General features: G+C 38.3%; 2 protein-coding genes across 5 annotated transcripts; both read left to right on the forward strand.

The window, feature by feature from the left end:
• The first annotated feature begins 2,223 nt into the window (after nt 1-2,223).
• On the forward strand, nt 2,224-45,203 carry homer1b (homer scaffold protein 1b). Of its 3 annotated transcripts, none has more exons than XM_052104265.1 (9): nt 2,224-2,540; nt 9,026-9,182; nt 21,905-22,036; nt 27,360-27,452; nt 27,913-28,070; nt 38,506-38,662; nt 40,922-41,032; nt 41,156-41,236; nt 44,026-45,203. In XM_052104265.1, the coding sequence occupies exons 1-9, from the start codon at nt 2,536-2,538 to the stop codon at nt 44,212-44,214; spliced, it is 1,083 nt and encodes a 360-aa protein (XP_051960225.1). In that variant the 5' UTR covers nt 2,224-2,535; the 3' UTR covers nt 44,215-45,203. The 3 variants fall into 3 exon arrangements, with proteins under 3 accessions (XP_051960225.1, XP_051960233.1, XP_051960216.1); XM_052104273.1 differs by lacking the exon at nt 2,224-2,540 and adding an exon at nt 4,005-4,114; XM_052104256.1 differs by lacking the exon at nt 2,224-2,540 and having other exon boundaries at nt 8,805-9,182.
• A 4,866-nt stretch (nt 45,204-50,069) lies between these two features.
• Nucleotides 50,070-64,521, forward strand: LOC127629635 (LHFPL tetraspan subfamily member 2 protein-like). Of its 2 annotated transcripts, XM_052106766.1 has the most exons (4): nt 50,070-50,264; nt 50,355-50,479; nt 59,349-59,896; nt 63,222-64,521. In XM_052106766.1, exons 3-4 carry the CDS (start codon nt 59,488-59,490, stop codon nt 63,476-63,478), a joined length of 666 nt encoding a protein of 221 aa, XP_051962726.1. In that variant the 5' UTR covers nt 50,070-50,264; nt 50,355-50,479; nt 59,349-59,487; the 3' UTR covers nt 63,479-64,521. The 2 variants fall into 2 exon arrangements, with proteins under 2 accessions (XP_051962726.1, XP_051962734.1); XM_052106774.1 differs by lacking the exon at nt 50,355-50,479.
• Nucleotides 64,522-144,179: the final 79,658 nt, after the last annotated feature.

The raw sequence follows: 144,179 nt of genomic DNA on the forward strand, positions 1-144,179 counted from the left end.
ACTTGACACGGCATCTAAAAACGCAGTGCAACTGTCAGAGCATGTTTACATAGGACAAAAATTGGAAAACAACGCGGACGAAAGCAAACACACCTTCAGTGTGAACAGCCCAATGGCATTTTTTTTTTAACATTACAATTGAAATAATGATTCAAAGCAGTGGCGGCTGCTGGTCTTTCAAAGAGGGGAAGCTCATTTTCGGCCTACATTATAAACTTATTTACCCTACTTTTTGCACTAAATCAATCTTAGGTGTTGATCTGCCCTGCTGTTTAATTCTAATTTTTTCCTCGTAAGGAAGACTTTCAAATGGCTTCGCCAAAATCAGGTAGACAATATTAGCACCGTCTGCCATCGTGCGCAGTTTCACCCGTACGACGCTAGCCTAGCCTACTGTATGAATGAATGAACGAACGAACGAACGCTCTAAAACAAAATATATTAAACTTGGTAAAACTGAAACAAGGAATGTGGTGTGTAATTGTGTGAAATGTATTATGCAAACTGACTAGCAATTTCGCCAAACAAATATAAAGAAATAGGTTGCAGCAGTTTATCTTTCGACTACACTTGAGAAATCCGCGATGGGACTGAGCGCGAAATAGCTTCAGTGACTTCTTATAGTACAGATTCGCTGTCAATCAAAAGGAGATGCAGTCTTTCGACAGATCCTCCAATCATCACGCGGAAGCCCGGAGTCCGGGCCAGCCCACTCCTCATTCACCCTCACTGTACGTTCACACCAGAAGCGGTGAGAGCGTAAAAATTCGCTCTGGCTGCTCTGCCTTCGACGCTCAAGGACGCTCGAGAAAGCTCTGACGTAGTTGAAATAGGCGGCAACGTTTGTTCAGAATGCTTTGTTTTGTGAACTATATTTAAAGGGGCCGCAATTTAAACATCCAGACATGTCGACCATTTACTTTTTGCCGACCTATCACAAGTAGCGTATATCCTCATGTACTCTTTTGACGCTCTCGCCGCCTCTCCGTACGTTCACACCAATGGCGGCGAGAGCGTCAAATCAACCGGAAGTCATTCATTTTCAATGACAGCCAGCGTCTCTCCGCGGCGAGAAGCGGCGCGGCGAGTCTTGGGCGGCGTGGGCGTCAGATGGAAGTTCAAGTGCAGTCAACATTATGGTAATGAGCTGTGACGCGTTTCGGCGGCAACCTATTGGAATATAGAAGTGCTCCGCTCTAGCGAAGTCTAGAGAACACAACCGTGTAAACTTTGGTTCCCACCAAGCATTCGTTCGAAGATAAAATGGAGGAGAAATGAATTATTGCCGTGACGGGTTTCCTGTAATATATGGCCAAGACCACAGTTATTACTACAAATGTATTTTATTTTTTATAACAAACAACTATAATTTTAATTACTTACTGCCATCGATCGATTAATTATTTTCACATTTTAAAGAGTACATGAGGATATACGCTACTTGTGACAGGTCGGCAAAAAGTAAATGGTCGACATGTCTGGATGTTTAAATTGCGGCCCCTTTAAATATAGTTCACAAAACAAAGCATTCTGAACAAACGTTGCCGCCTATTTCAACTACGTCAGAGCGTCCACGAGCGTCCTTGAGCGTCGAAGGCGGGGCAGCCAGAGCGAATTTTGACGCTCTCACCGCTTCTGGTGTGAACGTACAGTCTGGTGTGAACGTACGGTCAGAGACGCTGCGTCCGTGGGCGGGACATAATCGCAGCATTTATCCAATGACCGTCTATTTTCGGAGCACTGAAAAAAACTGTTCAGAGCAGCCCCATTGAAGTCAATGGACGCTCGGCTTCAACAGGGAAATGCACTGACGCTACGGGAATGTATGAGAAGTAATCGAGTCAGCCGACCTGCTATATGTAATGTAGCTGATTCTGAACGAACTCGTCTTCGAGATGAACGTGTTCTAACGCATTTTTAGTCAATAAATTGTTTACACAATAGTACATATTTGACCATTATTTTTTTGACATTATAGGGGAAGCTGAGCTTCCCTTGCAGTCTTAAAGAAATCCCCACTGATTCAAAGATATGCGTATCTGTGAACTATGATGGTGATTTAAAATTATATTATAAAAAGCGTGCAAGAGTATTTTAATGAGGAAAAATCGTACCAGGTGGCGTTATTATCCAGGGATACTGTGTAGTAGAGCGTTATTATGACCATCGACTGACATATTCATCTTTAGAGTGTACACGCCCACTGAGAGAGAGGGGGCTCTTCATTCACCTCGACGTTACCCTTACCTCGATTTCTTCTAGAAATATCATATATAACCACAGAGATGCGAGGTGCACCTGTCGTTTGCCAAACCAACTGAAATTGGGCTGTGGTAGTAGTGGGCAATTCGCCGTGGGATTCATCCAGCGCATCTGACAGCCTACATAGCGTGTAATGAGAGACGCAGAATGCCGCTGCTCACAGTGTGACGGACTGATGGGGATTGAACGCACAGACCGCATCTAAACAGCGCTGGAAGAAGAAACTCGGCGATTAAGAAATCTCATCTAGTCTCAGGAGGGAAAAACAACGACATGGGGTAAGTTGCTTGTAGTAGCAAAACGTAAGAATTTGCTGCAAAGAGCATGGTCGTTTTATTCCCAGTTTTATGAAGACAGGGTGTTATTGCTTGACGGTATATGGAAGCCGTTAGTGTCCTTTACAGTGTGCATATTAGAAAAAAAAATACTCTTGTTACAATGGTTAAATGTTTAATAGAAATATAAGTATGTGCAGTGTGTAATAGACTTAAATATGTAGTGAGAAACACACACATATATAACATGTTTCGTGAAATCGCAGAAGTGAAATGTTTCAAAATGCGTCCACAATTGGTGAACATGAACACTTTTTAAATTAATATGTCATACAGTAGGGGTAACCAGTCTTGTCCACTGGCTGAAGTTCATTCTGAGGCAATCTACTGGTCCGCTTTGTTTGATGTAGTTATAGACAAGATGATAAAAACCATACACTTTGTCACTGAGAATTTTACATTACCTTGTAATTTCATATATTGATGTGCTGCAGTGCCAAGGGCCTTTAATTTAGTCATGCTTATGTAATCTACATTTCAGCAGTACTCCACTGCATGTGCACATCCTGATCAATACAATTGTGTGATTTTCCTGAAATATGCATATAAAAGTGACAGTATGTAACAGTAAAAGTGACACAAATGTTAGTATACAAACTATTCAATGGGTAGCCCAAATATGTATAGATATTCATAAATAGATTTTTCCACATGCAGGGTAGTCTGTGATCACTCTTTTGGTAATCTTTTCAGATTATTTGTCAAGTAATTAAATCAGTATTGCTATTCTTGTGGTTTCAGCATAATAAATAGAATAAATAAAAGTTGCTTCTTCGTTCTTAATTAATTCCCCCCTTCTAAATTAATAATCTGGATTGAGAGACGCAACGGCCATTCATGGACTATATTCCTCAAGAGAAAAACGTCCTCAATTCCTACTAAATTTAGTTGCGTGCAATTCGATTTATAACATGCTACAACGTGTTGAATTGGTAGTCATTATTGAACAGCCATTGCAACTGTACTAATTCAATAGTGGGGCTAATAGTCCCATGGCAGGTGCAGTTGGGGCTTTTTACAGGTTCTGCCCCTACTGAATGCATTGAGAATTTAAAGTAATGTAGAGATGCAAATGTACAATATGCTCCATATCTCCATTTGCAGCTGAACAAAGGAACCTTCCTAACTCCTGTACTTTAACCTCTACGAGCACCAGGAGTGATTCAGGGGATAAATATTGTACAAGGATCTGTGATCCATTTACCTTACAACAGTTGTTCAAATTAAACATTTGAATGCTGGGAATTGAATCCAGTCAAAAGCGACCATTCTACCAGGTTATGTAACAGATAGAATTGCTCATTATCCGTATACTATATACCATATGGAGTAGAAGCCTTATTCTTGATACTTTAGTATTTGATACTTTATTTTTATTTATTTATTGTAATTTTCTTTTATTTGGTTCGAAAGCTTTTGCCAAGAAAGCAGATGTTAATGTACGGAATGCATGGAGGAGAAAGATGTGGATTAAAATGTAGACATCAAACCTGATGGTGGTGGGTTGTTGAAGCAAGGTGGGTGGTGTGAAATCCTCTCCCTTATAGTGTTTTTATAGGGTAGGCTTTATTTATGTATTTGACAATATATCACTTGTTCTATTATGTTAAATTTATCATAAGAATGTAAGCAGAAATAATGCAAGAAAGTAATGTATCCTATATTAACATGTACAGCTGTAAACTTTAACATCGAATACACTCTGTACAGTCTCATCTTTGGGATATTATGGTGTTCTTTGGAATTTTTGATCAGTCATGTTCATATTGAGGAAGCAAATGCATGATAATTGCTTGTATCAACATTTTCAAGCATTTAACCTGTTCTGTGGTGTTGTTTTTTAAAATATTTTAGAATGAGATCTAGTTTTTTCTTTCTAAATTCAGGCTGTTCCTCATTTAACCTTGAAAAGATATTGTTTGAAAAAATCTTTGAAAACAACATCAGATCATGTAGTTGTACTGCACATACTGTTATGTATGTGCTAAGATAATGTAAAGTACTTGAATATTTTGTATTCGAACCTAATTTTGTCACATCTTCTGAGCTAACTCCTGAACCTGCCATACAGTATGGTGTGAAAGATCTTACACTGGTTAAATACACTCACTGAGCACTTTATTAGGTACACTATGGTCATAATATAGTGCCAGACGTTGTCTTCTACTATTGTAGCCCATCTGCCTCAAGATTCGAATATGTTGTGCATTCTGAGATGATATTCTGCTCACTACAATTATACAGAGTGGTTATCTGAGTTACCGTAGATTTCTATGAGCTCGAAACAGTCTGGCCATTCTCCGTTGACCTCTCTTATCAACAAGGCATTTCCATCTGCAGAACTGACACTCACTGGATGTTTTTTGTTTTTGGCACCATTCTGAGTAAACTCTAGAGACTGTTATGTGTGAAAATCCCAGTAGATCAGCAGCTACAGAAATACTCAAACCAGCCCGTCTCGCACCAACAATCATGTCACAGTCAAAATCACTGAGATCACATTTATTCCCCATACTGATGGTTAATGTGAAAATTTTCTGAAGTTCTTGCGTTATTTTATGCATTGCACTGCTGCCACATAATTGGCTGTTTAGGTAGTCACATGAATAAGTATGTGTACAGGTGTTCCTAATAGAGTGCTCAGTGAGTGTAAATACGAAGCATTTTTTTCTACATTGTAATTATGACATTTTCATTCATAAAAATGTGCATAAGCATATATCTTTTAAAAACAGAAATAAAATATCGAGAATGTAAAAGTTCACCATTTTCAAGTCAGCTACTCTTAGTGGCAATATTGTTTGTCTTGTATCACTGGCTCCAATCTCTTTACTGTTTCATTCTTTCCATAAGAACAGTGTTAATTCATTTCTTGTACGGATTATAATTCCAATATACTCAGTTCATGACATATTAAAACAGATTTAAAACGGTGTGTGACATTACTGTAAAAGGTTAGGTAACTTAAAATGTGCTCTAAAATAAATATTAGCTGGTTTAATTTAAGTAAACATATTATTTAATATGACCGAATCAACCTGACTTCATTAGGTTACACCAACAAAAGTCATTTTTAAGGGTCAGGTCAGGTAGAAATTGCTCCTTAAGGTAACAACTGCACATTTTCACTTGTACAGTGCTATAACAATGACCTCATGGATATGAAGAAGCATGTCATGTAATCCAACCATTTCTGGTGACTGCTGCTGAATTTTAAATTAATTTAAATTCAAATTATGCAATGAGCCTTTATTGCTCTTCAGAGATCTTCTACCTCCCTGGTGCAGCGTAAGCACTTCTCTATCTGCCGAGCAACATACTTCGCATCTCTCTATATTTTACTCCAAGTAAGCTGCTCCTTTTCCTTCTCTCTTGTTCTGCTTTCACATTTCTACACATCAGCCCAATAGAAGCTGATTAGAATCATGCTAATGCAATTGAATATGGTGATTAGTTGTCCTTGGAATAGGAACAACAAACTGTCTCTATATGTAGTTGGAATACTGGCCCGTACCCCCATTATTGTGTCTCCTTCTGATCCTATGATTTGATAAGCAGGGTGGCATATTAGAGTATATTAGGATTGAGTGTGATTCTTTCTGGGATTTGAGGGGTGTTGTCTGTGGAATTGGGTCAGAGGACTGTAGGGTTTGTAAATGGTATGGAAACCTCCATCTGCTGATGGATACAGTGGTGGTAACAGATGGTCTTTTACATTGATTTTAAACCCAGTGTCTTATAGAATAGTCAGTGTTGAGATTTTGAAATTAAAATGCTGGTCTGAGATCTCTGCAAAAAGTTTCTCTTTGGAGTTACCTGCAACTTGAAGATGAGATAGATTTTCTTTTCCCAGTATTCCTCCTCCCTATTGAAGAAAATCGCTTAAACCAGCCAAATCTAGTTTGCTGGTCTTAGCTGGTCTCCCAGCTTAGTCAGGCTGGTTCTGGGTACTTGTCAACTGTTAAAACAGGAAGACCAGCTATAAGTAATTAATCCAGCTGAGCACCAGTTTGGCCAAGCTGGGAGACCAGCTAGACTTTACAAAACTAGCTAAATCCAGCAAACAAGCTTTTGCTCATTTAAACCTCTTTTTTAGTAGGGCTTGTCTAATCTGGTAGATGTACCTAGGGGAGAAGTGGGGTTGCCAACTGTCCCGCATTAGCTGGAGCGTCCCGTATTTTGGCCGAAATGAAGACGTGAAGTGCTCAAAATGCACAAGCATCCCATATATGTGATGAAAAGTTGACAGCCCTGGGTTTTTACAATTCAATGTAATTTGTTAGATTCCCCTTTGAACAGCTAAGGTTGACAATATTTTCATATTTTTTTACCAGTTCAGTTTTTGTGAATGCTAATCGCTGGTGACCTAGCATGAATGCGTCACTTAAAATATGGGTTGTTGTGAGAACTAATAAAGAAAAAAAGTCATTCAGAAATAGATAAAGTCCACTTTGCGAATCATCTCACCTGACTGGAATTCTGTTTTAGTAGAGGGTTGCTGATTATTCCATCCCGCTTGTGGTCCATGTGCCTGTGTGTTTATTGTTGCTAAAGGTAGCAATAATGTGCACATGAGATGAGACTGACCTTAACAGTAATATGTTTCTATGCATGGCTTCCTGTATGTTTGAAATTTTAAACTTTTTGCGACCCTGTATCCTTCTGCGTGGACTGTGTGTTTTGTCTTCGCCATACACTATGCATAATTGAATTTCATTTAAACTGACTGATCTCAGTTCAGGACACTCTGGGCTGTCAGTAAAGGGTTAAACTTTTGATGCACCAAGTCATTTGTCAAAACAACATGGAGCCGATCTCAGCGGAGTTTGTCTTTGGGAGAAAAGTCAACAAAACTACATCTGGTAAGAAACCTCATTAAGTTTTTACATTGAAACCTGTTTGAGTCAAAAGAGTAGAGTCTCTAGTTTCATCTGATATGCCATTTTGAAAACGTTAGCAATTTATTGTGAAATGGCATTAAACACAATGACCACTGACTAGGACAAAGGGCTATTTTCCCTAAAGAATTCCTATATTTACTGTGCATTATCACATTGAGAATCAATGGGTGCATACAAAAGTTGACAAATGTTACCTTCAGAGGCTTTATATGGAGTTATATGAATATATGGTGCATTTTGAACTGTTCTGAGGCCAGTGCAGACAGACAGCACACTGGAGGTCAAGTCATTCACTAAATAGGGAGCAAGGGTGCATCCTTTAGCTTTCCTATGCAGCCATGTGCATTCACTCCTAAAGTCTGACCAAAGTCCAGTTTCAGGCTGCAGATGATGTTTGGGCCACTCAACATGGTTGGCAGACATGGGACAATGGCAATCAGTACATAGATTCAGAATTTATAATGCATCATTTTATTTTAACCTGGTTGAGTGTGATTATGCTGACCATTAATTTTAATCAGAATTAATTATGCTGATTTCTGATTGGTAAAATGATTCAGCACGGGCTATCACTGGTTTGTTTAACAGTGCAAAGAGAGAACATTGAGATATTGATGCCAAAGAAGGAAAAAACAATTGTAATATAAAAGTAAAATCAAGTCTAATTTTAGTTGTTCTTTGTTTTTTTATTGTTCCAAATTGCAGAAAATCAGCTGTGATGTCTGTAACCTCCCAAAAACATGAAAAACCAACACTCTTAGAAACATAATAAACAATTTGATAAAAACAATCTAAATTTCTATTTTTAACTATTTGTGTGTATATATATATATATATATATATATATATATATATATATATATATATATATATATATATATATATATTGCGTGTTAATTTGGGGCTACTAGTTACAAATCAAAAAGGGGTAGGTTAAAAGGATTGTTGTTGGATTTTGCAATTAACTATGTTGTCATCAAAACCATTAAATAGGCCCAGCATTGTATTCCATGGACAGCATTAGCTAGATAAAAGTTGGGATGCTTAGGAAATACCACATCTGCTCTTGGACTAATAGAAGTTTATTTACCATTTTATGTCCTTACTATTTTTTGGATTATCAAATTAAACCAGTCTGGGAAAAGAGTAAGCCCTAGTATGCTATTCGCTTGGCCCAACATGTGTACAGACGTAGTTGCAACTGCAAAGATCAGGTCCAGAGGGGTGGGACTGCACAGATAACCATGTCCCTGACTATATTTAGGGACCATCTCACACGACCCTAGCTAAACAGCTGGCATTTCCATATCAGCGGAGTGTGTTGAATGGTTGCATTGCACTCTGGAAGCAAGGCACCAATGTGTCTGATTGGGTAGAGCAGGCGCAACTGGTTGTGGTTAGAAGCAAGATGGAGAATAGGGAAATGGTGATCCGTCTGCCTGGTCGTTCCAGTGCACCTGACGGCACTGGAGAGACCACAGTGCTCAGGCACAAAGAGGTTCACCAATTTTTCTTCCTACCTTTCAGGGAGCAGCCCATCTACAGCACCCGGGCACACGTCTTCCAGATAGACCCTAGCACTAAGAAGAACTGGATGCCCACCAGCAAGCATGCGGTTACTGTATCTTACTTCTACGACAGTACCAGAAATGTGTACAGGATCATTAGCCTGGATGGATCAAAGGTAATGTGGTCTATTTTATTTTATAGTGGAGATTAAAGGATTGTCTTTGGTCCAGGAAAAGCACCTTGTGATAATCACGAATAATGCTTTTACAATTTTGAAAATATTTTGTGTTTGATGCATTTGGTTAAACTTTAGCTTCAGCCTCTGCTTTTCTACACTTTATGATTTTTCCTTCATGTTGAGTCAGCAGGACCCATTTGTGCTTAAGAGGTTTGTAAGAGCACAGAACTGACCCGGTAACAGAGTCTATATGCTAGAGATTGCTATAAAAAATATTCCTTTGGATAGAAGTGGATTAGTTCACTCTCCCTGTGGAGAGCAGCATGCACTTGAATTGGTCACTGCTATGCAACCTTACACAGTGAATGCAATGGCCCGATATTCCATGAAATATCATTAAAGACAGTAGTAGCAACTCTACATCTCCTGGAATAGGTCCACCCATCTTGTCATCGGCTACTTACTCTCAGGCTTTTATAGTTCAACAATGTATTGTGAAATAGATTGTGTAATTGACCACAAAAGAAAGGTCCGTCTAATATACTCTTACAAATATGTATAAATCAGTCATATGGTTTTGCCCAAATGACAAAACCTTGAGGCTAGTGGAGCCAGTTGGCCATTATTTAGCCAATTAGCCATGACAAACATTGCTCTTGCTGGAGTGCACATGCTACAAAATATTGCCTTTAAAAACTAGGTTCTTATAATGTGTTTCATGTCCAGTTAAAACCCAGTTCCACCTTTTCCACTTGTTTAGCAAAGGGCGCGCAGCACATTTAAAATAGCTCCCACATCATGTATGAATGTGCTTGTGCGTCGGGATTCATAACCCTCCCCATAGCTTTTGGTTTCAGAGACAGAAATAACACGTGGACCAGTGCACTTTACACTGAGACTATTGACACCTACACAAGCGCATGTTGTTTGTTCAGTTGCTGATCCTGTCTGATCCATGTTTAGTGTAGATCCTAACACAAAATTTTTCATGAACATATAGTGTTTCAATAGTGGTTTAAACTCTACACTGGTGGTCTTTGCTCCAATTAGGAATCTAACAACATTAACAAAAAGTACCATTGTGATATCATGTACTGTAAATTGGTCATGTACCATGGCGTTCTTTAAAGGACATTAAAGTACAATGTAAATATCATGGTACATGAATATGGTAATCATTCAGTACCATCAAAGGAATTAAGCTTAAAAGGTGGTGGTATTACAACGTTATTCATACTGAAATATTTAGATTTACTGTTGCATGCAGCAGTTTGTATTTAATTGCTTCTGTTCCTCATGAGACTGGGCCAGGGAATGAGGTCAGTCTGCTTGATGTAATTAGAGTCTGATCTTAAGTCCAGTATGAGCTCTGCAGGGAACTTTTAGTAATAGTTTACAGTGGCCTGAAGGATTTAATAGGATGCTACCTTGATCGAATAGCTCATGTAAAGCCTGACATGATATCAGTAACATCCTACATCTTTTTTTTATTTTTACCATTTTGCAACTTAATTGATAGGAACAATAAAGTTAAACTTTAAAGTAAAGACACAACTAACTTAACTACAGTAATCAGAAGCCTGACATTTAAAGGCCAACGCAATGAGTACAAATTTTGTCATAACCGTGTGACCAAAATCGTATCTATTTGACTATGATCTGACCTGTTACAGATGGGTTTGGCTCAACTATTCGTTAAAAATGCAGCAAGTACATAATCCACACTTAAAGCAATCTTTCTCTATTTCAGTGTAGTTACTGTGTTTTACCTTTATAGGGCAAAATAGCTCAGCTGTTTTTAAAATAATGTAGCTTTTAAAAAAAAAAAACAAGCTAGTTTTTCCAGCAAACAATTTCCAAACTAGCAATAATCAAACTTACTCTCCTAAGATGCCCTCAGTCTGATACAGTATATGTAGCGAATCAGCTAGTTTGAACGGTTCTTGAAACTGAACAGGTTATACAATTATTCACTGATTCATTCACTAAATCCCTGGGTGGCATTTTATGTATTCTTTTTGTTTTTAAATATTGTATGAAATACCCCTGTTCATCACAGCTCAATGCTTTTGACTAAATTAGTGTGTAAATGTAAATTAGGCTGTTTAAGGTATTGCCCCCTTAATGGCTTGCTGTAGTTACCTACTTTTTGTTGGTAACTTGTAATATAGCTAACTAGTTTTAAAAAGGGTAGCATAATTATGGTTTAATTACTTTGTGCATTGTAGCTTTGGAAGCTACATGCTACAGGAGAGAGTTTACAGTAAAGTAATACAGAGAAAAAGATGGGCAAATAACACAAGTTGGACTCAAACATGAAAGTGCGACACAATGCAACATGGTGGAGACATTTGCTAACCGCTAGGCTGTAGCTTCAACACCTCACCCCCTTTCAACCATCGACAAATTGCAAATGTGGTGTGAATCAGAATTTTCTCAACACTGGAGTTGTTAGCCTGTCCACCCACTGTACAGCTTTCAGCATTTCTCAAGTAATTACAAGCCTGGAGTGAGTGATTATACACAGCAGTCTGCAAGGTCTCTGATTAGAGCTCTCACAGAGCCAATCCATCTGCATCTGAAAATAAAGACAAATACCTTCAACATACTTAGCATTGCAGTAGCTTAGCACCACTTGCACGAGAGCATGAAACGCTAAAACGTTTTTCTGAGCTAGTCATTCGCACTTGCTGATCACTTCTTTAGGTTTGCCCCAAATCATTTTTAAAGCACAGCATAAACATTAGTCCCGCTGATGCAGATTAGCACACACTAGCATGGATTTGTTTTCAATATGTTAGTATTCTGAACACAAAATCTTTTCATTTTCTAAAGAAAATTGTGAGTGGTTTGTCCATGTAAAACTTGCCACCATGATGTTAGGGTGTGAAGGGTGGTTGTCAGGGTGTTGCTATGTAGATGCTAAGGTGTTCTGAGTGTTTTTAATGTGCTAGGATGATCTAGGTTGTTGCTAGGGCACTGCTACATGGTTACTAGGGGGGCTACTTATAAGTCAACATTGCCCACCACCGAGTCTCTGTGATATTCTGGTCCCTAGATATGGCTTGAGTTCCCCCTTTAATGTAGGCTAAGTCTATTGGATTTTATCGATTTCATCTTCTACCAAAATGAATTTGTAACTCCAAGAAAAGTAATAGCACGTCTTTCTTTAAGAAGCTACACGAATAAAGGTATAAAGGAGTTAGGCTTATGTGCTGAAGTTTAATACTTAGGGCTACCCCAAGTATGAGGAATAGTCATAGTGACGCCTTGGTAAGAAGCTAACTACAGCTTGAGGTATTTTACTATACTTGAATTCTAGACACTGTTTTACAGTTTTTCTTATCATATTTTTTTACTTAAATCTGCTTAAATCTTAATTTCACCTATATGTACTTTGAAGGATCTACGTGGATACAGGGATCTGCATAGAGCACAACAGTGGCTGCCCACTTTTTCACTGGCCTTGGTTCCAGAAATATCAACTTTTTTCCAATAAAGGGTTCTAGGCCTTGAGCTAAACTAATCAGCTCTGAGATGAATCACAACATAAAAAGTATTCTCAGAACTAAAAGACTTATTTTACTTTTAATATTTATACTTATAAAAGAGGGAATGAACTACATATCCCATAAAGCATTACAATTGATGTAATGGAATCAGCCACGATACATTATGAAGCTCTTTTTTATAGACTGTAAAAATCTGATATTTAAGAAGTTAAATTAAAATATGTACAAAATGCTCTTGTTTGTGAAAACACAGCACTGCAAAGCTTATTGAGAGTGTAGGGAGACTGATTCAGTTACGTCTTTTGCAATGCGTTATAGAAGCACTCAGCCACTATTGAGCTGTGATTCCCATTTCCATGGTAAAAAGGACTTCTCTGATAGGTGGATCTCTCTTTAGGACTGTGGGTAGTGCAGGAGTCACCATTTTTTTTTTAAACATGGAATTTAAATCACACTCACTTATGACTTCTACTGAAGCATATATCATCACTTAACAACAATGTTATTGCAAAAAATAAAAAATGTTTTTTACTTCTGGAACCCTACTGTACTGTTGTGCTCTATAGGGTAACATTTTAACAGCTGTCGGAATGTTAAATACTGGGACTGTCTGAGTGTGATCACTCTTACATCACAGTATGGTGAGGGGGAGGATAGTATAGAGAGGACAGAACTCACCCGAACCACTCTGAGGAAAGGATTGTATAACATGTGTAACACACGCAGGAAGCTGACAATAGTAGCCCACTGTCAATTTTCTCCCTTAAAATTACACGTTTGTATGTGGCCAATTGGCCTTGTCTGGAAGTGTGTGGGTGTATGAGAGTGCTGTAGGCGTTTTTTTTTCACACAGCCTTTGTTGATCACTACACTTTAGTGCATCCATCTATTCCATGTTTCCCTTTCCCCAGAATGATTGTACACTGCAAAAAAAATAAAATAAAAAAATGGCTGTTAGCTATATTTACTATATTCTATTACTGTCATTTTTGGGTGAAATATTTATTTAATATTTTAAGCAATTTTGTTTCTCATGTAAATATATCTTAGATGTTTGGATATTTTTACAGTAAAATTAGGAAAAGATACTTATTAAGAATATTATATTTTGTAGTGTAGATGACAACGATTCCCCTTCTGTCGCTCTCTCCACGGTGTGTCAGAGAAGCGACACTAGGGGTCTCTCTTGAGTGCCGATATTCACCTCTGAACTATGAAAAAAGGCCAATGAAAGTTGGCAACCAGTATTTGCATGTCCCGCCCCCGGACATATGGGTATTTAAGCGGCGCAAATACGGGAGTTCATTCAGAAAATTTCTTCGGAGCTGATGGTCGTGTTTGCAGACTGCTGCGTTTTACACAGTTCCTGCTATCCTCTGCTGCATGCTGTTGGATTCTACGGCGCACAACAGCGGCTTTCTCCTGTTTGCATGGCTGTGCACTTCCTGACCCTGAGCGCATCGACAGTTGCAGATAAGAAAGATCTCTCACGAGTTCTTTCATTCATAAAAGAGTGATTTTATTTAAAAGAGTAATTTCCTCTAAAAGAGCAAAAACACAGCGGCGTTGAACGTCCTTTTAAGGACGCGTCTTTATAAAGATGACTTTCCGCCCCTGTGTTGTTCCTGGATGCGGTAGAGTACTCTCCGCTTCCGACGGCCACAGATGTTGTCTCGTGTGTCTGGGCAGCGATCACACTGAGGCTGCGTTTGTGGATGGTTCATGTTCTCATTGCGAGAACATGACCATGACAACGTTGCGGTCGCGGCTTGCTTACAACCGTAAGCAGGCCACTCCAGCCGCCCCCCGCGTCGCTCCTTCTTCCCACGGGATTGAGGACGATGCGGCTGGCGATGGAGGCGATTCGGGGATGGCAGCGGGTGCAGCTCCGCCGGGTACGCCCCCTCGGACCACCCGCGCCCCGGCACGCTCGTTGACTCCCGTCCCCGCTCGAGGTGGCGGCGACTGGCCTCACAGCCAGTCTGCCTACCCTCTTGCGATGGAAGCAGATGAGTTCGCCGCGACATCGGAGGGCGTGGGCTCTGATGCCTTCGGGCTTGCACGCCCAGGAGGAGGCCGACGCACAGATGTCCGATATGCTTTCCCGGGCAGCCAACAGCGTGGGTCTGGATTGGAACCCTCCATCCTCCCCACAGCCATCACGGCTGGACGATTGGTTCTTGGGCGTTGGGCGCCGCTCACAGCCTCGCACCCCCCCGGTTCCTTTCTTCCCAGAGGTGCATGATGAGCTGACGTCTTTGTGGAGAGCACCCCTCTCCACTCGTCGCACCGCCACCTGCTCATCCGCCCTCGCCACCCTCGACGGCGGAGCGCGCCACGGGTACATGGAGATCCCCCAGGTGGATAGAGCTGTTGCGCTCCACTTATGTCCCGGAAGCACTACCACCTGGCGGGGCCGCCCTGTACTTCCTTCCCGGTCCTGTAGAGCAACATCCTCGCTCACCGCGAAGGCCTACAGCGCTACCGGACGCGCCGCTTCCGCCCTGCATGCCATGGCTCTCCTGCAGGTCCACCAAGCCAAGGCACTTCGCAACATGCACGGGGGTGGCCCTGATCCCGACACGCTGCAGGAACTGTGCTCAGCGACCGACCTCGCCCTGAGAGCGACGAAGGTCACAGCGCAGGCACTCGGGCAGGCGATGGCCACTCTGGTGGTCCAGGAACGTCAGCAATGGCTGGACTAGGTTGAGATGCGTGAAGCTGACAAGACTCGCTTCCTCAACGCCCCTGTCTCCCAGTTCGGCCTCTTCGGCGACACCATTGAGGACTTTTCCCAGCAGTTCTCCCTGGTGAAGAAGCAGACAGAGGCCATTTCGCACATCATGCAGTGCCGCAAGCTTGCCGCCACGGCCCAGGCCCCACCTGCTCGCCGAGTACGTCCTCCCGCGGCCAGAAGACCTTCTGCTCTGCCCCAACCTGGGCCCAGCTCTCAGCCCCGGCGTCGAGCAAACCGCAGGAAGCGTACGCCCCCTGCCTCACGGACCCCTTAGAGGACCCGGAAGGCTCCCAAGCGTCCCTGAGACAGCGGACCCAGAGGACAAGAAGTTAGCTCCGGAGGTGGTAAGACCACTCCGTCCCCCGGTGGAGGGCCGGGAGGAGAATCTTTTGTTTTTTCATTTGCCGCACCCCCTGACGGGGGCTGCGGTACCCAAATTCTCAATAAAAGAGCTATTTCCTTTACCTCTGGGTCACATGGCCCGCAAATGCCGTTCTCACGGCACTGTGCTTTCAGGCCTCAACAGTCTCGGTGCCCAGGATGCGGTGCTCCCGCCCTCAGCCCCACGACTGTTCCCCGGCCGGTCGGTTCAGACGAGTCCAGAGGACGCCAGCATCAGACCTCCTCCTCAGTCACGAACCCGCCCCCTGCCGGGTGCGCGGAACAAGGTAAGTGCTTTGAGTTTATTCTCAGCACCAGAGCCTCGGGACGCCACAGCGCCTCCCAACGCCGTGTTACCTGTTCCGCACCGCTGCGAAGCCCCGCCGGGTACGTCCAAAATACTCGTCCCCTTGGTGCCCCTAGCATGGAGCTTAGAGGCATGGCTTTCACTGCCCAGCTCGTCACGGTGGCTGCACCGGACCATCCGACTCGGTTACGCAATTCAGTTTGCCAGGTCTCCGCCCCCCTTCGTGGGCGTTCGTTCCTCTGCAGTGCACGGCAAACATGCCCACTCCCTGCGCGAGGAAATCGCCTCCCTTCTAATCAAGGATGCGATAGAGCCTGTCCCTCCGACCGAAACGAAGAAGGGTTTATACAGCCCTTACTTCGTTGTACCCAAGAAAGGCGGCGGCATATGACCGATCTTGGACCTGCGAGTTTTCAATCGGACCTTGTCCAAACTCCCGTTCAAAATGCTTACCCAGAAACAAATTTTATCTGGCGTCCGGCATCTAGATTGGTTCGCAGCGGTAGACCTGAAGGACGCGTACTTCCACGTCTCAATTCGCCCTCGACATCGACCCTTTCTACGGTTCGCGTTCGACGGCCAGGCGTATCAGTACAAGGTCCTCCCCTTCAATCTGTCTCTGTCCCCTCGCGTCTTCACGAAGGTCGCAGAGGCGGCTCTTGCCCCGCTACGAGGTGCGGGCATACGCATACTCAAATACCTCGACGATTGGCTCATTTTGGCCTCCTCGCAGGAATTACTATGCGCACACAGAGACCAGGTGCTCGAGCACCTCGGCCGTTTAGGGTTTCAGGTCAACTGGGAAAAGAGCAAGCTCACCCCGGTCCAGAGCATCTCTTTTCTCGGTTTGGAGTTAGACTCAGTCTCAATGACAGCACGTCTCTCCAACGAGCGTGCTCAGTCAGTGCTGGAATGCCTCGCTCCTTTCGAACCAGGCACCGTGGTCCCCTTGAAACGTTTCCAACGGCTCCTGGGGCATATGGCATCCTCCGCGGCGGCCGCGCCACTGGGGTTGATGCATATGAGACCACTTCAGCATTGGCTCCAGACTCGAGTCCCGAGACGAGCATGGCGCCACGGCACGCACGGCGTGGAAGTTACCCCTGCCTGCCGCCAAACCTTCAAACCCTGGACAGACCTCTGCTTTCTACGGGCAGGAGTACCCTTGCAGCAGGTGTCCCATCGCATTCTGGTTACAACCGACGCTTCCAAATTGGGTTGGGGCGCCGTGTGCAACGGGCGCGCAGCCGCAGGCCGGTGGAACCGAGGCCCGCTGTGCTGGCACATCAACTGCCTAGAGCTGCTGGCCGTTTTTCTTGCCCTGAAGAAATTTCTTCCATTGATTCGTGGCAAGCACGTCCTAGTCAGGACAGACAGCACCACGGTGGTGGCCTACATAAACCACCAAGGCGGAGTACGCTCCCTCCACATGTCACAGCTCGCCTGTCGTCTCCTCCTTTGGAGTCAGCAGCGACTGGAGTCACTGCGCGCCACTCACATCCCCGGCAACCTCAATGTGATAGCGGACGCGCTGTCAAGACAAAACTTGCCCGGCGGAGAGTGGAGGCTCCACCCCCAATCGGTCCAGCTGATTTGGGACAGGTTCGGCAAGGCCCAGGTAGACCTGTTTGCCTCCCAGGAAACCTCCCACTGTCCGCTCTGGTATGCCCTCACAGAGGCTCCCCTTGGGACAGATGCTCTGGCGCACAGCTGGCCCGCGGGGCTGCGCAAGTACGCTTTTCCCCCAGTGAGCCTTCTTGCACAGGTGCTATGCAAGGTCAGGGAGGATAAGGAGCAAGTCACTCTGGTGGCCCCCTACTGGCCCGACCGGACGTGGTTTTCGGATCTCACACTCCTCATGACAGCCCCTCCCTGGCAAATTCCCCTGAGGAAGGACCTTCTTTCTCAAGGACGGGGCACGCTCTGGCATCCGCATCCAGACCTCTGGAATCTCCACGTCTGGTCCCTGGATGGGAAGCGGAGGATCTAGCCGGCCTACCTTCGGCCGTCATAGACACTATTAACCAAGCCAGAGCCCCTTCGACCAGGCATCTTTACACCCTGAAGTGGCGTCTGTTCGCAGACTGGTGTTCTTCCCGAGCCGAAGACCCACAGAAGTGCGCAGTTAGGTTAGTGCTCGTGTTTCTTCAGGAGAGGCTGGAGAGGAGGCTGTCCCCCTCCACCCTCAAGGTGTATGTTGCCGCTATCGCGGCCCACCACGACACGGTAGACGGCAAGTCTCTTGGTAAGCACGACTTAATCGTCAGGTTCCTAAAAGGTGCCCGGAGGATGACTCCCTCCCGGCCTAACCTGTTTCCCTCCTGGGATCTCTCGGTCATCCTTATGGGACTCCGGAGACCCCCCTTCGAGCCGCTTGACTCAGTTGGACTCAGGGCCCTCTCTCTCAAGACCGCCCTGCTGATCGCGCTCGCTTCCATCAAGAGGGTCGGGGACCTGCATGCGTTCTCTGTTAGCGACGCTTTCCTGGAGTTCGGTCCGGCGGACACTTTCGTGATCCTAAGACCGCGACCGGGCTACGTGCCCAAGGTTCCTACCACACCCTTCAGGGATCAGGTGGTGAACCTGCAAGCGCTGCCCCGGGAGAAGGCAGACCCAGCCCTTTCACTGCTGTGTCCAGTACGTGCCTTGCGTATATACCTGGACTGCACACAGAGCACCAGACGCTCTGAGCAGCTCTTCGTCTGCTTTGGGGGACAACAGAAAGGGAATGCTGTCTCCAAGCAGAGACTCGCCCACTGGGTTGTCGACGCCATTTCCCTGGCTTATCACAACCAGGCCGTGCCCCCCCTTTGCGGGTCCGAGCCCACTCCACCAGGAGTGTTGCGTCCTCGTGGGCACTGGCTAGGGGCACTGCCCTAGCAGACATTTGTAGAGCAGCGGGCTGGGCAACACCTAACACTTTTGCGAGATTCTACAATCTCCAAGTTGAGTCAGTATCGTCCCGTGTTCTCTCAGGTACCGAGCCCGTAGAACTCGGTGGCACGTCCACGATCTGACCGGGTGAATCGCTTGCACCCAGCGCCCTTCCCCCTAACCAGGGGAAACAGTGCGCCTTCATTCCCAGGAGATCCCAGGTTTGGGACACTGGTTGACTCCTCCCTAGCCCTCGTGGGTCGCAGTTCTGCGGAGGAACTCGCCGACCCAAACCACTGCGGGTACCGCAAGCTAATCTGAACTGGTATAGGTGCCCCACAGGTAAGGCCTCCTGTTCGGACTCCCCCTGTGTCTAAAACCACGGTTCTGTCCCCTCACAAGTTGACTCCGTGTTTCCCTTAGGCAGTTACAGCTGCCTTGGTTGCCGTGCTGTATGCTTCCCCCCTCTGCAAGGCTGGATCTACCACCGCACTACTTTTCCGCATAAGACCTAAGTATAGGCCATGTGATGTATTTGCCACTCAAAATTTGCCTCCCCTCCCAGGTAGGTGTGGCCTCCACAGGGTCTTCTCCGCCCTAATAAGGGCTAAGACCCCCTTCCCTCAATGCGTGTAAGGGCCCCGGCCGTAGTTGCTCTATGCGTGAAACATAGAGAGAAAAGAGGCCCAGCCAGGCTGGCCTGTTCCCATGTTGGCGGCCATCACCTTGTTCCCCCCTCCAGGGTAAAGATAAGGAATCCTGATGGCTTAAATGGGGCATTGGGGAAGGGTATGTGCAGCCTGATACAGTTGGTCGTTCTGCACGTAGGAATACCTGCTCGCTCCTGTATCAGCAGATCACGTACACGGCTCAGCGCATGGCTTTTTTTAAGTGGACCCCTAGTGTCGCTTCTCTGACACAACGTGGAGAGAGCGACAGAAGGGGAACGTCTAGGTTACGTATGCAACCTCCGTTCCCCGATGGAGGGAACGAGACGTTGTGTCTCCCATGCCACGTCGCTGAGCCGAGCCCCTGTTGTGGCCGGACCATTTCAGGCTCCTCAGAAAAATCCTGAATGAACTCCCGTATTTGCGCCGCTTAAATACCCATATGTTTGGGGGCAGGACATGCAAATACTGGTTGCCAACTCTCATTGGCCTTTTTTCATAGTTCAGAGGTGAATATCGGCGCTCAAGAGAGACCCCTAGTGTCGCTTCTCTGACACAACGTCTCGTTCCCTCCATCGGGGAACGGAGGTTACATACGTAACCTAGACGTTTTTGGTACCTTTGCTGCTCTCTGGACATTCAAGCTACCTTGAAAGTTACACAAAATATTTGCAACATATCAAATTCACAGCACACCTCTTCTCTCGCACTCTTTCCTCCCTACTTAATTGCTCTCAGTTTCACACCCACACAAACACATCCACTGGCAGTAACTGTCTTCTGTTCTTCAATAACATTTCACAGTCTTATAAAGCAGGAGACATCTTGAGATTCACTGAAGGCAGTTAAGTTTTTATGAACATCCATTTTTTCTGTCCAGCCCATTTCATTTAAGCATTTTTAAAAGAAATTTATGCTATACCTCTGATTTAGTAGCAATGTATAATCAGCTAATGCATGTTGTCATCTCATCTGTTTACTCAAATATGCTTGCTGATCACTAATCAACATTAAAGTAAACATACACACAAACACATTGTGAACAAGCTTGTTTCAGAGCACACATATGAGAGAACCAAAGACACAACTAGACAAATTTATACACACAACTAGCTAGCTAATTGAAATCAACTTATAGGAAGTATTAGCCGGCTGCAGCTACATAGCCCTGCTGTTGTGGAAACCAGTAATGAGGATAGGTAACAACTAGCTAGCAGCTAGCTATCTGGCTAATATCATTGTGTAGTGAACAAGACAGCACTGGCAATGCACTACAGCTATCGACTGAACAACCCTTACAAAAATGGAGAGTTCATGGAAAATTTGCAGCAAATTCGCCACTTGCCATACGGTACATTGTTGCCAAAGGTTTGCTGCCTGTTTACCACTACCGGTGAAGAGCTGCAAACTTCTGGCAAACATCTGTGGTGAATCACTCATTTGCATGTGAAAATAATGAGTGGCAAATTTGCGGCAAGTTTGCGACTAGTTTTCCACAACTCTAGATGTTTTGTAAGGGAGAACAACAATGACACAAAAACATTTGTTGTTTATTTACATACAATATTTAATTAAACCTTTTTTCATGATCTATATTGCTGTAACAGACAATCAAGGCAATCAAGCTTATGGTGCATTACCGCCACCTTCTAAGCTGGAGTGTGGAGTGCCAAAAGAAAGTCTTTCAGTTGAGTCAAACGTCAGCTGAAGATGATGAAATTGGCGAAATTTAATCGAAAAGAGGTCACACACACACACCCTAAGTAAAATTAAATCCTAAACTGAGTACCCTGTGGAGTTTAATTGTGAACAAATGTTTACATTCGTTCTTGAAGTCTAACAAACATGTGGAATGCACCCCCCCTCCCATTAATTGTATGTAATGTATATTGTGATAAATATAAATATAGAATTATATGAAAAAAAAAATATTGTGATAACCATATCACCCAGCCTTAGACACAACTATTACATGCTCTAATATATCTAACTCTTACACAATCTTTTTTACTGTTGACCCATTAGGTTAATCAATCCATACTAACTTAACCCCTATGTTGACCCCACTGTCTCTCAAAAAAGCCCTGCTGTCACCATCCATGTGAGGCATGTGTGAATTAGAGGTGCAACTGTCTCATATCTTTACAATTTACTGTGCATTGACTTTTTCCAATGTTCTTTAGATAGAAAACCTGATTGTGTTGCTTTTCTGAGCAATTCTATCCTTTTCCAACTCACAGGCAATAATAAACAGCACTATCACCCCGAACATGACCTTCACGAAGACATCACAGAAGTTTGGGCAGTGGGCAGACAGCCGTGCCAACACAGTGTATGGGCTGGGTTTCTCCTCCGAGCATCATCTGGCCAAGGTGGGTGGAATTTGTTCTCTTTCTCTCTCTCATTTACTCTCATGTGTGTCTCTAGAGGTCTTATTCTCCCTTTCTTTCCTTCTCTCCCACCCCCTGTGTTTCTGAGCGGGGGAACACCTACACACTTTGCCCTAATGAGCAGCTGTACAGTCATCGGTGCGTGGGAAGCTTCTTCTGTGCAGTGCTTTCCACTCTTTCTTTCTCTCTCTCAGTTTCTCCTAATATCTATCTATCTCTTGCTCCTCTGCATTATAATGATGCATTGCAAAGAGCCGGTGGTAGAAAACCTCACGCCCTCTTCTCTTCTTCCTCTTCCAATTTTTCATATTTCTCGGCTTCCTTTGCTTTTATATTTACTTCATTCAAAGTGAATAAAAATCACTATTATTTATTCATTTTTGATCTTAAAGAAATAGAACATCAAAAAATTAAAACTATTAATTTTGAAATGTATTCATTTACTCACCCTACTGTTGTTCCAAATCCCTAAGACTTTCTTTCTTCAGTCATACACAAAGGTTATATTTTGAAAAATATCCAGGTCACTCTTTTCCATATCATGTAAATTAATAAAAGTGGTCCATATGACTATTGCACTATATTCCTAGTCTTCTGATGCCATAAACTTGCGGTGTGTGACAAACAGAATGATATGTAAGTCATTATTTGCTTAAAATCTTGAAACGTGTGTGTGTGTTTTGGAAAAAAGTAAGTCATAGGAGTTTGGAAAGACAAGAAATTTCATTTTTGGGAAAATTATTCCTTTTATAACATAAGCCTCAGGGGGGCCTGGCTAGCTCAGCAAAACGCTGACTACCATACCTGGAGTCGCATGTTCGAATCTAGGGCATGCTGAATGAATCCAGTCAGGCTTTCCAAACAACCTATTGGCTCGGTTGCTAGGGTGGGTAGCATCACGTTGGGTTAACCTCCTCATGGTCGATATAATGTGGTTCTCGGTCTTGTTGGGGCGCGTGGTGAGTTGTGCGTGAATGCCGCAGAGAATAGCGTGAAGCCTCCACATGCATAAGGTCTCCACGGTAACGCGCTCAACAAGCCATGTGATAAGATGTGTGGATTGACAGTCTCAGACGCAGAGGCAACCGAGATTCGTCCTCCGCCAACCGGATTGAGGCGAGTCACTATGCCACCACGAGGATTTAGAGAGCATTGGGGATTGGGCATTCCAAATTGGGGAGAAAAGGGGAGAAATCCAAAAAAATCCAATAAAGTAAAAAATAACAAGCTTCAAACTATGAGCATTAGGACACTACTGTACACTTAAAAAGTGGAAACATGGAAATCTAGGATCTATTTCTACTTGTTCTTACACATAAAAATGTAACCTTATTTGTCAGGTTGATTAAGTCAGATAAAAACATGTTAATTTTGTTACCACATGAAGCTAATTTTTAGGTTACCTGAGAATTATTTTTTTTTTTTTACAGAGTATAGACCTTCAGTTATCTCCAACCTGTGGGTATTTTCACTCATGAATCTTCATAACACAACAGTTGATATTTAAACATTAATGTAACAACAATCCCTCGACCAAAAGTGTGATGAAATCTCCTCACTGGAGTCTCAGAGGCAAAGGCTGCAGTCTTTCTAGTGACCAGAAGGCTATAACTGGAACAGCCTACAGTATATTGGGGTCTGTTACCATTGCTTCCTTTTTTAGCAGAGATGTTCTTGGTAAACCAGCTTTATCAGAGAGATCATGCTGGTCAACCTGCTTCCTGAATTATGCTAGTAAACAGCACAGCTATGTTGACCATCATCAAACCACCACTAACCACCATAAAGCTGCCTGCTCCAGCATGGTAATTCATGGTGATAGAATTTGGCTACATAACGGGTACACAATTCACTGCTGGTACATCATTTCAAAGTGTCATAACCAGATGCAATAAGATTTCAGTAAAAACTATTTGTCAGTCCACACTGAATGTGAAACCATTCCACATTCAGAATATATTTAATGACAAATGTACTGTTATGAGAAGCTGGATTTTAGACCAATTAGCGTTCACAGCGAGCTAACCGGCGCGACATTGCATACATAGATACCATTCAATTAATAAAATGTCCTGATACGTGCCACTTGTGTCAGAGTGCGGGGAAGGACAGGACCCAAAAGCAGAGGGAATAGTTCAATTGGATTTATTATTTAAAAGAAAGAGATCTTTTACAAACAAAGTCAAGCCCAGGCGATCGGTTTCCCCCAATACTCGGGCAGAAGTGAGGAATCCTCCTCCACAGAAAAACTAGGCAAGTGATCACAGGTGAAGGCGATCTAGAGGGAAACCTCACCTCTAGAGACAGGCCACCAACCAACACATGAGCCTGCTCCAACTACACAAAGAACACATTTAATAATTGGCAGCAGACAAAACCTTTACAGTCACAACGACAGTAGAAAATGATCCGACATTGGACATGACACACGTGGGGGTTTAAATAAGAGAAACAAAAACATGGCAGGTGACGCTCGCAGCTGAAAGTTGTAATAATCAGCGTTCCCTTGGAAACAATCAGAGTTCCCATGGAAATGCTGATTCAGCTTGCCAGCGACCCCTGAAACACATAAGGGCAAAACGTAAACACGCTTTGAAAGAAACAGACAAGGGAACGACGATGCAAGGTGCCATGACCGTGACATCACCGGAGGGCACACAGTGGCAAATAACCCACAGCAATAACCCACTGCCAGACCTGTGCACTCACACAAAACTCGAAACAAAAGACTGTAAGTCGGGTGCCAATGTGTTTGCATTCAAAGGCAAAGAGCAAATGTATGATCCTTGAGAAAATCAACATAAGAACTTTCTCACAACTAGCAACTCTTCCTGAGGGACCACACCCCACTGAGCGAAGATTGCAAATTCACACCTCATTGTTGCCCTTCCACATCTGTCCCATTCTCTCCTCTCTCCTCCTCATCCATTCCCCTTCAGCTCAGAATCACCTCAAACTCACCTAAGAGCTGTATGTAACAAAAGACCATATCTGATGTATACAAATAATGTAACTAGTGTACCATGTTTGGTACCATTTAAAATTTCTCAGTGTCTCTGGTATAGTGGTCTTTTTCCCAGGTTTGTAAAACTTAATGACAGCAAAGTTATAAGGTCTTTGCAAATACTGAATAATTCTGGAGGTCTATCCCCCTCCTTGAAGGTTTAACAACAGGAAGTCAAGAACCCATTCACCCCCAAATTCTCATTGTTCAAAGGATAATACCATTTGGTACACAATGTGTATTCTGTCTGGATATTCAAGGAAAGCTGGCCCAGAGCTCAGGGTTCTCTGTGGTCAGATGATCCTACACAGTTTACTGTGTGTAGTTTATATCAGGTAATTGCAATTTTAATTTCTTATGTTTTGATAAAATGTTGGAATTGATGAATTGATTATGTTACCTGGTCAATAAATTGTCAACATTTGATTTTATTCTGACTGACTCTGACATTGTGTTTCCCAAGCAGATTAAACGATTCGTATGTTACCGCAAGTCTGCATCAGATTAGTGACGACTAATATTTGGCATCAATTCAAGTGTACTTGGTTTGCAAAGACAAATAGGGAATTTCCGTTTAGAACAGCAAATGCTGCTTGACCAATCTAAATTTGGGTGTGTCTTACCTCTGTTTTAATTTGATGTTTCTCCAGATAAGTGTACGTGGGAAACCACACATGGCCAATCCAAATCTATTACAAGAGAAGTTATGTTGGTCAACTTACATCTGTAATAGTGGCTGTGAACTTTACTGAAGAAAACGTTAAGTTCAATTCAAGTGTATGCAATTCCATGGGGGCTATACTGAAGTATCTTTGATTGTGTAAACGTGAGTGTGACCAATCTTAGGTATATAGCAATTATCTCTGTTTGATGATCAAAACTGATGAGCTTGTGATCGTGAGACCCGCGTAAAAGAGAAAAACATGCGAGGACCTCAAAGCAACATAGTTTCCTAATCTGAACAGGTAAAATATAATTAAAGAGTTAAAAGGAATAATCAAACATTCGCTCACTTTTAATGATGCTCAGATATCTTTAAAACCTTTTTCATTTTTGGAGTCAGATGAAATAATTAGGTAATACATAAGATAAAATGTATTTCATTTACTCCTGTTGTGTTGTGTAAAAAGAAAGACAGTAACGCGCAGAGACCTTCACCCATATTATTGGAGACTGCCATTGGACCGATAAACGGGCTTACAAGACAAACATAGGATGATGATGTCATGGTCCTCTTCTGACAAAACCCAAACTGACCAGTTGACAGAACCATGACATCTCCAAAGAACCAGACCTGTTCACTCACACAAATGGGAACACAAAAAAAACAAAGGCAGGACGATACTGCCATGGTCCTGTCAGGTAGAACCTAAACCTGACAAGGTGACTAGACAATGACAACTTTATTGCTTAGTGTCTGGTCAGAAAAAGGTTCTTAACCTTGGGTTAACATCTTTTTTTAACCCTGTATAAAGGCCACTTTTGAAAGGGGGTTTGTATTACTATTAACCTTGGTTTATGAAGCCACACATTTCAGTGCCAAAGCTAAACAGTGGTAATTATGAACAGAGTAACAAGTTAACCTATTATTATGTTCCATGTGTATCAACCCATGTCTGTTAATAACATAACTTGGTCTCTCCTTCATGCCTGAAGGGATATTTGTGTATGACATTCTTTCTTCTGCAGAACACAAACGAAGATTTTTATAAGAATATCTCATACAATGTTCATACAATGCAAGTGAATGTGACCATAACTTTGAAGGTCCCAAATCACATAAATGCAGCATAAAAGTAATCCATATGACTCCAGTGATTATATCCATTTATTCTGAAGTTAAATGATAGGTGTGAGTGAGAAACATTTTATTTCATAAATATTTATGTCCTTTTATACTTTAAATCTCCAGTTTCACTTTCAGGCGCCACATCACATTACACAAATGTGAACGTTTTAACCACTGGAGTCATATGGATTACTTTTATGCTGCATTTATATTCTTTTAGGACCTTTAAAATGTTGGTACCCATTCACTTGCATTGTGAGGGCCTACAGAGCTGAAATATTTTTCCAAAAATATTTGTTTGTGTTCAGCAGAAGAGACAAAGTCATACATATCTGGGATGGCATGAGGGCGAGTAAATGATGAGAGAATTTTCAATGAACTATCCCTTTAAATTTATGGGCAGATAGCACAAATATGTAAACCTAATGTACAGTATGTCCAAAATGATAACAAACATTCACGGAATGTGGAATATCATGTTTTAAACACTTGAAATGTATTTCTTTTCTCAGTTTGCAGATAAATTTGCAGAGTACAAGGAAGCCGCCAGGTTAGCCAAGGAGAAGTCTATAGAAAAGATGGAGCTGACAAGTTCGCCTTCTCAGGTTTGTCCTCTAATGTCTGTAGGATTGGCCTCATGTTGTTTTGTGTAGTTGTTAAGGATAATAGGGTGAAGTAGGCCTAGGAAATCTGTCCTTCATTCAAAACTTTAAAAATAGTCATTCACGGAGAACCTTAGTCTAGTTTCTAGTTTATTTTCCCATATTCCAGTTTGTCCTCATTTAAACACAAAGTGGTTTATGTGAATGACTTATTGTAAAAATAATTGGAAAATCCAAATCCTTAATTGTTTTGTACAATCAATGTATTACCATTTGCATGTATTCATAGAGTACAACAACAGTCTTGGACTATCAGTGGGGATTGGTCGCAACATTTCCCTCAACATTTCATCCTTTCCTAAATCCTCCATTGTAATTAGTAGATTAAAGATTACGTAAAAGAAGAAAATGATGTAATGAGTATGTGAGAGTGCAACAAATGAATAATTCACAAATTTTTCAGGAATCACCTGCCGACATTCATTCCCCCTTGACTCCACCCGTCACAGCTGACCTCTGCCGAGTCAACGGCACTGGCGACGACATCTCCCTCTCTGATGTGTCGCCCAGTTCTATGCTTCAATCTGAGCTGTCGCCAACTACGCCAACACTTGCACACAGGTAACTGGTATATACTGTAAAATATTTTTCATAATTATTGATGACCACATCTTAAATTTTCAATTTACTAAAATCAAAAACTTGTAGGTGAAGTGTTTCATTTCTACACCACTAGTGGCACTAAAAGGAATGACAAAAATAAAGAAAATAGTCTTCATAAACACTCCCCCATCTGCCTTTGGCCACCTGTATCTGTTGGCGTGATGAGTGTGTCGGGATGTTCAAACAAACAAAGCAATATTTTAAAAGTATCAAAGAGCAACTGTTTTACATTTTTCAAGAGATTTAACCTATGAATTACTTTTTAGGAATATGCCTGAGGTCGAATACCTTGTAAGGTACGAATAATGACTTTTTAAATTAATAACTAATTCTACTGAATAATAGAAAAAACTATATTTGTTTGACTAATTATCCAAAAGTATAAAGCCATATTTTAAATGAACATTTCCAGAATTACAATGCAATGGTGAGCCTGTGAAGCCAGTATGACTAAAGTGTAAAATTTAAGAATAAAAATGCACACGTTGTGATTTTAAGTTCAAAAATCGGATGGCCACATTGCAGTCTTCGTTTATTGTGCGCATCTCTGAAATCTGAGCTTGTCAAGAGTAGCATTAACTAAGATACTATATCATACACATTTTCTACTTTTAATTTTTTTTTTTACATCACAGATTAAGGTAATTATGTGGTTATGCCTTCATTCCAAAAATGTTTAAATGCTCCATAGAGGCTTAAATGCGCCTTAGAGTGTACATCTACAGAATATTTCTGCACACGTGATAGCGTATAAACTAAAACATGCTTGTCTTTTTCCGCTATTCACTTCCGGAAATAGGTTCGCTCTTGACATTTATTCTACTGCATTTCGCTATTCTGCATACGTTATTTAACTAAATGATGTACTCAAACATCAACCTCAAGTGTATTGTAAACCTTTCTGATGAACTTACAGTGCTTTCATTTGTTTGTAGGCGACATATTTCATTACGCTTATGAGAGGGGTTTAAATTATGCCACTCTATATTTGTAACGATTGCCGAGAGTAATCACAGGAGGGATGGATCCAGGTGCAAGCACTTGGAAAAAATAACATGTTACATCAACATAAAAGAGTCCAAGCTTGACGACTTTCACCAGTTGTCTGGAATGTGACTGTAACACATTTCAGTGGAAAGGAGGAGGCGAGACTGGCTTAACAATATAAATAATATTTGAATAATAAACTTAAACATAAGACAAACACACACACAGGTGTCAGACTGCTGCCCATATCACTCTCTCTCTCAAACCGCCGTCTCTGGTCACCTTTATCCCTCTCAGGCTTAATCAGCCTAAATAGGGGCCGGGTGTGCGGAATTACAGCCCGGCCCCATCCTTCGTCCTGCCACATTCCTCCCTCGTTCTCTCAGACTGGGGAGCACCCGGCATGACGTACAACCCCCCCTGCCCTTTTCTGGTAACCGTAACGGTGATGATACCCTATGTTCTCCCGCTCCAGGCAGTCAGCCAGAAGCCCCGCCCTGCTCTCGGTCGGTGGTCATCTGACCCTGTTGCATTTTTGTGGCTGGTAGGGGTCTCCTCCGCCCCGGTAGTGCCCCTGCATCCCTCCAATTTCCCGGGTTGCGGCACCAGTGTAATACAGTTCAATGGAAAGGAGGAGGCAAGAACCGGCTTGACAATATAAATAATAGTTTAATAATAAACATAAAAAAACACACACACACACACACACACACACACACACACACACACACAGGTTTCGGGCAGCTGCCCATAACTCTCTCTCTCTCTCTCAAACCGCCGTCTCCGGTCGCCTTTAACTCTCTCGGGCTTGATCAGCCTGATTAAGGGCCGGGTGTGCAGAATCACGGCCTGGCCCGGCCCCGCCCCGCCTCCAACCTGCCACAGTGACATAGCCCCATAGGGCAAATCGCTCAAACACAGGAGGGGCAAAATCCATGTGTGAAGATGAGTAATTGTCCAGGGTGGAACTGGCGGTAGAGCAGGGAACCAGGACAGAGCCAGAGCAGATCAGGTGGACGGCTGGAACTGCTGTGGGAACGGCCTCCGTGGCTGAGGGCACTAGCTCTGGGACTGTCGAGGCTTCTGGTGCTGGCTCGTTGACCATGGCAGATGTGGGTGCTGGGATGGCCGAGGCTTCAGGTGCTGGCACGTGGACCATGGCAGGTGGGGGCGCTGGCTTGTGGGCCGTGGTAAACGGATGCGCTGGCTAGTGGACCGTGGCAGGCAGGGGCACCGGCTTGTGGACTGGAACTGGCTCGGGTGCTGACATCCTTTGACCTCCTTGGTCGATACCGCTGACTGGTCACAGTGGAGTTTCCATCATAACCCACTGTGAAGGAGGAGCGTGAGAGCCTCAGTGCGTAGTCGATAAACTCCACTAATGAGAGCTTGCACTGAACTCCTGACAGACAGGATATTAATGGTTAATTTAGCCCAAAACGATAAAAGCCCTTCATCGTAGACCATTGTTTCACCCCAAGTAATGCAATTCACCAGTTCACAAAAGTTAAGGCAGTACTCCTCGATCGAGTCAGTCCCTTGACAAAGCAAAAATAAAGCTTCAGCCACTAAATTTATAGTAAATTTAAAGTCGGTTGTTCTGTAATGAAAAAGAAACACCTGGAACAGATAATCAAACAGACCAATGACAAAACAGAACTACAATGGACTACAAATTCCATAACAGAATACAAACAGGAAACAGGGACAAGGAACAGAAAACAGGGATGACGACCTCTAGTGGTTGTCCAGAACATTACACAGATACACAGAACAAATACTGAACAGAGTTACTAAATATAACACAGACATAAAACAGAGTCCAAACTTGACGACCTTCACCAGTCATCCAGAATATGTGACAATATTATTCTACCACTATCGATTAGCTGGGTCAATTATAACATAGGTTAACACTGTTAAATAAATGCATTGTTGTTGTTGTTTTGTTGTTTTTCATTAGGTCTAAAAAATCTAATTATGAATGTTCACAATGTATTTTTGTTTTGATTTTCAGGAAGATAAGTAAATAACTAATGTTTAGCAACAGTTTTCATTTTTTGAAAAATACTGGCACTCGAGCAATTCATTTTGCATTGTTAAGTCGCCTTCTACGTATCAAAATGTTAAAAATACAATACAAATAACAAAATCAACAACGTTAATCATAACTATCACACTACTAAACTATGATGCCAGTAGTGCCCCTCTTGGCGGTGATTTTGCGAAGAAGTCTCACGTGTGAGTATTTAAAGTTGTACCGCGGCAGTACTGCACACAGTAAAGAATATAATTTTGGTTGAGTACCTACTGTATAATGATTTAATTTAATTTCTTTTAACATTTGTTAAAAAATGTCTCCTCGCTGCAAAATGTGTGCTTGACATTTCACAACTGCTTGACATCACGAGTCAGAATAATTAGGAGAATCAGTTAGGAGTGTTTAGGTCAGACGTCCAGATAATGTTTATATAGCTGATTAAGAAACACATTTGGAGGAAGCTCACATGGGATGAGAAAAAAATCAGTTCTCATGTGTTTTTTCTGTTTACATGTTTGCATCATTATCTGATCTGTGTTGTGACTCGTGAGTAAAAAATCTGATTTTTTTGACAACGTGTAAATGCAGCCAAAAGTCACACTGTTGACAATTACAGTATTTCAGATGGTAAAGGAATGATTTATGATTATTAGCACTCTCTGTTTGTTGGATGAAGAGAGTAATCCACAGTTAACAACTCATGTTTAGCTTCTGGTAAGAGAAAAAATGTAAATAAAATAATAATGCTTTTATGGATTATACAAGCCATATTTAAAAATATGAAATCTATGAATGCAATAGAGCTGTTCAGGTTGTAGTTAAAAAACCAATAAGAAAATTCACCACTGGATCCCTCTGGATTTTCCAATGGGTTTTTATAATGGGGTTTTTCAACTTATGAGTAAAATAAGGTTTGTGGTAAACATTACTTGATGATACGTGGATATTTTGTTCTACAACATAAATTACACACAGTCATACATCAAATGAGAATTTTTAAGCCGTATTAAATTGCATACTTTTTCTAAAAAACACACTGTGGCTTCATAATGACCACAGACCTTATTTTTACCATAAACTGAAAAATCCCATTATTAAAAACCCATTGGAAAGTCCAGAGGGAATGGCGAATTTGTCAAAAAATGTACATCTGTGCAGCTCTATAAAGTTAAATTTAAAAAAGGGCATTTGATTTAGGATTGACACACTTACAATTTAAGCCCCAGCCACATCCGGTTCTATCCGAATATACGTATATTTACAGATACAGTTAATTTTACCATAGCAACAGATACACACAAAGACACAGATAATGGCTTCGCTGCACACACCTATTACTTATACTTCTAGTTATCTTTGCAATATGAATCTTACTGGGAATGTACTATATTTCAACATTGAAAAATTTACACACTTCACCTTAAAGTTTAATTGCTGCTGCATGCAAGTTTTAAGTCAAATCAAAGTGGTGACAAAGTTCATTGCACTGTTTGAACCACTTTTATTTACATTACTATAACTAATATAGACAAGTGTCTGTAAATATATACTCATATGAGTATGAATTATCTTAGGTAGCGAGCAGTTTTTGGTCTGACTCTAATGCTGTTTTTAGAGGCCATTTCACAGTCTCTTGAATTTTAATTAGTTGAACAACCCAGTGCTGCAAGTTGTGAAATAGCATCACACTGTTTCTTAAATCATTTCAGGTTAATGTTATACTCTCATCTGCCACTTGAAAAATACCAACCGATTATTGGACTCAAATTCACAGTGAACCAAATAGCATCAAACACCCACACTGCAGTTTTCAGCCAGACATCAGTTAATGAGCTGTGTTTCGTCAGATTCATTGTCATGCTTTTCAGAAGCACACAACTATAAGTACATGTCCACATATCTATCTATCTCTCTGTCTGTCCGTCCGTCCATCTATGATGAATAATATATATGCTTTCAGTGACAAATAATATTGGCCATGTATAATTTTTGCCGCATTGAATTGATATGCACTGAGACAGAAAATCATGGGTGAGAGAGAGAGATGGGGGAACTGGATGTAAACATAAGCTGAGCTGTACTCGAACCAAGATCTCTGATGGGCACCAGAGCTCAATACATTCACAATGTCCACATAGCCAGAGTTATATAATACAGTGGCACATTTTCAGGGCTAAGCAATTGTGACTTATGAAGATGGGGGCAGTGTCATCAGTTTCTTACATAACGAGTCAAGCTACTAAGTCAACACAACCTCTTTGTAGACCTCTATCAGGATTGTGTTTTTCCATGTGAACTCATTTATTCTGAACAAATTCATATGGTCTTATTTATCTTTTTTTTTTTTTTCAGACACGTGTTTAAAACTTGTCGGGTCGTCTCCTACTGATAACATCATTTCACAACAGCTGTCTGACATACAATGTCTTTATTGATGCAACCCTTGTGCAACAAGATATTCTGTTATAGTTTTTGGACAGATGAAGTAAGCATACTTTTCTCAGCTGAATTCTATGTTGTGTTCTTACTTCTCGTGCTTTGAAATTATTCATTTTTCAAATCAATTTTTTTTAAAACAGATCTTGCTTGGAATTTGAGATGGAGATTCTTTGCATCATTTGTGACTTTGTTTTATGGTCTATTTTTGTATCAAGTTTTGTTTCAAAGGTTGATATCTGTAACTAAATCTGAAAAGTTTAATACATTCATTAAACATGACATTCCAAATAATTCTGAATGATGTAGTCTTCACATTTGAATTTCCACAATGGCATTTATTGTACGTCTGGTTGATGTGCATAAGGTGAAAGTTGAGGAAAAGTCCTTTCAGTTTTTCCAAGCCTGATTCACACCACTGATATCATAAATCAGAAGTTTAATCAGTAATTAGATCATCATTACTAGTTGGTTTTTAAAGTTAAGAACATTATTAGAGCATTTCAAATGAGTTGCACAAAAAGTCCCATGAGAATATACAGAATGAAAGTTAATCAGAAAGGTGTAAGATCAGTGCTGTGTAGATGATTTGTAGATTAGCTTGTGTAATGAATGTGTTCTGCTTTGGCTTATTAAGAGGTGGGTGAACTGAAATCATTTCTTCCAACAGCAATCGTCTCACCCACGTGCACTCTTTTGCAGTACATTTAAGTCAGTGTTAAGGGCTTGGTTGGGCAGCTACCAAAGTACAGAACATCACATTTACAGTTTGGGTTAAAGGGCGATATCAGATGTACGGCAAAATGTGTGGAACACAACTCGATAGTCTTTAAATGTCATTACTGACTGGTCTTTGCATTGTGTGTTGAAAAGAATCAATTTTATTGGTGACATAAAATGTATACATTTACTAGGGGTGCATTATACATGATGTGCATGTGGATTACTGGGCTGGTGGGGCTCTGAGCAGGAGAACAATAGATTCCAGTGGGATTGTTTACTGATTTCCATTCAGTTGGCTTGAAGGACAGTCACATTGATATTATGCTGCTTTTCATGCAATGTGAACAGCCATACTCCACTTATACAGTATGCTTATGTGCACCTGTTTATATATACATAAATAATTAAATAAATTATATACATAAATTAAATGTGTGACATTTGTCTTTGACGAAAGCATTTAAATGGCAAGAGATTTTAATAAAAGACTTCAATTTAGAGATGTACTGTATGAAGCAATATTTATTACATGAAAACAATGTATACATCAGAGACTAATAAACAATTCAAAAAGAATGAGAATACTGTAAATAAACAATTACAGAATAAATACGGTCTTAGAATTGGAGTTTTTAGGGAAATAAGCAATTAGAAGGAATTTGATTAAAGCATTCTGTTTATATAATCAAATAAAACCATTGAGAACAGAATAAAACAGCATTCAAGAGACTTGTTCTAATATTCGTTACACGCATTCCCCATCGAGATAATGTTTCCTTGAATATCTTGTCCTAAAAGTTAAAGTTACAAAATCAAAGTAGATATTTAGTGTTCAAATAATGAAAGTGGACTGGAGGATCTAATCAATCCCAGCCAATTGAGTTGAATCAGGACTGATCAAACATTTGAATAGAGTACAATACATTATCAAATACATTTGTTCACTTACCAGGATAAGATCCCTCATTCTCTTTGCATTGCTTTCTTGAAGCTGAAGGATGTCTCTGTCTGTTCTTCTCTCCTTCACTCCTCTCTGTCACCTGCAGAGGAGCATTTCCTCTCCTCGTGTGAGAAGCTTTATAGCCATGTGTGTCTCCAGCCTGTTGTGTCAGAGCTTCAGTAGGAGTGTGTGGGCTGAGGTGTTGCCTGTAAGAGTGGGGATCAGGGGAGGTGGCGATCCTGTCAGGCACAGCAGAGGTGGTGGCACTGGGGGAGATGAAAAGAAATTGGCGGCGCTCCTTAGCGTAGGCGACAAGCACTAAAGACTCCATACATGTGTCATATGTGACGGTTGCGTGGTTAAGCTGTGCTGGCATGTGCGTGGATGGGGAAAGAGAGGCGGTGGTAATGTGAGATGAGATGTTAAGCAGGATGTCAGAGCCTGGGATTCCTCATAGTCCTTGGGGGTATGAGAGGAGGGTTTGTGGGCTGGTTATGTGTTTGCTGGCCATTTGACAACATCTCAGTTTCAGTTTTTCTGCTTTAATGGTATTGCAGCAACACTCAATAGAACTGAAAATATATGCAATAACAGACAGCTATTACCTGTAATCTTTGGGAGAATCTGTGCATCTTTTGCAAACTTTGTTTTATAATAGTTGTTGTATCAAGTCTCACATGTGATCTCACTGTGAATTTGGTGAAAGTAGGTCGAAAAGTTCTACTACTGAAATCGTTATGTACTTACCAAAATTTGAAGCACTTTAGCAAAGTGGCATCAGTAGCACCACAGGAAAAGGTGAATGCAATTGATTTGATGCAAAAATGTCAGATGAGAGATGCCGTTTTTCTGTCAGGTTACCAGAACTTTTGGTAGCAAAATGTTGAGTTCCTGTGTGATCATTTTGCTCAAGTTGTATTATCTTCAACCAGGGCATGTAAACGCTTCACGCTGCAAACCCCCCAGTGAAATGGCCAGATAGGGGCACCAAAAGCGAGTGAAATTATGTCGTAATCAGACAAAGTTTTAAAGTAAATGTTAGATGGAGGTTTTAATGAGTAAAACTACCTCCCTAACATAAAAAATTACCTAAACCTAACCTAAATTGTCCTAAAAGCAAATTCGATTTCAACGAAACAGACATCCTAACCATAAACCAACATCTAAACCTAACCGATAATGTTCTGAAAGCAAATGTGACATGAATAGCAATCATGTCATTTTGTGTTGCCTCTATGATGCTTTTGGCTCGCATGTCAGTTTACGTGCTTGGCTGGGCAAGCTTCAGTCTCCCATGTCCAAAGTCCAACACCCTATCAGGTGAACTAACGTGGAAGATAATCACGTTGGAATAAGCATGTAAATGTAGGTGGGTCTGTTTTACAAGTGTTAAAATGTATCATTTTTCAAATTATGTGTTAGAGTACAAGTGTTTACATAGCATCATTACATAGTAACAACAGCAGTGTGTGATCAATGGAGCAAAAAAATAAGTGTTTATATAGTCATAATCAGCCGTTGTACTAGTGATTTGTGTGAATAAAAATGAATAACATGCACATTTGTTGTAGTGCCTCTACTGTTAATTCCATCAAGAAACTGGCGAAATGTAGAACACGGCATGTAAAACTGAGTTTACAAAAATGTAGTTATAGGAATGTTGATTCTATAAGACTAGGTAGCTAATTCTGGCTGAGTGAGAAAGTTCTGCAGTATTTCTGATCTGAGTGAAGCACACCACTGGCATCTCCCTTCGACTCTAAACATGCCACACAACTCCTTGTTCATTTTATTGTCATATCTAGACTGGATTACTGTAATGCTCTCTTAGCTGGCACTCCTGCATGTGCAATTAGGCTTCTGAAATTGATCACAAATGCAGCAGCATGTCTGGTCTTCCACGAACCCAAGAGAGCGTGAGTTACACCTCTCCTTGTCTCTCTACACTGGCTACCAGTTGCTGCACGGATCAAGTTCAAGGCTCTAATGCTGGCATAAAGAACAGACACTGGGTCTGCACCAGCTTACGCAAAATCATTCATACAAAGCTACGTTCCCACAAGAAGGCTGCGGTCTGCAAATGAGTGGTGCCTTGTGGTACCATATACTGTATATTATCTTGTGTCTATTATCTTATATATATGTATTATTCTTGTATATATTATTCTCTGTTCTGGATAGTATTTTTCTGATGCAACTGAATCTTTGTAATGCAGCACTTTTCGTACTACAGTCTCCTTAAGATGAATCACTTACTGTAAATTGTATTATTCCTCTTTTGTAAGTCATTTTGGATAAAAGCATCTGCCAAATGAAGAAATGTAAATGAACAATGTAATCATAAATAATGAGTTAAATAACTTACTGTACTCTAGTACCGAAAATTATCTAACTTGAAAATATGATTTTCTTAAGGAACATTGCACATATCGAGCACTGTAAATTTATGCTTGATTTTCTTTTCCAGAACATGAGAACACAGATGAATGAATGGGGGTTGGTTGCATTTTCTGTCATTACATAACCAAATAATTTGCTTTGTACTTTATTTCTGTTAAGACTGTCTCATATCTCGTGAGAACATTGATCTATTTCAGCTTGTCACATTCTATCAATCTTCTTCCTTGAATATTTATGCAAATGTTTGGGAAAAAGGAATTTGGATCTCTGAGTTGGTAACAATACTTGTTAATTGCTTTTGAACCTCATCCAATTGCTGGTAAAACACAGCTGTTTGGACAGAAAGGTCAAATTAAAATCCTTTGTACACCAAAATACAACTTTAATTACAGTCAGTGTTTCAAACGGCCCTTCTTCCTCAGTACAATGTATTTCAGCATTATGGTCATCACAATGGTGTAGAATGAATGCTTTTAGGCTTTTACACCTGGTATATATTGTTTCAGTGATCAGATCACAATCATATAGCATTTGACCAGGTGTAAATTCACCCAAGACAAATTGTGATCAGATTGTTATTTGATCACTGAAACTACATTAGGAGGTGTTCAGGGACGGATTATAATTGCGTACAACAACCTGAGTAATATGTATTATAGAACTGCTGTTTTCCAATTTGCATGGGTATGTGCATAGAATAGATTTTTATTCGTTCATACTGGAATGCCAGGTGTAAATGCAGCTTAAGAAAATCCACATACTTTCCAAAAACAAAACACATGTTAATGCCAGGTATAAAAAGGGCTCTAGATTCAAACAGCTAAGGATATTTAATTCATGTTTCATTTAATTGTTTTTTGCTACAGCCCGACTACCAACAAACACTGGGAAGCAGAGCTTGCAGCACTAAAGAGCAACAATGCCAAGCTTACAGCTGCACTGCTGGAGTCCACAGCCAATGTCAAACAATGGAAACAGCAGCTAGCTGCCTACCAGGAGGAGGCCGAAAGGCTACACAAACGGGTGAGGAGAGGAAGGTTGGCCATTAAAATTTGTAATCCCTTATAATGAAGATATCATAACCTGGGATTTTTAGTTGAACGAGCCTTGTCTTTGAATAGTTGGTACTAGAGACTAGTTGGTAAATTCTCTAGTGAGCAGATAACAAGGATGATGGTGTAACCCTTATTTTCTAATGTCCGTGTCGGTGGTCTCTCCAATCTCCATCGGCATGGGTAACATAAAATAAAACTCGGTTTACAGTCAACTGGTGTAATTCAACTCTTGCTTAATCTCTTGAAGCATCGGCCAAACGGCATACTACACACACACAGTACATGCGCATGAGTCTCTCCCCGAGCTCTCTGCTTTCTTTTTTTCCTAAGAGGGAGTGTACCCCGAATTAAAATGACAGTAGAGCAAATAAAGAGGATCAATTTCAATGTAAAATAAAATAATAAAATAACAATGAATTGCCAAATGAAATAATGCATTCAGAAATTAAATAAGAATAATGAATTATCCTAAATCTGATGTTTCAGTCTTCCCCTGCTTACAAAAGAATCGTTCTCTCAGGAAGACTCGCAGGCTTGAGTGAAATTTAAGATTAGATTTACTTGATGAATATAAAACAGAAACGGAATGTCTCTCTTTGGCGTAATCCCTGTCTGTATCATATCATATCCTGCCGGAAATAGGAGGCAGGGGCGAGGAGCCTACCCCCGTGCAGGACGGGACTCAACTGGTGATGGTGGAGTGGTGGAGGTTGCTGTGTAAACACACTGAAACAGCAATGTTATAGATTGTGAACAGACATATAAAGCAATGGCTTACATGTGATTGGCTAGGAATTACCCAACTAATGGTGTGATGATGTACAGCTGCTAATCTTCCTGCTAGAACTACACTGCGCTTACATTTCTCATTTCTGGCACAGTATTATACTGAAGGACCATTCTACACATACTGCAGAAACAATGAATAGAGATAATTAATTATCCCAAATCTGATGTTACAGTAGTTCACACTGACAATGATTAACTCTACCCCAAATTGACAACTCTCATCTTTGTCAAGCCAACATACATTGTTTAGGGTTTTTACAAAATCCCTAAACCAAGATAAAAATGATCAATTGTAACTCAGAGACTAAAAGCTAGATACACCAAACTTGGCACAGGCCTTAAAAGAATGTTTTGGGTTCAATACATGTTAAGGTCAATCGACAGCATTTGTGGCATAATATTGATTACTACAAACATTTATTTTGACATGCCCCTCCTTTTAATAAAAAAAAAGCAAAAACCTGGATTTAAAAAAAAATCTTTTACAATAGCAAACTTCTAAGTTTCACCCTGAATGGACAGGTAGAATTTTTTTTGTGTGGTAATCAACATTATGCTACAAATGCTGTCGATTGAGCTTAATTTGTAATGAACCTGGAATATTCCTTTAAGACTGTTCTGACTTGCTTTCTATTTGATAAGAATGATGGTTTTTGCACACCAGGTGATCAAATCTGCGAAAAATACCATAGACTTATATTGACAGAATTTTCAGACTGGTCAAGACTGTTCAAACTTCAACTTTCAAAAATTCAAACATTAACAAACACACACAAGCCTTTAATCTGTCAATTATTTTAGCCTTTCTGGAACTTCCATGAGACTGAACTGTTGAATTAGACGCCCCCTCATTCCAAAACATGCCCTCCAAAGATAGCGCTGAGACGACACAGGTTTTCAAACACAAACTAGCAAAATAGTGCCTTCAGCTGACAACTGTTATGAATATGAATATGAAGACAGTATCTCTGAATGAACCACTTCAACTACTACATTATGAGAACATGCAAAATGATTGACAGGCAGAAAGTACATCTAAGTCTTCTGATTGGCTGATCAAATAATGTGTCCCACGGTCACATTTTTGTCGTTTACACAGTCTAGTGCTGCCACAGAGACCAGTGAGATATCTCCAGAAACTTATTTCAGTGATATCTTTCAGGGAGAAGGGACATTTTCCTTGAATACCTTTCCATAAAGCAATCAAACATTAAATATTGTCTAGACAAGCTTTTCTGTACCTATCTAGTTGAAAATGAGACTTCTGCTCACTATGTCACTGTGAACACAATAATATATTAGTTATTATGTATTTAATAACTTTGTTTCTTTGATTTAGGGTTGTATTAATTTGTGATTTCAACTAATATGTGACCACCAATTTGTTTTTTTTTTGTTCGTTTTGTTTTTTTTTTGTTGGGGGGGGGGGGTTCTGCAGGTGTCAGAACTGGAAAGTCAGAGTAGTCAAACCAATGTGATAAAATCCCAGAAAACTGAGCTGAACCAAACAATAGAGGAGCTGGAGTGTACACTGAAGGCAAAAGAAGAGGTACCGTTTGTTATACAATATGATCATTTTCTCAGTGAAGTGCTTTTTTCATTCGTATGTTTTATTAGCTTTGCCTTATGCTTTTATGTCATTCAAAACCTCCTTTCTGTGTGTCCTTCATAGGAAATGGTGCAATTGAAAGAAGAAATAGAAAATGCTAAGCAGCTTCAATCTCAGAAAGATGAACTTACTCGAACGTTAAAGGTAAGGTCTGTCAAATGGAGAAATTGTCATAGCTGAAATAGACAATATATATATATATATATATATATATATATATATATATATATATATATACTGCCCTACAAAGGCAAAATGCCGTAACATCATGTTTGGTCAAAAATGAGTTAATGTCATTTTTGGGGTATTCAAGACCTCCTTTATCATGTGAATAAATATCGTGAGTCAATTTGATTGTTTTAACGAGAAATTAAAGGGCTATGACAACCGTAACATCCAAAACCATACGAGAAACCACAGCAGAACGCCGTAACAGTTGTTACGGCTCTTAGCCTTTGTTCCGCACGCTTAAGTTGAGTTAAGGTGTTCTGACTTTGTTTCGCCTGGCATCAAGAGAGATGTTACGGTGCCGCTGTGATGTTACTGTACTCTGGCTTTGTCATACTGTCAAAGATTACCGCTCTTTATTGTCACCAAACCACGTAACATACACACGCACACATCTTTGAAATAAAGTGTAGACTGCCGACTGCTTGTTTGTATTATTACTCTGTGATAGCGATGTGATAGGGCTGATGGTTCAGATCTGTCAATGTCAGTGACAGCCCGGAGCTAGCTAAATTTAATCTGTGTCACGTAAATTAGCGCTAACGTTGATGCTGACACTCGCCTCACATCAGATGCTGAAAACCAAATATTAAATACAGAGGCATCCTACCTTTCCATGCAATCCGATATAATCCATAGAAGATATAATCCATAGCAATGCACGTCATCTGCTGTATCCACAACAATCCATACATGTTTGAGCCATATTTCCTTCTTGCAGGTGTTCACGTCAGATTTTACAGCTCGTTATCGCTAACGTCCGTACAAAGTAGGCTAACCTAAATAGTAAAAGTAATTCCAACTTTTTTTCGGTATACTCTGTCTATATTATCTCAGAATTAAAAAGTAGTAATCCAAGTCAAGTTCGTTGACTGAGCATCTTGAGCAGTTTGGACTTCAAAGTTTAACCCTTTAACTGTCACCCCTCCCCCTTTTTTCACATAGACATTAAAATCACTATCCAAACTTAAATGGTTGTATTTCAAGAATGCTTTGTCATATATACCTATGGACAAGTTGTGTTCCAAATTTTAGGTTGATATCTCAAAAAATTAGCTTTCAGTAAGATTTTATTTGGGCGCAGTAAAAAACTTGGAATGAGCAGTCTCTAATCTCTAATGTATTGGTCCAATGTTTAATTAATTATTACTCTATATCTTGCATTTAAATACATATACCTTTGTATTCAATTATAATTAAATTATCTTTATTGTGAAAATATTTATTGTATTTATTCATACTGTACATACTGTAATGCAAAGTAACTTATCTGTTATACTGTTTAACTGTGTTAGTGTTGCCGCACTATCCTGATCATTATAGCACTAAATAGGAACAACCAAAGGTCTTCTATATAATTTAAAACATATACCATGATGACTAGACCTTGGTTAGGTGTTCTTATAATGGATGTAAGTATGGTGAACAGCAAGTAAATATTGATTATATGTCAGTTACGGCCTTTTGCCTTTGCATGACTCCTGATTTTTGGCACATGATACAAAGGCAGAGTACAGTAACTGCCAAACAAGGGTCAAAGGTCAATTTTGAGCTCAAGATTTTTTGCATACAAACATTTCTTCAGTATAGCAACTAGTTGTGAAATTTTGGGAGTCCAACCTATAATACTTTTGTCTGGACAAAACAGAAACTTTAAAGTTATTTTTCTCAGTTTCACACTCTAGTGAGTTAAGGCCTTTTGCTTTTGCAGGGCAGTATATATATATATATATATATATATATATATATATATATATATATATATATATATATATATATGTGACTGTCCCAGGAAAAACGGGACATCTGGCCACCCTACTTCAGAAGATTTGAAATACACTCATCGACCACTTTATTAGGTAAACCTGTACACCTACTTATTCATGTGATTATCTAATCAGCCAATCGTTTGGCAGCAGTGCAATGCATAAAATCATTCAGATACGGGCCAGGAGCTTCAGTTAATGTTCACATCAACCATAAGAATGGAGAATAAATGTGATCTCAGTGATTTTGACTGTGGCATGATTGTTGGCACCAGGCGGGTTGGTTTGAGTATTTCTGTAGCTGCTGATCTACTGGGATTTTCACACACAACTGTCTCTAGAGTTTACTCAGAATGGTGTAACAAAAAACAACAAAAAACATCCAGTGAGCGTCAGTTCTGCAGATGGAAAATCCTTTTTGATGAGAGAGGTCAACGGAAAATAGCCAGACTGGTTTGAGCTGACAGAATGGCTACAGTAACTCAGATAACCACTCTTTACAATTGTGGTGATCTCACGTCGGGTTCCACTTCTGTCAGCCAAGAACAGAAAGCTGTGGCTGCAGTGGGCCCTACCATCTGTGTACCTCAGAAAATGAGAGTCATCAGACCAGGCTATGATTTCCTCATTTTTAACTGTCCAGTTTTGGTTAGCCTGTGCTCAATGCAGCCTCAGTTTTCTGTTCTTGGCTGACAGAAGATTACTTTTATTTTGATTTTATAAACATAGTCATTATAACCTGTTGATTCTTCAAAATTCGGCTTTTGTGTTTAAAAAGAAACACACCATACAGGTTTGAAATGACACGAGGATGAGTAAATAATGACATTTTTATTTTTGTTGAACTATTCTTTTAAGTGGACCTTTAATGTCTTATTAATTTTTCCCGAACATAATGTAGCTGAAGTGTAATAAATGTCTACCTTATGTGTTTTATAGGAGACAGACATGAGAAACAAAGAGCTGGAAGGACAGTTAGCTGATCTAGAACAACGTCTGGAGTCAAGTCAAGTGGATCAAGAGAACCTCCGCAAGAACCTCAAAACCCTGCTGGAGATTCTGGATGGAAAGATCTTTGAGTTAACAGAGCTGAGAGACAACCTGGCTAAGCTCATAGAGGACAGTTAGACTGCTCCACCTCTCTGCCACAAAACAAGACTTAAGTGCTGAGCCACTGTCCTCCTTAATGAAATACACAACGTCTGATTGAGGCCAAGAGAGTCTGGTATACTTTCAAGCCAAGCCTTGTCTAATGGACTCTCCTCACTTTAAACACGTACATGGAATGATTACATTTGGTTTCACTTGATTTTGTATTTTTAAAGTGGGTTAGCTCTCTTCAGTGCCACTGCAACCTTCCAAGTTTAATTGTTAAGAATTCTCCTGTACTTTTTTTTATTGTTGTTTCCCTGAATTAGGCAGCCAACAAAGATGGCTGTATATAGGCTCCTCCTCTTTTAAGGTGCTGGTTTCGTGTGCCTGGCTGTTGCCGTTGATGGACGTTTATTATGCTGCTGAGGACACTACATTAATAACACTAACTGGATCTTCAGTCGTATTTTAAGACTGGATATTCAGAGCCATATGTTGTAGCCAAAAGTATTTGGCTTGCCTCTTCCCCTTCATGGAAACTGCCTCAATGTTAAGTAAAAGTTTCAGGATATTTTCAACCACTGACCTAAAATCTCTTGATGTTTATCAAAATAAACGAGATGTAGATGTTGCATATGATTTAGGCTTGTAATAAACACTGAGCAATATTAGTGTGAGCATCTCTAGGACAGATTAGTGTGAGTCACTTCAATGCATCTGTCAGGTAATCAAACAGTCTAAAGGAATGATTGTGGCTGGTTCTAGGCCAGCTCTCTGATTTTGATCATATTGGCCTTATATTAATCCGTATCTATACATTTTTCAGGACTCAGTATTTTATTGAAGACGAGAATCTTCCTTTGTTTGTTGACTTACCAAATGCAATTATGTACTCGATTCCTTACAATTTTCAATAACAATATTATTGTAATATTTAAATAAATCCATCCTGCTGATGGATATCAAGATACATAGATCACTGTCAGTATGATTGTATTTATATGTGGGAAAAATTCTGTTTTAAAAATCCCAATGTTAATAAAAATTATTTAAAGATATCTCGCTTTATAGTTCTTTAGAAATGAAAAGAAGGAATACTAATGTGACACAGCAAGGTTTTAACATTAAGACCTACAATGTGTTGGGAAACTGAACACTTATTTTGAGCTGAGCTAATAATGTGCAGTAAATAACTTTTTGTTTATGTTTCACTGGCTAATAGGACAGTGTACTTGAACTTTATAATGACATCCCATCTCATATCAATGTTAATGCAGCATAAAGTAACAAAAGGAAATGGTTTGATTACTGATGCCATTGTAGAAACGAAGGTGTATTTGTCCCCCACAGTATACTGTGTAAAGGAAGAGGTGGGGGACCACAAAGCAAAGAAAAAAGATAGAGAGATAAAGAATCATCAGAACAACTTGAATCTGTTCCAGTGGGCATGAAACCGAAGCCCTGACATTCCCATTATATCTACTCTGACATTCTGATCTAAACATGTTTGTGGAAAGTCTGAGTGCAGTAAAGTCAAACACCCTTTTTTACTATTCAAGTGAGTAGATCTTCAATGTGGGTAGAGAGACACCTAGTGGTTTGATGTTCTTTGTCCTAATAATAATAATAGATGAATATGGCTGTATACACATTTTTACATGGCCTAACAGGTTGTAATTAATAGTAGTACCAGTATACAATAGACCACAATCTATTTTCCAAAGGGAGATGGAAAAACACCCTCAGCTGTTCTGTTTGCAAACATTTAAACACTGTAAATGCTTGATAAACACTGTAGACATAAAATTCAGGTTGAAGATGAAGACAAATATACAGTATATCCTATAGTAGTGCCATTCATTATATTTAAACAATAATTATGTATGTAAATGTGCATGTAAAGCAACAGACCACAGTTTTGGTTTTAATGCAACTTTTAGGGGTAAAATATCGAATTGTTGTTTCCCAGAGGTCAGTACCCAAGGACTCACATGCTGACTCACAAGCTCAGTCTCCTATCAGTTGCACCCACAACGTAGGAGACCAGGGCAGAACACCCTCTACCAAGGTGAACCTTCACGGTTAGCAAAACATAACATAACACGGCGGCACTCTGGAGAGGAGTCCAGAGACTGTTCTTTTTCAATGGATGTTAACGGAGGTGATGCCTAAGTATGCCGAATAAACTGCTTTTGCGAGCTGCTCATTATTTAATGACTTGACTGCCTGTACTCTTAGCTTGCTAAACAAGTTTTACACAAACAAATGTGTGGAGTTTACTACGATAAAATTGCTGTTCTATAAGAGAATTTAGCAATAAGTAGGTGTCAGTTTACGTCCCTCCCCATTGAACTGTATGATATCTGCAAACTGTGATTTACTGCAGTAACATGCAAGTTGACCATTATGCTCTCTCCTGTGGTAAAGCCACAGAGGTTTAAAAGAATCTTTGACCTAGGTTCTGATCCCACATTAAAACCACCCAGATAGCACACATACATCTCCGAGATGTTTATTTGAGATATTTTCATCTGGAAAGCACTGAAATCAAATTAATATCTGCTAAACATCTTAAAAAGATCAGATTTACAAACATTCCAAACCATAAACAGCTCAAAGAGATCTGCTGAATATCTTACATTTACAGATTTGCACTTATTATAGGGACAATCCCACCAGAGCAACCTGGAGTTATGTGCCTTGCTCAAGGACACAATGGTGACGGCAGTGGTATCGAACCACCAACCTTCTGTGCTTTAGCCCACTATACAACCACCATTGAATCAATGTATCTTATGGATATACGAGACACACTAATTGACATACATCTTATAGACATTTTTCAGATGAGCAAACAATGTGAAAAAAATAAAATGTCTTCCAGATGTAAACACACACATCACATAGAAGTCTGTGTGATATGCGCGTGCTATCAAGGCAAGAAGTAATCACGTTCGTATAATCAGTGACGAGCATGAGTTGGATGTTTAATTTTTTCCTCAAACATAACATTTTTACCTCACTGATGGTTAGGTTTGGGGTTTGGGTTGAGGGGTACAATTTATGAAATATGCTATAAGTTCTTCACTATATTACAGCCTGTACAGCTGAAAAAAACTCTCTTCACAACTCGCTTTTGGCGCCCCTCTGTGGTCATTTAACTCGGAATATGGAGCTCACACGTGCCCATAAGCCCACCGACACATAACTCTTTGGCCACTGGGGGGCAGTGTTTTGAATTTTGGTAAGCAAAGTCAGTCTGTACCACAATAATATCACATTCATATAATGGCACAGCAGTCTCTGCTATGGTTGTGCAAATAACCAGAGAAATTGGCTCCCCCTGGACAATGAGAATTATTTACACAGTCTAACGATTCTCATTCAATTTGATTCATCTTTGCAGTACATAGGTGACACTGTGGCTCAGTGGGTAGCACTGATGACTCATAGCAAGCAGTTCCCTGGTTTGAGTCCCAGCTCACCTAGGGTCTGTGTGTAGTTTTCATGTTCTCCCCATTTTTGCATGGGATTCCTCTGGGTGCTCAGGTCACCACAGGTCAAGTAAATTGGAAACTCCATAAGTGAGAGCATGAATGTGTGTGTCTATGTGTGTAAGCCCTGTGATGGACTTGCCACCTGTCCCTGCCTTTGGCCCGAGACAGCTGGGATAGGCTCCAGCACTACCCACAGCCCTGCATAGGACAAGCAGCTACAGAAGATGGATGGATTTGCAGGACTTCATTTTGAGGACCTATGACAAATTTGATGAGGTCTGGTCAATTATTGGTACTATAACAATGGAAATACATACAAATGTATTTATTAATGAGACATAATGAAATTAGATAACTAGACTTGAAATTGATTATGTGAGGACGGTCAATTAAAAAAAAAAATATATAGCATCCAATCACCAATATGCACCAGCTATTAAACGGGGATTTGCATGAAACTTGGTGGGCATTGTTTGTCTCTCAGTCCCTGAGGCCTGGATGAATATGAGGAAAATGGCCTCCAGGAGGCACTATCCTATTCACGATACATTAAAATCTGCACAGGATGCAATGTGGCACTTTAAAATACATTTAATGAGATTGCTGAAATACCAATTAACATCACATTACTATTAAAACTGCTGCAGCAAGCCATACCCCATGGATCCAGTGAGCCTTTCCCAGCTCCCATTGTGCCCAAGCATGTAGGGTCACTATGGAATGGAAGCCTTTTTTTTTTCCCAACATGACATCAGAGTATTCTCCAAACTAGCTCTATAAAGAGACAGAAATGCAACAATGTTTAGTGATAAACAGTAACTCTGTTTAGCAATATCTCTGACACCAAGATGTGTGAAGGCAGCAATGGATTTCTGTTACCTGTTTTGCCTTCTCAAAACCTTATTTCTCCTGTGTAAAAACAAACACTTCAAGATCATCATCATCATTTTTTATTTTTGGCATATTCCCTTGCACATTTCTTTGCACATAAATTCTACCTCCAGATGCCGGTTGCACTGTTATGGTCACCGGCCATATAAATATATTTACATATTTATACTTCATTCTGTACAATTCCCCTTCAGATTTATACTTCTTCATTTGCACCTTGTACCTTATTCATAGACATTTGCATTGAGCTGGTATCTGCTTCTCTACCTCAACTTTGCACTCTAAAAAATACATACATATTGCTATTTGCACTTCTGGTTAAATGCTAACTGCATTTCATTGGCTCTGTACTTGTATTTTGCACAATGACAATAAAGTTGAATCTAATCTAATCTAAATCAATCACTATCAAGCCTGCACTCAGATGCTCAGGAATACCCTATAGATTACATGCAGAATCTACAATGGCAAGAATTGCTTTGTATTGGATACAGATTGTTCCCTTTTCTAAGTAGGTTATCGGAACTGAAATGCATTACCCTGCAGTAAAGCTGTTGTAGTCATTGACAATATGTCTAACCAACTTCAATTCAAGGACACTGATGAGCCCTTTGGTCAGTCCAAGCCTCTGTTTCTCTCAAGATTAAATTGCTCCAGTCCACTTTTTTTGAATGGTGCATCCTGGACAAATACAGTCATAAAAAACAAACCAGGAGAGATTCATATTTGCATATTTATCACATTGAAATAATTTTAACACACATATTGTTTATGTCTTGTGGTTATTCTTTTGAAACCATGTTTTTACATTTACGGATTTGCCCCATTCACTTCCATTGCATGTGCCTCATTGTAGACCAGATTTTTGTTTGTTTTGTTTGTTTCTTTTGTTAAAGAGGGACAAGTTTAAATAAATGTTTGTGGTTAAAAAAACATTATGCCACAAATGCTGTCAATTGAGAAAGTGAAAGTGGAGATTGATAGTAAAAAGGGACTTAAATATTGATCTGTTTCTCACTCACACTTATCATAACGCTTCTGAACACATGGATTTAACCACTGTAGTCTTGTGGATTACTTTTATGCTGCCTTTAAGTGCTTTTTGAAGATTCAAAGTTCTGGTCACCATTCAATTGCATTGTATGAACCGCCAGAGCGGAGATATTCTTCTATAAACCTTTGTTTGTCTTCAGCAGAAGAAAGAAAGTTATACACATCTGGGATGGCATGAGGGTGAGTAAATGATGAGAGAACTTACATTTATGGGTGAAATATTCCTTTAAACTTAGTTTCTCACCAAACAGACACAACAGTCCCTCTATAGAGTTGCCATGTAAATACTACAACAAACTCAATTCAACCGTCAATATTTGTCGTTATATAGAATCTTTTTACTACCCTGACGTATCAAAAGTAGCTATTTAGCTGTGAAGAATAAAATATATAAGATCGGTGTAATTTTAGACTTGGTTAACACCCACCCCAAAGTGGGTGTCTCTTAAACTAGCATGAGCCGAATGAGGATAAGGGCTGAAAGGATTCGGAAAAAACATCTAAAATCTAACAAATCAATGAGAATAAGAGAAAGACAACTCAAAATCAAGTGAGCAGCATTCAGGCGCGTTCCGAGAGCCATCACGTGCCGAAGCGCTGGACCCTGGACGAAGGGGCTGGTGGGGGGAAAGAAACAAGGGAAAGGTATTTGATTCAGGCAACACTGGCATTATTTTGAGTGTCGAACATACATTAAGTAATGTGTAAAACAATGTTGTTCTATGTATTCGACAGCTCTGATTGTGGAGAAGCATGTGTCCGCTGTGGCTCTTTCTTTTTATCAGTGAGAAGTAGCGTCACAAGAGTTCAGCCACATAAGGAAGTTTAGCACTTACCGCTCAACATCCCGTTAAATCACGGTAAGAGGGATACACTTCTCTGTGTTTTCGTTTGGGGCTGTGTGTAATTGTTAGTTTGAACGGTTTTAAATCTAGGTTTTGATAGCGTCGCAAATAGTCACAATGAACAAAGGAGATACTTGCTGTAGCTACCGAGGAATGATTCAATTTACCACTATTCAAAACTGTAATCCAGCCCGTCTCCTAAATATCAATTAAACGTCTTTTCTAAGTTGTTATATTGTACAAACTTTGACATGAGGCGCCGGACAATTTATTCAGAATTCACAGTTGTTTTATTAAGTTAAAATATCGGCTTGGTCTTACGTACCATGTTTTTGGACATGGTAGTGCCATAGTAAGATACAAAAAACGTGTCTTTTTAACAGTGGATTTCGTTGAACTTGAAACGAAACTGCACTGGGAAGAGGAGGAGGCTATTGTCATATGATAATTATATTATGTACAGCCGTGGCCAAAAGTATTGACAGTGACATCAATTTTGTGTTTTGCTGCTTCAGTATTTGTAGATTATTTTTTCACATGTTTCTATGGTATACTGGAAAACAATGATAAGCATTTAATTAAAGGCTTTTATTGGCACAAACATAAAATTTATGCAAAGAGTCAGTATTTTCAGTGTTGACTCTTGTTCTTCATAACCTCTGCAATTCAGCTCTGGCATGCTGGATATCAGCTTCTGGGCCAAATCCTGACTGATGGCGATCCATTCTTGCCTTATTAGTGCTCTGAGTTGATCACAATTTGTGGGCTTCTGCTTGTCCACTCCCCTTTTGTGGATTGACCACAGGTTCTCTATGGGATTAAGATCCGAGCAGTTGCCTGGCCACGGATCCAAAATTTCAATGTAATGATCTCCGAGCCACTTCATTATCACACTTGTCTTGTGACATGGTGCTCCATCATGCTGGAAATTGCACGGAATTGCCTCTAGAGTATCAAAAAATGTCTTGTCATTCAGTACCAAATTTCGATACCTAACTGGGGTTAATCTCGTCAACGTCAGTGATAAGCATGTAGCATGCTAGATTTGCCCAAATCTAAAAGTACCGGTGATTGGCTGTGTTTAGGCATCAAGGAAAAACACTAGTTTATGCCGGTTACGCCCAGAGGTGCGGCTCACACGTGAGGCTGTAGTGTGTATGCATCTCAACCCCCATAGATTTAAAAGATGTGGAAAAGATCAAAAGTGTGGCTACATTTCACCAGGCTCAATGCCAACAGCATACAAGATAAGTGCTGCCAAGACCGGCAACACGACAAATCTGAAGAAGCACTTGACAGTGCACTGAATAAATTTAAGAGCGGAAAGTTGCTCCATCTTCGACTGCAAGAAGACCGAGCTGGTGCAGTCATCTTCTCAGTGTGGCTTCCTTGAACATTCCCACCACACGAATCCTCCTCCAAAACAACAAACAAAATTGGCTAACTTGTACATGCTTGTGTACTTGTTAAATTTAAGTTTCTGTGAGCGGTGACATAGTCCTATAAACTGGGACCTACATAACGTTAAATATTGTTTGGATGTATGGCTATAGATAGCAAGCTAAATTGATGCTAAAAATGCTTTAAAGTTGACAGTAACTGATCAAGTGTAACTCACATTAAACTGGTTATCTTGTTAATCGAAGTCAAGATATCAGTATGGATATATACATTTTTGAACTATACCCAGCCCTAATCAAGATTAAAAAATTAAATTTCCTTTTATTGAATATTGATGGGGCAACATATTGTGAGTGAAATATACACTCACCTAAAGGATTATTAGGAACACCATACTAATACTGTGTTTGACCCCCTTTCGCCTTCAGGACTGCCTTAATTCTACGTGGCATTGATTCAACAAGGTGCTGAAAGCATTCTTTAGAAATGTTGGCCCATATTGATAGGATAGCATCTTGCAGTTGATGGAGATTTGTGGGATGCACATCCAGGGCACGAAGCTCCCGTTCCACCACATCCCAAAGATGCTCTATTGGGTTGAGATCTGGTGACTGTGGGGGCCATTTTAGTACAGTGAACTCATTGTCATGTTCAAGAAACCAATTTGAAATGATTCGAGCTTTGTGACATGGTGCATTATCCTGCTGGAAGTAGCCATCAGAGGATGGGTACATGGTGGCCATAAAGGGATGGACATGGTCAGAAACAATGCTCAGGTAGGCCGTGGCATTTAAACGATGCCCAGTTGGCACTAAGGGGCCTAAAGTGTGCCAAGAAAACATCCCCCACACAATTACACCATCACCACCAGCCTGCACAGTGGTAACAAGTCATGATGGATCCATGTTCTCATTCTGTTTACGCCAAATTCTGACTCTACCATCTGAATGTCTCAACAGAAATCGAGACTCATCAGACCAGGCAACATTTTTCCAGTCTTCAACTGTCCAATTTTGGTGAGCTCTTGCAAATTGTAGCCTCTTTTTCCTATTTGTAGTGGAGATGAGTGGTACCCGGTGGGGTCTTCTGCTGTTGTAGCCCATCCGCCTCAAGGTTGTGCGTGTTGTGGCTTCACAAATGCTTTGCTGCATACCTTGGTTGTAACGAGTGGTTATTTCAGTCAAAGTTGCTCTTCTATTAGCTTGAATCAGTCGGCCCATTCTCCTCTGACCTCTAGCATCAACAAGGCATTTTCGCCCACAGGACTGCCGCATACTGGATGTTTTTCCCTTTTCACACCATTCTTTGTAAACCCTAGAAATGGTTGTGCGTGAAAATCCCAGTAACTGAGCAGATTATGAAATACTCAGACCGGCCCGTCTGGCACCAACAACCATGCCATGCTCAAAATTGCTTAAATCACCTTTCTTTCCCATTCTGACATTCAGTTTGGAGTTCAGGAGATTGTCTTGACTAGGACCATACCCCTAAATGCATTGAAGCAACTGCCATGTGATTGGTTGATTAGATAATTGCATTAATGAGAAATTGAACAGGTGTTCCTAATAATCCTTTAGGTGAGTGTATATAATAACAGAAGGTTATTATATGATTAACATTCATGTTTTTAAAAGGTGGTGAGATAAAAGGCCCCCAGGGAGATATAGTGATATTATGTTAATATAGGGACAATTGGTTATAGGGCAAAATTGGTCAAGTTAGTCTTGTTACTATAAAATACTTTTGAGACAGCAAATACTTTTTTTTTTTTTTAAATGCCTAATAATAAAAATAAAAAAAATTTCAGAGGGGGCCTGGGTAGCTCAGCAAGTAAAGACGCTGACTACCACCCCTAGAGTGACTTAGGTCTCCTAAGAAACCAAATTGGCCCGTTTGCTAGGGAGGGTAGTCACATGGGGTAAACTCCTTTTGGTTGCTATAATGTGTGGTTCTCGCTCTTGGTGGGACGTGTGCTGAGTTTTGCATGAATGCCGCAGAGAATAGTCACCGCGGTTACGCGCTCAACAAGCCATGTAATAAGATGCTTGGATTGACGGTCTCAGACGCAGAGGCAACTGAGATTCATCCTCCACTACCTGGATTGATGCCACCACGAGGACTTTGAGCAAATTGGGAGTTACCCATTGAAAGTCCATCTGTCAACATTTCTGTAGACTTTGGATTCGTATTAATTTGGAGTTGGAACCACCAGGAGAGACCTTTGTGTCCTCATCTCGCAGCTACAAGCTCTGACATTCTTCAGGCCCCATGCCACTTTTCTTTGTGCTTTGGTGCCTCCTTTTTGGGTAAATCATGTGGTGTGATTAAATTTCCAGATTTCTAGGCACGGGTTAGCTATCTTCTCAACACTGCTGGTGTAATGGCTTTAGTATGTGTCAACACATGATCGTCAATTTGCCAATGCCAATGTAACTCTGGCGTAGCTGGCCAAGTTCGCTAATATTTCAATTAAATGTATTAAAAAGTAATGTGTTTTTGGAATATATCAATGATTTTATGATGATGGTTTAACTAGTGTAGTGCCAACTGTCCTGGACCGGCACAAAACAACACTGTTTTGCAATGAGAACTGTTTGGCCCGATGGTGGAAAAGAGTCTATTGGCTCACAGTTGGGCAGCTCGCAATATAACTTTATAATCATACAATCAATGTTGAGGACCTTAAGGGCAGAACTAAAATAAATATATTTTATTGGTAGTCAAGAACCCCCTCTCTGGAAAAACTGTGCCATACTAACCTTTCATTTGCACTTTAATGAAATCATGATAAAAACAGCTATAACCAGGCATAAATAAAATCCCTTGTTCAATAAAGTATACACCGATGTTAATGAGTTACTGCATTCAGAGTACTTTCATTGAGAGTTTTATAAAAAAAAAAATGCCTTTTAATTTTCATTATATAATCAGCCTAAGATTACTTGAATTATGTTTTGATACCTTTCAGTCTGAAAATGGAGATGCCATGCCTTTTGTTTAGATTATGACTCGATAACTTTGATAACCAGAATTGGTTCAAATTTGTTCTTTCATAGCAACATGCTTACCTGTTCAAACAGGCTGCTGTAAGTTTTGCTACTTGCATAATCTTGTGGTATCACAGACTTGTCATAACACAGACCTAAAGGAAAGTTTTTGGATAGCTTGTAGCATTATCTTCTGATGACTCAAACTTTTCATTTCATAATTATCTTTGTGAAGTCAAGTAATTAACCCTCGAGCGCGGATGCTTAATGCAGCTACATTAGAATGTGATTGCTCGCGACTTATTTAATCATAATATATGTAACTGTGCAATATGCAGCTTTATTAATACTAGAGCACTTTGCACATTAGTTTGGAAATAGTTTTTTATTCATTCCATTGTAAGCTTGTTTATTTCGGTTTTTTTAGTACTTGGTAAAAACTTAAAGTAAAAGTTGAAACAAATCTTACATAAGTGTTAAAAAATACTTTAAGCATACTGTGGCAGGGCGGAGGGCGGGGCCGGGTTGTGATCCTACACACCCGGTCCCGTATTAGGCTAATTATGCTTGTTTAATAACCTGTTTTTGTGTTTTGCTTTGGTACCGAAAATGGTATCGAGTACCGTGAAATTTCAATGGTTTTGGTACCGACTACTGAACTTTTGGTACCGTGACAACACTATATTGCACCGCTCGCTTTGAACGTAAATGTTAAATACACTGCAAATGAGCAACCTGACAAAACTAAAATGTTCCCGTTCTAATCAAGGCACAGACGCAGTGTAAATAATTGAGTTGTTATGCTGATTAGACAGCTTTGTTTTAGAACTTTATGTGGAGCGTCACTGCGCTCGCTTTCGAAATGCAGATCTCAAACAGTGTAAACCTGCAGCGAGTGACAGCAGTCATTGTAATGGGAGAGTTTGTCGCATTGCTCGATTTCTGTGTACAATTTATTACAAATTTAATAACCGTTTTGTTTTGTCATGTTAATAAGTAGGCCAATGTGAATTTGATTTGTACAAAATAGCAATAAAATAATTCAGTTTAACTTTCAAATTGTGTTTTGGAGGTGTAGCCAACATAAAGAATATGGCATGAAAATCATATTTCAGGAATCATCGTCATTGTTATTGCGTCTGTCTTATAAGACCCATTTGCCACGCTGCTGGTATTGGTAGATTTAAAATTTTCACGAATTGCACAAACTTCGAAAGCAAATTACTTTTTAATTTCCAAAGTGTAACCAATGAGGCCAAAAATTATCTAATGATAATCTTACATGAACAAGATCACTATTGAAGATCTAACGGGATGAATGGTCCCCTGTCTCGCATGAAAGGGCTGAACAGATTAACTGTTAATAAGTTTGAATATTGAATATGCCATATTATTTACTGTATGTGAACTAATAATTTAAGCAGTAATTTAGCAATAATTCTATTTATTCTATACCATAGATATCAATTTACAATAATTGTAATTTGCCTTACCTTAATAAACATTATTACAATATAAAACGCTATACTATATAATGCTTAAAAGATGCTTAAAAGAAACTGGAATGCAGCTCATATCCACCTTTGAAATATGCTGAAGACTCTGAAGAACCACACGGTTGCTTAATTTGTGACGTCACGGTAATTACATTTTTTAATCAACATTACTAATCGTGATTACAATATCAAGAGCAATAATCAACAATTATGATTTTTGCTTTAATCGTGCAGCCCTAGCATGATGTAGATTGAGTGGCATTAACTGATCACAACAAACAAGAGACGAGGTAATGATCTGAGATGTCATCGCTCTGCTGTAGAATTTCTATATTACCAACATCAACACCATATGACAGAATTAAAGCTACTTTAGGCAATGAGTTGGTTCTCCAAGACTCCAAGAGAGTTGAGAATATCGATAAATGCTAATCCCAATGTTTTATTTTCATTATCTGTGTGAAGTCACCAAAAATTTTAACTCAATCTACATAAACTACTAGACCTGATAGATAATTTGCTAATTCACAAAAAAAAACTGAGTACGGCCCGGGTGATCTATATATATACTGTAGCAAGGGCAAAAGACGACAGAGATTTTTTATTTATATCTGAAGGTGTAATATTAAGCATTATTAGTTCAAAAGACTTAAATTTATATCCTGTCCTCTGAGTAACACCAAAAACGTCACTGTAAATTGTAGCAGTACCTCCTCGACCTCGATGTTTAGAACAATAACCTGGGGGAGTAGATTCATTTAAACTAATATATTCATCTGGTTAAAGCCAGGTTTCATTCAATCAGAGTGCATCCAAACTATGATCTGTAATATTTTTCTTTACAATTAGTGCATTATTAGAAAGAGATCTAATGTTTAGTATCCCTATTTTTATATGATATTTATCTTAATTCTTTTTTTTTTTTAAGTTTCACCTTAATCAGATTTGTTCTAAATTATTTAGTTAGGGGTCTGTGTTTTTGCTTGTTCAGGGAACAGACACAGTGTCTATATGTTGTAGTTTATGTGACCTGTGTGAGTTTCAGCACAAGGCAGCAGGCAGATGTTCGGATTAACCAGTTTGTCTTTGTCATGCTTATAGTCCAGGAATGTATATCATGCCTCTTTAAAGATTTACCCCAAACCCTTATCTTTTTTTGCTTAACAACACTAACTCCTTTATGAAAACATAAAAAAACAAAACAAAGTTTCTGATTAACATTCAGCAGAATTTGGATTTAGGCAAGGCTATAGATTTAAGGAGTTTCAGCACTCTAGCTTTATGAAGTCCGAAGAATTTCAGCAAATCTCTTCATTCAGACAGTTGATTTCAGTGAACTGGTAAAAAGAAGAAAAGAAAAAAAACTGATTCTTCACAGCGTTCCCAGACAGCATTTTTAGTCTTATTTTGTATGTTTTTATTATTATTATTATTATTATTGTATTTTTTTGTCTTTTAGTACAACAACTAGATACTGTTGGTTATCACTATGTATCACTGAGAAGTATCACTTTTTTATTCCAGTGAGTAATCCTCACATATCCACACCTTAAAATCTTGGTTAGTTACAAAATGATTCATTAAACAACGAAAATGGAAAAGGTAACATACAAAAACATCAAAGCATTGTTATTTTGGCCAACGGATATTGTGATTGAAGGAATATTCCAGGTTTAATACAAGTTAAAACAGCATTTGTGGCATAATGTTGATTACCTTAAAAAAAAAAGCTTTTTCTTTAAAAATAAAAACTCAAATCGAAGACACTTACAATTTATGTGAATGTGGCCAATTTTTGGAGGGTTTAAAGGCAGAAATGTGTAGCTTATAATTTTATAAAAGCACTTGCATTAATTCTTCAGTTAAAGCTCATGTATTATTTGTAAAGCTTTTTTCTTTTCTTCATTTTAGGGCTTGTTGACATTACATCATCATGGTAACGAAGTTGTAAAATTGCTGTAACTTTACACAGAAAAGGTTATGAAGCGAATAGATCACACTAAAATCATGTCAACATGCAATTTTTTTTTTTCACAAATCACAAAATCTTGTGGCTTTAATTTTCAAACAGTGAGTATTTTAACATTTACTCATTGGCCCCATTCACTCCCATATATAATATTATATATTATATTTTTTCTCTTTTTAAAGAAAAGGAGGGGCAATTCAAAATACATTTTTGTGGTAATCAATATTATGCCACAAATGCTGTCGATTGAGCTCAACTTGTATTGAACCAGAATATTCCTTCAATAAATTCTATAAATGTATGACATTTAAAACGTGACAAACTGCCTTGATAAAAATGTGACCTGACATTCATGAAAAATACCTTAGTCCCAAAAAACACATTTAAACCTTTGGTGAATATCTGCCTTTTAAAATATAGTTGCCTTAATGTTTGCCTATGTGGTTTGATTATATTAGCTTTTTCTAAGAGCTATAACAAAAATATGATGATAGTGACCATTTATTTTGGAGGGTAGAAATAGCAAAAAGGATTCTAATTTAAAAGTGTTTTGAATTAGGTGTTTAAAACCAACAAACAAAACCTCTACTAGAGAAACACACATTTGCACAATTGGACTTTTGAATCCAAATCTTATCGTTACTGAGATAGAGCCCATGTGTAGCCCTGTTTCCCATATAGATTGTGTCAAAAGTGTTGTTATTTTCGGTTCCAACTCCAACATGTCACTTACCAATTTAATTCCAAGATTCCCCCTTTGCTTGTCGTGGCCATAGCTGGTTAGGACAAAAACTCTGATTAACATGGAAGAGATCACTTGTCATATTATTGCCTTGCATCTGGTTAGGTCACTGTATTAACCTTAATGAGAAGTTGATAAATCTAATAACTGAATCAGATTCAACAATTGTTCCGGTATGGACGTCAGCATGCTGATTCAGATGTTTGCTCTTGAGCAATCTAGTTATGATAGGGAAGAATGATCTTAATTATAACTTCCTCAAACAAGTGTACCTCTTTTCTCTTTATAGATTTGCTGACTATGTATTCATACACAAATTATGCTGTATGAATATACCACCAGTGGACTTTGACTGACGTGCCCACAGCTTCTTCACCTCAACAGAGCAGAAACCATTTCTTCAAGTACCGGCATAAAGGTTTTGCAGAATGTGTCACGTCATAGTCACATGCCGGTCTATGTTATGGACCTTGATGAGCATTTTAGTGGCATTTGCAGAGGTGGTGGCATTTATGAGTGCTGATTGGCTAGTGGGATATGCAGATGGTTCAGAATCCAACTTTACTGTTTCCACTTCACTCCGCTCCAACCAGCGCACCCTGGGTATTTACAACCGCTGCCTCAAGGTGGCAAACCAAAAGGTGGTCCAGTGTGGGCCCTACGCCACAGACTTCATGGAAATAGCCAGCGGCTTCTGGCAAGCCACAGTTATATTTCTAGTCATTGGAATCTTTCTCCTGTGCATAGTGGGCATACTGTCGGTCTTCAGCATGTGTTTTCAAAGTATCTTGAAGAAGAGCATATTCAATGTGTGTGGCCTGCTTCAAGGAATAGCAGGTAAGAAAGTATTATCTTTAAAATGTTATCTTTAGCCTTGCTTTTCTCAAGCAGCGCTTAACTGAAGATGCCCTCTGAATTCTTTGGGCTCATAGCGTTCAGGGTTTGACATTCCTCTGGTGACCTCAAAAGCAGTGCTGTCGAATTACAACACTCATCCTTGTACAGAAAAGACTGTCTGAATATTACAGCATAAGAAATATGTCTTAGTGTCTCTCTGGTGTCTATGTTTATTAGGGATGTCATAAAATATCGATCATTGATCGGCATGTTATTTAATCAATATTTTTGAGGCATCGATATATAAAAATTGGCTGACATTTAAATTAGAAGCCCAACTGGCATGCTTTCCAATTCACTCAGTTGGCCTCTGTTTAACAGTCTGGCGTAATAGCATTGGGAGACCACAAAATGGCGATATGACATTTACTGAAGCCGGTCGTGGTCACGATCACACACACACACACACACACACACACACAGGACAAGCTGCAGGGACACAGATGGCAGTTTGCAGGTTAGTGAGACCAGTGTAACTGCACAATGTTCTCTGTAAGTACCCATTAATAGGTCTTTCATTCAAGCTGTCAAACCACAAAAAGACTTACGTGTTATTGAAAATACATTGTGTAGGCTCTATGAAAGATACTTATTCACAATATGTCATCCAGTTATACTACAGTAAATAATCTCTGTACTTTTATAATGATTTGGGTCAAATTTAATAGAAAACATTGTGACATGCGCTCCGTGGCACAACAGAATGTTGACATAGAGCTTTGGCGGTGTGTGCGTAACTGCAGAAAATTATTAATTGCTTTTAATTTTATTATGCACCATGTTGTCCGCCAGACGTGTATGATGTGTGACCCCCTTTAATTTACCCTGCCGCTCACAGTTTACCAAAGTTGTTGTGAGGAGGGATAGATTGTTGTGTAATGAGCAGCCCTATTTACACCTGAAAAACTATTAGATATTTCGTAAATCATCGGGAAAATCTTCAGATTATCAATGCGTGAAAAGGCATAGATCCCGAGCCTAATCTTTATAAAACCTTGTTAAAGGGATGGTTCATGCAAACAAAATTACAATTGTCATCATTTACTCACCCTCATGATGTTCCAAACCTGAAAGGTTTTTCGGGGAACACAAAAGATGTTAGTGCTGTAAAAACAAAAGTGCGGTGCTCTGCTCTGTGAATAACACTCAAAATACCAGGACTAATAGATCAGTCCATATTAGGGCTGGGCACAGACTTCCCAATTCGATTCCGATTAATAAGCTTTTGATTCCGATCTCTGATTCAATAGGTACTTTCCATTTTGCTTACATATAAAAGACATTTTCTCTCAGCTAATACTCTTAATTATAAAGGAACCTTCTTGGCAACCCTTCTTTGTACAATTCAAAAATATACATTTTACATATAATATTTTATCATTAGTTTTTCAATCAAATTTGTCACATTTTAGCTTTAGAAAAATTCATTCTATTCCATCAGTTAATGTCTTGAAATTGCATATATGTTGCATATATGTTTATTAAATGTATATTGTTTACTTGCATTATTTGTACTATTTACAAGTATTTACATTGGTATATAGAACACATGCTTAATTTGTACCATTTCTTTAAGACTAGAGGCATCAGCCAGTAAGTGCATTTAATGAGAGAAGACGTGCGTCATATCTTTAGCGCATCCATGTGAGATTGGAATTAAATGTATATTTTTTTGTTGTTTTTAATCAACAACTCACTCTAAATTACAAACATAATTTTATGACATATTGATCAGTGGATTACATCTTTGGACACACTGAACAAGTTAAACCAAACATTTACTCTCAACACGCAGGGAAAGGACCTCTGTGCTAATAATATCTCTTCCACTATACTACTCAATCACTGGTGAGTGAAATCTGAACATATACCAGCCAGTGGCTAATCATGGAAATTTTTAGTCACATAGGTTGCATCTGAAACCAAAGGTAGCTGTCTTGCTGCCCTATTAGTCAATGACTCTGCAGACAGCATTTGCATACGAATGTACCTCCAGAAACTGGTTTGGGACAGGCTACTGAGGCAGCATAATGTCACATCATTGCTGGTAGAATACCAGCCACTGATTATCACTATCTGGTGTCCAATAAGGGTTCAGTCCAGCAAAACCTCGATGGTCAAATAATCTATAACAAAATCAAGAGAGTTTTGGCAATAACCAAGTGTATATTTAATAACTACAATACTACTTTCTCACAATAAATGGAATCAAAAGTTGGAAAAAGTTAATACAAATTTTAATTTGTACACAAACTGCCTCTTTGGAAAAAAATTTTTCTTCTGCTCAACCATTGTGGAACCGTGTGCACAGGATTGTGGGATTTGATAGGCAGGGAAGGATACATCTATGCTGCCAAAACCCGATTAGATGAAGGTATATCAGTAGACAGGATGTGACACGAACTTTGGATTCAGACGTACCTTGATCCCTTCCTAGATCCATATACAGCCTCCGGATACAGCCATTTTCCTGGTTTTGGTCACAGCCATAGACTTGGTTGGCACATGCGAGTGATTTACTCGCATGTAAATAAAGTGAAAGAACGATGTTGGGATTTAAGAATCGAGATCGTTGAAATTAAGATCTCGATGCATCAGAAAATCAGTAGTTTTACCCAGCCCTAGTCCTTACTATGTATTTTACCAGTAGTATTTTACTTATTTATGTCTGGAAAGACAATTAAGTATTGCAGTACAATAAAATATTGTGCTTCAGTTTATAGAATTAAGACCAACATCAGATTCCAGCGATCCATGTAGCTTTTGTATAATTTTATTTAAAGATTCACGACATGGTGATTGAGTAATTTTGCATATTCTGGGCATGACTTCAGCATGACTTTAGAGACAGGATCTCACTTGCCTAATTAGAGTAAGCACAGAATGAAGTTGAGGGATCACAATGACCTGTTCTGTTTGGTATGAAGATAAAATCAGCAAGAGTACATCCATTAATTTGGATATTCTTCTTGGGGTCAAAGGGGGTTATAGTGATGTAGTATAGATGTAGGCTTAATATTTAAGGGTGAAATTTGTCTCAGAACACCTTAACCACCATATAGTAACACCCTAGCAACATCCTAGCATTGTGTTGGTGAGTTTTGTAATCATGTTTTTTTTTTTTTTTTTAAGAAAATTGTCAAATCTAGTTTGTCATGGCAGAGATAGACGTTCATGTATGCTTTCCTATATGGGTTTGTTTTAAATGCTTGGAACGCAGTTGCTTGTCCTTCTAATATCTGCATTCCTATCCACCCTTTTCCAGGTCTGTTCCTCATCCTTGGTCTGATGCTGTATCCTGCAGGCTGGGGATCTAGGAAGGTGGTTGACTACTGTGGTCAGGATGCTTCTCCATATAAAGTGGGCCTGTGTTCTTTGGGCTGGGCCTTTTACACTGCCATAGGAGGCACTGTGCTCACGTTCATCTGTGCTATGTTTTCAGCCCAGGCTGAGATTGCCACCTCCAGTGATAAGGTGCAGGATGAAATTGAAGAGGGCCGAAGTCTCATTTGCGTCCTGTAAAAATAACCCACTTGAAGTATAGAAAATATGTGTCCCATGTTTTCTGCTAGAAATGACTGTTGCATAAATGGGAGAGTAGTTCTTTTTACTTTATATGGTTTACTGACTAAAAACCTAAGAAATGCAATTTTATTTTTAGCTAATGGCAAATTATCACTGTCTGCATTATAAAATAGATGCATCACAAAAGTTTTGCCATTTAAAGGACTTTTTTTATTTTTTATTAACGAAAGCATTATATCAATATTTTGACTTTACTATGTTATTAAATTTGTACACAAAATGTACAGCTTGTAACAAACTGTACATGTTTACATTTTTACTATTATGTAAGGGAGTTTTTTTTTATTTTGTTACTGCAATATATTGAACAGAACTAATTTACCATATAATACTAAAATAAATTTAAAAAGGACATTGTCTCAAAGGAATCAATCATTTAAAATATTTTTTGTCTAGATCAGCTTTTCTCATTTTGTGACCTTAACTTTTGTTACACTGTTACATATTAAGAAACACTTTATTGTAAAAGCTGTACTTTATGTAATCTTTAGAAGTACATCATTCCAAAAAGTACTTTAGTTGTATAAGAGTTGTTACTTTAAAGTTGTTGGGGGTTTGCCAAATTTTAAATTTCAGGTAACTCTATTTTACAGTGTCCTTGTTACACATATAAATGTATTGACTATAGTAATAACTGTCAATTATGCAAAATGACAAGCAACTAACACTAAGCCAAACCCTAAATCCATAGTAAGTACATGTTGTTAATTAGTAATATCAGTAATTACTTGTGTAGTTACACTGTAACAGGGACACTCCAAAATAAAGTGTAATCAAATTTCATATTTAGGTTAATCCGTGCAATATACATTCTTTCTACCTTTGAATGTCCCAGATCTGGGTGTATCTCTCTTGTTTAACATTTTCTCTTATGGTGGATTAATGAAGTCTCACATCAGTCAATGCATGAAATGTCTGCAGGACCATAATCACTTCACCTGATTGCCTTTTCTGTTCAGATCATCCATTCATTACAGTCCTGAATGTGAATATTACATTTATGTATTCAATAAATTCTTGTAATTTTTCAGTTGTTTTGTTGTCACACAAATATTCTGCTACTTAACATTTTAGAAGTTTACATTTTTTTATTTTACCACAGTGTTGAAAATATTAGCATGCATAATAAGAGGCAAAACAGGAAAATAATGGAAACAGGAAGTTATTGATCTCAGGAAACTGGACTCGATTGGTTCTTTCCCTTATAACCACTACCTGAACACATGTTTGAAAAGAGCATAAATAGTTTCAAATGCACACTTTGTATAAGTAGCAAATTGTGCTTAAAGTTTGTTAATGGGAGGTTTACAAAAGCACAGCAAATTCAATGATATTACCAAAAGGACCTAGAAAAGTCATTGATTCTTGTAAGATTTATCATACGAGTTGGTATGGGGAAAGTACACACTGCAGTGAGGGCTGGACTCCTGATGTTTGTTCTGTAATGACTGCATGTGGCAGGTGTGCTGAGGGGAGGGTTCTCATCCAGCTCTGAGATAGCAGATGAAAGCAGATCTTAGAGTCTTTCTGTCAGTTACTATCCTTAGGCCCTGCTGGTCCTCCCCTGCTGATCAGAAATGCAAGACAGGCCTCTTCATCTTGTATGAGCACGCGATCAATTTATAATTAGGTCTGTAGTGATTAATGAATTCTCAATAAAGCACCCTCTGCTCTGATGAATGTATGCAGGCCATCCCACCTAAACTGCTGTCCAAACAAGCATGGCTCACTGTTTCATCTCATTAGAGCTGAATGTTCTGGTAAATGGGGGCTGAGGTCTGATTATTTAGGGTCAAGAGTTACTTTTGCTATCTATTTGTGGAGCGATTGTGTTTCTGAAGTAATACATTGTGAATGTTTGTTTGTCCTTTTACATTAACAAGTTTATTGTAAATTTTTGGGATAAAAAATTCCATGGCTAGTTGTCAGGCATGGAAGTTGCAACAAGAGCTTTATGTCAGTAACTATAAGATTTTGATTTAAAAAGTCAAATTATATAAATGTGTTTTCTCTGGCAGTAGTTTTGTCATTTAGTTTCAGACACCAGTCTTAAATTAAAATATTTTGTTATAAATTATTTTTGAAATTCAAATTTTGTCACACGTTATTGGAAGGGTCAACTACAGTGGCAAAAAAAGTATGTGAACCCTTTGGAATTACATCCCTTTATGTATTCATTTGTCTTCAAATCTGGTTTGATCTTCTTCTAAATTACAACAATGAACAAACACAATCTGTTTAATAACAAAAATGATTGTGTTGTTCTTGTACATACAGTCATGTGAATACATCATTCAAACATTCAGTGTAGGTTGTAAAACGTATGTGAACCCCTAGGCTAATGACGTCAACAAAAGCTTATTTAAGTCAGGAGTTGGCAAACCTGGCATCCAATTAATGTAGCGAGATTGGAGGTGTGGGTTAGAGCTACTTTGACTTATAAAAAGCACTAAAACATTTTGAGTTTGCTAATCACAAGAAGCATCTGCTGACATGGACCATACCTCTCAAGAAAGAGATCTCAAAAGAACTATGATCAAGAATTGTTGTTTTGCATAGAGCTGAAAAGTGTTACAAAGTTATCTCAAAGAGCTTAGACATTCATCTGTCCCAAATTGTCTATAAATAGAGACAATTAAGTACTTTGGCAATTCTCCCTAGAAGTGGCCGTCAAGACAAGATGACTCAAAGGGCACGCTGCAGAATGCTCAATGAGGTAAAAAAGAACCTAAGAGTGACAGCTGAAGACATGAAGGAATCATTGGAAATGGTTAACATCTATGTTTATGAGTCTACTATAGGGAAAACGTTAAACAGGCATGGCATCCATGGCAGCACACCACGAAGGAAGCCGCTGCTTTCCAAAAACAGTAATAACAAAATTGCTGCACGCCTGAAGTTTGCCTAAGACCACCTTGACACTCCACAATGCTACTGTGAAAATGTTTTGTGGACTGAAGAAACTAAGATTTAATTGTTTGGGAAGAACATGCAGCACTACGCATCATGTAAAAAGGGCACTGCACACCAACCTGAAAACATAATCCCAACAGTGAAGTACGGTGGAGGGAGCATCATGATTTTCCATTTTGATGGTTGAAGAATGCATCATCCGGGACATCATAGTAGCTACACTTCTTTTTGATGTATTTTCAGTGTTAACATTCCACACTACAAAATGACGTGAATAGTGCAGAAGTGTTCGGTTTGGGAAACTCCTGAATTGAAATGTGCCTCTTTCCGCATTAATAACCAATAATTATCTTGGGCTATCTTTTAAGCCAATCAGCTTTCAGTATCACGTAAGTCAAGCTTGTGGTTAAGGCGACAGGTGGGAAGAAAGTGATATTAAGCCAAATATCAAAGACATCCAAATGATTGAGGGATCTCAAAAGTGAAAGACTGAAATATTGTATATTCTATTCAAAGAGGAGGATGAAGTTGCTCTTCTTCACATGGTGAGGAATTAGTCAGTCTGATGCTTTGCGTGACTGATTTGATCTATTCTGCTTCTGCTATATTGACAAGTTTTGGGTTGGTGATTGGAAAGATTAAAACATAGTTAATTATTAAGAAAAATAACTGCAGTCTTTTTATTGGTTTGATCAATCAGTATTTACACTTTAACAGCCAGCAGTGTATTTCTCTGTAAATCTTAGTCTTAAACAATATTATGTTGAAGGAACTAAGAATTTGGGCAAGGGTTAGGCCATAACTCAAAAGACTAACACAAAGTTCTCTGTCTGAATATATGAACCTATATTTTTTAGATAGACCGTGATGCAACAATCCATTAATTTTATAAAACAAATTAATGCGGAATTCACAGCTGAAATGACATGCTGTAGTAGCATTCAATTAACACTTGGTGGAGCCCTTGTCAAACTGTTCCTGGTGGTCCGTCAACTTCTGCTTACACAATTTAGTGTTCAAGAAACAAACAGGCACATATATGCTATTATATCTTAGTTTCACTTAAATGTAAAGCAGCTATTTAAATTTTAATGTGCAATCCAGAATTTCAAGTTTACAATAAAGCTATTCCTCTTGCAAGAATTGCACAAATCCATGAGCATTGTATTGGGATTATGGGAGACGTGCTTGGGTAAACAACTGAGATTATTAAGGTAGTTCTGCGAGGTTGCATTTTTTTCTGACATTTAGTTTTTCCTTGTTGTGGGATGTAAATGAATTCATTTTGATAAACTGATATATTAAAAAGCAAAACATCTGATTATTGATTATGTATTATGCAAATGATAAAACCATGAAGAGTTAGTTACAAAGCTATACAATAGTACTACCAAATCTCTTTTATGAGACATCAATATATTTTTAACTTAAACATTTAAAAACATTTGAAAACATCTGGAGAACATCTCTACCCAGGAGAGATTATTGTCCTTCTCTTGGAAATGTATTTAGAATATTTCTTGTTTGTGGGGGAAATATAGTGAAAATATTAAAATTAGTATTTTAATGTATATTCAGTTCTGACACACAACTATTTATTGGTAAGTTGTTTACAAGCAAAACAGGCTTTTGCTCTACTGAATTGCTTATTATAATTATATATATTTTTTAACATATTTAATATTTAAGCTATGAAAAGTATTTAGTCTACTATTTAAAATGAGTTTAGGCAATCTAAGATTTAACATAACATTACATTAAATGTTAAGTGTTACAATTTTTCTGCATTTAAAATTCACAAATATAGTTTGAAATCAGAATAAATTTTTGTTTGTTATTATTATTATTATTATTAGAACAGCTACATTATATTTATGACAGCAACCTTTAGCCTACTTTATTTTTGTAATAAACGATCCATGTTTTGGTATGCAAATAGCCTATAAAAATGATATGATCAATAAGTCATGTCATCTTATTTGTTTTCATTGCTTTAACTTTTAAAAAATTGTTCCAAAAAAATGTCAACTTGATTTTATAAGGTAGGAGATTCCACCTGATATTTTAAGTCAGTTTCAATTTAAGTGGGCCCTTCATTACACACAAATTGAAATGAGTGCAGTGGCAGGATATCATACGAATTAGCCAAATTTAGAAAAGAGTGAGTTGCTTGTTTTTTATGTATTACACTGAGTAGCCTACATTATTACTTAGTAGGCTATTAAAGTAATAGGCCTACACTGTGACATTTGTTTAGCGTAGTTTTTAAAAACGGACATAACCCTTGGATTTCGTATATGAATTAAGCAATATAGGCCTACTCATAGCCTACTCACAATAATGTGCACCTCCTTTGTAACTTGTAGTGGTCAAACATACTTGTAAGTATGCAAAAGTAAAATTAATGTGAATCTGGAGCACTTTAAAAATGACGCTGCACTCGGAACCGAATGGAGCACATCTGATACGCTGAACACGAGATGAATTGTGGAGCACAGAACCGCTCTGAATACACTGTAATAATGCTTATACACAATACAGACAGGACAGAGCAGCGTGCATAAACTTTGAAGAGAACAGCTTGATTAATGAATTTTATTAAAACGTTGTAGTCCTTTACGGTTTAATAATCCAATATCATATCGCGAATTTATTTAAACGAATTGTGCAGACCTAATATATAAATGTATAGCAATACAAAAACATTAAAATACGCATGCGCATTAAAACAAACACAACGTCACTAAAATCCAATACGCATGCGATTAGATTTCCTTACGTCATCGCGCTACAGTCTGCAGTGAGGAGTACTTTGAACTATCAGCGCCAATGAGAAATATCAATGATTTGACCTAAACTTTAATCTAAACTCCTGTTACTTCTGTATTTTAGACAATTATGTATGCAGAAGTCAGAAATGAATTGTTTACGTTGCTAATATATTACAAACACCTTTTGTAATTACAGTAAATGTGTGATTTTATGTGTACATATGTCATTTGTTTCTGCACATGCAAAACTTTTACAGCTATAACTGTACACATCCGGAGTACTGAAAAGTGCTGGTAAAATCACTCTTGACCACATTCACCCAGCACACTTCCTTTTTGATCTGTTGCCCTCCGGCCGGCACTACAGAGCACTGAGCACCAGAGCAGCCAGGCACAGGAACAGTTATTTCCCTCAGGCCATCCACCTCATGAATGGTTAAAACTGCCCCCAAATACTTTCCTTTGGTCAATACAACCATGTGCAATATTCAATCCATCCATTCCTGCTTATATCTATATTTCAATTATATTTTTTTACATATCATACTCTCTTCTTCAATACATTAAATTACCTGCACATAACTGTATATCTGTAGGCTATATGAAATATTCGAACAAAATTATGCTCTATTGTATATTTTTCCTTTTATTTATGATATATCTTATTTTTTATTTTTGTCACTGTATGTATGTTTAAATGTATATGTTTGTGTGTGTATATATATATATATATATATATATATATATATATATATGGTTGCATTCTCTTTGCACTGGAAGCTTCTGTCACGTTGACAAATACCTTGTGTGTGTAAGCATACTTGGCAATAAAGTTGCCAATCAAATTCTGATTCTGATTTTAAATGGCGGACAAATACCTAATTTGACACGAACAACTCTTGAACGTGACACAGAGGACCTGCTTAGGGAAGAACATCAATGAGGTGAGTGAATGCTTTTCTAATAGCAGTTTAGAGATATTCATTCTTTCAAAGGAATATGAATATGATTGGTATAGTGGTAACCCCCTAATAATCAAAAGAAGCAAGTACAACCCCCCAATATTTACACCATGATCAATGGAAGCATGTTGATGTATGTTAAGACTAGTAGCTAGATGTCGCCAGTCAGTGGTGGGGCTGAAACGAATAGTCAACGTTATTGATTGTATACACACATTTTCATGGTCGAATAGTCGTTTAATCTCATTTTCATGAGGTTGTATAAAACTAAAGATGACGCTTGAGAGGAGCACTTCTGATAGTAGAGGAAATGATGAAGACACATCTCACAGTCCAGACACACTGCAAACTTTCCAAACATCATGAGGGAATTATGAGGGAATTATGTTAAAGCATCTAAAAGGAGTCACCCGATTATATATCTATATTGCTTCCGTTATTAAAGTTCAAATAATAAGCGGGGTCAAGTAAATAAGCACAAACTCCAAAACTATCATTTCTCTTTGTGGTCAAAAAATAATTGGTGATGAACCACTCATTGCTGACGTCCTTACCAGATGGACAGCTTTGTTTACTGAGAGACAGGTAGTCATTCACATTAGACCCAATGGTAGATGAAGTATTTTTTGAAGAGAGTGGCTTGGCTGTAGTTCAACTATAGTTTAAATCATGAATAGGTTATTGCTTGAAAGTCTACTGTCTCAAAGAAGCTTCCAGAACACATATGTGAAATTTACTGAATATAATGTTCAGCTGAGACATGCATCTGTCTCTTTAGATTATCGCAGAGTTCAAGAGGATCATCACCACAGACCTTTTGCTGTCTTTTCTCGATGAACTTCATGGCCTGGACCCAAGACTGCTGTAGCAGTAGTGTCTGGGAGAAGGCCTGCACTCAAAGCATTTTGATGTGCCTTGACAAAGATGTAAGTGGAAAAACTATGAGAGCAAAATATGTCATTGTTTAGGTTTATGAAATCATTTTCATTAGAGGTGTCAATATATTATAAATATAACTAGGAAAATGTACTTAAGAAATATCATACTCAAAATCAGGTTATCATTCTAAATATCAGTAAGTTCAAGCTTGAAATCATGATTGTGCCTGTATACTGCAATGGCAAAATGTTCAGTGAAAAAAAGGAGTTACATTTTGATCTGTTCTCTCCCAAAACTGATTGGATCACTTCAGAAGAAGATTTATCTTGGCACCCATTCACTTGCATAGAGCTGTTCAGCAGTGACATAAATTTGTAGGTGAACCCGGAAGTCTAATTTGCCATGGGAATCCTCTAGATTTTCCTATGGGTTTTCATAATGGAGTTTTTGAACTTTTGAGTAAAATATGGTCTGTGGTAAATATTACTTGATGATATGTGGATTTTTTGTTCTACAAAATAAATTACACAGTCACACCTCAAATGTGATTTAAAAAAAAAATGTATGTTATTTAATATGCCTTCAAATTCACGTTTGACGTATGACTGTGTTTAATTTATGTTTTAGAACAAAACTTCCACGTATCGTCAAGTAATGTGTACCACAGACCTTATTTTTATCATAAGTTCAAAAACCCCACTATAAAAACCCATTGGAAAATCCAGAGGGAATCCATGGCACATTCTCTTCCTGTTTTTTTGGACTACAAGCTAGCTTCAGAGCTCAGATATTCTTCTGTGCCCAACAGAAGAAAGAAAGTCATACACATCTGGGATGGCATGAGGGTAAGTAAATTATGAGAGAATTTTCATTTTTGGGTGAACTATCCCTTTAAACTCAATTACTCATTCATCATACTCAATACACACACTTACATTTGCAAGAATGACCAAAGGACTAAAATGTCAATTTCTTACATGTTTTTAAGCATGTATCCAATTTTCCATGAGGGAAGTCTTATTATATGTTCAGACACATTTTAATTTAATAATTGGTTTCTTATGAAAAAAAAAAGGTTTCTTATGTTGTGCCATTGTTATCAACAATTATAAGGAGATACAGATATAGCACATTCACTCAAATACAGACACAAACACACTCAGATGAACACACTTACTCAGATACACATTTACATATTAAAACCTGCAAGAAAGTACCTAGGAATAACACAGACATTTTACAAGTGTTTTTAACTTGTCCCCAGATTAGTTTGAGGGAAGTTTATGAATGTGTTCAAACACATTTTTAATTCCTGTTTTTTATTAAATTTGCTACTGTTTCGCTATTGTTATCAACAATTATAAGCATATACAGATGTAGTATCACTCACATACAACGTATAATCGCTTAAACACACATACTAACATTGCTCATACACATACATTCACTGACTAACACACACACAGGCAGGCTTTGTACCATTCATTTTTAAAACCTGTGTATGAACTTTTCAAAGGAAAATTAAATCTAGATGTTGATTAAAAAAACGGTAGTGTTATTATTTTTATAACTATGATCTATAACTTTAAAACACTAAAAAGTTTATGTTATCATAAATAGAAAAGTAATGTTAAGAATTATTAGAACAAGTTAACATAATGCACGTTAGTAATCTCTCTTTTTTAACTTACTTTGCTAAGTTGAAACAGCTATTACTGTTAAGTCATATCCACTTACAAAGAGCAATCCAAAGTCAGACAACACTTAAAAAAATTAGTTGAAATGACTTGAACAGAAACTTTGATCTGATTTAAAAATTTAAGGCAGCAGATAAAACTTAAGTTTTTAAGTTGAAGTAGGTGACATTTTTTATACACTACAGTATAATAAGGGTATTTAGAATAATGCCAAAAACAAACACAAACTCTATTTATAAAAATGCACTATAAATACAATGATATTAAAGCAGCTATTCTGCCTTATTCCATCTTTCTAAGTCTTCAATAGGACCACCATCATTCTGCTGCCTGCACTAAGAGAATCTGCCTCCCACTTTATCTTCCATCAATGGGCTCCAATCAGATTCTGTATGAATAATCAATGTATAGTCAACAGCCGGAATGAACTCTCCCGAAGCTGAGCATGAATCTAGCTAATGGCACACATCCCCGGGATTTAATTAGGAATAATGCTCCGTTTGGGTCTACAGGCCATCACATGGTTTGTTTGCTGCCGAATGTGAAAGGTAAACACGGAGGGGACAAAAAAACCAAAAACAGAGTAGTGTCATTTCCCTGAGGTGAGTGCTGGCCAATCTGTGGGAAACAACTGCTCACGACTAATGTCTAGTGCATTAGTCTTCTTAAACACCTGGTCATGGCCATTTGGAAATGTTCATTAACCACTGGTGCAGAGTGAAAAGGTGCGACAGTTCACTCCTGCTTAATTGAATGAATGTGCCAGTATTGCAGAGACTCAGGACCCAAACGCAGAGTTAAAATCAATGAATTTTTTTATACAAACAAAAAGGGCAAAAATCAAACTAAATCTCCCACAAGGGTGAAAAACAAACATAAACAACCCAGGGAAAAACAACAAAGGAAGTAATCCGGGCTGGGGAAGAAGATAAACGCTGCACAGGACTGACTGGACCGAACAGGAACAAGGTAAGGGAACAGGAACGACAAGGAATGTGATCAAAAACACATACAGGACCGACTAGATCACAAGACTGGAAACAAGACAAAAAAATATTTGAATGGCATGAGCACACATCAGCAAGACAATAAGGCAATATATGCCCATGTCAACTGACAAAAAAGATGAGAGAATGTGTAGCAACGGCAAACAAAGTGATGCCTCAGATTCCCATGCTAAATAAAACCTGAGAATACATTGCATGCCAAAACGCCATGCGATGCAAGCAACAGGCAACAAAAACAAGACAGGACATCTGTACGAGAGTTCGGCCTCACACACACCCATCACTTTAGTGACCGAACCTTAGCACAACATGAAGACAGCTCGCGACCCGGGCAGGCAAAGCAGTGCGACTCGAGTCTCACCTGTGTTCGCAAGAAACAGACATAAACTATTGACGCGAGTGTATGCTGCCAAGATGACATAAGTGTGATGCACCCACTTCAATAATAGACAGACATGGAGCATGAGTGTCCGGATCCCGACACAGACCAAAACCGAACCAGACAGGAAGTCAGGAATCAGACACCATGCTCCCGACATGAAGCAAGACCAAACAGCGCACGGCAGGGAATACAACCAAAACCGTGCACTCACACAAAGACAGACAACGGAACACAAGACAGACATGGGACGATGATGTCACGGTCCTGTCACACAAAAACCCAGACTGACACAGTGACAGGACTGTGACAGAATGAGGTTGATTGCAATGTAAAACATTAGGCCAAGTGCTAAGAGCCAACCCCACAATTATCTGTTTTGATTGATTAATCAGATTAATAATCAGCAGAGCTGGAGACTTGATTATATTTCAGTGGGATATTATGGGGTTTTAAGGTTTTACTCTTTTGTATTTTTTTTTCTACAAATAGGCATAATAATAATAATCGAAAATGGAAATGCACACACACACACACACACACACACACACACACACACACGCGCACAGTATATATACTGTACACACACACACACACACACACACACACACACGTGGAATGCATAGCACAGAGACTTTGCTATGAAAAACTGAACTTAGTCCTTCAAAACAAATGAATGACAAATACATATGGCAAAAATGTGATCAATAAATTCAAAACCTGCAATTACTTTTCACTACAGGTGTTTAAAATTAAGAGTTTCTGATGGTAAATTAATTAACAATAAATTAAATTAAAACTATTTCTAAAATCACTTTATCAACAAACCTGGCAACTAAAACATTGCATATAATACTAAAAGCGGTCAATTATTAATATATACATATATATATATATATATATATATATATATATATATATATATATATATATATTATTTACAATAATTATCTCTTTTATGTTTATTATTATCATTATTATTATTGTAAAAAAAAAATTATAATAAAATAATGACACATGTTCTTGTACTATTCTATTCTATTCATTTGTTATTCAATAATAACCATTGAAGCAAATTAACAATCTTATATATTGTAATTTAGCATTGCTTTATATTTCTCTCAGTGGCAAGTTGAACTGTAATTCGTCAGTATGTTTTTAAGTGGATATTTTGCTTGGCAGACTGAGGAAAGAAGACCACTATTGTTTTTATGCTCTGTAGCTGTACTAACTCAGCAGGCTGATGGGGAAAGCTGGGCCAGTCTGACAGGTTGAGGGAATTCGTAATGCTTTTCCTCCTCACCGGCAGGTCTGCTGACAGAACCATTTACTTTACAGGAGAACCACATTCTAGCTATCAAACCAACTGAACATCTATGATCACGATTTTTTACTTATTTTACCTGCTCTTACACATGCAATGTTTTTTTTTGTTGTTGTTGCTATACATTTGTTAAATCACAGTGATCAGAAATCCTTTGATGCAATTTATTGTCAACTGTGACTTAATTCGTACTAAAACGTGCAAGTTTTACATCAACCAATCACATACGCTTTCTGAATCAGGCCTTTTAAAATGAATATCATGATTATGTTTACACTCTGGGTATGGTAAGGTGTTATGGTTAGGTTTAGGCATTGGGTTTGAGTTAGGGGTTAAATTTGGGAAAACACAGTTTTGGACTAACAGGGAACAAACGCCACATTGGGACTACAAGGACACAGGGGAAGCGTATCTCTTAGTGTATAAAGGGGTGGTCACACTAAACTTCTCACTCTTTTCACTCCTATTGAAACACATCCGAATGCAGGAGACCAGAAACACAACCTCATGCAAAGAAATGTCTTACTACGCTGCATTTCGAAAGTTCCAGTTTGGTGAACTCTGACCTGCGAATCCGTATGATGAGAGGACGAAAAGATCGAAACGTCAGACGCTGACCTCTTGGCTCAATACAAAGAATACATATATTCAAAGCTGTGTTTTATTGTAGCAGGATAGTGAGTAGACAATATATTTTCACACTTTGAATATAACATTCTTTGTTATTTGTGATGTTTATTTACTTACACCAGAAGCCCTATCGTGTGACATTACATTCTGGTCTGTTGTGTTTGCATTCTCAAAGCCTAGTGTGACCGCCCCTTAACTTGTACTATTTCCGACCAATGAATTGGTACTAATGTGATGAATTCTCATGAGACTGTATGTTGAGAAAAAAAAATCTGAAATGAAAAGCATTTGAGGTTTTGCATTCATCTCACACATTTTTGTCGTATGTAATTTGTCAGAATATACATGTATTTGTTTTAAAGGACTCCAAAATCAACTATATACAGCTATATCCTCAGCTGTGTGTGTGCTCAGAATGCGAACTCAGGTGGGCTCTATTCTTCTCAAGATATTGATTTGACAGACTGCAGTTATGAGAGGAAGAGAAGATGAAGAGGGAGGCTGTGTTTAACGTGTAGTGTCAGCAGCTGTAGTACTGTGGTATGCATGTGTGTGTGTGTGCATGTAAGTGTAGTGTATGAAGCCTGTGGTAGTGTGTGTAGTGTGTTGGGACCAATGTGCAGATGTTCCATTGTGATGGATCTATTATCCAGCTATTACAAGATAAATGAATGATCTCTCCTATTTTCCATGACAGAAAATTGAAATTGGGGGGAGGAGGTGGGGGTATCATCCGAGCTGCATTATTAGAGTTGTTGGTATGGCTATTAATTTAAGAAAGAGTAGAAACTCTGGCAGCTTGGGCTCAGCGTTTCCACGTTATCAATCATGCCTCAATCACTTTTGTGGGATGACCACACACTCAGGTTTATGCCACCTTAATTAGGATTCATGGAGAAATAGATGCAAGGAAACATCCTATAACCCTCATTGTTCCGCTGTAAAGTTATTGTTATTTGGCCAAGTATTTTACCAAGAGCGATATTCCATTACCAATCTGTCAACAAATATTTTTAGCTCACAAACTTAGTAGATATATTGGATTTAAGGGGGTTTAAAGAGTGTGTTGAATAAGGGCTAAAGTTCAGGCCTCTTTACAGTTGCAATAACCTCAAAGAGTCAAATTTAGCAGTTAACTTAATAGATAGATTTGTTTTAAGAGGATTTAAAGAGTGTATTGAATAAAAGCTTTAGTACAGGAAAATGTTAACCTAAAAATGTGCTTTATGTGATAATATCTAAATTAAGTGGTTTGGTTCAAGTTAAAAGTATTATTTTACCTTATAAACCTTATAAGTTTACACCAGCATAACTTATCTTAAGTTTTTGATCATGTAATAACTCCTTAACAAACAACTGAAGGTTTACCACTCTTTTACAGTGCTCAAGTGACTCAAGTGTCAACTATCAAAAGTACGGTTACCATTAAAGGAAGAAACTCAAAGATTTTATCCTAAATACCTCAGGAAATTCTCTTTTAATGTTTTAAACTCACACCCTATTGTAATATTTACCTTTAGATACTATTAAATGGTAATTAAATGTATATCCCCCTGTTAACAGGGCTATCAAAGTGCACAGTCTTTCCCATTATTTATTATTTGGCATTTTATGATAAATGGTGGATAGCAGTCAAAGCTGATTACACACTGCACTAGAAGTGCAGTTTACTGTCAAGAAGAAGACCGATTGACTTTATATTTACATACTAATGAGAAGGAGCACAAACTTACCATAGAGAACACAGAGCACTCATAGGGCACGATATATACAAAATAAAGCTGATGCCATGCAAATTTTAAATAAAACCTATTTAGGGTAATAAATAGAAAGGCCCCTTGGTGGATCACACTATTTGCATTTCCATTTTCAAATTAGGGTGGGTGACTCCTTGCATTAGTGATAATGAGACAGTCACTGTTTGTGGAATTGCTGCATTTTCGAGGAAGTTTGCTCTAAGTGTGATTCTCATGACCTTCAATGGAATTTATTATTTGTCTCTTCAAGAAAGCCAAGCTCAAGATATGATCTATGACAATTCGGTAACACTTTACAATGATGTTCCCTTCTTTATGGGTTTATAAATGAGTTCCATTAATGATTTACAAATGCATTATAAATCATTCATATGCAGTTATATCAACATGGATAAAAAGGGCAACTTTTATCCAATAATTGCCAAATGTAAAAAAATGACATGTTATAAATGCTTAATTGAAACATTTATTGAAACATAAAATGCCCCAATTCCTTATTTCTGTCACAGTGTAGCAGAATATACTTTTATTTTGAGATTAAAAAGAGAGATTATTTAATTTAGCACCAGCCAGCTTTGTGTTTTTATTTATTACTGTAATTTCCTGACTCACTTGTTGTCATTTTCCTTGTCATGTTGATGTCAAAAGAAGTGTTTGAATTAATGGCATCACATTAATAAATGTTTCATGGGTGTCCACTTTGTTGTTAAGGTACACTTTCTTAGGTTACTAATGTTGAATATGTGTTATTAAGCACTTATTACATGTGAGGTAAATTGGCTCAGTATTTGGCAGGTATTGCATGAAAGTCACCCTTTTTATGCATGTTGTTATAACCGCATATCAGTGCTTTATACTGCATTTGTAAATTAATTATTAGTTTTTAGAATATACTCTCATAATGATCTCTGAAATCCCTTCCTATATTTTATGTTTTCCCCCTTCATATACACATCTGCATGGTTGAGTAATGTCACAATAAAATCACATATACAGTTTTCAAATGATTTGGATCATTTATTAAGAATGCTTAAAGAACCTCGTTAACACCTGGAATTGATCCAGTGTGATCTATATGAATTGCTCACTAGTTTAAGCGATAAGTTCATAAAAATCAGTCATAAGTGGATAATGTTGCGCACAGAGGAGATTCATCCAGCCTCTATTTTTCATAATATGTTTGATGAACGCCAAACCATTGTGAAAGTGCTGTAGATGGGGCCAGTGTTCTGCAACATATTCTGACTTATCAAGCTTAGCTTTAATGTGCTGCAACTCATTGCGTGCTCTATGTCCAAGTGTATTGCAAAGGGGAAAAAAATTAAAAGTCAGTGTAGGAAACAATGAGTTCATGTCTACTGTATCTATGGCAAGTATGCTTTCTAAACACTGCAGAGATTTCATGGGAAACTAGCTTACTATTTACGGAATACTGCGTACATTGAAAAAATTAACTGTTTTTAAATGTCAAAAATATTCTTTAACATCACTAAAACAACCTGAATACATTAGGTTACAGTACACCAATAAAACCAGTTTTAAGGGTTATAGCAGTTAAAAATAGCTAATAACAATTAAAAGTATAGTTCACCCAAAAATGAAAATTCTCGCATCATTTACTCACTTTGTTTATATCGCCACCTACTGGGCAGGGAGGAGAATGTAAAATAAAAAAGGCACTTAAATATTGAACTGTTTCACACCCACACATATCATATTGCTTCTGAAGATATATATTTAACCGGTGGAGTCATATTGATTACTTTTGTGCTGCCTTGATGTGCTTTTTGGAGCTTCACACTTTTGGTCACAATTCAGTTGCATTGTATGAACCTACAGAACTGAGATATTCTTCTAAAAATATTTAGTTGTGTTCAGCAGATGAAAGTAAGTCATAGACATCTGAGATGGCATGAGGATGAGTAAATGCTGAGATAATTTTAGTTTTTGGGTGAATTATTCATCTAAGGTAACTTAAGGTAACAATTGCAGGTTACCACTTTTTACAGTGTAGTATACACAGCACATTGCCTCCTATTTATCAAAAAATACAATGTAAAATAGTAGTCATTATTCCACAATAAAGTTTCACATAGTTGTATGCTACATTGATGTCACATGAGATTATCATTTTGCATGTATCATCTTGGAAATAAAAATGTTTCTTTTTTTTTTACTCTATTTTGTGTAAAAACGTTTGGCAGTCTGATCAAAGAAAGAGATGTGTACTAAAAAACCTAAAAAATGTTTCACCAATTTGTTTTTCACCTTGCGGTTCATGGCTTCCATTGTAATTGCATGTTTGTATATTTCAAAGATCATGTTCATGTTTTCTATGCACTCAGAAAATGCACATTTTGTGCACAGTATACGAACATAAAATAGGCTATGGCTGTATGCTATTCCAAACATTGCCATAGTGTTGAGTCATGGAAAGTATTCATGTACGATAACTTTTTACTGTTAATATACATTGAAAACAAACAAAAAATTGTGTGTGTGTGGGTTTTGTGACATTATATATGTTACAATTTTCAGCTGTACCCATTTCCACAAAGGGAGAAAGATGTCGTTCACCCTCTGGTTGTCTTTGGCAGTCTTACCATGACCAATAAAGTATCTGCTCTGCAGCTCTGAGATAATTTCATAAACCTCTAAAAAAACAAGTATCAATGATGGTTTCTATCAGACTTATACCATGCCAACAGGCATTTTAGAAATACAACAGAGTCTGATTAAATGTTTTAATTCAATCAATTTATGTAATTAACAAAAGCGGTGCACACAAAAACAAACATGCACACTACACTGCAGACAGCCTAAAATCGGCCTCTGTGACCAGCTCACAGCTCTCAGCCGTGTCCTTGACGCCTATCTTCTGCACCCTGAACTTTCCATTACTGATGCTAATTGCGCTAGCACACCATGCTGCTTCCATAACAAACCCAACATAATGCCCAAATTATGACTTTATTAATTTAAGTCAACATCTAATGGTTTTAAAAATGATTTATATTGTTTTTCCTGTTCTGAACAAATTAAATCTGTAGCTTGAATTAACTCAGGCTTTTCATAATTGCAGAGTTTAAAAGCTTGTTACATTCAATTTTCATCCATAATTTCACATCCGAAACACCCTAGATGCAGCGTAAACAGGACAATAGTTGTACAGAACAAATCAAAATAACATACATAGCAGCTTCCTAATCTTGAATGTGCAAAAATATCGAAATGTTGATAGTTAACGATTGTTGCACGTAACAATTGTTTCTAACCAAAAATTTGGGATGTAAACCTCAGCTTGCCTTTCTGTTTTTTTTTTTCTTTCTGGAAAACCTGGAAATACTGCTCTGCACAAGGAAAATTTAATACAGTCCACCTCTTCTTACAACCCCATTACTCTTAGCATACTGTGAAATTCTCATTTTACACACTTTGCTGGCCAGGGCCATAAATTATGCATCCTGCCAGAGAAATCCTCAATCTCACGCTTCAGGACCACCACGCATTACCCTGCTTCTGTCTCTATTACCAAGATGAATTGCTGAATGGGGAATTTTTGAGTGGTTATGGTTCCAACTTCATTGTTTGTTTGCTGTGTAAAATCTCTATTTTGTGTGAGTCTCTTTTTTCTGTTGAAACAATGGTACATTTTATGGCTTTTTATAGGGTGAAAATAATTATGGGAGCATTCAAGGCTTGAAGCAGGATGACACTGAAATTACTGTTGTGTCGACACCAGTGCTGTGGTCTCATGTCATTCTAGAGCAAGTTGTACGAACATAAGTTTTAACTGTTTATGTTACACAGGTAACACTTTACAATGACATTAGTTAATGCATTTGGTGTCATAAAATAACAATAAACAATGATTTTTACAGCATTTATTAATCTTGATTAAAGGGATAGTTCACCCAAAAATTTTAATTCTCTCCTAGTTTACTCATATCAAAGATTTTAAATTTTTTTGAATTTTATTTTATCCCCTTTTCCTCCCCAATTTGGAATGCCCAATTCCCACTTCTTTGTAGGTCCTCGTGGTGGCGCGATTACTCGCCTCAATCCGGGTGGCGGAAGACAAGTCTGAGTTGCCTCCGCTACTGATACAGTTAATCCGCGCATCTTATCATGTGGCTCATTGTGCTTGACACCGTGGAGACTCACAGCATGTGGAGACTCATGCTACTCTCCGCGATCCACGCACAACTTACCAAGCACCCCGTTGAGAGCGAGAACGCCTAATCACGACCATGAGGAGAACATCTCAGCTCTGCAGGTTCACAAAATGCAAGTGAATGGTGACCAGAACTTTGAAGCTCAAAAAAGCAGATAATGGCAGCATAAAAGTAATCCATACAACATCCATGTCTTCAGAAGCAATATGATAGGTGTGGATAAGAAACAGATAAAAACTTTTTGTCCTTTTTATTATAAATCTCCACTTTCACTTCCACATTCTTCTTCTTTTGTTTTTAATGATTTACATTCTTATTGCATATCGCCACCTACTGGGCAGAGAGGATAATTTATAGTAAAAAAGGGACTTAAATATTTATCTGTTTCTCACCCACACGTATCATATCACTTCAAAAGATATGATTAAGATATGGAGAGTTGTATAGATTACTTTTATGCTGCCTTTATGTGATTTTTGGACCTTCAGTGTTCTGCCAAACATTCACTTAAATTGTGTGGACCTACAGAGCTGAAATATCTTTTAAAAATCTTCATTTGTGTTCAGCAGAACAAAGAAAGTCACACACATCTGGGATGGCATGAAGGTGAGTAAATAATGAGAGAATTTTCATTTTTGGGTGAACTATCCCTTTAATGTTTATGTATAAAAATACTATTGTTTGTTCGTGTTTGATCATAAAGCATTAACTAATGTTAACATTTATAAAATGTATTAGTATATGTAGAAACTGACCTTAACCAACATTGATAAATGTTCACATTTTGTTATGTTGCAGCCTAATGCCAAAATGCTTAAATTATTTAATTTATTTTTCACACCAATCTACACTCCATATCCCATAATGGCAAAGCAAAAAACAGATTTTTGATAACTTTGCAAATTAATTAAAAAGAAAAAACTGAAATACCAGTTTGAAATATGTATTCAGACCGTTAACTTAGTTGAAACACCTTTGGCAGTGATTACAGCTTTTTTAAAGTCTTTTTGCATATGAGTCGACAAGCTTTGCACAACTGGATTTGGGATCTTCTGCCATTTTTCTCTGCAGATCCTCTCAAGCTCTGTCGGGTTGGATGGGTCCATCGGTGGACCAATTGGTTTTCAGGTCTCTCCAGAGATGTTCGATTGGGTTCAAGTCCGCTGGCTGGGCTGCTCAAGGACATTCACAAAGTTGTCCCTAAGCCACTTTTGCATTGTCTGAGGTGAACATTCAACCCAGTCTGAGGTTCTGAGCAGAGTTCTCTGGACCAGGTTTTCATTAAGGTATCTCTGTATTTTGCTGCGTTCAGCTTTCCTTCAACTCTAACCAGTCCCCCAGTCCCTGCCACTGAAAAATACCCCCACAGCATGATGCTACCCCCACCATACTTCACCGTTGGGATGGTATTGCGCAGGTGATGAGCGACGCCTGTTTTTTTCCAGACATGACGCTTAGAATTGAGTCCAACCAGAAAATCTTGTTTCTCACAGCCTGAGAGTCCTTTAGGTGCTTTTTTATATGTCTTGCAACAAGGAGAGGCTTTCATCTGGCCACTCTGCCAAAAAGTCCAGATCTGTGGAGTGTTGCATTGATGGTTGTCCTTCTGGAAGTTTCTCCCATCTCCACACATGATCTCTGGAACTCAACCAGAGTGACCATCGGGTTCTTGGTCACCTCTCTTGCAAAGGCCCTTCTCCCCAGATTGCTCATTTTGGCCAGGTGGCCAGCTCAAGGAAGAGTCCTGATTGTTCCAAACTTCTTCAATTTAAGAATTATGGAGGCCACTGTGCTCTTGGGAACCTTTAATGCAGCCAAAATATTTTTGTAGCCTTCCACGGATCTGTGCCTCGACACAATCCTGTCTCTGAGCTCTGCAGGTAGTTCCTTTGACCTCAAGGCTTGGTACTTGCTCTGGTATGCATTTCCAGCTGTGAGACCTTATATAAGCAGGGGTGTGACTTTCCAAATCATGTCCAATCAATTGATTTAGCCACAGGTGGACTCTGATCAATGTGTAGAAACATCTCAAAGATGATCCAGAGAAATGGGACGCACCTGAGCTAAATTTCAAGTGTCATAGTAAAGGGTCTGAAAATATTGTGATATTTCAGTTTTTTTCTTTTTAATAAATTTGCTGTTATCAAAAATCGTTTTTTTGCTTTGTCATTATGGGGTATAGAGTGTAGATTAATGTGAAAAAAGAATAAGAATATAAAGAATTTTAGCATAAGGCTGCAACATAAAAAAATGTAAAAAAAACAAAAAACTTAAAGAATCTGAATACTTTCTGAATACAATATGTCCACTGAGACACAAAGTCTGTGACCTCCAGTTCGAAACGATCATTAGTGTCTTTTCCTCTAAAATGTTTGACACACTTACAACATTCTAATAGTCCTTCTCTGATATGCATGATCATTCACTGAGCCCCTAATACCATCAGGAAATGTAGTCACACTAATGATAAAATATTAGCTATGCTGGCAGTGCCATAATTTAATCTCAGCCTGGCATTTGAGGTCAAACAACAGCTTAAACTATCGAACCTCTTTTAACAATATTTTTGGTCTTTTCGTGTGCAGAGATATAGTCAAAATATAAAAAGAAATAAGAGTGAAAACATATCTTTTATTAACATATATTTATTGCAGTATTGCAGGGTTTGTGGGTCTCTTTCTCTCTTCTGCCTCTATCACGGCAAACTGCTCCATATCATGGGCTATTCTTGAAAGCAGCTGAGTACAGCACGGTTATTGTGTTTGACCCTCTATCCAGCTGGAATGCGGTCTGAAATAACAGTTTGACATTAGAATGCCGACAAAAATGCATTTAATCCTCTTTTCAATAGGTGAGCAACTGATAACTTTTCACTCATAATTAACTCATCTTGAAATGAGAGACATTTGGAGGAAATTGAACTGTCAGCCAATGGAGTCGAGCATTTGACCTCATCACAGTGAATGGGGCCCATCATAATTTGTTCATTTGGTGCCATCAGTCTGGCCTCATCCTCTTCTTGCCAATCCGTTGACCTCCCCCTCCACAATTCCATTTGGTTCTGTTTTAATTATGTCTCAGCAAATCCAAAGCAATAGCAAAACACACCCCGTGCTCCCCTTGACTGTCACTCACCCCCTGATTGACACGAGCCAGATAGCCTGAGTGCTTTGGGGAAAATTGAAGCAGTGGACGCCTAAAATGGCTGTTTATATGTCGTCTCGTAGCCAGGCTCCTTCATTTGCACTGTTCTTTCCTCTCCTGCTCTTGTTGATAATATACATAATGGACATAGCGGTGCATTAACATGTATTTGTCCACAGTTCTTGATATGATTAACGTAAATAGGTGAAAAGGCTTTTAACATTTCTGATGCAAAATGTCACCCTGCACCAGGGTTCTTCTTGAGGTATTCACCCACATAGTAGTAATTAGTCCTATCTTGACAATGCATCCATTCATATAATAATTCTCAATGCTTCAATTAAGCAAATGTTTTCCAGATTGAAAATGCCATGCTGTTTGCCAGTCACAACTCTATTGAGCGACTCGGGAGCTTTTGGCTGCGCTCAAGCACTGCTCTTAGCTGTGGTGTCTAAAAACATATACCTGGCAAGATTTTTAAATAGTCTGAAAGGCTTTTTGGTTTTCCTTCAGATGCATTTAATTGCGTAGACTCTTTCTTCGTTGCTCAGAGACATTGATAACACTAAAAGCTTGAAACAGCAATTGTCTTCATCAGGCTTAAGGTAGAATCAATTTGCGATTTTCAATGAATACCAAAGAATGCAACTGTCTTAAAAAATAAATCATCTGGGTCCAGAAGAATGTCGAAACAACAGTGTAACGATACATTTTCAACCTAGACTTTTTCAATTCCCTTAGAACCTTTGTCATGGCATTGAGAATTGCTCGCTATGCGATTGTATCTGTCAAGCATTCACCTACAGGCAGTTGACAGGTTTAACCCAAATGATTTTCTGTCCTTTTCTTTGGGCAATAGCCTCAAACTGGGAATTTGTAATAGGCCAATTTGTTAACCTTCTCAGGGCAGGAGCATTTAATATGTGTCTGGTCTGTGGAGGTAAAGACTTCCTGTTGATAAACCTGGATGCTTGTCTGCTTTTTTTGGCTTCAGTGAACTTTAAAAATAATGGCATGAATTAAAATTATTGAAAAGAAGAGAGGAAGCGAGGATAGAATGGAAAGATATCTTACAGGGGCACACTGCAACAAATCATTTTCTCAATTAGTGTTTTGTCTTGTTTTCCAGTAAAAATACCTAAATATTCTTAAAACAAGATATATTTCCTTGACAAGCAAAATGGCATAAAATATAAAGTTTTGTTTTAAGAGAAATCTGACTTATTGTAGTTAATTTTATGCTTAAAACAAGAAAAAAAAACATCTGCTAATGGAGCAAGAAAAATAAAAAAATTTCCCTTTGAAATAAGTTTAGTTTTTACCCCCTTGGCAAAAGGTTTTTTCTTCTTTTAAGCATAAATCTCATTAATTTTAGTTAGATTTTTCTGAAAACAAGACAAACTATCTTATGCCATTTTGCTTGTCAAGAACAAATATCTTATTTAAATAATATTTAGATATTTTTACTGAAAAAAAGACAAAATACTATTTTTTTTGCAGTCTAGTTCTCCCCAAAATGAAGATTTACTAACCCTAATGCAGATCCAAACCTATATGACTTTATTTCTTCTGTGAAACACAAAAGGAGATTCAAGGCAATACAAAGAAAGTGAAGGATGACTGAGACTGCATCTCTTTTTGTGTTCCACAGAAGAAAAACATCATACAGGTTTGGAGCAAAATGAGGGTGAATAAATAATGACACAATTTTAATTTGGTAGTGAACTATCCTTGTAACACATGCTAGAAATGTCATGAAAAAGATTTGTTAAAGTGCAGTATAATGCTGTTTTCGTTCAAAATGAGGAATATGTTGATTTTGTATCTTTGATCAGCAAATAACTCCCTCTCATACCTCACACACACATGAGGCCAATGTGATAATGTTTAGTGGTAATAATTTATTCTCATTTATTCAAGATGAGGGTTATTCTGTTCAAACTCTTCTAATAATCACAGAGTCCATCATTATCATACAAATTGCATTCCGTGTTATTGATTTTATGCAGCTGATCACCAATTCATTTTGGAAGGTATGATGCGCAGTTAATGTTTACAGTATTAGAAAACAATTACCTAAACACATACCTCTGAGTGGTTGTTTATTATTTTCCAATTAGACAAACACTGATGATCAATGATTTAGAAAAAAGGGCAATGAATAACATCTACAATTATAGATTTGTTGCCAGCATTTGAGATAAATTGTTTGAATGATTTCTACAATGGCAGTTCAATGGCATTCAGAGCCATTTAATATGATTGCTGATGATAAGGTCGCTCAGTGATGTGTTGGACTGTATTAGTTGTAAATGTTTGCATTTGTATGGGTAACATTTTAGTACGTAATAGTTAAGATGAACTAACATTAAAGGAATATTCCGGGTTCAATACAAGTTAAGCTCAATTTACAGTATTTGTGGGATAATACTGATTACCACAAAAATGTATTTTGACCTGTCCCTCCTTTTCTTTAAAAAAATAAAAAATAAATCTGTTACAGTGAGGCAATTACAATGGAAGTGAATGGGGCCTATCCATAATCATTCAAATACACATTGTTTTAAATGTATAGCCACACTACGTAAACAATATGTGTGTTAACATGATTTTTGAGTGATAAAACCTGTGTAAAGTTATAGTCAATTTTACAAATTTGTTGCCATGAAAGCATAACACCGTAAGCCCTGTAGTCCCTCTAAAATTATTTAAATAATAGTTTAAATAGAAGAATTAATGTATAGTAAGTAATACAATTATAAGCATCACATTTCTGCCCTTGAAACCCTCCAAAAACCCTCCACAGCCTGTTTACAGAACTTACAGATAATACACATTGAGAACATCTGGAATCCAATATATAGTATGTATATATAAACTGATCAGCCACAACATTAAAACCACTGACATGTGAAGTGAATAACACTTATTATCTCGTTACAATTGCACCGGTCAAGGGGTGGGATATATTAGGTAGCATGTGATCAGACAGTTTTTGAAAGTCATGTGATGGAAGTAGGAAAAATGGGCAAGCGTAAGTATCTGAGCAACTTTGACAAGGGCCAAACTGTGCTGGCTAGATGACTGGGTCGGAGCATCTCCAAAACAGCAGGTCTTGTGGGGTGTTCCTAGTATGCAGTGGTTAGTACCTACCAAAAGTGGTTCATGGAAGGAAAACCGGTGAACCAGTGACTGGGTCATGGGCACCCAATTCACATTGATGCACGTGGGGAGCGAAGTCTAGCCCGTTTGGTCCAAACCTACAGAAGAGCTACTTGTAACACTCCTTCAGGTTTGGTTATGGAAAAGGAGGAGATGGGGAGCAGTGACATGCTTCAGGTAGACGTTTTATTTTTCTGCCTTCCACACTCTCTGTGTGTGTTCTTCATAGTGCGTTACAGTTCAGTGTAACAAATTTCTCAGTCAGCATTAACTTCTTGAAATCTTCAGCTTCACAATACTTAGGAATAAATTATTGAAATCTCAGCTTCACAACACTAAATGCATTACAACACTCAAATATGACATGCCAGTCGCTGCATACATGTGTCCTTCTCTTTATGCTCTCTGGCGTGTTTTGGCTGCTTTTGATACCTCTCCCCACTCTCACTGTAAGAAACAGCTGTTTTAGATCATGTCAACTAGCTTGACGAGCCACACAACTCCCTCTGTCCCGCAAACAGACACACAACCACGCCCCCATCACCACACTACTGTAGCAGAAATTACTGAAAAACTTAATGCTGGCCATGATAGAAAGGTATCAGAACACAGAGTGCATCGCAGCTTGCTGTGTATGGGGACAGTCAGAGTGACCATGCTGACCCCTGTCCACACACCAACATTGGGTATGTGAGCGTCAGAACTGGACCATGGAGCAATAGAAGAAGGTGGCCTGGACTGATGAATCATGTTTTCTTTTAAATGATGTGGACGGCTGGGTGCGTGTGCGTGGTTTACCTGGGGAAGAGATGACAGCAGGATGCACTATGGGAAGAAGGCAGGCTGGTGGAGGCAGTGTGATGCTCTGGGCAATGTTCTACTGGGAAACCTTGGATCCTGGCATTCATGTGGATGTTACTTTGACATGAATCGCCTACTTAAAAATTGTTGTAGACCACTTACACCCTTAAATGGCAGTGGTATTCCCTGATGGCAGTGCTCTACCACATTGCAGAAATTGTTCAGGAATGGTTTGAGGAACGTGACAAAGAGTTCAAGGTGTTGACTCGGCCGCTAAATTCCTCAGATCTCAATCTGATAGATCTGAAAGAGCATAGAATCTATGAGATGTGCTGGACCAACAAATCCGATCCATGGAGGCCCCACTTTGCAACTTACAGCACTTAAAGTATCTGCTGCTAACATCTTAGTACGAGATACCACAGGACAGAGGTCTTGTGGAGTCCATGCCTCGACAGGTCAGAGCTGTTTTGGCAGCACAAGGGGGACCTACACGAAATTAGGCAGGTGGTTTTAATGCTGTGGCTGATCAGTGTGTATATACTGTCTATATATATATATATATATATATATATATATATATATATATATATATATATATATATATATATAGTGTATGTATATACCAAATATAGAATCATTATAGAGTATAACTATTAGAGGTAAATATACACTAAATATGAAATGACATCAAACAACAAGATTTTCATTTTCTCTCCTGCTCTCCTCGTTATCCAATCCATTATTAACTTCGCATACAGACAAAATTGATCTTGATGCAGTGCAGTCACAGTCTTAATTGGCTAGCTCTGCAGCAGAGAATGGAATCCAATGGGTTGGGCAAGAATCAATGGACTAACCAGAAAGAGTGTGGAGGTAAGGACTGTACAGTGAATGTTTGATCAATCAGACTGAAGTGATTACCGAATGTGTGCTTTTTAATAGCAAACCTCCAGCTACAGGTTTGTTGCCAAGAGAACACAAGACAAAAAGACATATGTGTTTCACACAATAGGAACTCTGGTATGTTCTGTGAGTAATTGGACACCGTGTGTTGCAGGTACTATGTCTAAAAACTCACTCACATGCGAAGAACAGCATCTTGATAAATGCTCTCACCCAAACACTAATGTGAAACACACCAAACCTAAAAGGACAAACAAACCCCTCAGCTATGCAAATGACCTCATAAATTAGGCTGGGCATGTGTATTGTGGGGAATAATTACTGTGAAATTGATAATTGCACTGTTATGTGAGATAATGATTGGTAGCATGACGAGCAAGACCCATCTTGTTGTAACATTCCTAGATGCCAGTGGCATCTTATGTCAATATAAGTTCAAACTGTTGTTGAACCTTAGTAGAGATATAAGCAATTGTATTGCTGTTATTTCAACCTTTTGTCTAAAACAGAATAAAATCAACTAGGGCTTGGGGTAATTATGCCAAAGTGACAAAAATGCCCATGATGTGATGCCTAAAATGTGGGGGCAAAAATTAAGTATCTAATATTTCATGTATTTAATTATATCCTATTCTATCACTACCTAGTTATGGGTTTGTCCTCTGAAGACACTGTAGTGACCTCTGTCAGATATCTGTATTCACTCTCTCAGAGGTACAGTAACTGTGGTTCAGTGTGTAGCTATGTAATATCAAGTGTTTTTTTTCTTATAAAATAAAAAGAATAGGAAAAATTCTAATGAAAACACTGAACATGAATAAAACACTTCTACTAGCTCATAATTCTCATAAAACTGTATTGCTATTATTTTAATAATTTCAAATAGAAATCCAATTAGGCTTACAAATCTGTATAAAATTACTTACATGAATAGTTCACCCGAAACTGAAAATTCAGTCATTTTTTACTCAGGCCTGTGTTGTTATAACTCTATATGACTTTCTGTTTTTCTTAACACAAAGGGTGAAATTGTGAAAATTTTTGTCATAAGTGATGTCATACAATGGCAGTTTATGGTGACTGCTTCTTTAAGCTCCAGAAAGACACAAAAGTATAAATCAGAAGTTTGATAAATTATTCCGTGAGACTCATGATTGTTATGAAAGCGTATGATAAGTTTTGGTGTGAAACAAACCGAAATCTAATGTATTATTTAGTGTTGATCTCCTGTGCACATTCATGATAGGGCACGAGAGCAACAGTTCACACAGCCCCCTCCCGACATTGGGGCATTTGAACAAAAACTTGTTTTGTTTATCTAAAAACAGTTCCGCCACAGCGATAGCGAAAACAGAACACAAACAGAAAACAGAGAACAGAACTTACTAAACATGTATGAAGCGTTGGTTGTCGAAGAATTTATACATTTCTATGCCGAGCCTTGTTTTTTTGAGTATTTGAAAATCAAACACAAACGTAGAGGAGGTTACAGGCAGCCGCATTCACACCGTGTCCTAAACTGACAGCAAACAACATGCAATAAAACAATTTTCTATGTCCTAACCAGCAGGGCTGGCCCAAGCCTTTATGGGGCCCTAAGCAGAATTTGATTTGGGGGCCCTTCGGTGCCGCCAAAATGATTGAATATTGTTAATGCTTGATTATTCGCACACTATAAATCTAACACACCCCTTATCAATTGTATTAGTTGTAGCTGTGTTGCTTACAACATTCAAATGTCTGCCTGGCATGATTTTACCCTTCTACGGTTTTAAATGTAACAGTAGCACATCTATATTTACCCAATTCTGTTGATCCTCTGTTACCAGTTTTGTGCACTTCCTAGAGAACAATTTGCAGCAGAAGCTGTAGACAGTATCATTTCTTTTTGAATAAGTGAGCAGCTCCACTTACATTTTTCCCCCATTAATTAACTTTCTGTAGGTGTAGTGGAAGCTTCGGCCATCAGGTTTTTCAGGGAATGTGAAGTTTTCCTTTATAGGCAGTGGCTCTCTGCTTACCAGATCAGTCCTTTCTGAGTCAGACAGGATAGATGACAACATCAGTGGATGCACGTGCTGGGAAGTGCTCCTCGCATGCAGAGGATGGACCTGATGAAAATAATAATAATAAAAGCTAGCCATGTTAGATGTCAAATTAGAAGGTAATGCAACTGTCTGTCAAAAACAAAGGCATGATTTATCCATATAAATATAACGATCTGGGATTGTTGAAAAATCATCATCAGCTGTAGCACTGGAACTTGGGGCAGGTGGCGTTTGTTGTGCCCCATGTCCAAAATATTTCAACAGTGCTCCTAGGGAAGTTTCATAAGAGTACATATTTGACAGAATATTTGACAAAATATGTTATTTTCTCAACACAAATTATTATACACCGCAGCAAGCCATCTGTACACCTAAACAACAACTCTTAATCTATAACTAGCTAATTGAGGCATAATGATATTGGAATATAATAGCAAAGACCCCAAAATGGTAGACTAATGTAAATAATGTTAAGTTGTTATCAGTACAAAGTTTATGGAACAGAAGCTTATTTTTATTACAAAAATATATACCCAGAAAAGTTATTATTACACAGAAGACAAAAACTTTAATCTAAAACTTGCTAAGTAATATGTTGTACTAATAATATATTAAGATGCTATTTACGGATGATTAATCAAACTTTCCTAAAAAAGAAGATGTGCTATATAGGCTATGTTAACTAACTAGCCAGCTAATGTTAGCTCGTAACTTAGCCTAGCAACTAAACATACCTTTATCGTGCTGTTTTTTTCCTTTTCCTCTGTTTTCCTCTTTTTCCTTTTCTCTGCACCAGAGGATATGTCCTTTTTTGTAACATTGCTGTTTTGCTATTTGAATGTGCTTGCATCCTGCAGCCCGTTAACATAATATTGCATTTAATATTGCGTTTTTGTATAATTACCATTGTCCATTGACAGTATAATCACAAAAAAAAAATCAAGCTGTCATTTCATGTGCTCTTGGGGGCCCCCTGGTGGCCACCGGGCCCTAAGCAGCCGCTTAGTTCGCTTCATTGTTGCCAACTTAGCAACTTTGTCGCTAGTTTTAGCGACTTTTCAGACCCCTTTAGCGACATTTTTTCAAAAAAGCGACTAGCGAAAAATCTAGCGACTTTTTGGACAAATCTTAGCAACTTTCCAAATTCCAAATATCGCCAGTACTGCAAGCGTGAGGTCTTACTTCCCCGCTGCGTCTGCTCTGTTGAGTGAGCGGCTGAGAGGAGCAGCACATTCCGTTGACTGCACGCCAGCGGACATAGACATGAATGAGCTGCGCATGTGCACGCTGTGTTAGCAGGAACCAATCAGTGATCACATAGCAGCTGCCTTCTCCTTTGTTTTAATTCAAAACATTTAATTTGACCGTTTTTTCTTGGCATGCGCTAATATTCACTACTAATCAGAGTTCTCTTACGAGAGGTTCTCTCGTATTGCGTAAGCTAGCTTACGCTACGGGAAAGATTAATCTTTTCTGAGATATTGAAGCCAAAAAATTATCCTTAATTTTGTATCCATTGTCAACGCAGTGCGGCAGCTGCAGACCTTGAGCGGGCTAGCTAGCGAGCTCATTGGTTGCTCTGCGGCAACTGCTGCAGCCTATAGACGAGCTTGGGCTGAACTCGCATCCAATGAGAGGCGTCCGCGCTCACTGCATCAAAGCCCGCCAAAAAGGGCGTGACTAGAGTGCATATAAGCGTAGTTCGTAGGCTGGAACCCTGATTTTCATCTCTTCAGCGAAGCTCTTCGCATCTCTGAACTGGAAGCCGCGTCGCCGTTCGAGGGGCATCTAGCAAGCGTGGACAGCGCTCGAAGAAGCCGGCCGTCTTCGCCACCTTCAGCCATCCTGCGAGCTACGCCATCCGGCGACGTATCCTTTTTTAGAGCAAGCTAAGTTCCTCAGCGAACTTCACAAAAGAGTATGGAGCGTCTTTTAAAGATGCCTCGCGACTTCCTGCGGCTCATGCCACGCTCCTCTCAGCGCCGGAGACCGACACATCATCTGCGCTCTCTGCCTGGGACTGGGGCATGCAGAGCTCGCCCTCGCTGACGGTGGATGCGACCTCTGCGAGGAGCTTCCGATGTCGACCCTGCGGGCTCGACTCGAAGTATGCAAAACCGGAGCTGCCGCGCGCCTTCTGTTTCGCCGCGCCGAAGAAGCGCCGCTCCCAAAGGCTGCCGGAACCGGTTTTAGAAGTGACTGTCTCGCCGGAGCCCCTCCCTCGAGCATCGCGTTCACCCTCCCCGCCCCGGGACGCGCGAGTTGCCGCCGAGCGGCCGCACTGCTGCCACCTCGAGAGCGAGGCGGAGGACAAAGGCTGCTGTTCCATCATGGCTTCGGACAGCGAAGAGTGGTCACAAGCCTCCTCAACGGCCCAGGAATCCAGCAGGACCCGCGCCGGAGTCGAAGGGGAACTGATACGCCTCCTCACACAGGCCGTCGACCGCCTCGGGCTCGAGTGGTCACCGCCCCCTGAGCAGGCTCCCAACAGACTCGACGGCTGTTTTCTTCAAAGCCGTCACCGTGCGGCGCCCGTGGCCCGGGCTGCTCCCTTCCTGCCGGAACTCCACGCCGAGCTCTCTAAATCGTGGAACGCGCCTCTCTCGGCCAGGACTCGATCCCACGTCTCCACCGCTCTCGCTTCAGTGGACGGCGCCGCCAAGAAGGGCTACTCTTCCATCCCCCCGGTCGAGGATTCGGTAGCAGCACACCTTTGCCCGCCCTCCGCGAGATGGCGGTCTAAACCAGTGCTCCCGTCTAAGGCCTGCAGAACTACTTCCGCCTGTGTTGGCCGCGCCTATTCCGCCGCCGGCCAAGACGCATCTGCTCTGCATTCCATGGCCGTCTTGCAGATCCTCCAAGCGGACCTTCTTTGGGAGTGGGATGAGAGAGGCAGGCACCCAGAGGCTGTTACAGATCTAAGGAGCGCGACGGACCTCGCCCTTCGCGCCACCAAAGCTGCAGCCCAAGCTATAGGGAAGTGCATGGCCTCGCTGACTGTAACCGAGAGACACCTGTGGCTAACGCTAGCCGACATGGGAGAAACTGAGTGCTCCACGTTCCTCAACGCGCCGCTCTCTCCGTCCGGTCTCTTCGGTTCCGCGGTAAGTGGCATTGTTGACCGTTTTCGGAAGTCCAGAAAGCCACCCAAGCCATGAATCTCTTCCTGCCTCGCCGCTCTAGCTCCTCTGCAGGCCGCCCACGTAACCAGCCTCCTGCACGAGCATCTTCACAGCGCCCAGCTCAACAAAGCCAGCGCCGACAGGGCGGCCGCCCCAGATCGCGCTCAGACAGCCGCCGTAGACCACCGCCCCCCCGTGGGCCTCGGCCTAAGATTGCGCTGAAACCTGAACAACCGAAGTCCTCCTAGCTTTGTTGAACAAACGATGGCTCAGTCCCGCCGCGGCCGGACCACCGTCAAAGCTTCGCCCCCTGTCAGTCCCCTTCTCTCAGGCTACTGCAGTGGTGAATTTAGCAGCCAACAAGCCGGTGACACTGCCCGCTTGCCTGCACTCAAACGCCGTTTTCACGGCGACCCAAATAAATCTTGTAAAGAGCAAACTGTGTGCGGCAATCAGAGCGAATTGGCCATTCACCCTCTAGCGTTACGCTTCAAAGCGTGGGAAGCTATTCCAGGGATATCCAAGTGGGTGTTAAGCACAATACAACAGGGCTATTTGCTACAGTTCGATCGCCGCCCTCCTCGCTTCAGAGCGCGGCTCGTATTTTCTTGTTCCCAAGAAAGACGGCGGCCTCAGACCCATATTAGATCTCAGGGTTTTGAACAAGGTGCTTGCAAAAAGACCGTTCAAAATGCTTACAATCAGGAAACTCCTTGCGCATGTGCGCCAGGGGGACTGGTTTATTTCTCTCGATCTGAAAGATGCATACTTTCAGATTCAGATAAATCCCCGTCACAGGCCATTCTTGAGATTCGCCTTCGACGGCCAGGTTTATCAATACACCGTCCTTCCGTTCGGCCTGTCCTTAGCACCCCGTACTTTCACGAAGTGCATGGATGCGGCGCTTGCACCCCTGCGGAGTCAGGGTTTGCGAATTCTGAACTATTTGGACGACTGGCTGATTATGGCTCAATCACATATGGAGCTTCTGTCTCACAGAGCAGTTCTCCTCAGCCATCTGAACAGTTTGGGTCTTGCAGTCAATTGGACCAAGAGCTCACTACAGCCCAGTCAGACAATTTCCTTCCTTGGGATAGAACTAGACTCCGTGGCAATGACGGCTCGCTTATCTACACAGCGCGCGCGCCGTGTTCAGCGACTAGCCGCATCTTTTCAGATGAACAGCCTCACGCCTCTGAAGAAATTCCAGAGAGTGCTAGGTTACATGGCCTCAGCCGCAGCAGTACTTCAGCTGGGTTTACTGTGCATGCGCCCGCTTCAGCATTGGCTAAACACCCGCACGTCTCGCCGGGCTTGGGCCACAGGCCGCCAGCCCATCAAGGTGACTCAGACCTGTATTTCAGCTCTGCAGCCTTGGACAGTGGCCGAGTGGTATCAGCGAGGAGTGACAATGGGAGCTGTATCTCACCGAAAAGTCATCTCGACAGACGCGTCCAACATGGGTTGGGGCGCGGTCTGCGAGGGCTCTCCGGTTTTCGGCCTATGGTCAGTTCAGGAAAAGCTCCTTCACATAAATTGTCTGGAAATGATAGCGGTCGAGTACGCGCTCGTGCGCTTTCTCCCGGTCATTCAGGGTCACCACGTCCTGGTCCGTTCGGACAACAGATCTGTGGTATCCTACCTAAACCGTCAGGGCGGTGTCAGATCCAGGAACCTTTTCCATCTGACGGAACGCATACTGAGTTGGTCCCAGTGCCACCTGCGCTCGCTGAGGGCAACGCACGTGCCAGGCCACCTGAACGACGGCCCGGACAGACTGTCCAGAGACAATATTCCCCCAGGGGAATGGTCCCTGCACGCTCAAACAGTCCAGACGTTATGGCACCTATTCGGCAGAGCAGAGATAGACCTCTTTGCGTCAGAAGAGAACTCTCACTGCCCTATATTTTTCTCGAAGCGAGGACGCGCTGGCCCAGAACTGGCCCAGGCGCCCGCTTTACGCCTTCCCCCCCGTCTCGCTATTGCCACAGGTAATGCAGAGGATCAGAGAAACGCGTCACTCGGTGCTCCTCATAGCCCCACGTTGGGAGAATCAGACATGGTTCCCGGAGCTTACGCAGCTGTCACTGACAGCGCCGTGGCCCATCCCAGTGAGAGCAGATCTCCTCACTCAAGCTCGCGGCACAATCTGGCATCCCCACCCAGAGCGCTGGGCGCTGCATGCGTGGGTGATCAACGACTACCCGTCGCTCTGCCAGAAGGAGTAATAAATACCATTATACACACTAGAGCCCCTTCCACAAGAAGACTCTATGCGTCAAAATGGTCTGTGTTCTCAAAATGGTGCACCGACAGAGACCTGGACCCGCGGACATGTGGGGTGTCGTCGCTGCTCAGTATTTCTACAAGAGCTGCTGGATAAGGGCAGATCCCCATCCACGCTCAAAGTGTATTTGGCAGCCGTTGCGGCGTTCGCTGAACCCTGCACGGCCAGGCATGGGAAAAAACGAGCTGGTCATCCGCTTCCTTAGGGGAGCTAGAAGGATGAACCCCCGCGCCCCCATCGGTTCCTATCTGGGATCTTTCTATAGTTCTCGAAACTATGAAAGCCCCCTTTCGAACCACTTCAATCCGTGGATTTGAAATACCTTTCACTCAAAACCGTTTTTCTGACTGCCCTGTCATCAGTAAAACGTGTGGGAGACCTTCACGCGCTGTCTGTCAGCGCTGCGTGTCTTGAGTTTGGACCAAGTGACTCCAAGGTCATTTTAAAACCTAGACACGGCTATGTTCCCAAGGTGATCGGTACTCCTTTCAGAGCACAGGTCATTTCCCTATCGGCGCTACCAGCATCCGACAGCGAACGCGACGCCAATCTCCTTTGCCCAGTCAGAGCACTGAGATTGTATACCGCGCGCTCCGCCGCTTTCAGACGCTCTGAGCAGATTTTCGTTTCGTTCGGAGGGCGCACCAAAGGTCTCGCCGCCTCGAAACAGACACTATCTAGATGGATAGTGGACGCTATTGCTGCTGCATACGCATCAAAAGACCTTCCATGCCCGTTGGGCATTAGGGCTCACTCCACTAGAGGCATGGCATCCTCGTGGGCATGGTCCAGCGGGATTCCCATTCACGACATATGTGTGGCAGCGGGATGGACTTCCCCCTCCACATTTGTCAGATTTTACAATATGGAAGTGCCCGCTCTGCAGGCAAAACTACTAGCGGTTTAATACGCTACAGCTCCCCTGGTGAGCTGCACTGATGGGACACATTCCACACAGACCGGCACCGCCGCTCTGTCGTTCCCTTCCCACTATGTGCTTATATATTACACAAACACTGACCCGCATTCTTGCCGGCCAAATCTTATTTCCCCACTCATAAGGGCTCCCCGGGTTCCCCTTAATTCCCTGGGGCTCATACAGTGGATGCTTGGCGCGCACGGCGTTGACAATGGGTTCCCGTAGCGTAAGCTAGCTTACGCAATACGAGAGAACCTCTCGTAAGAGAACGTATCGGTTACCTAACGTAACCTCGGTTCTCTCTAGATGAGGGAACGAGTATTGCGTAGCCGGCCGTGCTCGCGCCACGAGCGACTTTTCGCTTCAGTCAATGAAAACCAGGGTTCCAGCCTACGAAATACGCTTATATGCACTCTAGTCACGCCCTTTTTGGCGGGCTTTGATGCAGTGAGCGCGCGGACGCCTCTCATTGGATGCGAGTTCGCCCAAGCTCGTCTATAGGCTGCAGCAGTTGCCGCAGAGCAACCAATGAGCTCGCTAGCTAGCCCGCTCAAGGTCCGCAGCTGCCGCACTGCGTTGACAATGGATACAAAATTAAAGATAATTTTTTGGCTTCAATATCTCAGAAAAGATGAATCTTTCCCGTAGCGTAAGCTAGCTTACGCAATACTCGTTCCCTCATCTAGAGAGAACCTAGGTTACGTTAGGTAACCGATACGTTTTAGTTCATTCCGGTTCGGTTTCTGAACTCTCCGACTTCAGATCGTATATTTACAGACTCTATACATTTTACTTATCCAAACACAACAATAAACATTCTTCAAACTCATAAACATGTAACGTTAGCTAAGTTCCGTTCCGTTCCATTGTCTAACAGAAAATATGTAATTGAGAACCGTTTTACTGGACATTCGGCTAAATACTTATATAAAAACAGTATGAGCACGGTTTAGGTGAGATAATCGTTATTATAAACTGAAGTAGGCTACAGTACCGACAAATTAGGCAGAATGCAAATACGACGCGATGACGTCATTAATATGCTAATGACGCATGACGTCATCTGGCGACGTTTAGCTTCTTTTCGAGCAGGCTTTAGCTACTTTCCATTGAAAATAGTTGGCAACACTGTTTCGCATATGCCTTGGGCCGGCTCTGCTAACCAGTGATGATGAGCGACAGTATATTCTCTCGATTACTTATTTTATGTTTTAGGTATCACGCAGTTATCCGTCCACTGTGAACTGGCACAAACATTTTCAAAAAATATGTCTGGGATTAGAAATGCATAAATTCTTCGACTACAAACTCTTCAGAAAAGTTTAGTACGTTCGATTTTGTGTGAAGCTGTTTTGAGTTCTGTTGTTGCTATCCCTGTGGAGGACCTGTTAAACAAAACAAGCTTTCGCGTGAACACCCTAATGTCACGAGGGGGCTGCGTGAACTGTTTGCCTATCATGAATGCACACAGGAGATAAACGGTCATTGAACATAATACATAAGATTTTGGTTTGTTTTGCACCATCTTTATTGTATACGTTCATAACAATCATGAGTCTCATGGAATAATTTATTAGACTTCTGAATCATACTTATGTGTTCATTTGAAGCTTAAAAATGGTGAACTATCTCTTTAAGGATCAGACAGTTTACGATACTCTGTATGTTAAATACAATGCCCTTATGAATATAATTTTTTAAAAACTAAAAGCATTTATATGTGACACTGGTACATTCCCAGAATACATGAGAATGATAATCTTTGATTCTTCCTAATATTTGCTTTCTGAACTTGTCATACAAACAGATTCCCCTTTCGAATTGGAATATGTGTGTCAAATTGATTTGTTCTTGATGTCTTCCATTATGAAGTGAGAACTTTTATTTTGAGGGATGATACATAAGGTCTTGTTTACTTTGCTTGAATGCATTAAACCTTTGAACTGGTCAGAGTGCAGTGCATAAAAGCAACAACACTCTCCAAGGACATTTTGTTGAAGGCTTCTTCTCAATATATATCTCATATCTGTGGTTGTTGATGTATTTGAGCATTTGTGGCAGCTGCATGTTACCTCTAATAGAGCTGAAAGGCTGCTCAGAATAAAGCTATTTGAAAATGTGTTTATGTGAAATATTTGTAAATGGAAGCAGGCCTCCAGGCGCCTTTGCGAAACAGTCTGGTGTCATTCTGGATTCAGAATTTGATTGGGGATTTGAGACTGGAAAATGGAGCACATGTTATAGCAGATTACAAAGACTCTTGTCTCCCCCTCCGTGACTGCCATAGCTCAGTGTTAGTGCTCTTCCACATGCCAGTGGTGTCTGCTGATGTCTCTTCTCTGAGCCATAGTAATTGTAAAAGAATTCCCCATTGGTTTCTTGCAGCTGTAACTGTTATATTTGCTCTATTGATAGTGCAGAGCAACACAAACATGAATCGTACTGTATTACTATATAGTATATATGTAGGTGAATATGATTCAAGATATCTGTTTTAAGGGTGGGTAACACATACTGTAGCCCCAAAAATTATATGAAAATGTTAGCCACACTAAAACGGTATATATGTAACAACAATATAATTGGCTAATATCAAACCAAGTGGCATTTGTTTTAAAAAGAGCACAATATAGCATACTTTTCAAGCAAAAAACATAATAATACATTTGTTAGATTTTTAAATGATTTAAAAAACTGATATGTTTAAAATTGAGATTTCATAAAGTATTTGGGACTTTATGGTTGTTAATTGTTAGTGGAACATGTCCATAGTTGATGTGTTGAATTACACCATATTATTACTCTGCTAGGAAACCTGTGTTAACTTGAGGGGAACGGACTTCTTATGTTCACAAAAATTACCTTGAGAGCAGTTGGTTAAAAAGAATTGTAAAAAATATGTTATATCTAAAGAAATGTCTAGCATAATTTGTTTCCAGATTGCCACTTGATTTGGTATTTGTAACCTAATGCCATAAATTCCATATACTTTAAGTGTTACTTAAGAGTCCAAATACTTTTTGGGCTACTGTATGTAAACATCAACTATTTGTGTAACAAAGGAGAATCTGTCATAAACACATTGTTCAATGATCAGTAAGCTAAAATACCAGAAGGAATATTTTGCAATATTTGGGTATTTCTTCAACTTCAGGCACTTTTAGAGCAGTGAACTTCTAGAAAGTAGGGTCTTGTTAAAACTAACACTCACACAAGTTTATTTAATATGTCTAATAACAATGTCCAATGTACACACAGATTTATGTTATTTTTTCTGAAATTTATGAAAATTCTACCACAGAATCTTTCCCACCACATTTCAGTTTCTCTGTTGATATAGAATTGTGAATCTGTCTCCTTTGTCTCCAACTCCTTTGTCTTACTAATTCTTATTTCATAGCCTACATTTTATGTATCCTAAATGCACACAATAAAATAATTAAAGGAATAGGCATTCCAGTGAGACACTTACAATGAAAGTGAATGGGGGGCAATAAATAATCCATAATCCATAATAACTGTTTCAAAATAATAGCCACAAAACGTAAACAACATGCGTGTTAACATGATTTTTGTGTGATAAATCACTTACTAACCTTTTCTGCGTAAAGTACATTTTTAAAGTGCAATTTTACTACTCTGTTGCCATGATGATGTAATGTGAACAAACCCTAAAATGACCATAAAAACAATTATTTAAAAAAATTTAATAATAATGACTCAAATATTACATGAGTTTTAAATTAATAATAAAAGAGCTTTTTTTAAAATGATAAGCTTCACATTTCTGCCTTTAAACCTCCAACAATTGGCCACATTCACTTTCATTGTAAGTGCCTCACTTTAACTTCAATTTTGCTTTTTTATAAGAAAAGGACGAACAAGTCGAAAGGATTTGAAGGCACATCTCAAGCAAGCTCTTCACTGACACTTTTGTTGTAACAAGTATAATACATTTTGGAAAATGTTTATTAGGGTAAAAGTTTTTGGTGTGGTGGAAATGATGCCTCAACTGTGGTATATTTGTAATTTTTTAATTTACAGAAATCATCATTGACAGAAATCTACTTTTAAACATGTAATATCTTGTATTTTATAGAATGGATTTTATAGCTTGGTATAAAGGTTTCTAAGTCTGCTTTAATGTAATCTTCATATAACAGAAAGAAAAAAGAGTTTAAGGTATAGTTTCCATTTGTTAACATATTGGGTATCATGAACTAACAATGAACAATGTATTTTTACAGCATTTTTTAATGTTAGTCAATAAAAAATACAATTGTTTATTGTTAGTTCATAGTGTATTAAATAATGTTAACATATACAACTTTTGATTTTTAAAAATGTATAACTATAAGTTGAAATTAACATTTACATTTATCAAGATTTATAAATGCTGAAAACATTCATTGTTAATGTTAACTTATGTTGTTAACTAATGTTAGCAAATGGACCTTTTTTTGAAGTGTAACAAAAAAAAGGGAATCTCTTTGTTTTGATAAAAATCAACCACTGGGATCTGAAAATGCCTGAAGTTAAAGAAACTTTTTTTTTTTTACTAATACAAACATTCCCTGATTTATTTGGATTAAGGAACTGATGGCTATATTTTTCCATTTAGTCTTTCAGTGCAGTACCAATTTATATTCTTAGTCCCGGCAAAGAATTCTGCCATTTTGGCATTTCAAATACCTAGAACCAAATTACATTTGATGCTCCTTAATTCTGACACAGTCTGCCCCTCCAATGCCTCTTTTCCAGCTCAGCAATCGAGACAATATGTTTGCTTACCACACTGCTCTGCTAAGTGTTCCTTTGCATGTAAATTAATCTTGATTCAGTTGACACTGTCATGCTGAGTGGTACAAATTGCCCATAGCAATAAAGCAGCCTGAATAATAATAATTAAAAAAAAGCCAAATTGCAGCACTTGACTTGATGTTTCTTTGCTTTATGCCAATACATTAGCAGAACATAACGAGTGCTCTGTTTTGAAAAGCATGAAATACTGGAGTTTTAATTTTACTTCAGTGGAGCAGCACCATGGCTTTTGAAATCCAAGTCAGACAAATCATTAACAATGTGGATGTTGAGGTTAAATAGGAAGCAATACATTCACTTGTACAAGCTGCGAGTGCCATCCATCATTCTATTTGCAGAAGCTTGACAAAAGTACTTGGCTTTAAATAACACTCCATTTACTCCTGGTGCTGGGGAAAACAGATTTCAAGCATTAACATACATAGCTGTATTACTGTTAAACATGAATTTAGAAAAGAAAATAACTAAATCCAAGGGTAAGAATGACAAACAGAAAAATCAAAATTCATGCTACATTTATTGTAAGTGGAAGTACTGTATATAGTATTTTGTGCCCATATTTCAAGGCATACTACCCTTCCAATCCAGAGTTTTAATTACACAATAAGGACCTGAAACAATGCATATGATAATCAGAAAATCTACAGTATACTTATGTTTTATTATCATTAGCTTTAAGACATATTTAAGCTGACTATCATTATTATACAAAGTTTTCCACTACAGCAGTAAAATGCATAAAACAACAAATTAATTGAGCTTTTTTTTAAAAAAAATGCTTTTTCGACAACATTTAATATGTAACAGTTTGGTTTTCAGTTACTGTGAGATATCTTGATGGAAAGAGGATGACAGAATGTGAAGGGCCATACAGCTTGAACATACATTCGTAACATCTGGAGGCCAGAAAAAAAATCACTCTTCATATTCTACATGGATTTAAAGGAATACAAGTTAATTAACACTATCAAAACAAGTTAACCTCAAACAAGAGCATTTGTGGCATAATTTTGATTACCACATAAATGTATTTTGACTTGCCCCTCCTTTTCTTAAAAAACCCCAAAACAAAATCTAGTTTCCAGGGAGGCACTTACAATGGAAGTCAATGGGGGCCAATCCGTAAACATTAAAAAAATTTAAGTCAATTATAGCCTCAAGACATAATCACTATGTGTGTTAACATGATTTTAGTGTGATAAAATCACTTAATAACTTTTTCTGTGTAAAGTTATAACCAATTTAACAACTATGTAGACATAATGATGTAATGTCAACAAACCATAAATCCAGAGGTAGACAGGCCATAAGGGAGAACCTTGACTTTTCCTGGTGGGCCGGCTGTGAAAGGGGGCAACGATAAGCTAAAGGGGGCCGCGAAATGGTGTCGCAATATGGCGAAGAGGTCCACGATATGAACCCGATTGTGGTTCCCAGTTCACCCCTGCCTGAAACCCTAAAATGACTGTAAACATTATGATTTAAACAACTTTACAACATGAGATTTAACAGAAGAATGAATGTAAGTGCTTTTATAATTTTTTAAGCTTCACATATTTGCCTTTAAACCCTCCAAAAATTGGCCCTATTCACTTCCATTATAAGTGCCTCACTGTAACCTCGATTTTTGCATCTTTAAGAAAGGAACGGGTTCGTTCAGAGGAGTTGAAATACATTTTTGTGGTAATCAACATTATGCCACAAAATCTGTCGATTGAGCTTAACTTGTACTGAACCCGGAATATCCCAAACCATTGCGCTGTTTATATAAATATCTATTTTTTATAGTTACCACTGTGGATTTATTGTGCTTAGCTCTAGAACAAGATTTTTTCTTCATATTTTCAATTTTTCAGAAATAATTGGCAGCAAAATAATTCTAAACATTTAACATGTTTTCTCTCTTAAACGTATGATCCTTAAGTGGCTTATCCTGCTGTTTTGTTGCCGAAAACCCACATAATTTTTCTCCAACCTATTTAGTACAATCTGTGTGGGGCCTCCACACAATTTACCAACTCGTGATAATTATTCTGGCAGCACAAATGGAGGGGCCAGCCCTCTTTTCTCACTCAATGCTCCCTAATAGGATTGTGTCTGCTTCAGCAGACTTTAATTGAGGACTCCATGTCAAAAGAAAGCAAGCCTGAATGGCTGTCCCTTCTCAGCTGCTGGTCACCATGAAGACTCTCACTAATGTTGTGAGGATTAAGGTGCTGAGTTATGAATTTTGATACAATGAAGTAATTGCCTGTTTCATAATGTTACATGAGATACCAAGAGCTTAGACATGACTTTTTAACCGTGGTACACGTTTGAACTCATTACTTCATCATTAAAGGGTTTAAATTCTGTCATAATTTATTCACCCAAATGTTGTTTCAAACCTGTATTACTTTCTTTCTTCCGTGGAACACAACAGGAGAAATATTTAAGAAAGTTGATGCCACTATTGTTTCCATATAATGAAAATAAAAGAGCACATTCTGCCTAACATCTCCTTTTATGTTCCATGGAAGAAAGAAAGTCATACGGGTTTGGAACAACATTAGATTGATAACAGAATTTTCATTTTGGGGTGAACTATCCCTTTAAATATTAATATGGTTTAGCCAATTGTAGTTGTTCTTTAATAAATAATTGTTTCTAAAGAATTATGCACTTGTAGGATTTCCATAGAAAAAAATCACTAGGATACCCTTGTTCACACACAGTATATGTAGTTGTCTTTAATAGACACTTTTGACACACACCAGAAAAAATAATAAAACAAAACTCTGTGACAGAAGAGGAGGTCTTGGAGCATATTACTCATTTTAGCCTGAGGGAGAACGATTTTAAGTGTCTAGTGATAAACTCCCTTTCTTCTGTTGATGGTAATTATCCACATCTCTTGAGACCCTTCCAAGATGTTGGTGGCAGGATGTGTGTTCTAATCATCAGACATGAGACACACTGTCCAGTTGGTCTATAGGTGAATAGAGCCCACTGCCTTTACAGGCTCTTCTGCATGTTTGAAGATGGCCTATTGTGGCCCTTTTGTAAGGGATAACTGGTCAGCCATTGTAGTCAAATATGTTAGGCAAATTGAAGCAGATGGCTCCAATTCAGACACGTGGCTTTCCCAGGGCAGCAGGGATGGCCTAGACAGTGGAGAGGGATGGTGTGGGTCAGAGCCCTGCTTGGCACTTGTTAGTGCCTTCAATAGACCCATGTGGCCCCATGTGGTGTTGCTGAGAAACACCATGCTGAAGACTCCAGCCCTGCCCGGTGAAGGACAGCATGGGGGCGGCTACACCAGCACTCCATCTTCCTCACAGGCCTGGGCATAGCCGTACTCTACCCCTCTGGGATTTGGATGAATAGGCCCGATTGACAGGGGGGTGGTGGCCTATGCTAAATGGCTTTTCAGTCAGCTGTTATAATAGACTGGCAGGTTTTTCACACTCTATATAATAGTCGGTAATTATGGGATTTGCAATGTTTTGGAATCCTTTCTTAATATGTGTGTTTTGTCTTTTTTGAGGATTCTGTGAACATTGTGATTTAGACTTGAGCAAATATAATTTTAATAATCCATTAATTTGTTCTTTGTTCTGGAACTAGTCAAGCTGTCTTTCTTATTTAAAGAAGGATATTTCATTTGTTTATATACAACTTTACAGGATGGGAGTGTACAGTACATTACTGTTACATGTTGATTTATGATGTTTATGTGTTCATTATAAAATACACTGAAAAAAGTGGTAACCTGTGATTGTTAGCTCAAGGACCTTTCTACTTGATGTAACCCATAAACATAACTTTCGTTGATGTAACCTAATTTGTCGGGTTGATTTAGTGAGATTAAATAACAATTTTGACTTGAATATAACCAGTTAATTAAGATGTTATCACATGAAGTACATTTCTTTAGGTTACTTGAATAAACAATTCTTTAACAGTGTTTTTATTATTATTATTATTTACAGTGCAGAGTTTTTATTTTATTTTTTATGTTTGACCAGGTCAGAATAATGTCTCTTATGTTTTGAGAAAAACATATTTTTAAAGTGTACCCTTCAACTCAAGAGGTTAACATCTAAAAAAAAGTTAAACATACAGCATGATTACCACAAAATAAATAAAAAACCATAAATGTGCTTCGGGCAGTAATATCTGAATTGACTGGTTTGATTCAAGTCAAAAATATTTAACATCACTGAATCAACCTGAATACATTAGGTTACACCATCAAAACAAAGTTTATATGACATAGCCTACTAGACAGTGCTCAATTCCGTTACATGTACATTTCAAATCCAACATTTTGATGCAAATACGCTTTTTGTCCCATTGTTTACGTTCACTTTAGACCAAACTGACTTCATTTACATTAATGCTTCACCAAGACGGGCATTGGAGGAATCATTAAGTGTATTTGATTATTTAGGTACGTAATCGCATTAGCGTTCAAACTTTAACGCATGTCAATCAAACAGCACACAGCTACAGATACAAAAAGTCAATTTTTTATATTTTATCTAGATCAACCAACCAGTGGTTGTCTTGCTATCGCAGTCAATGTAATGAACACCCCTGTTCTGATAGATGTAGAATGTTTTTTCAGATAAACATCAAGATTGTTTTATTGCCCAGCCCTATTGATAATATTGTCTTAATCTCTCACAGCAACCCAATAATCTCAGTGATAGAAATCTGAAATTTACCTCGATATGTTTCTTCAAATTAGAGGCAGGATTAATGCTGATATCTGACTTGAGCAAATGAAACTCACATGACACAATCAGGCAATTGGCCTTTTTACACGCGAAAATCCCTTTCAGGTGCATTTCAGCTGAGATTTTCAGTTGTTGAACTGTGCTTGAGGCATCCTCCACATCCATAACAGTTAGCACCAGATCATCAGCTACCATTCAAGTTTTTTATGTGTGATTTGATTTGATGTGAGTCACGAGACTCTCCCTAGCAAATCATGTTGATAGATACAAATAAAATCAGGACAGGGAAGTAGCAAACACAGATGGTGAGAAAATAGCCCATTAAAAGTACAGTTACAGCACTTAAAATATACTCAAGTAAAAGTATACACTTAAAAAAGTTAAATTCTTGCGAAAATGTGTTATTCAAAGTAAGACTGTCTTGCCCTGAATAGCCAAAACTCCACCTTCCTTGACAAAATAGTATTATATTTGTATTTCAATCGGGTCAATTCTCTGAGGCCATCGGCGCTTCAGCTGTGCCTCTGCACTTTTAATATTCCCTGCCAACTCCACGAGTTCTTGTGTTTTGGATTTTTTGGTAAATGAGGCAAACTGTGTAATCTGGCCCCTAAGAACTGCCTTAAGTGCCTCCCAAGCCATGCCCACAGAGGATACCGAGGACCAGTTGGTCTCCATATAAACATTGATTTCAGCCTTTAACATTTGTTGAAATTGAGGATACTTCAATAGGGATTCATTAAAGGGGCAACTATTTGATTTCATTTTATCCATATGTGGCAACACATCTAAACTCACCAGGGCATGATCTGAGACTAAAATATTTCCAATTGAACAGTCAACAATGGATGAAATGAGGGACTTAGATATATATATATAAAAAATCTATTCTAGAGTAAATCTTATGGACTGATGAAAAAAATGTATAGTCCCTACCAAATGGGTTCAAAAGTCTCAAAATATCTGTAAGATCAAGATTTTTACACATCCTTTGAAGCATCAATGTTCCTCTAGGGAGCTCACACACTTTTGCTTCTCTATGATCAAGGAGTCCATGAAAAGATTACATTTAATTTTATGCATTTGGCAGACACTTTTATCCAGTGACTTACAGTGCACTTATTACAGGGATAATCCCCCCGGAGCAACCTGGAGTTAAGTGCCTTGTTCAAGGACACAATGGTGGTGGCTGTGGGAATCGAAACGGCAACCTTCAGCTTCACCATTTCTGTGCTTTAGCCCACTACGCCACCACCACTCAATATAGATTAAAGTCTCCTCCCATATATTATAGTGCGCTCACTCATATAATCCCCAATATTATATTATGAGGGGTGCCAGCAGTTTGCAACATCCCTTCAAGATCAATAAAAAAGCCCTTATCATCAACGTTATGTGTGTAAATATTCGCCAAAATAAGACTTTGCCCCTGAATTTCTGTTAAAATGACTCTTCCGGATGTATCTTTAATCTGTTTGAGACATTTGAATTGTAGATGCTTACTTGTCAGTGTAATGACTGCCCTGCTCTTACTTGAGCCAGCACTTAAAACATGTCCATCCCATATCTTCCCAAATTTTTCACCTTCCTGTGGGAAAGATGCGTTGAAGAAATGCTACATCATATTTCTTATGCTTAAGAAGATAAATAACCTTCCTTCTTTTTATGGGGTGCCCCAACCCATTCACATTTCACGTGGAGAGAGACAATCTGCTCATATTAACATCTGACATTTTGACATATGTGAAAAAATAGATTGTGTGTCAAAAACAAACCACAAACTTCCCCCAGAACCAAACAAACAACAAAAAAAAAAAAGAAAAGGTGTGCATTAACTCTGCGCATGACAGCGCCAACTGTTGTCCATCCCTCTAAACTCAAACAGTCCACACACGCCTACGAGAGCCCCTGCGACAACTTTGCTGTTGGATTGCTCAAGTCCGGTGTTCCTATGCAAATTTTGTGAGACAGAGTTACATAACAAAAGATAATCTAAAAAACAAACTCCAGCCAATAGGCATAACCAGCACAGAAAGTAAAAAAAAGGCACTCAGTTTCCTCAGACAGTTAAAAAAAATTCAGTTAGCCAGCCCATTTGGCTGCTACATGAGTGCAACATATGACCTAATCACTCCAATGTCTTGCAAGAAATAATCCACAAAATAAACTCCAGCCAATAGGAGGCATTAGCACAAAAAACGAGCAGATTCATCCACAAAACAGTCCTGATGGAGTGCTCCTACACAAAACAAACTCCAGCCACTAGGTGGAAACAGCATAAAAAGAAACAAAAAAGACACTCATTTTCCTCGAACAGTCAAGTGAATGTTCAGTGAGGTCAGTCCATTCAGCTACAATGTGAGTACCACAAAATAACTTGAATTTATGAGAGATCGCTTGCTGGGGACATGTGAATGTTTTACGGCCATCCTTAGCATCTATTCTCAATTTGGCCAGTGCATCAGTGCAAAAGCGAGCTTCCGTTGATGTAAGTGTTTCTTGCATTCCTTGAATCAATCACGTTTCTCTCTTGTTGAATTTGCAAACTCTAAAGAGAGATGGACACGAACTCTATCCCTCCAGGGAAGTTGCTGCTCTCCTCTCGACAGATTTTGCTCATAGTCTTAATAATGATGGTATTTGACTAACTGGGGCCCAGGTCAGGAAGCAGACAAACTGGTTAATCCGATCATTTGCTAGCTGCCTTGAGATGTCACACAGGTCACATAAACTACAACACATATAGACAGTTTCACCTAGATATCTCACAGAGACTGTGTCTGTTCCCCGAACAACCAAACACAGACCCCTCACTAAATAATTTAGAAAAAATGTGATTAGTGTCAAACTTGAACAAAACAAACAAATTATAGATAAATATCATATAAAGGTAGGGCTACTAAACATTAGATCTCTTTCTACCAATGCGCTAATTGTAGAGAAAATTATTACAGATCACAGTTTGGATACACTCTGTTTGACTGAAACCTGGCTTTAACCAGATGCATATATTAGTTTAAATGAATCTATTCCCCAAGGTTATTGTTATAAACATGTAGAAGAACTTGGTGTAATAACAGAAAGTATAAATACAGTCTTCTGTAGCATTCTTAGTATCACCCCTCATAAAAAAAAAGAGAGCAGCTCGGAAATAATACAAAATTAGAGGTATTTGTGGTGCATGGAAGGATAGTGTATACAGACTGGCACTAAAAGCTGCCAGGTCAACATATTTTAGAAACTTCATAGAAAATAAACACATGGGATTGTTGTGTCAGTACTTTGGCCAAATTGGTTAGGAATAAAGCATCGACTCAACCAGATATTCCATTGCAGAACAATAGTAATGACTTCATGAATTTCTTTACTGATAAAATTGAACTATGCAATCAAATGTCACAGCACCTCAGAAAACAGTGCCACTTATGTTCATTTCTACCCGAAAAATTGTAAATATGGCAATTTAAGTCAGGATTTAGGCCCCATCACAATACAGAGACTGCACTTATCAGAGCATTTGCATTTCTCTTCTAGTGCTTTTAGATCTTAGTGCTGCCTTCAACGTGATAGATCACAACATTCTCTTGAATATGCTGGACAATTATGTTGACATTAGTGGACTTGCATTAGTATGGTTTAGGTCTTATTTATCAGAATGCTACCACTTTGTATGTGTAAACGAGGAATTGTCAAATCAAACAAAAGTAAAGTATGGAGTGCCACAGGGATCAGTTTTAGGGCCTCTGCTTTTCTCCTTATACATGCTTCCGCTGGGAGATATTATCAGGAATCATGGAATAAGTTTCCACTATTATGCCGATGATACCCAACTTTATATTTCTTCTAAACCCAATGAAAATTCACAATTCTCCAAATTAGCAGTGTGTATCAATTAAATCAAAGATTGGATGGCCAGAAAAACCTCTGACAACCTCAATTCTGACAAAACAGAGGTAGTAATAATTGGACCAAAAATCTAAAAAAACAAGACTCTAAAATATAATTTGACTCTCGATGGATGTACTCTTACATTGTGTTATACAGCAAAAAATGTAGGTGTTATATTTGATAACATCTGTCCTTTGAAAATAAAATGTCTAATGTTTGTAGAACAACATTCCTCCACCTGAGAAATATTGCTAAATTATGACACATGCTCTCTGTTGCTGAGACCGATAGCTAATTCATGAGTTCATGACCTCAAGACTAGATTATTGTAATTTCTTACTGGGTGGATGTTCTGTAAGTTTAATAAATAAACTTCAGTTGGTTCAAAATGCAGCTGCCAGAGTGCTGACTAAATCCAAGAAATATGATAATGTTAGCCCCATTCTGTCATCGTTGGCTACCTGTTAAATTTCGTATACATTTTTAAATTCTGTTAACTAAGTGGCGATATCTCAGGGCCAGCAAAGCCTTCTCTGCTTGCATAACATGCCTAATAAACAAATATTTTTTCATCCTTTCATTCACATTCAACTATTTTCAATCGCTTTTCACTCCTAATTCATCTACAAATGAATATCGAAAAACAAAAAAGTTTATCCAATCGATGCTTACATGCGAACTTTGACAGTTTCACAAATTGCATTCAAGAAACCATGCTCCTTAGCCGAAGCAGCACGTGAGTCCGAGCTCCACCCATCAGGCCTTCAGAATTTCCACAGAATCCCTCAACACTCCAGTTAATAGGCATCTAAGGTCAGATTGTCAGATTCGTCAGCCAATCAGATTGATTGATTTGTTCTTGTGGGTGTGGTCTTTAAGATATATCCCAGTCCAGGACTTCTAGCTGGCCTTGAGTGAAGCAATCACGATTTAAGTAATGTTCGTAATTTGAAAACGAGGAGTGTGAGATCATGCTGATGAGTCGGTTGTCATCACCATCGAGAAACAGAACCTTATGGAGTTCAAAACCTGAAATGTTCTGAATGATCGTGCGATTGATTGATTGATTAATTAAACAGGAAAGGAGGACTGATTTTCACTTCAAGCAAATTGGTAAGTGCTTTTTGCACTGTTATAGCAACATCAGGAGTTTTCTAAGTGTCAATTAGGCTGCTGGAGCATTCAGTGTCTGTTCAAGTTTTGAAAAGTAATTGTGTATCCTGATTGTGTACCCAAAATTTATTGCAAGCAAAATTTATATTGGAAATATTATTTTTTCTTGGTACTAGACCTCCTTGATTTTGGCTTTCGTGCATGTTTTTAAATTGTCAATTGGTATTATTAGTTGACTGCCACATAATGTATGGCATACTGTGTCTTATTTATTGTGAAACTGTGTTTTCTTAATATCATGAATCGCACAGAAGGCCTAGACTTAAAATACACAGGCCGCCACTGTGTTAACTACATACAAATCTTTGAATAGTCTTGCTCCACAGTACTTAAAGGTGGGGTATGTGATTTTCTTTTTTGACCATTTTTTCAAAATAACTTGAAATCCTATTCCTAACCCACTTACTGGCTGTAAATTAGAAGCACTGAAATGAAAATTAAGCAATTTAATCATCTGTGGAACGGGCAGGACTCGAAAAACTCCAGCCGATCATTTTCAAGACCATCTAGAATCATTGGACAGAAAATGTGTCAATCAAACGGTCGTACCATGCCCCCTCCCCCACCACCCTGGCGCGCGTGTCCCGTTCGTCATCAGCTGCTTTCAGATGGAGCGGCATTTACTACACAGAGCTGTAGTTCATCACTGACAAGCTGGGCAATTTACCCTTCATTATCACGGCCCAGCTTGTTAGTGAACTACGGCTCTGTGTAGTATACGCCGCTCCATCTGAAAGCAGCTGATGGCGATTTACTAATCAATTAATGCACTTTATGTTATGTGCTTTACTGACGAGATGCGCATAACAATCTCATCTGATAACGTTATATCGGTCAGCCCTATATTTAGCCATAAACTTCGGTGACAACCAGGACGTCCAATATATTTTTATATATTTTATATATATTTATACAATATATATTTACATTTCAAAAACATCAATTTTCTAACAATACTAATGATTTATGTGACTGTTGAATGTTAATAATATCTGGTGCAACTTAACGCTGAATGTTGTGCCATGTTGACGGTCTTAGCAGGTAAATGGTGACGTCATGCAGAAACTCCAACCTATGCTAGCCTGGCTCGCTCTCACGCATCTGAGTTTTCGCTCGTGCATGATTGCGCGTCCATGTTTTTCGCATGGGTGGAGTCAGGGCCAGCGTTGGAGGAGAGAAGGTAGGACCTTATGAGTTTTGCAAATCACATACCCCACCTTTAAGTGACCTTCTGACAAGCTTTATTACGTCACGTTCATTACGATCACAAAATTCTGGCTTGTTAATAATTCCAAGAATATCAAAATCCACAAATGGAGGTACATCCTTTTCATACTTGGCTCCTAAACTATGGAATAGTCTCCCTAACACTGTTTGAGATGCAGACACTCTCCCTCAATTTAAGTCTAGACTAAAGACTCATCTATTTATTCAGGCATACACCTAATTTATCCTTCAACTCACAATTAGGCTGCTTTAGTTAGGTCTGCCAGAACCAGAAACATCTATCATGATCCATAACTCTGCATAAAATGTTATGTCATCTACGGTAATATTATTCTATTTGTTTCCATGTCTCACCCTCGGGATTCATATCCCGAGGTTACCAGATCCGGCCAGATCCAGCTCCGGTCCTGCTTGGATTTGGACTCCACGGCTACATGTCGCTGAAACATGATGACAAACTACAGCCGGTTCCAGCCAGACATCACTTCAGTCTTTTGACTTCAGAGGATGAACTGATGCCAACTCCAACTGTAAGACATCGGATACTTCATATGCCACTGCCTGAACCTTGGACTTCGGATGGACCTCACTGAAACTCATCGGAATGCTGGTTGAACTGTGATGAACCTCATTGAACTCTGCCTGCATCACCTTTGTCTATTGATGTACTACACTCTTGAAATGGAATATACAGACTAACATTTAATTGCCAACAAAAGCCTTCATCAGCCAACTAATAAAGGACAATAAACCTATGTGAATTTCTGCAGTTAATCTAGAATGGACTTCAAATACATTAGTCATTAATCTTAAAAGTTCATAAAAAATATATATTTTATGTTTTTATGCTTAATTTACAAATGTATAACCGTGACTTGCAATGCACATATATAACTAATATTGGCATTATATTCATGATGTTTAACCAGAGGAGAACTGGCCCTCACAGTGATTCTGGTTTCTCCCAAGGTTATTTTCTCCATTAATCAACATCTTATGGAGTTTTGTGTCCCTTGCCACAGTCTCCTTCAGCTTGCTCACTGGTATTATAAATACAATTATTATTTAGAAATTATTTACAAACTTCACAATGATGACTGTAAGACTTTATAGATTTACATTTACATTTATGCATTTGGCAGACGCTTTTATCCAAAGCGACTTACAGAGCCCTTATTACAGGGACAATCCCCCCGGAGCAACCTGGAGTTAAGTGCCTTGCTCAAGGACACAATGGTGGTGGCTGTGGGGCTCGAACCAGCGTCCTTATAGATATTACAGTTTCATTTTTTGCTAAAACATGATTTCCTGTATAGCAGCTTTGAAACGATGAGTGAAAAGAACTATTCAAATAAATATGACTTGACTTTTTTTTACAATTTGAGATTACTATTAGTATTTACACTGTGGTAAATTTGATTCAAACATTCAAAATAATATTTTTGACTTATGATATCAAACCGGTTAATATAGATGAAGCACAGTTTTAGTCTAACATTTTTTTCCAGTGTACTCTGCTAGGTTACAAGCATTAGAGCTGGGATGTGTTTGCTATTGGCGTGAGAGGTCAGCACATTTCACAATACAGTTTTTGGAAGAGTTGTTGTATTAGACAAAGGGTCTGTGGCATTCATTAAGTTCCTCAAGATTTATCGGTTAATCAGCATATATACTGTGTATAACTGATAAAAATAGATTTGTAGAAGATTCTCCGCAGTGTTCCTTGGCATCTCCATTACCAGTGGCGCTCCTGGTGTCTTCCAAACATGAGTGCTTTTACTCAACAAACAAAAGCACTCGAGATAGCTCCATTTTAATGCACTGCTTATTCAAACATGCCGGAGGTCAAAAGTGAAGATGTTACCAACCGGCCATTCATCACGGCCATGACACCCTCTCGCTTCCGCTCCCTCACCTCCAGGCTATGCTTTATAGAACAAACACATCACCGCAGGCTGTGCAGTCATCCATTTTACTGTGCTATGCATTAGAGCTTCATGAATATCCCCCCACACTACCTGCAGCCCAAATGCAATGGATTCTTCCCTCTGCTACAGTACACTGAGAATATTATCTAAACTGTAAAAAGTGAAAATGGGCAGTTGTTTTTAACAGGATATTTTAACCTGATCTAATGCTTGAAATTACTTTTTGGTGTAACCTAATATCAATTATTTTCTCAAACAGTGAAATTAGCCATAATGCCTAGCAAATTCTTCCAATGCGGCTACTACAGACTTACGGTTTGCTGTTTATTCCCATTACCAAGCACTAAAATATCACTAACAACAGTAAAAATGGCAGAACAGTATCACTAAAGGCTGCGTATGGACATACGGTTTCAACGGGAATCTCCAAATGGATAAGTACACGATCACATTCATTGCTTTTCTTGTTGAGCACTTTAAAATGTAAACAGGCAAATCGCGAAAATTTAGGGAATATAGAAATCCCGACAGGATGTTTTTTTGGTTCGAAAAACAGGACATGTCATGTGAAAGATGACAAATGGTCACCATACGCTCCATTTAAAAAAATCATCAGATTTAAGGCACTATTTCTGCATTAACAAGTAGACTCTGATGAGAACAACTCTGTCTCTCCCACATTCACTTACACTCGCAGAGCGACATGGGATATAAGCCTTGTAAAGCTGAATAAAATAGCAATTGATGAGCTTGGTTAAAATGGTATTCATCACCTGTTATTTGTCAAGATGACAGACAGCATTTGGAATGATCCTCCAATGTTTTATTATATAGGCAAATTAAAGAATTAGCATAATGCAACCTCTGGTGCGACTCAAAATATTTTTGGCATTGACAGCTTTTGGTTGGCTTATCGGTGTAACATTCATTTTCCAGTCGTTTTTAAGCCACCTGTAGTTGTTATAACACCATCTAACAGCACATATTCCTCCAGAGCCTCCACTGCATGCCATCACTAGAAACGTTTGTCTAGCTGATAAAAACAACTAAGCGAGAGTGCAGAGCATCTGAGAGGAAGTCTCTCGCCTTAATTGCGCCACCCATGGAGAAGTCAAGAAAAAAAAGTGGATAGGTTGGTTCATTATTGGTGAATTAAATAAAACGACTTGAATATTGAATAAAAATAGTTACAATAGTTAAAAAAATACCAATGTTATCATCATTTACTCACCCACATGTCTTTCCAAACATGAATGAGGTTCTTTCTTATATGGAACATGCTCAGTTTTCAATGGGATCACAATGTATGGGAAGGCTTCAAGTTTCAAAAAGGATGCAAAAGAACAAGAAAAGTTTGATTCTTCAATAAGATTTTTGCGTTATACTATAAGTCTTTTGAAAACAAATGGTTGAAGCCAAAACCATTTTGAACCGAATGATTCTTTCACGAATTGGTGTAAAGTGGTTCTCAATGTGGTACTGAGTTATCTGATTACAGTGGTTCTTGAAAATTTCGGTCTGTTACTTACACAAAGCTATCATATGGCTTCAAAAGACTTGGAATGTGGAGTAGCAAATCATAATATGGACAACTTTTATAATACCTTTATGGTGTTTTTGTGTCCTTTTAGAAGCTTGAAAGCACCAGACCCCATTCATTGTAACTGCATGGAAAAGAACAACTAGTAGCCTACCATTCTTCAAAATATCTCATTCGTATTCCACAGAAAAAAACAATGTGATGCTTGTTTAAAACAACATGATGGTGAGTAAATGAAAAACATTTTTAGGTTACCCTAAAAATATATATTTTTATAGTAGGTTATCATATACTTATGTTTATTCTTCCTTTAGCCTTATGTAAGATAGTTATATTGCAGCAAGCCAGAAAGTTGCTTCTACTGAATTTGTTATTCTTTAGTATTCATATCAAGATAATATGCTCAAGACCAGAGCTGGGTAGTAACGGATTTCATGTAATCTGGATTGTGTAGTCAGATTACAAAAAAATTGGATTAAATTACATTTTAAAATACTCGTAATCAGACTACAGTTACTTTTATGGATATACCTAGCAGTGTCATTGCTGTGGATTTTATGGTCATTCATTTTTGTTCATTTTATAATAACTGATAGTTGATATTATGTTCGTAATGTAGCCTTTGTTATATGAACTTAAATTTAATAGACACTAGATGTCTCAGTGTTCTGAATTATAAACTTTGGTTATGCACTGTAATTTATGTTAGATTTAATATTTATTGTATGGTCATCGATGTAATGTTTAATGCACTTTTTAAAAATGTCATAATGTGCTCTTTTTGTGAGGCTCTTTTTGTTTTTAATATAGAATAGAATACATTTTCTTTCTCTTTATAATTGTATGCTAAAATGATACAAGGTTATCCTACTTAAATGCATGTGACATCAGATAAAATAAAATTAGGTTGGAAGTAATCCAAAAGTAATCAAATTAAATTAATCCCAAAAATGTAATCAACAAGATTACGTTACTGATTGGATTTTTTCATGTAATTTGCAATCAGTATCTGATTACAATTCACAAGTAATCCGCCCAGCACTGCTCAAGTTCTTTGTGTCAAGGGGCTGCAATCTGCTACAGGCAACATTGTGTGCCTTTGATTATTAACAGACAGCATGCCACCGCTCCAACCATTGCACCCCATCCCTCCTCTTCATCTGGTGCCCATGTGACCCCTCCTGGAAAATGATTGGCTAATTACGATTCTGGACAGAATTTGAGGGTGACTAACGCTGCATCTGGCCTCTGAGGTGCCTGTGCCTGCAGCTGGTGTGGCTGCTCCACAGCAGGGCTGTCTGTGGCCCCTCATAAATAAAAAGCTCTTACAAACTGGTTATGAACACCTGTTAGATCATCTGTCAGCCTAGCCCAGTTCTCATCCATCACTTACAGCTCGGGGAAGTCATTCCACCCCATCATTCCGCTCCGTACTTACCACAGCTCTAACACTGCCCTCATACCATCTACAGCGTAATAGCTCTGCACTACTGGACACTTTTAAATACAGATGAAGAATCCCTTTCTGTCAACTTTGGGTATTTAAAAATGAGGGGCTGCTGAGTGGTGTAAAAGTTTACATTTGTGCTCATAAATCAGAGGAGAGGAGTTACGGGTGGGCTTGTCATTTGGACTAATGGCCGAATCATTCACAGGCAACAGCGAATGTGCTGAGATAAAATGCGTTCGGGGTTGTTCAGTCATTACACCTTTATTACCCCTGACATAACCAAGGAGAGTGGGGAGAATTGTGGAATGAATGAGTTATGTCTGCTTTGGATGGTACTCTCAGTGTCTTCATCTGTGCTATTATGTCATATATTTTACAGTGGTGTTAATATAAACCTGTAACCACATGGTCTTTAAATAAAATAAAGCAAAGACATTTGCCATTTAGCTGAAGGATTCATGGGAAAAAGAAATACATAAGGAGAATCTGCAGACAACAGGCTACAAGTTTATGTTTTTCTGCTGATTTAAAGGGATAGTTCACCCTAAAATGAGAATTCGCTCATCATTTACTCACACTAATGCCACCACAGATGTGTATGATTGTCTTTCACAAACAAAGATTTTTAGAAGAATATTTCAGCTCTGATGGTCCTCACAATGCAAGTGAATGTGTAGAAACATTTTACAGCCCCCAAAATCACATAAAGGCAGCATAAAAGTAGCCCACACAACTCCAGTGGTTAAATCAATTTTCAGCGGTATGTTAGGTGTGGGTGAGAAAAATATCAATATTTAAGTCCTTCTTTATTATCAATCCCCACTTTCACATTCTTCTTCTTTGGTTTTTGGTGATTTGCATTCTTCATGCATGTCTCCACCTACTGGGCAGGGAGGAAAATTTATGGTAAAAGTGGACTTAAATACTGAATTTATCTGTTTCTCACTCACACATCATAACACTTCAAAGAATAAGGATTTAACCACTGGAGTCATATGGATTACTTTTTATATGCTGCCTTAATGTGCTTTTTGGAGCTTCAATGTTCTGGCAACTATTCACTTGCATTGTGAGGACCTACAGAGTTTAAATATTATTTTAAAGCCTTTGTATGTGTTTTACAGAAGAGCAAATAACTCATACACATCTTACATAGCATGGGGTTGATTAAATGATGACAGAATTTACATTTTGGGTGATCTATCACAACGGTCTTGCAAACTACCCTATCAGCTCCACGTAAACAAGACGTTACATCACCATTATTATCACACTAGAGTTATCACACTACATGTTAAATCATATAGAGCGCAACAGTACCCGCCCACTTTTTCAGCCGTCAGGGTTTCATAAGTATTCTTTCCATTTATTTTTATCATAGGCTTTTCATAAAATCCGTCATAAAATAGTTGTAAGCTATGAATCAAACCAACCATCTACTAGATGAATCACAACATTACAAACTTTGATTTAAGGCATGTATTAAAAGGAAATGTTTAATAACAGTTTAGCCTTACAATGTTACAGAAGATGGTTTCAATTTAGATATAATAATTACAAATTGGATGTATGAAATATGTATATGAAACCAGTATGCATACTACCTGAGAGAGAGAATGGAGATAAAAAGAGAGAGAAAGGGTAGAGTGAGAGAGTGAGAGATGCCACTGAGAGCTTTAGTATGGTCTTAAGGCCTGTAACTCAGTCACCCAAGCGCAGAGCCCAGAGAGAAGAGAAAGAAGTGGCAAAAATTGGCTGGACTTGTTTGGCGTGCCTTGTTGGCCGCAGTTCTCTAATTGGTGAAGCCTTCTCTGCTGGACCATATGTAGCGTAGTTGTTCACCAGGAATTCCGCTATTAAACACAATTTTTATGTTATGAAATGTAAATAACTTGTACTCAGGGCCGGACTGGGACACAATTTCAGGCCGGGAAATCCTACACCCATCCAGGCCATCCTACGCACCCAAATAAAATTTAGAAACACGGACAACCTTGTTTTTTTCCCCCCTAAATTACATTTATTTCACAGTATGACCATAACATAAAAACATAAACAACCAACCTAGAAGTAAAGCAGTCCTAATATCAAATGGGTCTGCACATAACGTACATACAAGCATTTACTCTAGAAGTCCAAAGCTGTTATACCTCTCTACTTCTCACTCGTGTATATAAAAAAAGGAAATTTGTATTACCTTATTAAATATATGCATCATCTTTCATGTCAAATTCTTACATTTGATCAATAAATTCAGTTATAATAATAAGACACTATAGGGCTATTACCCATCAAATAAAAAAATGTGCACTGCCATTACAACTGCAATAAATAATGTTATGAGATTGATGTTTTAAATACCGTAAATGTTTGAATATAAAAAAAATGCAATACTTAAACATTAAACTAAACCGCCAAGTGACCATCTTAATTAGTGAGTCATTCATACAAAAGATTAGTTCAAAACGCTGAATCATTCAGTAACAAAACACCGCGCTGCTGTAGCTTTCCTTTGAAACTATTTTAGTCGGTGAAATAGAACAAAAACAGTTAATATGGTTTGTGTCTAAAATGTAAGTAACTTAATAATAAATATTAACTACGCTACTTGTTTATTGGACAATAAATTCAATGTAACATTTTCAATCATGATAATATTCAGCAAAACAGCTCCCTTACTTGTGTTATGTTAAACTAAATCATATGTTATATATAAAAAAAAACAACGATTAGAATTTTTACCTCAGTACATTTCTTCTGTGAGCTTTCTGTGTGCACTCATTTGTTTTGATTTCTCCACGAATGTAACGTTAGACGGGCGCTACCGCTTACATTTGCTAGCAGTTCAATACTAAGTTAACGAAGAAAAAAGTACAGTATTTACAGATGAAACTGACCTGCACTTGAAGCCCTGAACAGGTCAGTAATTTTGCAACATTTTGCTGCTTCTTCTTGGAGTGCTTTCTTTTTTTTTGTCCTTTCCCTCTCTGCTCCACCTGGCCGTTTTCTCTCCATCATCGGGTGCTGCTCGCATTTTCTGTTTAACCGTTTGTCTGAGGCGTACAGTCGAATCGTAGCCTTGCCAGTCAAGACTAACAGATTCATGATTTTATTTTTTTTATTGTTATTCATATTAATAATAATTTTATTGAATGACGAATTCAAAAATGATCACTGGTAAAGGTAGTAATATAAAATAATAATAATAAAAAAAAAAAAACGCTGGCTGGCAGCAGGCCAACTTAATCGCCAGGCCAGTGGGAATTGTCCCGGTGCTCCCAATGGCCAGTCCGGGCCTGCTTGTACTGATGGTTTTAACAAAGGTATATGCCATCGATAAATAACCTCTGAGTTCATGGTAGTTCTGTCTTTACAGGTTTATAATTTATCGTTAAAAATCATTCAGTCTATAGAAAAATGTAATGAGATTATTAGTTCTGGAACCAAACTGTTGTGTTCTAGAAGCTACAGGTCTACTTTTGAAACATTGTGTATTTTAATGTTTTGTTGACTGACCTGTTACTTCCATTGTAAGTGTCTTATTGACCATAAGAGAGATGAGTCGATTTATTCAATTTTATTCGATTTATTTTTGATAAAATTATTTAGTCGATTTATTACGATTATTTTTGTGGTAATCAACATCATGCCACAAGTGCTGTTGATAGAGGTTAGCTTGTATCAAACCCAGAACATTCCTTTAAAACAGTACATGGGGGTAGGAAGGCATTCGGCTTAAGGCACGTTCTCATCAAATGTTTTCATGCCATCTGGTCAATTTCTTAAGGCAGCATTTTAGCCCCTCACTGCTTATGATATCTCAAGATTAAGACTTGAGACTTGACTTAGACTTGACCTTGAAAGACCTGACTTGGACTCATGACAAAAGACTTAATAGGCTGCTTGACTTGAACTCCGTGTCAGAGATTTGTGAACATGTATGTGAGGCAGAGAGGCAGCAAGGCTTTGCTTTGCTCAGCAAACTGCTTTGGTTTTGGACACAGCCAAAGTCGTAACATTTCTTGAAAAGCTAGGTGCATGTAAGCTTTATGAGTATTAGCATGGAAATGGCAGGGTAGTTTAAAGATTCTCTCACTGGTTTATGGCAACTATTACAGCAGAGTTAGTCTCATTTTTATGTCCATTATCTCAGGGCTTGTCTGAAACTATAACTTTTATGCATTCATAAAGATTAAATTGACAGCGATAAATCAGCTATCACCAGGCAGGCCCTTATAGATTTCAGCCATCTTTATCGAAAGAGACAAACTGGATGGTAAGAGAAAATGCTAGATATTTTTAGTACTTTCTGAAATGGTTTATGATCTTAACTTAGTTATGCCCTTAATCTCTTGTGCTAAAGTTGCTTGGAGTGACACTGATGACTCTGTATTGCTAGAAAATGAGTATAGGAGACCGGGGCTAGTTCTCACATGAAGAGTTTGAAGAATAAGGGCTATATCTAAGTAACTGTGAGGATTTAGTAAAAAAGTTTTTTTTCTATAGCATACATCCAGTAAAAGCCTAAGTTCAACTACATAATGAAGGTAGATTTATTATTTTTGATATTTTTGTGCATTACCTTTAACATTTTTGCTGTTTCATTACATTTTTTAATGAATTATAATAATTATTTTCTGAAAATCATATAATATATTGTTTAGCTCTGATTTCTTTTTTAAAATGTCTTGTTTTTAGTGGCATACCCAAAATAAAAGGTTTATACTTTGACAAAAAAGGTTTAAGTGTCTGGTATCATTTTACAGAAAACTTAATAAAAAAAAAATATGTTATAGATTATGATAAATTATGAGAGTCTCAGCCTAAGCAAAATCTAAAACAATAGAGCTAAAAAATTACTTTTTTTTCTTATTTTTCTGATTGGAAATTAAGCTATATACAGTATCTCAGAATGTAAATAATAAAGGTAGCTCTGAAACAATGCTATCTTTTTTCTTCCCAATCATGTCACCTTTAACTGACTAACATTTTGTGTTGACAAGACAAAGCAATCAGAATTTAAAGCATTACAAAATAATTCTTCCTTGTGTCCAAAAACATCTCCAAGTGTCCAAAGGCTTTTCCATACAAATAAAACTTATAAAACTAATAATTGTGCATAAGAACTAATTACACATGCAAATACAACAATGACTAAATGTATGCTCTCTCTCCAAAGCATGTAGGCATGAGTAACATAATCTCATTCAGTTCCATTCTGTGTCATTTGAGCCATCATTGAATCTGCCACTTGGTACTATTTTCTGGTGGTCATATGCAATTAGAGTGAAGGATCCTTTCTGCCCATATTTGGATGACTTCCACCTCTGGTTGCAGTGATCTGAATCTTAATATGATTGGTTTAGCATTCCATGATGCTGTAAAAAATGCTATATCACTTGCGATGAAGTCATCTGATCCAGCCAAATAGCACATTATGTGCTGTGTTCACATTATGCTTCATGAGAATTATCTAATTATCTTTCCATCCGATTCTGGTGTGTGTGTGTGTGCTTGTTTTAAAGATAATCGCCTCTTCTAAGTAATGGTACTTAGAAGCACCATGCCTGCATGCTTTGGAGAGAGAGCTTAAATACTGTAATATTTGTATTTGCATATGTAATTTGTTCTTATTTACAATTATTATGTTTTATTTGTATGGAGAAGCTTTTGGACACAGCATATAACACAGCATATAACAGCTGTTTACATGTAACATTTATGTCAAAGTCAATGAGAGCTTTCCAAAGACATATGACACATGGCTATTTGATCAATTTTATATTTTTACCAATTACAAGAGTATGTGCAGTGCAAAATTAAAAAAACTAAATATATAAAAAGGGAACACTTTGGATTTGTCTGCAAATTTATAAGCACTTTTATTCATAATGCCTGCATGAATTGTAAAGTACAGCTTCTAAACTTTAAAACAATACCCATTTTGTGTTGATCAAGACTGTAGTTATTAATATTTTGATAATTAATTTTTTTTATCTGCGGGCCCATCCAAGCTTAAAGGGTTGATGGCATACTTTTGACTTTCCCCATATATTGTGACCACTGTAACTACAGGTCAACATTAGTACAATAAACTGTATCTTTTTTCCTTGGTTATAACTGTGGAAAGATTCAATAGCTTTTTTGTAGCCAAGAATTTGAGATACACAGAAATATATAAATAAGTCAGACAACATTATTCAGTGGACTAAAGTTGTGACATCTAGCTTCCACTTTATATGTATTTTTAAATAATTATGAGCAATTAGATACTAGAAAAGTTCATTTATATTTAAGATTGTCAATTTTAAATGCAAACTGTCCCCTGGAATGTTTCTAAAATGTCATCTGTTGGAGGCTAAAAGAAAATATCTAGTGCGGTCGCTTAAATCAGGTGAATTTAAACCACACCAATCATCACCACAGGAGCCCAATTTACAATCTCTTTGAACCAGCAAGAAGCAATAATGAGACACCTGATAGCATCCCAGAATAAACTGGGGAATGTGGCCTGTCTAGTTTGTGGCACAGGCTATTACAGAGAAGCATTGAAGAGATGTGGAGTTTCTCTGGCCTGATGTGACAGCTTGATTTCCTGTCCTCCTGGTGGGACATCAGAAGAGGTGACATGAACGGCCTGTTAATTTGGCCATGTCACAGTATATAGCAGTGTCCTCAGGTAGAGGAGACTAGGATGGTTAGGGTGGGAGGAATAAAGCTTGTCTCACCCTGGAACCACCTGTCCAGTCTGACAGAAAGGGGTAAGGTTATTGTGTAGGTCGCCAAGCTCAGGCCTAAGATAGACAGTGGAACGCACACATGCGCACAAGCTGCCCATCACCATTCACTGACAGGCGTGGATAGAATGGGGTGGCAGTGGCTTCTCTTTTTTTACCTTTGATAAGCATGTCATTAATAGAAATAGGAGAGGCAAATCAGTATTCAAATAGCCTGCCATCATTTTCTGTTCACCAACACAGTGATTCCTAAACATCAAGGCACCCCCATCCTCTCTGTTAAAACTCAAAAGTATATAGAAAGAAAATAGTCTGAGGAATAATTATAACATGCGGTTTCTTCAACTATATGGCCCCTTTTAGCCCTGTGGACTCTCAGGAAAACAACTCTATTTAAGGGATAGTTCACCCAAAAATGAAATTTGTCACATAATTTACTCACTCTCATGCCATCCCAGATATTTATGACTTCATATCTTCTGCTGATTTTTAGAAGAAAATTTCAGCTCTGTAGGTCCATACAATGCAAGTGAATGGTGGTCAGAACTTTGAAGGTCCAAAAAGCATATAAAGACAGCATAAAAGTAATTCATAAGACTCCAGTGGTTAAATATATATCTTCAGAAGCGATATGATAGGTGTGGATGAGAAACAGATAATTAGTCAATTTTCTGTCTCCACTTTCGCTTTCACATTCTTCTTCATTTGTTTTTGGTGATTCGTATTCTTCATGCATATCGCCACCAACTGGGCACAGAGGAGAATTTATGGTAAAAAAAAAGGACAACTCTATTTCCTTGGTAATTAAGTTCACACACTTTTTAACTCTATCATTGGCAAAGTTGTTGGATAGTTGAAATAAGATTTTTAAATCAGTGTTTAATACATAAAAGAACCCATGGGACATATTGTAAAAGTGCCCAGAGTTGATGCCCAATATGATGATACGTTTCTTAAGTATTGTAACAACAGTCTTTAATGTTGGCTTGATAAAACTGCTTTTTCGTTTAATGGAGGCCATGTTAGACTATTGCTATAGAACACCCCCACTCTAACTCACTTTTGGTGGCATGCACCACTCCAACAAACAGTCTGTCAAGTAGTTAGTGGCTTAATTGGGCTGATCTGTGTTCCGTTTGTTAGAGTAATTTATCAGAAAATTGACTGGGTGAAATGAAGACAGGGCACCCCTTAAACAGACACATGACAGGATGCACAGTCACAGGAACTGTCCCTGTACAGAGATGTCCCTTACAGATCTCACACCACCAAAGCAGTGAAAAAACACTGGCCACCCCACAAAATATATTTTTATATATTGTTATATATTTATATATATATATATATATATATATATATATATATATATATATATATATATATATAAAGAATCCTACAGCAAGGAACACTTAAAAATCACTGTACGCAATGTACAGACTCACAGTAACTGTAAAAATGAAGTTGGATGTGAGATACATTTGTTTTTCTTAAACAAACAGGCCTAATTTAATTTTGAAAACAATTAAGAATTAGCTTTCCTATTTTTTGTTTCCCATTCATACAAGATTGGTTCCACGTGGAAGACGTATAGATGTTTTATCACAATTTAGTATAATAAAATACATAGTGTTTTTTTCTCGATATGGAGATCTAGTGTATGCGAGTATCTGGTTTACAATGAAAATAGTCAGCACAGACTATTTAATGAACATAGTTGGTATAAATATATTAAGACCAGAATCAAAATCATGGGAAACAAAATTAATAAGCAGCTTGTTGATGATTTAAGACGTGCGTTGTTGTGTGCTCCTACAGTCAGCTACTTTTGTTTGCCCAGTCACATGTTTGCTTATAATGCAGCATCCAGTCAATGTGATTGTTAATAATAATGTTAAAAGGCATGTTATTGTAATCCAATATTATGCTATTGCCTCTTTATGAAGAGAATGAATTTACATCATCATCATCATTATCATCATCATAACCATTACTCAATTATTATTAATCTGGCAAGTTTGTAATCTTTTTTGGTTTCCAGAATGATCCCAGAACAGAACTTTAAGGAACATTTTTGGTTTTTCAGGAAAACAGGTTTGTTTTGATTGTACATAATGGTTCCTCTATGTTCCCTTAACCACTTAATTTCTAGATCCTTTCTGTAACCTCATTAAACAGATATGCCATCGATAAATTCATTATTTATTATAATTAATTATAATATTTATATAATCATTCAAATCAGCCACAGCACATTTTGGCAGACTTGTATATTCTTTCTGCAACCCTACTGTGCTTCAACACTGAAAAATGTGCTATGTTTTTCAGTTTCCTTTAGTTTTTCAGCGCCATTAATATGCAGATATTAAAAGAAATTCTTACAAATAACCAATGACTCCAACACAATCAAGGGTTTTTAAAATCAGAAATGCATTGACAGCTATAAAAAAGCAAGAATTTCTGTAGCAGAATGAAGCGCGTGCAGAGCAAATGCATGTTCACATACAGTATAACTATCAGACAGTGACTAAGGTGATTCAATATTAAGATAATATTTTACAGTAGGAAGGTAGTCTTCAATGTTCAAATGCTATTTACTGTTATCTTATCTATTTTCTGCATTTAATTAAATGCCAACTTCACTAATTTAATTTAAAGTTGTCTATCAGCCTCAAATAATCAAATGTGATGATGAAAATTTTTCTTTCTGTATGTCATTTTAAGGTTGTCCCACAAAAACCTCCCTGCAATGTTCTTGGAGGAACATTCATCAAAGACTATTCATCTTCGGCTTGCTCGCTGGGGTTTTGTAAGGCACTATTTTATTCTCTGTAAAGCGGCTCTTTGTTTGTGAAAAGTAGGCATATTACACAAATAATTATTGAAAAAGGGAGTTGGGTTTAGGTTGGGTTGGGTTTCCATGTTTTATGGGGACTTTCCATAGACATGATGATTTTTATACTGTACAAACTTTATATTCTATCCCCCTAAACCTAACCCTCACAGAAAACTTTCAGCATTTTTACACTTTCAAAAAACATAATTTAGTATGATTTATAAGTTGTTTTCCTCGTGGGGACTGACAAATTGTCCCCACAATCAAAAATTACGGGTTTTACTATCCTTATGGGGACATTTGGTGACAAATACACCAAAATACACAATTTTGTGTGTATATATATATATATATATATATATATATATATATATATATATATATATATATATATACAGTCAGGTCCATAAATATTGGGATATCGACACAATTCTAATATTTTTGGCTCTATACACCACCACAATGGATTTGAAATGAAACGAACAAGATGTGCTTTAACTGCAGACTTTCAGCTTTAATTTGAGGGTATTTACATCCAAATCAGGTGAACGGTGTAGGAATTACAACAGTTTGTATATGTGCCTCCCACTTTTAAGGGACCAAAAGTAATGGGACAATTGGCTGCTCAGCTGTTCCATGGCCAGGTGTGTGTTATATATATATATATATATATATATATATATATATATATATATATATATATATATATACATACATAAACACATATACATACGTTATACAATATATACACATTTCTTTTGTTGTGCCTCTCTAAAACGTTTACTGTTCCCTCTCTGACCACCTCACAAACAAATCCTGGAGGCACTACTGAGTTGAATATAAACCTCATGGAAGGGTTTTGTTGCTCTTTTTAATTAGATAAAAATATAAATGAATGTTTAAGGGAAAGTGTATATTTTAGGCCCTGTATGCCATCATTCTCTTTCTCTTTCTGCCTTTACTTGTTCATCTTATATGGTCTGATAAGAGGATTTTTAAATGCACAAACATTCCATGAAGTCTCTCAATTAATAAGTTGTCATAAAATAATATTTAAAGGTTTAAATATGCCACAAGACATTTCAACTTCCCAAAAGTATTTAATGTCAACTAGTCGTATTCAAGAGAGTACACAAGGCATCCCATTACCGGTTGCAGAAAACTTCACATTTCAATTCAACTCCTAGGCTTCAGTGTTTCCCTCTGCCTTTTATATTATGAATTGTTGATGCTTTCTCTTAATCAGACTGTGATGTTTGATATATTATGATAAAAAAAATAACCTTTATGTCCTGGAGATGCTGCCAGTGAATGCTGCTGTTTTGATAGGCTTCATTGACCAGATCCTTGAGTTTCAACACAAAAACTCAGCGGCAGGTGCACAGCTGTGACGTAATGAACACTCGTGCCACTTCCGTTTTGCGGGCAGGATTTCTCTATATTCTATAATTAAGGCTGAATGTACAATGCAGCACAAGGCCAATGCAGAAAGCACTGAAGAGGATGCCTTTTCATTTAAGTGCCTTCTTGAGTCTATCACGAAGCTGAGGTTGCCAGTGCACCCACATCTAATCATGAAAGAAAGCCTCCTCATTATTTCAAGTCATCTGTAAAGGAGGGTGGCACTTAAAATCCCACCAAAGAAGTCCAGTCCGGTGTAATTGTATTTCTTATTTGAATGATGATAAAAAAGAGAAAGAAAAACATAAAGAAAAGTCAAAGGTTTTTCGTTTAACGTTGGGCGCTCAGGTTGTAAAATAGCTTCCCTGTGAAAGCGAAGAAGAAAGCACACTGTGGTTTATTCAAAACATTCCCACTGATGAATTGAAACAGGCTTTTAGGCTGGTTTTGACTATCCCAGGTCAAACAAGAGCAAGAAATACACATCTTGCAATAATAAGTGCCATGGTGTTAAGTGCCTCTCTCGTCTATAGTCGAGCGACTTCAAATGAGATCTTTGGTTAACGCTTGCCTCACTGCCTTTGGGTGCCCTCTTTCTGGGTGCCCTCTTTCTCTCTTTTTTCCTCTTTCTTTTTTGTTGCTGTTAGCTTTGTTTTGTTTTCAAGTTAATTATTTATTTACTACCAATTAAGAAGGTAATACAGGCAGTGCAGTGTATGGGCAAATAATACATCTGTCCTTTATTAACTTGAGAATTAATAATGATTGCAGCATAATCCTTTTTTTTTTTTTTCATATAATTTACCTTTTTAGGATTACTCTGTGGCTCACACACCTCATTTAATTTTTTTGACTTTTTACCAGATTCCGTAAACAAAACCATTAGACAAATGTATTGTATCATGCCTAAAATCTTGTAAAATCACTGTAACACATAGACTCAAGAAGCTTATTACTGTTATAAAACAGCAGCAACAGCACAATGATAAAGACACCAATGTCCAAGAAGCAGTTACATTAATAATGATCGTAATAGATGGAAAGTAATATTGCCAGGCAAAGTAGCAACATGGCACATTATTATTGAATGTTTGGTCACAGGTGTGTTTGCACCAGGTGTAAATAGCATCTGCTGTTATTTACTCTGGGGTAGAAATACCATCTGCAATAAAATATATGATTTTGAATAAAATATATGAACATATGATAAACATAAAATATATGATTTTGTATAATAAGACAGATATTGTATGATGTGTTGTATGAAATGTACTATTATTCACATAGAGACCAATCGACAAACAGATTTTCAAATCGATGTAATCCATACTATAAAATGTTATAAGGCACCTTGCTGCACAGCTTTTTTTGAGTTTGCTCAGCTAAAGGCATAGTGGTTGTTCCAACTAAATTTAGATTGAAAACTCACAATTTATTGAAGTTAGTTTTACAAACTTTCATGTGAAAGTGAAAGTGGAGATTTATAGTAAAAAAGGAAATAAATATTTATCTGTTTCTCACCCACACCTATTATATCACTTTTGAAGACATAGATTTAACCAGTTGAATGGATCACTTTTATGCTGCCTTTATGTCCTTTTTGGAACTTCAAATTTCTGGTCACCATTCACTTGCCCAGTGAGGACCTACAGAGCTGAAATATTCTTCTAAAAATCTTAATTTGTGTTCTGCTGAAGAAATGAAGTCATACACATCTGGAATGGCATGAAGGTGAGTAAATGAACAACATTTTAATTTTAATAAAACTTTATTACATAGAGCTACCTTTTTCTTTAATGACAGCCATAAGTCATAAGTGTTTGGATATGTCTCTACTATCTTCGTATAACTAGATTGGGGAATATTTACACATTCTTCCTTGCAGAATTCAGAAACATTGCAGGGTGAGTGGCGATGGACTGCTCTCTACAAGTCCACAAGATTTCTAAGTAAATATCATAAATATATTGCATGTTAAATAAAATATTCATCACCAAATTATCAAGCCAAAGGTGTGAGAGTGCACAACTAGCAATTGTAAACTGGGGAAATTATTCTGCAACACATGACTTTCTCAGAAATGAAAGTCTGAACATTGTTAAACTGAGCATGCTCAAAAAGCAGCAAGTTTTACATTTAAGACCAAACTTGACATTGTATGTTCTTGCTGTTTAATATTTTAAACATACTAATTTTGACTATTTTCTTTTTTCAAATAATTTGAAACTTTTTCTACATTATGCGGTCCAATCAAATGTTAAAATCGAGTTTGCCTAACAAAATGGAAGTAGTTTTTTTACAACCCCAATTCCCCAAAACTTGGGAGAGTATGCAAAATGCTAATATAAAAAAAGGAGTGATTTGTAAATTATTTTCACTCTTTGCTATATTGAAAGCACCACAATTAAACATTATATGATGTACTTTGTGAATTTAAATGTTTGTTCTTTTCTCCTCTTTTCTCCCTGATTTGGAATGCCCAATTCCCAATGTGCTCTAAGTCCTTGTGGTTGCATAGTGACTTGCCTCAATCCGGGTGGAGGACGAATCTCAGTTGCCTCCATGTCTGAGACCGCCAATCCGTGCATCTTATCACGTGGCTTGATGTTATTTAAGACAGTGACGTCAGAGGGATCAGTGATCACGAGCATTCAGAATTGGTTTTCATCTTGCCCTTTATGCACTGAGAATTGACCAGTTTCCTTGAATCTTTTATCTATATTGTGCACTATAGAGGCTGAAATGCCCAAAACCCTTCTAATTTGTCTTTGGGGAACATTGTTCTCAAAGTGCTGGATTACTTGCTGAACCATCTGTTGGCAAATTGACAAATCTTGAACGATCCTTGCTGTTGAAGGACTAGGCTGTTTTTGGAGAATCCTTATATAGTATATTATGACATTGCCTCACCTGTTTAACATCTGTTTCACATTGCCTTGTTCTTTTAACTCGTCAAATTGTTAAATTGCCCCTGTATCAATGTTTTTGGAGTGTGTTGCAATCATCTGATTTGAAATTACTGTAAATAACAAATATTTAAAAAATAAAATAAAATTCAAAATATAATGTGCAGTTGTTGTGCTTTCAATATAGCAAAGGGTGAATATAATATACAAATCATTCTTTTTTTTAATTAGCATTTTGAATACTGTCCCAACTTATTTGGAATTGAGGTTGTATAATGCAGGCGTCAAATTTTACCTAGCCCTCAACACTTTATTATAAGAAAGGAAACGATTTGTAAAAAAAAAAAAAAAAAAAACTATAAAAATCATGGTTGTGTTTCGTGATTGGAAAAGCGGTCAAATTTAAGAAAACTCATAATAAATTCGCTTGTTGGTTTGTTGTTATGGGAGAATGCAATACATGTACTGAATACTTATTTAAACAGCATTTAAAAAATAATGCCATGACGCAATGTCATGCAAATTTAGTTCTACATTTCAATATATGGTTTGTAATTTAGTAAAATGAGAGAAATGGATAAGGGGCTGCATACTATTGCACTGTAAATAGCTTGTCAAGACATGCACAATATGAGTAGAACTCACACCACTAAAGGCAAAACATTCAAAGTTGCTCTTGTATATATGCCAATTTTAAAGATTTAAAGCACTGTGGCTGTTCTCATCCAATGGAGAGCTTTAATCAGTTAAGCAAGGCTGATACGGCTGGTGGCTGTGAGGGGCTATTTAAATTTAAATGTATGTGTCATCTCCAAGAACCTCGTGGGGGCTACATCACTTTTGTTCCAAGGGGAAAAAGACATTAATACCGTCTGTCCTATTTTTCTACTAGCTTGTCCTCCAGAAGCTAATTCTTCAGCCACTAGTGAAGTCAAGAGCATTCTCTCTGGGACATTGCAGTCGGTGCGGCTCTCGGAATTGATATTTCGAAACTTTCCTTTGTTTACACCTCACTCCCCTGTGAGGCAGTGAAGAAAGGGGTCTAATTGAAAGTGACAGCTCTTTAATTGAGGAGGTCTCAAAGCACTGCCTGTCTGATGAATAACGATTGTGGTTTCACCAAAATGCATGTTTAGACCAATAACATGGATTGTGCAGGTTTATTTTATTTGCACTATTGACAGTGTGTGATTTACTGTAATTGATTAAAGGATTTAAATGTTGCTTCTATGCAGGCATTGAACAAGTCCTTGCCGTCATTAATTATTTAATTGTACAGGATTTCATAATTTATAATCTTTCTGAGTTATAATATAAATATCATCTAAATTCATATTTGTACTGATAACAGTCCTGTATTCATCTTCTTGGAGATTGTCTCAAAGATTCACATCTCATGAATGTGTATGTGTGGTTAGGTAAGAAGTCTCTGCTATTTATTGCCACTGCTTAGCAGACCAGAGCCCATTCAAATTGAAATATAGTTGAGTTTACTCTTTTAATTAGACCTTTAAGTGCTGAAAAGCCTTTGTCAGAAGACAGTCTTCTCTGTGACATGCAATTTTGTCCAAATTAATGTGCAAATAAGGTCCAGATGCCATCAAGATAGTTTGGTGAATTCGTATAATTTTAGCATTTTCTCAAAATGATCAAAGGAGTTTTCCTCAATAAAATCGCAGTATGCCCACCTCTTCAGTCACTAATACACCACAGGTATAGATGATATATTTTGAATTATTGTGAAGTTTGCCAATTGTATGTGGAATAATAATGCAGTCAATGCAGCAAATTTAAATTTGTGTTTAATGATATTTACAGAGAGTATTTTATTGTCCAGTTTACTACAAAACATCAGTTTGATCAGGACTAATTATACTACTGTACTTCACTATTGAATCTTATAGGCTATTACTATAGCACATGATTTGAGCTCAGTGAGATTAGTAAGACTACAAAGTATTGGTGTGTCACCCTGGTTCAAAGGTCAAAAGATTGTTAGACAAGCAGTTAAGTAACCAATGCAAGCAAAATGTTATGCCACCTATGTAAGATCCTATATACAGTACATGATAATTCATTTTCATTACTTTTTCTATAGGAATACTTTGTCACTAGTCAGAGAATACAAGCTTTCAAAACTAACAAGTCCCACAAGGCTCTTGAAATCAGCACATTTTAGAGTAATTTACAGTAAGCAAACAAGGGCTACTAAAACTTTAGGGTTTCTGCTGAGATGTTTTCTTTGCCTTGTTAATCAAAGCTCAGGCTGTGTGCAAATACAGTCTCCCTGCTATGAACTGGATAGGGTTGTAATAGTTCAATTACTGACCTTGACAATTCTTTCTACTTTTGTTTCCAAAGGATTTTTGCTGCTAAACTAAATTAAACTAAACTAAACTAAACTAAACTAAACTAAACTAAACTAAAGCAACTCAATTCTAGAACATTTTGAAATTAATCCATTTGAGTTGGGACTACATGAATACTTTTTGTGCCGTTAATGAAGCATTAATGAAACTGGGCAAAGGATTTCAATTTCCCAGCATGCTTTGAATGGGACTCGATGGAAGAGTAAATGTTAAAATTAAGTTTTATTTCATTTGTTTTTGTGCAAGATGAATATATAGGGGCATACTTATTAGTGTTATATGTTTTGTTATGTTGAGATCTAGAAGCGTTTCTGTTATGTTAGAGTTTTGGGGGTTACCATTATGGTGAAGAGTGGAGCTTGAGCTAACGATGAGGACAGGTGTCACAAATTAATACAATAGCTTGGATTGAGCAAAAGCTTTGCAAACCACTGCATAGGTACTAATCTAAACTCAGTAGTGCTTCCAAAACATGTACTCTATTAGCATTCTAGTATTCACTTTCACTGTAAAAGAAATATCTGTCATTTTTACAGTAAAAGACTGTAAAAATGAAATGGAAAAAACGTAATTGATTAATGAGTATTAATGAGTAACTGTAACTGTGTAACTGTTTTTATATATATATAAAAGACAACACAATAGTTTTTACAATAAAATGTTGAAAAGAAAAATTTACATGTAAAAATTATGATTTTCCTGTATAAATATTGGTAAAAATGTACATTATGTTTAACAAGAGAGTACATGCACTTTTTGCAGTAAATTACTGTTAAACAAAATATAAAAAATTATAATAATTGGGCATTCCCACAATTCCCTTCAATCATATTTCATTATATTTTATGGGAATAGTTACATTTCTTCTTATTTTTAATATCAGTTACATACATTGTTGTGTTCTGTTTTATATTTAATGTAGATTCATGTTTACTGCATTATTTTAATTTCACATGTGTTACCCTGATGGTGTTTAGTGTTTGTGTGAGTGACTCTGAGCACTGTCACTGCACGTTTTGTGGTCATTGCTCCATTAAGGGCGACTATTGAGGAACATCATGTCATCATGTGCACCTCTGTAATAACTACGGTGATTAACAAATACCTTATAATGTAAAAAGCTGATTTACCATTTCAGAAGGTTAATATCAAGTTTATCAAGTTTTTTTATACTGTAAATTTAACAGAATTGTTATATATTTTTGTAAAAACAACAGGATTTTTTTTACAGTGTAGTTAGTACATAAAGAAAAAACAGATTTAATTGAGTTACACTGACATGTCTAATTTTGTTGGGTTTGCCCAATTCAACTAGGTTCTTTCTACACAAAGTGTCTGTGTTGAGATTACATAGAAATAGTACCGGTAAGTTAAGAAAACTCTGTCAATTGAACCACTGTCAATGATTGAATCAAGTTCAGCCAAAGAGCTATTTTTTTAGTGCAGACAAAGCCTTCCAAATCCTCATCTTAAAACAACATACAAAAAAGAATACAAAGTTAACATTAGGAGAACATATATTAACAAAATTATAATCTTTGTATTATTGCACTAAACACTAATAATGTTAAAATGCTTAAAGCTAAAATGCGTTGTGTAGTCATTTATGCAAAATATATAACACAATATTCTCCATAAAATCCTAAGGTTTATTAACTAAATTGGTGAACTTGCTGTGGATTTTTAGTATTCATATGTTCATAACACAGGCATGGTGTCTGAGGGAGGAGATTTGTCCAGGATGCATGCATGTTCTAATGCGAGAGCTGTTTCTTCAGGGGCTTGCTGTCCTAACACATTTACGTCTGGCGATCAGCCGAGATGCAGCACCTGCTGTTGGGGAGAAACAAAGCGCACTAATCCAATATGTATTTCAGACATGTCAAACATCACCACCTCCCCAAAGACCTGGAACTGCAGGGCTCTGGGAGAGAATTTTAAACAAATTGTTCTAATTTATGTAGGGACAATAAATCAAAATTATGGTGAGGACAGTGGAATGCACTTCACTGTAAAGTGACAAAAAACTGCAAAAGCTGTGCATTCTGGTGCCTTGGCCCTATATTGTATATTTGGCCCTATGTTTGTTTTTGTGGTATTATTTAAAACTCTTTCTACTTTATACCAGATTGTAAGTTTATGTGAAACTCAGAGAATGGAATGATGTCATTGCATTAAGTGCATGGTATAAATATTGGTGAAGCCCATCAGGATTTACTATTTGATGGACAGTGGCTTCAATGCTTCATATATTTTAATGCACTGAAATTTGTGCACTTTTGCATTTTAATGTCCATGAATTGGCCTTCCATTTATATTATAGGTCACTCAAACTGTGTTTTGAATCATGTATGAGAGGAAATGAGAAATGCATTTGTATTGGCTAACCTCAACCAAATTCTTAAATGTCTCTTTTAGGAAAAGAAATTTGGTTGTGATTTTACAAAAGAATTCCTCTTTGAGTCTACAACTGCTGTGGATCTGAAAGCTGTAAGATTGCCTATTTATATACATGTCTATCTGAAGTGTCATAAAAAAGCAAGAAAATCAGAGAGAAGGGTTTTAAGACTTTTTAATTAGGCAATTTTTTTTATTTACTATAGCAGGATGAAACAAGAATCTCATGAACAGCTTAAAAAGGCACTACTAAGGACGATTCTAGACAATTATAACCCTTTTGAAGAGGTATCGTATCCAAGCATCTACCAAAAGACTCTCCTCATCTTTAGAAGTCTTTGATGATGATGTCTGTGCAGGGGCATCTGTTGATGAGACATTGATGGATGTCTAGAGAAGAGCTGTAATTCAGCTGGAACTAGAGGCTTTGGCCAGTCATGCAGTTCTCTGATACTGAAACTTTCTTTCAAACACACACACACACACACGAGCGCATAAACACACACATGCGTAAACACATGCATGCCTTCACACCAATATACGGCAAATTCAGGTATATTGGGCCACTTTTTAACAGTCTCAATGCCTTTGACAGTTTTTTCTACGTCAAAAAATTGGACAAGATTATTCAAATGTCTTTCAATTCTGTAATACTCTAGTATTCATATGCACATTAAATGTTGCAATGTTAATCGGACATAACATCCTAAAGTCTCATGTTAATTTGCAACAATTTGTAGTTACTAGATGGTAGATATTGTATGAATTGGCTCCTGCAAATTGGTATGACTTTTAAAACAACCAATCAACAAACAGAATTTCAAATCGATAAAGTACAAACCATTAAATTTTAGCAAGCCAATCCACCACTTTATAAAAAATAAAAGGAAAGGTCTGTGAACCAATTTGTTTACTCTATATTTACTATATATGTATCTGCAATAATACAAATGACTCGTCGTAAAGGTCGTATGCTTTTGTACGAGCCAACTTGTATGATTTTTTTAAGATTTTGTTATGATTTTATTACTTTTATTATGATTACCAGTCTTGTGCTAAAAAGGGAATAATTCAAAACTTATTGTATGTGAATGCGTTATTTAGTTTTGTATTAAGGTGGTTTCTCATTAGCAGAGAGTACAATTAGTGATAAACTAGCCATAGCGGCCCGACTCATTAGATGCTGAAGCTTTATTTAAAATTTGAGCAGTGCCTTGTTTCCACTCTATTCTCCGCCATATGTATGCATTAATTAGAGAACTGTGGAGGAGGAGTGGATTGGTGTGTGTGTGTGTGTTCATGTGCGAGTATTAATGTTTGTGTGTATGTGTGTGAGGGAGGCAGTGTGTATGATGTTTTGTGTTTCGCTTCAGTTCTACCCCCTATAACTGAGGATCTAATCAATCTGCTGGCTATTAAGTTTCTTAATTGATAATGCATACAAATTAAGCTGAGCACTGTTACTTTGGAGACTTAGAGCAGGTGATTTTAGGCACCGGTCCAAATGGACTTTTAAAGTAGCTTGTGTAAGACTGAGTCTATCAGGCTGGGGATGAATTCATATCGCTAGGTGAGGCTAAGCACAGAATCTTTTCTCGTTTGATTAACTGATTGATTCATTTTAATCAGGTTAGACCTTTAGGATTCCAGACAACACCAAACATGTCTGATGAATCCAAAGGTCTTTAGAACAGCATTAGATTCCCAAATCCCAAATTTCCAAATCTGTTAGTTTTATATTATTCTGATTTACTGTGTAAAATATATAGGTGTTGGCTGGTGCCCACATTTTCAGATGGGGCTCTGCATGTTTTTTTGTTATGGAGGCAGATTTAAATTCAGACGTGAATTGAGTTCTACACTGAATTCTCTTTTGCTCTTTATATTATTTAATGCCACAATTAAACAAATTACAATTTTACAAATGTGTGTGTGTGAGTGTGTGTGACAGACATCTTATTTGCACAGGAATTATGCCCTTCTGTCCTTCTGAGTGGCAAACTTCTCAATGAACCTCTTCATTGGGCTTTCTTAACCCGATTCTGTGGCCTTCGTCCAGTTGCGTAGCTATGTTGACTCTGCCAAGGATTGCTAGCTTGACACTGTCCATATGGGCTCTTGTAGACTCATGTTTCTTCATTCTCTCTGATAAATGTTTTAGGTCCCTTAATCCTAAAAGAGTCCATGTTCCATCTGTACTCGTCATTTTAAAAAGTAGACATGTTAAGCAAAATAAGGCATTTGCATGACTACATCCAGCTAACCAAGCCTTTCTGCTGTACCAAGTGCTGGAGAAGCATTGCGTGTACATTTTGCTCTTTTCGCTAGCCTGTTGTTTGATGTTGATATCAGGTTGATATGGGCCAAACTCTTTTAACATTAGATTCTCCACCAAATGCTGAAGAGATATTGAATTTTGGGCAGACTGGGCAGCTCAGATCCTGCTCCTGTATCCCTGTTCATCATTGCTATAATATTACAATCTATTGGCAGAGACTGTCAGTCGTCCAATGAGATAATGGTGAGAGGGAACGTGACTATGTCAAGAGTCCCGAGAGCGCATGCTTGGGGCACTTCTCTCAGCGCCCCTCGGGCCATAATATCGAGGTCGATGATTGGCTACGTTTCTTGTACAGTACTGTGCAAAAGTTTTAGGCACTTGAGTAAAATGTTGCATATTGAGGATGTCTTCAGAAATAATGCCATAAATAGTTTCATTTATCAGTTAAGGTCATAAAAAGTCCAGAAACATAAAAATGTCAATATGTTGTCTTCAAAACAGCACCAGTTCTCCTAGGTACACCTGGTTTTTCCTTAGTTGTTAGCAGATAGGATGTTCCAAGCTTCTTAGAGAATTCATCAAAGTTCTTCTATCTGTTTAGTCTGTCTCAATTACTTCTGTCTCTTCAAGTAATCCTAGACTGACTCAATCATGTCGAAATACAGGCTCTGTGGGGGCCATACCATTTGTTGAAGGTCTCCATGTTCTTCTTCTATTGAAATCTATTTGCAAAAGGAATGTTGAAATCTAAAATGTATATTTCCTACTAATACACTAAAAGCAGAATATATGAAATTACTGTTTGAAGACAAATGTTTTTGTGAAAAATATAAAGACTTTTGCACAGTACTGCATTAGTGACCTCTCTATGGTCACTAATACAGAGCTCGAAGTAGTCTTCTGCTTTTGTAGTCTATCCGCCTCAAGGTTTGACATGTTGTGCATTTTGAGATGCTTTTCACTACAATTGTACAGAGTGGTTATCTGAGATACCGTAGACTTTTTGTCAGCTCAAACCAGTCTGACCATTATACGTTGACTTCTCTCATCGACAAGGCATTTTCGTCCGCAGAACTGACACTCACTAGAATTTTTTTTTTTTGGCACCAAACTGAGTAAACTCTAGAGACAGTTGTGCATGAAAATCCCAGGAGATCAGCAGTTACAGAAATACTCAAACCAGCCCGTCTGGCACCAACAATCACGCCACTGTTGAAATCACTGAGATCACATTTATTCCCCATTCTGATTATTGATGTGAACAATAACTGATGTTACCGACCCATATCTGCTTGATTTTCTGCATTGCACTGCTGCCACACAATTGGCTGATTAGATAATCGCATGAATAAGTATGTGTACAGGTGTTCCTAATAAAATGCTTAGTGAGTGTGTGTAATATTTATATATATATATATATATATATATATATATATATATATATATATATATATATATATATATATATATATATATATATATCGCAGTTAGTTCCGGTCCTCGAATCTGATTGGAGGAGAGACGTTCCATGAGCACTGATGGTGTGACACCATAAGCAAATGACGCTTCAATATGTGTATCACTCCGCTTGTGTTCATGCTGTTCTAAACTAAAGTGTAAGAGCAGTGCCGATCAAATTTTTGAAATTACATATGTTAACCAGAAGGTGGTGACAAAATATCATTTTTGTGTGTAATACGAGCATTTGGTGACATGAAGTGAATCCGTCAGTCATTGTTTACATACAACAGTGCTCCGTGATCACTTTTATTACTACTACACGACTACAGATAGAAAATAGCTTTAAACAGCTTTAAACAGACAAGGTTAAGGCTCATCTCTCTCTTTCTCTCTCTCTCTCTCTCACACACACACACACACACACACACACACACACACACACACACACACACACACACACACACACACACACACACACACACACACATCCGTCCGTCTATCCTTGTTTATACAATGACTTGTTAGAAGCAGCACAAGCCGTGATAATATTTCTGAAGAGACGTTTTTGAACGACTAACGGAGGCTTGGACGCATCATTGTATTGAACCAGCAACGGTAGATTCTGATTGGTCACGTAAGAAGGTAGTTCCATGCACAAATGCGCTTTTATGACAGTACTCGGTATTTCCTAATTTTTTAAAATGTACTTGTTCATTGAACTGTTGAATATAAGCAATATCATACTTGCAATCGTGCTATATGGCCCTACATCAGCACTGCTGTGATTACGGCACTCGTACATTCATTTAATTCATGAAGTCATTCAACTTGATGGATGCAATTTATTATTTTAGTGATCAAAATAATTTAAATAATATTAGATTCAATTCTGAATCTCATTTGTCTTTAGTATGTTTCACTTACACTATAAACAAAACATTATTTACATGATGCTTCTTATAAAGTCTCTTTTACATATAATCAACACTTTGCTTTAATATCACTCTTGTTCAGAATCCATCAAAAATGTCTCCATGCAAATTAGACAAAATGAACATTAACAGCTCACAACAACTAAACATAAATTAGGCAGACAAACCTGAAATGACAGTTAACATCAGCATGATGAGTCATAAAGATAATAATGATCCAAATATTCACCCATCTTTATGGCCGACCTGGGAAAAAACACTCCATTAATCTGACAGTTAATGAGCAACACACATATTTGGAATGCTAAATAGTTTTGATAGCAAATAAATGGTCATGTATGAATGACATTATCATAAAAGTACTTAACTATCTCTATATCAACAGTTTACTATGTTTTTTAACATCACAATTACAACACAGGATTAAATGTCCTTCACACATCTGCTTTTTTCAATATGTCTCAGAGAAATGACACCACTTGTGTCTTTATGATTTCTAAATGTCATTTAGATGTTGATATATTTCTCATTTCAGAACCAGAGGTTTGACATGATGGAGCCACTTGTGGGATATTTTTTGAGTGCTAGTGCACCTTTTGGTCTTCATCCTCCTGAGACAAATGGACCTGCAGGCATGCCAAACTCATTCTCTGATCAACACAATCTGATTTGGTCAATTTTGCCACATAGGAGACATTCTCTATTACAGAGATAAATAGCTTTGGGCCAACTGTCGACCAAAACTTGTAAGCTAATAAATTATTCCAATTTCTCCCAATAGATTTCTCGAGAGACCGCCATGGGAAATACGCTTTTTGATTAGTGAAGTTATGTGTGTGTGTGTGTGTGCGACGTGCGTGTGTGAGTGTGCGTGTATGTGTGTGCATATTTCTGTGTCTATGACACACAGATATGTCATCTTTGATTAGGACCATAGCTTCTCAGGTGGATGTTGCCTGAAGAGCTCTCATTTTATAATGAACTGACAGCGGTTGGATTGGCTCACCTCTTCCAATCTGGGAAGGTTGGGAAAATCTTCTCCCTATATTTTACATGGGCATGAGGACATTTGGATGAATATTAATACCCACTATAATTAAATATGCTACACTCATCGGCTTGGATCATACAAAAACAAAAGGACTCACGCAAATTATTAATCATCTACCATTAAATACATAATGCAATGCCTTTTCTGTGATGTTAAATCATTGAAAAGGATCTGCCACAAAGGAATTACCAAATATCCTGATGGATGTAGACTTTACATTTACATTCATTTACAGTATATGTTCTTGGAAGACTCTTCCTTTCTATAGTGCATGTATTGTAAAGCAATTACCTAATCATGTAGCTATGTAAAGATCATTTAAGAGAAGCATTCATCCAAAGCATCTGTGAAAGCAGTCCAGCTGGACCAACACACATTTCAATGACTAGTACAAAGGCAAAAGTTCTCACAGTAACTCCCAAACTTACAAGAAATTTGCACAGAAAGTCGAAACACCACACGTTACACCACACATGATATGCCATACATTACACCATATATACATTATATATTAAAGACAAACTGATAATCACAGGAAAATCGGTGACAGGAGGTCAGGTAATTTTGTCTGTTAAAATCAGTCTATGTATTCCCAATTTCTGAACTGCTCCTAGTGGCTGAAGCTGGAACTACAGTCAC

The sequence above is a fragment of the Xyrauchen texanus genome, chromosome 3, assembly GCF_025860055.1.
Source record: "Xyrauchen texanus isolate HMW12.3.18 chromosome 3, RBS_HiC_50CHRs, whole genome shotgun sequence".
Taxonomy (NCBI): Eukaryota; Metazoa; Chordata; class Actinopteri; order Cypriniformes; family Catostomidae; genus Xyrauchen; species Xyrauchen texanus.

Bases quoted from the DNA above. Each gene is read 5' to 3' on its own strand.
- LOC127629635 (XM_052106766.1), top strand. From the start codon at position 59,488: ATGTGTCACGTCATAGTCACATGCCGGTCTATGTTATGGACCTTGATG. The intron at 59,897-63,221 runs GTAAGAAAGTAT...ACCCTTTTCCAG, and splicing joins CCTGCTTCAAGGAATAGCAG to GTCTGTTCCTCATCCTTGGT.
- homer1b (XM_052104256.1), top strand. From the start codon at position 8,907: ATGGAGAATAGGGAAATGGTGATCCGTCTGCCTGGTCGTTCCAGTGCA. The intron at 22,037-27,359 runs GTGGGTGGAATT...TTCTTTTCTCAG, and splicing joins CCGAGCATCATCTGGCCAAG to TTTGCAGATAAATTTGCAGA. The intron at 27,453-27,912 runs GTTTGTCCTCTA...CAAATTTTTCAG, and splicing joins TGACAAGTTCGCCTTCTCAG to GAATCACCTGCCGACATTCA.